This window comes from Phodopus roborovskii, unplaced genomic scaffold, assembly GCF_943737965.1.
Source record: "Phodopus roborovskii unplaced genomic scaffold, PHOROB, whole genome shotgun sequence".
NCBI classification, from domain to species: domain Eukaryota; kingdom Metazoa; phylum Chordata; class Mammalia; order Rodentia; family Cricetidae; genus Phodopus; species Phodopus roborovskii.
In genome coordinates this window covers 6,570,802-6,695,491 of record NW_026126413.1, presented here as the reverse complement: position 1 = coordinate 6,695,491, position 124,690 = coordinate 6,570,802, and the positions used below count along the sequence as shown (strand labels likewise).

The window sequence follows — 124,690 nt, the reverse complement described above, 5'->3', positions numbered from 1 at the left end:
GTTTTAAATATATTGGTGGTATTTTCATTTCAAAAAGGAGCATACCAATATTGCACATTTTTAATAATACATGTTATCTTAGTAACTTCCTACTGTGATTAAATACCTTGATAAGAGGCAACAGGGAGAGAATTTATTTTGACTTAGAGTTCAGGGGAGTATGTCCATGACAGCCATGGCAAGGAAACAGGATCCTGTGTAGTTTTTTTCTCCCTTTTCATTCGCTCCAGGTGACCAGGGGATGATGTCCCCACATTCATAGTGGGTCTTCCTCTGTCAAACCTTCTCTGTCAAACCTTCCCGAAGACGCTGTTTATTCAAGACTAACCATCACGGTTATTGTAGTACCTGATCCATGGCTGAACTGCTTCTCTGAGTGCTGCTGTATTTCCATGGCAGCTTTACTCGAGCTGTTTATTGTATGTGAGGTTTGTACATATATGTACAAAGCTTCAACGTGTTTTCCAAAACTGGGAGGTCTTTGAATGCCTTCATTTCAGGAGTTTGTTCACGACTGTCTAAATCGAGAGAGATTGCCTGGAGACACTGGCCAGTTTCTGTCAGCATAGTGGAATGGTATGAACAGGAGGGAAGATATTCATCCTCCAGGCAAAATGTGTCAGAGTTAGAGCTAGGAGTCTGAGGCAGAAGACAGTATGGCTCCTGGGGTGTGGCCCTGCACACAGAGCCCTGCCACCATTTTTGGGGTCAGGGTTATCCGGTTGCCTGCATTTCCCCATAAATGGATCTGTTCATGCTGAAACAAAGATTCTAACCTCTGATAGACCAGGTTTTCCAGCCATTCGAATTCCTGTCTTCATTATTTGCTCTCGCACAGGCCAGGCTGTGACTCTCTTCAGATACAGGTTAGCTTCTGTTCACACATAGGGCTCAGCTCTGTCATCTTTAAGCCTGGATATAACTCTGAGACTCCCTAGAAGTGTCAGAGGAGGCAGCCATGACGTTCTGTGCCCGACACCTGGAAGATCCTCTTGCCTGGCTGACTTGACTTTCTCATTATCTAAGCTTTGGGAATACGTGAATACAGGCCCTCCCATTCCGTAGCCCATACTAGCCTTGTGAACATTAAACTTTGTCTTTCCTGATGGCTGAGCCAAAATTCTTAACTCCTGTTTTCCCACCCTTTCCTGTGACTCAGTAATTGTTGTGGATAGTGGGTTTCTTCTGGCCTGGGACTCTTTCCTACTCACCAGGGCTGTGTTCTTTATGTGGATCTCTGATCTAAACTCGTGCCCTTGACTCTACCAACCCTGTCAAAATGAACCTAGATTTCTCCACTTTTTCCCATCTTGCACACTTCACATGCAGTTGGACCTTTCTATCTCTTCCCACATCCCACTCTGTCTTACCAAAGCTGACTGACTTCTGTCTGGCACACAGCCATTCCCTGGCCAGACCATGTTCTTCCAGCTGTTTTGGCTCTGGCTTCCACACGGTCTTTCCACTTGACATTAGGATTCCGTGGACTCCCGGAGACTGACTTAGTCTGTTTCCGGAGTCTCTGCGGACTTTTATTGTTTAGCTCTGTTAAAAGCTCTTCTCAGCATTGTTCTTGCCCCTTCCCCAAAGTGTGACCGATGTATGTCTCAATATATACCCATGTCCTAAAGCCTTGTATCTGAGCATGTGTTCTCATTTAGAGGATTTTATTTGAAGGGAAGGTATCGCTAGCTTCGCTTGGGGTTAAGGGACTTGCTTTTCTCCTGTCTGTCTCAGAAGTGCTGAGGGTACAGATCCGTGCTGCCATGTCTCACTTTTACATGGAGTGCACAGAGTTCTTAGGTAAAGCGAGGTCACTGGGATGAGCCCTTACATAGTATTACCAGTGACTGGACACAGGGAAAGTGGTTTAAAGAAACACAAAACTGTTTACAAATTGACAGGCTCAGCATAAAGTCTTCCCTTGCTGCCTTCACAAGGAGCCATTCCTGCGGACACCAGGTTTTGCACTTTCAGAGCTGTGAGGTGTGAAAGCAGCAGCCTGTGGCAGCTGGATCTAGCAGTCCTAGCAAACCAAGGTAGCATCCACCATGATGTTACCTAAGGATCTTGGCCTTTTCTCGAGTCCACACCCGGTTACTGTCTCAGCTAAAAGAGTTAAAAATTAAACGTCCTAAAAATGTCAATCAAGAAGTGGGAGGAAAAACAGTTGAGAAGAAAAAATTGGCACAAAACTTGAATAGACAAGCTAAAGAAACCTGTAAACCTGCGTGTACAGGAAAGCAGTTGGCCTCCTTAGTTCACACTGAAAACCAAGACACATGCTCATGGATTGTTACTCAGTAGATGAGCAATTGCAAGTGTAGGCAAGGACTTGGGAAACAGTTTACCCCACTGACCGCACAAGAGTGGAAAATTACAGGACATCCACAAAGACTGGCCATGGTACTCCAAGAGACCTCTTTTTTGGGTTTGGTTTTTTGAGACAGTGTTTCTCTGTGGCTTTGGATGCTGTCCTGGAACTATGTCTTGTAGGGGGTAGACTCCCCCCTTTCCATGCCTCCAGAACCACCTTCCTGTCTATAAGCTAAGAGAGTATCTCTCCGTGGGGAATGTGCTCCCAAAGTCCTCTTGTACACCAGGGATACATCCTGGTTCCACTGTCAGAGGTCAAAGGACACAGTCGACAAGACCAAAAGGCAGCCCACAAACTGGAAAAATATCTTGACCAATCCTACATCTGACAGGGGGCTGATCTCCAAAATATACAAAGAACTCAAGAAGCTAGTCACCAAAACACCAAATAACCCTATTAAAAAGTGGGGTACAGAATAGAGAATTCTCAATAGAGGAATCTAAAATGGCTGAAAGACACTTAAAAGTGTTCAACATCCTTAGCCATTGGGAAAAGCAGATCAAAGTAACTCTGAGATACCATCTCACTCCTGTCAGAATGGCTAAAATCTGGAGAGGATGTGGAGAAAGGGGAACACTCCACTGCTCGTGGGAGTGCAAACTTGACAGCCACTTTGGAGATCAGTATGGCGGTTCCTCAGGAAAATGGCAATCAGTCTACCACAGGACCTGGCAATCCCCCTCTTAGGCATATACCCAAATGATCCACATCCACAATTTTCTTATGTAGTAGATATGTGTATACCCAAGCCATCAGGTAAGAGTGCTTGCGGTCACAATGTGTGGTAGCCACCACGTGAAGATAACCCTATCAACAGGAGGGGACAAATTGCATCCCTGAAGTGGAAATGCATTCAGTGGGCGGCAGCAGGAAGAGGTGCAGCTCAAGGCAGCACCTTGAGGCCTCTCAGGGGCAAGACAAAGCCAAAAGTTCATGTACACTTGCAGTCACGAAGCTACGAACAGGCTAAACTAAACTAGTGTTTGAGGTGTTATAACAATTATAAAGAAAAAAATGATCGCCACAGAAATCACGATTGTGGTCTCCTTCAAAGCAAAGCACTAGGAGGTGACCGAGCAGGCCATCTGCAGACTCAGATTGGGGTTTGATGAGGGTTCATAACCTGTTTGATTAGGGTCTGCATTTTAAAAGTGAGTATCACATGTGGTGACTTTTAAAAGTTCTCTTTTAATTCTAGAAAGTACTTCTAGAATTCAGCTTCCTCCCCCCCCCTTTTTTTTTCCTGCAAAATAATTTGGAAGCTCAAAACATGGAGAACCATACCTTCACGTTTTCATAAGCTGGCAGGAGCCAGAGCCAAATTCAGAGTTCTGGTGCTATGTTCTCCAGGTGCTGTAGAAGGCTAACCCCCCCCCCCCCACCACCACCACTACCATGGGGGTGGTTGGTTTTATTATTATGTGTTGGTGAAGTCATGATGATGAGATTTTAAAGAACAGGTCCTATAGCTTGATTTAAATGGAGGCAACAGGGTTTATCTGTCTCACAGCTGTGGCATGGTTTGACAACCCCAAAAACCATAATAGAGTTCTGGCACACAGATGAGGGCTGCTTGACCTTACCGAGCAGACAGTTCAGAACTGAGACTAGAAAGATGTCCCATGGCCAGGAGGTGGTGGTGCACGCCTTTAATCCCAGCACTCAGGAAGCAGAGGCAGGCCAGTCTCCAGAGCTACAGAGAAACCCTGTCTCAAAAATAAATAAAAACAAAACAAAAGATGCTCCATGATTATGAAAAAGCAGCAGTTAGTGTTGATTTCATTAACATTTTAGAATTTGTACAGATTTGTGTTACAAAATAAACATGATTCAGTTAAGTCACATTTTAAGTTAGTTAAAGACCCATAACATTCACATACCATCTAGTGGGCCTTAAAAGTCATCCTGTACAAACAGCTCCAAAGAAAAGACCATGGGTTGCTATTTGTGGAGGATGTTGGCCAAATGACAAAGCTGGCTCCCTACCCCACTCTAAAGCCACTGTCACACACTGTACAACCTCCAGTGTTCCCTACCTAAAGGGATTTTCAGAAAGTCTCTACACCATGGATGAGACCAAAACATGAAGAAAGTATCTAAAACACACACAACACACTTTGGAAACTAGGGAGTGGAATTAAAATCCTGTAACTAAAAATAGACAAGATATACCCATTGAAGCAATGTGCTGTGATAATGTAACAAAGATGAATGCTTGGAAACCAAGATTATGACAGCTAAGATTACAAATGCAGGCATGCGTCCTAGCAAGAGGAAGCAGAGGCAGTGGATCTCTGAGTTTGAGGCCAGCCTGATCTATGTAGCAAGTTCCAGGCCACACAGTGGCTACACAGTGAAACCCTGTCTCAAAACTAAATTCAGGCATGACCCTTCAGCTACTCATAGCTGAAGGAGTGAAAGCTGGCCAGAAATGAACAATGGGCAATTTAGAGGATCAACCCCATCAGAATGCATCTGATTCTTGCCTGGAAAATGAAAGAAATGAAGTAAGGTAATCAAGTTCACTGTCAAGAAAAAACAGCGGCAGTTTGCTGTCCTGTGAAACAAGTTACCAGAGGAACACTCCAGGAAGATGAGGGCTCCAGACTGTTCCCCAGGGACAGTCACACCGAACAGGGCGCTGTGTTCTAGTTGAAAAATTTCTGGAATCCAGTGATACCCGTAGAGTGAAATGGAAGCTAGTCTGTGAATTCAGTTCTTTAAGAAGTTTTATAAAGAATTGGGTGGGATATACTTATGGTAAAAGACACTAAAATATGCTTATGTGATGGTTAAAAGAGATAAAAAGCCAAAGTAACAGGAAATAGCTATTGTAACCCATTTCTTAGCCAGGCGGTGGTGGCTGATGCTTTTAATCTCAGCACTTGGGAGGCAGAGGCAGGTGGATCTCATCTCTATAAATTGAAGGCCAGTCTGGTCTACAGAGCAAGTGCCTGGATAGACTCCAAAGCTACACAGAGAAATCCTGTCTCAAAAGAAAGAAGAAACTGGAGAGCCAGGCAGAGTGACACACTGTAGGCAGATTTTTCTGTCCCTCTGGCCAGCTCCCAAATCACAACACAGAGACTATTATTAATTATAAAAGCTCGGCCAATAGCTCAGGCTTGTTTCTTACTAGTTCTTATAACTTAAATTAGCCCATATCTACATCCTACCACATGGCTTTTACCTCTGTCCCATTTTGTGTTTCTGAGTCTGGCAACCCTTCAGACTCCTCCCTTCTTCCCAGCACCCTCCTAGTCTAGGTGTCCCACCCAATAACTTCCTGCCGAGCTATAGGCCAGTCAGCTCTTTATTAACCAGTGAGAATAATGCGTATTTACAGTGTACAAAGACTGTACCACAGCAGCACAGGGTTGTAATTGAGCACTCAAGGGACTGAGGAGAATCTCAACTTCAAGGCCGGCCTGGGCTACATGGCAAGACTGCCTCAAGAAAACGAAAACTAGTTGCTCCAACACCTTTGAGTGTAATGCACTTTGAATTCAAGGGACAGATGAGGTGGGGAGAACGTGCTTCCCCTCCCCCATAGCCACTCCAGTTCTCCAGGGAAGTCGCAGATCCACTGTGCTCATGGGTGGACTTCCTGGAGACAGTTTCTGTTCCCCTCTGCATCTGAACTTGTGTGTGTGTGTGTGTGTGTGTGTGTGTGTGTGTGTGTACATCACCAGTACAGGGTTCCCACCGGTTCACACAAGAACAGTTGTTTTATTGTCTGTTTACACAGTAATTTGATGGTTCCACAGGATGCACTCACTATACAGCTCCGTCATGTGTGCTCACACAGACACCCACAGAGAAGGCCAGGCCTCTCCTCTCACGGTGTCCAACAGAGTAGAACCTGGACATCCGCATCAGATACACTGCGTTACCCACAATGCCTCCTGGCGTCAGAAGACCACCCTGTCAGCATCAGGAAATTGATCTTGCTTCCTTCTGCCAGGTTGATTCCCACTCCTTGAAGTCCCTCCTTCTCCTCAATTTCCCACCCTGACTACTAAGCCAAACTGCAGATTGTCTGGAAAGCGGCACTCACCAGCTTACCAGCAGCGCAGACACCCCCAGGGCCAGAGCACGGCTTCCAGTCTGTGTCCTACGGCAGTGGTGCCTGAGAGGACAGCATGACCTGCAAAGGGAGAAGCCTGCCAGGCCTGCCAGCCCATGCAGTGTTGGGGACGAGGGCAGAGCTAAGGCTCTGCCTAGGGATTGGCAAGCGGTCACCAGGCAATTACAAAGGTCTAATTTACTCCCTAGCCATGACTGATTCACTGCAAGAATTTGCTTCTCCTTAAATCAAGAATGTGCTGGCACAAAAGTATAAGGTACTTATTCCAATAGCCACCAAGAAGGGGAAAAAAAAGTATGGAGGAAAAGCATTAACACTAGAGCAACATTTCCGAGTTAGACTGTTTCTACACAAAAAGGGGTTTTGTTCTATTTTCGTGCATGGAAATCTGAATGGAAATTTAACATCGCCATTCCCACCATGCAATGTGCTTTTATAATTGCTGCCAAGTTCCACAGTAGTCTAAATGCCTCATTCATCCACAGGTGCCCCTTATGTCACCTCACAGGGCTGAGAAGGCACCACCTGTCTCAGTCATTTTACAGATGAATAGGAAATGCACAGTAAGCAGCTGGGGGGGGGGTGGCCTAGAGGCCAGTGACTGTAGACCTTTCCTGCCACTGCCATCCTCTGTGCCTCAGTTGCCCCTCTGAGACGAAAGGCTGTACCAAATTTGAAGTTTTCAAATCTTCCATCTATCGTCATGCTCATTGCAGGTGACCATTAAAATAAGAGTGTTCTACGATGTCTGGCTCCTGCCTAACAGCCACAGGGGGATGGACTCTTACACAGAAGTGAGCAAATGCCACCTGGGGGCCATTGAAAGGTGGCAGAAAGAGCAGAGGTTGTCTGCCGCTGTCCAACTGTCCATCCACTCCTCACTGTCCAGACAGCTGGCTCTCAGAGTCTGATGCCCTGTGCAAGCATCGGGTCAGCCAGACCTCTGGGGAGGCAAGCGACACAAATTCACGTGGTCCGCAAGAACTTGCCTTCAGAGTGGGGCAAGGCCTAGAGACATCTGCCCAGCATCCTGCCCACCACAAGTTCATGGTTGCAGGGACATTTCCTCAAGCCTCAGATAGCACACATGAAGACCATCTAAACAAGTTCACGGGCCCCAGCTGGCCATGCAACTGGATCACTTGAGCCCATCCCAGAAATCCACATGAAGTTGGAAGGAGAGAACACAAATTTTTCTGGTGACCATTACGTGAATTCTTTACCCCAACAACAACAACAAATCTCTTTGAAGCATTTATTCTGCTCAGCTGAGAAAATCATGGCTTCCCCGGTCCAGTATTTAGGCTGCTTTCTTCCCCATCTTCTCCAGCATATATCTGGGTGAAGGTTCCTGGGGGAGACTGGGCACATGGTGGGCCCCATCCATTCACCCTAGACCCTCCCTGGTGACCATGCATGCCTTATCCTGACCTCTGTCCAGGCACAGGGGCTATTCCACCCCCCCCCCCCACCGTTAAGTGCTGAGCAAGGCCTTTCTGAAGCTGAACTCTGGCATCGTCGGGGTGAGGGATCACGCCTCCATGGAGAATTACTGTGTAGGTCAAGTCTGAACACCAAGCCACTCTGCTTTACTGACCAGTTCTACAGACTGTTTATCCCCGGAGCCTGTGGGATGGGAGGGAGGCTGTGGCTCCTACATAGTGACTTCAACCCCACACAGACTTCCCTTCTGTGCCCTTCCTCATCACACTGGTGTGTCCGTTCACATGAAAACTCAAATGTCGAGAACTAAGCTCTGGGTACTGCAGGTCCACTCAGTCCTGGGAGTCACCAGCCTGGACAGCTTTTGTGGGTACTGGGTTGGGGTGGAGATTGAGGAGAAAACGGAGTAAATGCCAGGCAAGAGGCAGAAACTAAAAATACCAAATGCCTTCCTGTCGCTTACCTCATGACCCATCCCGACTTGTTTTTTCTCAGCTCTTTGCCATTTCCACGTTTCTTCCCTGGACCGCTCCTGGGAAGAGCCTTCCTGAATCTGACCTTGCGGGAGTGGCGAGCCTTTCTTGAGTGTGTAGTCCAGTGACTTAGTTTCTCTCTAGTGAAACTTCAAGGGTTTCCCCGATTCTCCACTTGGGAGAGAGGGGCTGTTGAGGATGAGACAAGCCTACAGTGTGGGTCCTTCCTCCGTGCTGAGCCTGACTGTGTTCCCATTCCCCCCTCATCATTTGAGTTTCAGGGGGCAACGGCCCCTCTTTTACGTCAGTTCAAATGCTGCCTCCTGCAGACACCAGCCCTTCCCCATGTGAATTCCTTGCCTTGCACTGCTGATGTCAGTCTTGGTGCTCTGGATGGGAGGACTGATGTTCATAAAACGATGGGTTACCAGCCAAGTGGCATTAGATGCTACCAGAGGCAAAGGGAAAGGCGTGACATGAGCCTCCTGATCCAAGAGGGAGACCCTGTCCTGATCCACCACAGCCCTAGCATTTTCCCACTCCTTTCCATTTTGTTCCATCTTCCTGTTTAAAGACTAAAAGTGGATACACATCAAGGCTATCCGCCAGCATGGCCTTTAACCTGTCTTACATTTCCCCCCCCCTGGTTCCCTAGTATCTCCAGGACTCAGGGACTGGTCCGGTGGACAAAGGAAAACATGGGCTTCCTGCTGACTGTGCTGTGCTCACCCATGGCAGCACGCTTGAACCATGCTTGCAAATACTTTTTTAAAAAGGCAGTATAAAAACTTATGAACTTGAAGAACGTGGTTCAGTGGCTGAGTTTGACCTCCAGAGTTCATGTAAAGGTGGAAGGAGATGGTGGCACTGTTAACAGTTTTCAGACCTGAGGACAGGCACAGATGAGGAGTGGCAGCCCTTTCCTGTAAGGCAGGAGTATGCCCAGTGAGTCAAGTCACTGCTTGAGTACTCTGTCGAACACATGTTGCAGGACCGCACTATAATTTAAAAGTTTCATCGAGGAAAGTCACATGTTTACTTTTTAGCTTCGAGTTCATGCTTTCTAAAGATTATGGCGTTTAGAGGCACTGTGGGATATCTGCTAACTGGGTATTCTTTAATCCTGAATAACACTAAAACTTACTTCCTGGTAAGAAAAAAAAAAATACAGAAATATCTAACCTGATGTCCAAAATAGAGGTCTATGAAGAAGAGAAAAAGAATAAGACAGATTTATATGTACCAACTTGGACACATCTAATAGCCTAAAACAAGGAAATGGTAGAAGGGGAAACCCATACCTTATGATACAATTTACACCACAAACTAGAGGTCTCAATAACTATGTATCATTGTGTACACATGCACACAACACACTGAAAGAATGGCATTGAATGCATCATAACAGTGATGTCAATCAACAAAAGGAGAGAATCAAAGTGACATTGCTTAATCTGTATTCTTTACAAACAGAAAGCACACGGTTTGTTTGGTGAGATAGTCCCGTGGGCTATCAGGGTTTCACCTGAGTCTGGTATCCTGAACCCATAAAGACAGAATTGACCCCACATGTGCACTGAAGCCCACATGCCCACACAGTAATAAAAGCTACTTCTTGAAAGCACATATGAGTCACTTTATAATTAAGACAAATAAATCTCCTGTTTTAAAAAAGGAGAGGAAGGGTGGTCAGAAATACACATGGGATGGAAAACAAGCCACCCGATTCTTCCGGACAGGTTGACAAGTGACACATATTGATAAATTTGTACACTTTTACAGGCATGGCTAAGTGTGCTGCCATGGATGAGCAAAGCGCAGCAGAAGGCCTGCGTTTCCCTGGCCACCTCTCACCAGGCCTGTCCCCGACTGCTGTGAGGACAGTTGTGTCGAGCTGGCCACACAGCACTGGGCTTCCATTGCACAAGCATACCATAAAACAGAGGTTCCACAGGAGACCAGGGTTAGTGAGACAGAGAAGACGGACAGGAATGGTTTGAAAGTTACTGTTTATTTGACAATTCCCAAGATAACTTGAAAATTTTATAGGCTATTGTGAGCAAACTGTGAGGCCCAGCGGCTCTGTTGCCCTCCCTGCGGTGCCAAACGTGCTCAGTCTATTGCCCAAGTGGCAAATTATGTCTACTCAAGGGTTCCAAACTAATTTTAAATGTGACTCAAACTAGAAACAAAACTCAGACACCACAGCAGACTAAAACCAAGTACAAAGACGTTTTTTTTTTTTTGTCGATACCATCTGAGATTGTATCTTACAAGACAATGATTTGTAAGTAGTTATGCTTATGAATTAATAAGGAGGGAGAGGACTTAGGATAACAGAAGCGTAAAGTTTCTAAAGCAATGCAAATGTGCAATTACCTGGTCCTAGTTGTGAATTCAGTATCAAATTCACAAACCGAAGGACTCGGAGCTGCACACTTAGACCCCAAGACCTTAGCCCTGATTAGCCAGGGGAGCCAATTAGCAGGGGGACAGTGGTTAGCTTCTTCTGGCTGTAGCCACAGTACCACAGCCCCCATAACAACATGGAGTTCAACACACACATGAATAATTGCACCAAGTGTTTAATCAGCGCATCACTAAAGAAAATAAGCTGCGTTCACAAGTGTTAAAGCAGGTCTCTAGAAGGCAAACTTCACCTGCAGATGACGCTGTTTCCAGTCAGCTGGTACACTGGGAGAGTCCTGATTCCTACAGAAACTGACAGCAGCCCTTTACTAATGTGCCGTTCTATTCCAGGGGAAAAACAGTTTTCCCTGGTCTTCAATGTTTTTAAATGTTACATCAGTGAGTCTGAGTTTGCTAAGGTAGCTAATTTCGGTTTGTTGCGTTAAGCCTAACATATCAAAGGATAGCAGCAGAACACATTTTAAACCATTACCCTGAGACATGAGTTGATTTGTGGCTGTATTTTCATGGGAATTACGGCTTTCTAGAATTCCGCTCTAGGCTCTCAGAAGACCCACTCTTCTGGCTGACACACTCCTGTCACCTCTCTGCAAGCTACATCTAGCCTAGATTCTTGCTTTCACGTTATTCTCCTTATCTTCAGGCCCTCAACTGCTACCGCACAAAGCGACAATTCCTAAGTAGCTATTTCCAGCTCCTGGATTTTCCCTAAGTTTCACACAGACTCAAAGTTTCACTTGGGTATTTTTCCATGCATACTAAAACCTTTCAAAAGGAAACTCATTTACTCCAGTAGCCTCCAGATCCTGTCCTTTCACGCAAGAGGAACAGAGACTAATTCACACATCTGCTCCCTGCCTTCCCGCTTTTCCTCATGTTGAACTCTGCCTTCGGTTCAAGACTCATTCTCCCAAGTCACCTAAACTCTACCTCCCAAATACTCTTCAAACACGTGGATGCATAGCTATCATCCCCAGGGCCACAGCTATCCAGTCTCTCGGCAGTGATTGCTGCCATGTCTTATAAAATGAACTTTATTGCATTACGTCTTTGTAAGAAACCCCGTCACCATCGCTCCATTACGTGCAGAATGAACAATGCTCAGTTAACCCTTGTTTAGGAACTACAATGTCCCAATGTGCCTTTTGCCCCTTTCTCATGACCACACTTCATCCTTCATCGACCCTCTCGAATCTCAACCACCCCAATGCTTTTCTGCCTGAGCCTGTGCACATGATACACTCTTAGGACTGGGGAGGGCCCCCCTCCTTTGGGAAACTTTCCCATTCCCCTTTTCGGGGATGTCCCCTGCCAGAGTCCTCTTACAGAATAAAGAACGTGGTCTTACACTCAAGTATGGCCCCCTTCCTGTAGTTTCTATTTCAGTACAGAGCCTGGGTCATAGCTGGTGCTCAATAGCTGTCCTAGGAAAGAATGTGTATAGGCATGTGACTGGCCCGTTTGATGCTCAGGAGGTAAAAGTGACTGCTGCGCAGCCCGACAGCCTGCATGTTCCCCATGACAATGTGAAAGGGGAGGACCTGTACCTGACCTCCACACAATGCACACACACTTTAAAAGAAGGCACATGGGTCACACATGAACCCATTACAAAACACCAGCCTGGAGACTATAATTTCCCTGCAAGCTCACACCTTATCCTACAGTCTCTTTTTTGCATTTACCCAAGTCAAACCTAATCTTCTGCTTGTTCCTCACAAAGTTATACCTACAATTATCATATGAGATTCCTACTTATATCCTAGGTACACAGCTCCCTCCCCCCGCAACATGTAACACAGACACTCAGGTTCTTGTACACAAATGTTCATAGCAGCATTATTCACAATGATAGGAACAATCCAACATCCATCAACAAATTACTAGATAGGTAAAGTGCAGCTAATACCCACAACAGAATATTATCTGCCTCAAGAAACAGCTGGATTCTGAGACATGCCACAACATCAATGGACATTGGGAACATCATGCTAAGTAAAATGAGTTAGACCCAAAAGGGTGAACACCGTGTAACTCCATGCATACTAGGACCTAAAATAGGCAAATGCACAGAGGTGAGGTATAAGGTACATCACCAGGATGACAGACAGGTAAACAGACACATGAAAGTATTTAAAGCCACAGAACTGTACTTTAGAAGTAGCTTAAATGACTTGGGCACAGTGGCACATGCCTTAAATCCTAGCACTGGGGAGGCAGATGTACGTGAATCTCTTGTGAGTTCAAGGCTGACATGGTCTACAGAGTGAGTTCCAGGATGGTCAGGACTACAGAGAAATTTTGTCTCAAAAAAAGAAAAAAAAAATTGAGGCATGTTATCAGAGGATTCGATATGCCCACTTCAGCCACCCACCAACTCATAGCTCTGTCCCTCTCTTCCTTCTGAATTATCTCATTCACTTTTGCTACATGATGATGGCACATATGTTTAATCCCAGCACTCGGGAGGCAATGACAGGCAGATCTCTGTGAGTTTAGGCCAGCTTGGTCTACAGAGTAAGTTCTAGAACAGCCAGGGCTATACAGAGAAACCCAGTTTTTTTTTTGGGGGGGGGCTCAAATGGTGAATTTTATGCTTATGTCATTTTTTGTTTAAATCAAATTTTGTAAAAGAGAAAATGTCAGCTGACCAGGAAGCCCTTATAGCCTTCATATCCAGCACAACACAGGGAGTTTAATCATCATTTCCTGACTGGGACTATGCTAAGTGATTTCAGTCGCCTTCAAGGTTTAATCTGCACTCATGGTTTAAGGGTTAGATAATTGGGAGAAGCCTTAGCTTCTACAGAGCCAACACTGCCTAGTCATCCAGAATGAACAGCAAAGCCTTATCCAATGAGCTCCCTCAGTGCTAGGGATGAGTTTCCAGGAGCAGATGTGCTTCCTAAGGCCTTGATTATTGGTTCACTCCTGGTTCTGTTTATTTGTTTTAGCCGTGTAGCCCTGACTGTTCTGGATCTAGCTCAGTAGACCAGACTGGCTTTGTTTTGTGTTTTGGTTTTTTAAAGATTTATTTCATGTGTATGAGTGTTTTGCATGAATTGTCTGTGCACTATGTGCATGTCTGTGTGTGTGTGCAGTGTGCATGTCTGGTGTCTGAAGCAGTCAAAAGAGTATGCTGGAGTCCCTGAAATAGACTGATCCATGGTTGTGAGCAGCTTTGTAAGTGCTAGGAATTGAGCCTTGGTCTCTCTACGTAGACCAGGCTGGCCTCTAACTCAAGAGATCAGAGTTGAGTGCTGGTGTTAAAGGTGTGGCCCATTGAGCCTAGCTTCTATTTTGTTTTATGACAGGTTTTGCTATGTATCCTAGGCTGGCCTCAAATTTGCAATCCTGCTTCAGTCTCTCAAGTGCCTGGATTACCAATATGTGCTTTCAAACTGAGATATTATTTAAATTAATTCTGCATATGAACAATTACTCTCATTAAATCATTGGAAATCCATAAGCTTTTTTTTTTTTTTTTTTAAATTGGGACTAAAACATGGTCCATGAATAAGACACCTACAAAAGTGTGATGTGTAACTTACAGCTGTGGCAACAAGAGCTGTAAGCATCAGGGAAGGCTGAAGAGAAAACACGAGATACTCAGCTATGGAGCATCTTAACAGAGGCCAGAACTGTAGCTCAGCTGGCAGAGTGTTCCTCCAGCATGGATGAAGGAGCCCTGGGTTCCATACCCAGTTCCACTGACAGCACAGCAAATGCCCAGAACCCCAGAGCTTGGGAGGTGGAGGCAGTCAGTCCTTGGATACCAAGCTTGAGACTAACCTGGCCCAATAAGACTTTTTTCAAAACAAACACCACCACCAATAGCAGGAAAGAAAGAAAAAGAAATGGGGGGGGGGGAGTTGGGGGGGAAGGAGGGAGGAAAAGGGAAGGGAGGGAGGAAAGGAGGAAAAGGGAAGTAGGGAAGGAGGGAAGGAGGGAGGGAGGGGGAAGGGAGGGAGGGAAGGAGGGAGGAAAAGGGAAGAAGGGAGGGAGGGAAGAAGGGAGGGAGGGAAGGAGGGAGGAAAAGGGAAGTAGGGAAGAAAGGAAAAGGGAAGTAGGAAGGGAAGGAAGGAGGGAGGGAGGGAGGGAGGGGGAAGAAGGAAGGAAGAGAAGCAAGCACAATTCTAACATGTTTTAGAGAGGTAAGGCAAGTAAATTAGGAAAAAAAAAAAAGCAGAAAATATGATCAAGAACTTGCCTCCTGACAGATGGCCAGACACATCCAACCTACAGCTGTGGACATCTGGTCCCATCTGAACCTTTCTCCTTTGCCCACCCCTCCAAATGCCAAGCAGTAGTCACAGTGCCCCTCACAAGGCAGATGACCATTCATTTCATAGGTACCTGCAGAGGAAGTATCCATGTCAAACACATCTCATCTCTAGCCACACTTTCTGAGATGTCATTCCACGAAAAGCCAAGGAAAACAAACGTACCATTTACAAGCCACACAGATGGACATAGTTACTAAATGAGTACTCAGCAAGGCAATCACAACAGACATGAGCAAACGTGCTGACAGAAAATATCCCACAGACTTTTCCACACTACAGATCAGCCTTGGAGTTGCATTTATTAATCCAGTATCTTCATTTAATGCTACTATGAGGAAGCAGAGTAATATTTCTAATCCTGGGTGTATCTGACGTGAAAATATCTGACAAAAGCAGGTCAGAATCCCAAAGAATGGTGAGTGTGGAAGTTTATTTGTGTCTTGGAGCAGGCTATGAATCCCAACAAGTGGCAGGATGTTCTCAGGGTCTCTGAGACCCATTTGGTTAAAAGCAGCAGCAGCTAAGTGTGGTGGCACACACCTTTAATCCCAGCACTTGGGAGGCAGAGACAGGTGGAGCTCTGTGGACTTCTGGAGCAGCCTGCCTGGTCATGCAGCAAGTGCCAGGCTAGTCAGGGCTATACAGAGAGACCCTGTCTCAAAACACAAAACAAACAAAAAGCCAAAACCAAACCAAACCAAACAAAAAATAAATAAAACAAAGCCCCAAACCCAGCAACAAATAATAAATAAAATCAGCATCAAAACACGAAGTAAGCTTTGTATCTGGCCATCCTGATATGTTTCAGATAAAAATGGGTTCTGATGTTTCTATTTGCTAGGTCTGATTTCACAATGACAATTCTTTATTCCCCTATTTATTTTATCCATCCATCCATCCATCCATCCATCCATCCATCCATCCATCCATCGACAGGGTCTGTATTGCCTGCCCTAATTCTCAAACTGTTGTCCAGCCTCAGCCGTCTGGGCAGCTGGGACTGAAAGCATGGACGGCTGTGCCAGGCTCGCAATGCAGCCTCTAAGGGTAGAAAGTGGCCAACAAATGAGGGAGTCCCCAGGAGGTCCCTGATCAGTTTTCTTCATGGCTCACATGACTTTAGTAGCAATGACCTAAAGAAAACTTTTTCTTTACTTTTATAATTCTTATTTGTTTTGCTAAGGACTTCATGCCTGTCTCTGTATGTGCTAAAAAGCATGCCTTCTATCGCTAACAGCACCCATGGCTACCTTGCCTTCTTCAGAGTATCTCTCTGCATGTTGTTGGGCTGTGGGTCTCGTGTTAATCACCATCTACTGCAAGGAGAAGGTCCTCTAAGAAAGGTGAGCAATGCACTGATCTACGGGTACAGTACAACATCATTAGGAATCATTTTACTGCCAAGTTCATATTCTGATTTCTCTTCAGATCGTATAAATCTTTCACCTTTTACTGCCCCGTTCACTCAACAGAATAAGGGGAGTCAGTTTTCCGCTGCGCCCAGGATCTAGCTAGTCTCAGGTTCTTGCTTTGGTTGACACTATCTCAGGCCTGGTTGGAGCATCTTTATCACACCTCTCCCCCTCAGGGCTCAGCATCTCTGACGGAGGAGGGGCAGAAAGTTTGTCGGTGGTTTTGTTGTTGCTGGGTGTTACACTGTTCTCTCTCACTTTTAAAATTAATTCTTTATTAATTTATTGCTTACATTCTAATCCCTCCTCTCCTCCTGCTCCCTCCTCCACTTCCCCCTCCTCCCATCTGCTCCAGGGAGGGTGAGGCCTCCCCTAGGAAGTCTACTAAGTGGGTCCCATCATCCCCTTGAGGCAGGACCAAGGCTTCTCTCCAGGTGGAGGGTGACTTTAAGGAGGAGACATTTCCTAGACACAACAGGGCTGATGTCCATATAAACACACAAAGGCTGTGACAGTACAGTGTGGCCTGCACAAGCTCAGGGAGACAAAGCCCAGCCCTGAGAAGGAAAAGCGGGCAAAGTCCACCACTGACCAAGAAGCTATCTGCACCTGACAGCGCTGAGAGGGACAGTCTCTATTGCAGCGACACTCGCACACCAGCCCCAGTCCGGGGCAGGCCCATGCCAGGAGTAAAAGGCCCACACTAATGCCATCCATGTTTTCAGGGATTTCTCCTCCTCCTTCTTTTCTTTGTCTCCCCCAACCTTTTCTCTTTCATTCAAGAGAAGAACATGAAGCAGGGTGGATAGTAGTAAGGGGAAGAGCTGGCAGGATTTGGGGAACAGAAAAGGATAAAAAAAAAAAAAAGTTCTGTGTGAAATTCTCAGAGAATTAGGGCTGCAGAGATGCCCAGCGGTTGAGCGGGCAGTTGTTGCTCTTGCAGAGGGCCCTGAGTTCAGTTCCCGGCATCCACATAGCAGCTCACAGCCACCGACAACTCCAGTTCCAGGGGACCCAGGAGAGCACCGGCATGCACTTGGTAGATAGGAGTGTGTGCGTGCATGCGTGTGTGTGCGTGTCTGTATATATATTATATATATATATATATATACATACATATATATATGTATGTATGTCTATATATTTTAAAGGCACTGCTTTACCCAGTGGCATAACAGGTTGTCAGGCAGTGTGGTGCTGACTCGGAATTTCTTGGGTGAAGCAGTCAGTGATCTGGACTCCTTCTGCTTATTAGGTTTACATTTATTTTTCTTTATTTTTGAGACAGTCTTACTATATACTGCAATTCTCAATCCTCCTGCTTCAGTCTTCTCAATGCTGGGATTAAAAGAATGATGCTTCCTAGTTTAAAACAGTTTTTGTTGCCTTTAGGGTAGTGGAATGAGCGAGTCTAAAATACTATATATATAAAATACATACATACATACATATATATATATCTCACAAATGCTTATTATTACTAAGCATACAGTGTAGTATACTATTAAAGATTTTTTTTTAAAGTGTGTCAAACTCAAGTACTTCTTACCTGAAATTTTCTCCTTTATGATTTTATATCGCTGGAAGTAGTTCAATGGCACAGTGTTTGCCTAGGATGTGCTAGGTCCTGGGTTTGACCCCCAAGCACCATGGAAGGAAAAGAAATGATGTTACTTTACCTCATGGATGCTAAAAGACTATGCTAGAAGGTTCAATATGGTCTATTTTATGTCTTTAAGCACAAAATTTCAAATGCTAAAATTATTTGGTATCAAACAAATGAAAGGCTCAAAACAATAACCCGTAAGTTTTCCCCACGGCCTGCCACCTGTTGCAGTCCCAGAGACCATCCAGGTCAGGAGGCCGCACCCCAAGCACACACTCCAGAGGCAGACAGAAACACAGACAGCAGAGACACACCTGCTAAAGGATACATTTAATTTTAACAGAGCAAAGACATGGCTTTTCGAAGGTCATGTGATAGCTTACCATTCCAGTGTCACCTGAAAAGATAAGGGACAAGTTCTTCTCTAACTGCTCCCAACAGTTCAAAGGAAACAGAGCATCAGAGTTTTGACGGTGCTGCAAACTTCCTTTAGGGACAAGGAGAATGCAATTTCATGAATGTTCATTCTTAGTCTGGAGAGGCAGAGCGAGAGGGGGGAATGAGAAGAGGAGAATAAAAACTAATTTTCCAGGCAGGGAAATACTTATAAAACCTTTTATGTCAAAGTTAGGGTTTTAAAACATCACATACTAATGCAAAATCCAGTAGCACCTGTAGGGTTGAGGGGATACTGCCACTGCTTCAATGCTTTAGATACCCTTAACAGACCGAGCAAAAGAGCAAGTACATTCTCCAGAGGACAAATGTATTTCAAAATAAAAACTGTATTTTTGTTGTTTTTTTTTTTCCAGTTTTTGCTTTTGTACAAGATTTCATAGTTATAATAACGTATACACAAATGGGATTGACCTCTGCTCTCCTCCTGTGTCGCTGCAAGTCCACATTTCAGGCTATAGTCCCCAACATTAGGTTCTGATCAATACGTTACCACAGTTTGATCTAAATATAGATACATTATATAATATTTATCTCTGGGAAAAATCAAATTTTAATATGCAAATGTTTATATAATACAGCAATGGAAGAAGCTACAGTAGGCACACAACCTATGACTTAGAGGCGATGGGTTCTAGGTGCCCCTCTAGTGTAAGTGAATGTCTGAAATAGTCTTAAGAAGGTTTTATTTATATGTGCACTTGTGTCCACCTTATCCCAAGTACTGTACATGTCATGTCTACTGACAAGCTGGGAAGTTATAGGTGCAGCCCTCAAGAAATTGTTAAGTTACTAAAAAAAGAAACAATTAGGCTCTATTGGACATGGAAAACACTCACAAAATTTCCAATTTTAAATTTCACAGCAGTAGGAAAATATTAAAAATAATTTCTGTATATACATATAGGTATATGTATATATTGAATTACACATATGCCTCACATTATCAGTACAATTCAAGTGGAGACATTTTGGTGAGTTATTTTCCCATTAAATGATCACTATCCCAAAATTTAAAAATATTTTATTACATCATTAAAATAATTCACTTACCATATCAACAGCTTACACTGTTTTTTTTTTTTTTTTAATTTTTTTAAACTCTTTGTAACTAAATTCCCTGATCCCTAGTGTTAGTCCTCTATTTAAATTAAAACCTGGTATTCCTTGATACTCAGAGACTCAGATAAAATCGTATCTGTTTTCAAAATTCTATTCATCACATAAATTTTATTACCTGATTTATCAGAGAAATATCTCAGCTCTGAGCATGTGTACCTAAATTATTCTCTCTATAATAAACAGGTAAGAAAAATACCCTAAAATAGATGGAGTGACTGATGTGATGTTATAGGACATATAATACATGATGATTAAGTGTCTGATACAGATTTTTCAGAGACACCTCACCATAGAAACTAACTTTAGAAACAAACCATTTATTTTTCACTCTAATATAAATTGATATATATGTATGTATTTACATACATACACATAAATATAAAACAAAATTAGTAGTAAGAATCTGTTTATGAGTGAAAAAAATGGGTTAATCTGCTTCTTTGTACTTAACAATTCAATCATTTGGGGTACAAACAAAAAAAAAAAAATCAGTGCATTCATTGACTCCAGAGTTAGGTACTCAAGCATACACTAAAAAGAACCCTCTTCAACATCACAGGCATTGTACAGCAAGAATATATGTATTCCGATGCGATTCCTACTCGGGCAGAGCAGACAGCACTTGGCTTGCTTTTAAAATAGCTTTGTGAAAGAAATGTATCATATAAAGAAATGCATGTTTGCTAAATGTCTTAAAATTACATCAAAACAACACTAAAACCTGCTCTCTGAGAAGAGCCTGTTGAAGGTATTTCCTGTCTGGAAATGCCTAGTTAACAGTTCAAAATATTGCCTTGTGAAGTTTGAATAAAGACATGTTTTCAGTGAAGACCCATCTGCCACGGTCACAATTTAAATACAGTCCTCTGATTGGCTGATAGGTGGAAGTGGACCTCCTTGAAATCAGCTATACACCTTATAATTACCTATAATAAACCATAACCATTATTTTTTCATAAATTGAAATTCATCGATCACTCAGAAAAGATTTCTTGCCAAATATATAAATAAGTATAACTGCATATTTTCTGTAAATGTACTTAATGTTGCTAGCCTAAACCACTAAGGATGGACTGCTTTTATTTCAGTTCGGTGTGTCAAATTTACTATAAAAGAAAAATATCTGAGGGACTCAGCTGCCTTTGTTTAATTGGCTTTAAAATGTGTAATAAAGTGGGAGACAGTATCTTTTCATAAACACACGAATCAATATGGAAAAGTAAGTAAACTATACAGCAGACAAGATTGGAGAACAGCAGAGTGTACCACAGGAGCCACTCGAGCGAAACACTCCGAGTACAAAGAGGAGGAGCTGCAGGCACCCATTTACAGGGCGCTTCAGTTGAAGACGTAGCTCTCTCCCACACCTGGCAAGAATTAATTGGTAATGGCCCTGCTTCTCAGCAGTGCAAAAATATCCTGAGAAATTATTTGGATAACAACAAAAGACAGGGCTCTAAATTTTCGCACAAACACAGCTGTAGATATCATAAATAAATTAACTTAAAAAGCAGATAATCTTCACTGTGTTGAACAAAAAAAAGGAGAAAGGACCCAGACATTGTTAATTCTCCCATTGGCTAATATTGGGGGGGGGGGGATAAAAGATTGCATTAAGTGTCTACTTATAACTTTCTAGTTAACTATGGCCAATATACATGGAGGTAATTTGTAGTTCAAGTTTTTCATGTCTTTTTCTCCCCAACTAGCTACAAGCTAAATTCTAAAATTTATACTGAAATATACAATTCCAATTTTCAAAACACCCTCCTCCTGGAGGGATGATATGCAAAAAGTTTTGTGCAATCTTGGTGCAGAACCCAAACAGTCCTACGAAGACAGACAGTATCTTTTCATCAGTTGGCACTGAAATTTCACTCTCCTTAGCTGCATTCTAGTAGTTTGGCCAAATTATCTCTCAACTCTGTTAGTTCAAATATTTTCCCATCCAGGATTTCTAAGAGCGTCTTCAGGTCCCTTCGGAAGGCCTCCTGCTCGCTCTGACTCTTCTCCAGGCGCTGCTCTACGTCAGACAGCTGCCCCTCCAGGTCCTTATTTCGAATCTCAACTTCCTTCAGAAACAAAAGTTAACACATGCACATGTCAGTTTGGTGTTTGCATCAATACAACTTTCCGCTGTCCCTAGTGTCTTCTAGAATAAGTCTGACTTGCAGGCTGAGCTTCTGACACTCAGGTTCATACACCTGTTCTCCCAATAGCACGAGCACGAGGCAGCTACTCAGGGCTTCACCCCAGGGAGGCTTCAGGCACTTGTCAGGAAAGGCAGAACACACACCTGAGCATCCTTCAAACCTCGTTTTATTGCTGCTCATTTGTAACTGAGAAATCAGGTGAGAGTAGGCAGAGGCAGGAGAAAGTACTTTCTCCCAACAGGTAACTCTAAAGTAAGAGTTCAAAGAAAAGCAACTCCCTGAAATGAGATTATAAGATTGATACTGATACTGATCTTACATTCAGGAATGTATGTGTTAGGCTATACAACAGCTCAACTCTAAAGGCCATAAATAAGATACAGTAACTACATGTATCAGAAGTATAAAACTGACAACTCCAGGCTGAAAATCCAGGAAAAATGAAAAAATAAAAAATAAAAAGCATAATTTTTGACAATAAAAAATATTTAAAATTTTTAATATGGTTTAAATGCCAACAAACTAAGGATTATTTAGAAGTTATTAATGGCTTTTAACAATGTTTCTAAGCACGACAAATACTATATAATAAAGCAAATCCATAAAACCAAAATTACATGAGTAATGATTTAACTTTAATTTTAAAAACCAAATTTATAGCTGGAGAGATGGCTCTCTGTTAAGAGCACTGGCTGCTTGCTCTTGTAGAGGACCTGGATTCAATCCGGCACCCACATGGCCCCCCAGACCCAGCCGAACTCCAGTTCCATGAGATCCGACACCCTCTTCTGGCCCCCAAAGGCACTGCATACATGTAGTGCATAGACATACATACAGACAAAGCATGTATCAGAAGTATAAAGCTGACAATTCTAGGCTGAAAATCCAGGAAGGAAAAAAACAACATACACATAAAAACAAAGATCTATTTAAAAAAAAAAAAGGAAAGAATTTTGATATTTGAATTATGAATATTTTTCTTGACATTAATTTTTTACCTAATTTTCTCAAAAATAAATTAGGGACAAAAAGATAGCTCAATAGGTAATGACACTTGCTTCCGAAATTCACAACTTAAGCTGGTGTAGTGGCACACACCTTTAATCCTACTACTGGGGAGGCAGAGGCAGGTGGATCTCTGTAAATTCACAGCCAGTCTGGTCTACAGAGTGAATTTCAGAGCCACATAGTGAGACCTTGTCACAACAACGACGACAACAATAAAGACGACTCACAACCTGGGACACACATGGTAGAGGGAGAGAACAGACTCCACAAAGTTGCCCTCTGATATTCACATATTCACTGTGGCACACACGCATACTAACACATAGGTAAACAATAAGAACATATATGCAATAAAAACATTGAAGTCTTGAGAAAAAGAACTGGGAAAATGGACTTGAAAACATTAATGAAAGTAACAGTTGATAATTCTGAACATAATCATGTGACTCAGTAGTGGTAATTCTGAAGAAGGCTTGAGCAACATTATAACACTTCCCAGATAAGCTGCCATGTGTGGGAGAATTAAGAGAAAAACAGAACATGTATAATGTATAAATGAAGAGAGTAAAGACCCGATCAAATCTCAAAGTATTTGCTAGCTGGTGTTAGCCACGTCAATGTTGGCCACATGCGATTTCAATCATCCTTTAAATAATCTGCAGGGTGAAGATAGCTAGTAAAAGAATCAGGAATCAGTGTTTACAAATTCGGAAGCTAAATCCACAGACACTGTGAACTATTAGGGAGGAACAGATCCTGTGATCAAATGTAAAAATTCCACTCATGACTACACAGAGTGCTCTCCTGCACTTTAGCTACAAGCTTGGGGACAGAATGTTTCCAGCTACAGAAATAGACCAAGTGTCACCACCATGTTCACTTCACAGCCACAGCCTGGTTTGCCCTCTGCAGTCTTCCTTAGAAATGAAAGACTCCCTTGTACGCCTTGCCAACCAATGAAACACCCAAACATCTTAAATGGAACCATACAAAACACTACTCCCTCAGTTGTTAAAAGAGCCTTATACTCTCTAGAATGGATGGCCAACTCCAAGATGTGTCTCTGTAGGAATTTTACTAGTTAAATGACAAATAGCACTAGCACAATGCAGATGGCACCAATCTATTTTTAGATGGGGAGAATATGTTTGTAGGTTAAGAATAGAAAACCTAGAGAACAGGGGCCAACTAGGTGTGACTGAAGTCACAGCAAGCACCTTTCCGAGCCTGGGCACTCACTCGCCAATCCACTTTCTGGCCAGCGCTTGTCTCTCCAAGCTTGTCTTCTACCATCATTTTTGTCTATTGATTTCCTAGACTTTTAGTGCACATGAGGGGCACCAATCTCACACTGTAGATTTTAAAAAGGAAGGAAGAAAGAGAGGGAGGGAGGGAGAGAGGGAGAGAGGGAAGTAAAAGCACTTTATAGGCCAGATTCTCATATCCCTTTTAGAGGGTTTTAAAGGCCAAAAACCAAAGGTACAAAATTCTACTAGGCAAAGGTCGTATTCTATATGTGCTATATGTTAGACACTCAAACACTCGAAATTTTTTTTAAAATTACATAACTATAACCACTGCAACCAGGTTTGTTTAATGTTCTCTTCATTTAAATCCTGCACCATTCAATCTTAAAAAAAAAAAAAAAAAGCCAGACAAAAGTTATCTTATGGATATTTGCTTCACAGCTTATACTTAAAATATTAAGTCTATAATTAAGATATATTAATGTCTTATTAGACTTTCCACATAACAGGACATTTACATCAATAAGAGAAGCATCAATAATTCATTTCTACACAGAAAAACATGGGTAAAAGAAATGTATGCATTTTGCAGGAGTTATTTAACAATTAATTATTAGACATCTTTTATTCGGTACTGGGAATAAAATATTCAGCAAAGGTAAAATGGTCCCTATTTAATACACCATGCTTTCTAGGGGAAGATATTAGCAATAAAGAAATAGAAGGCATTTCTGAATGGAAAAGATGATGAGAGTCTGTACACTGACATCTGCCAGTCATCCTCTACAAACCATATGAACACACAATGACAATAAAGTTGTGAAAATTTCAGGACTTCAATATTACTAAAGACAGAGGACAAAGCAAGTGTCAAATCGCTGGCAGTCAGAGACCCTGAGTAACAATTTCTGATGGCCTGTTTCTCAAGCTGTCCCTCTAGTCCTTTCCAGAGGGAGTATGGCTGTGCAGGGGACAGAAAGAGGAAGACCTCTGTGACTGCCCACACAAGAATCAAAGCTTGGCAGGACAGAGCTGTGGAACATTTGAGGGACTTAAGTGCAAGCGACACCTCTTCAGAAAAGAGAGTCAAAGGCAATGGGCCTTGTAGTGCAGCAAAGGGCAAAAGAAGACAAACTTTAAACTCGTTATATAAAGAAAAATTAAAACATTGAAACACACACAACCTTTCTACTATTGCCCCTCAAAAAAAAAAAAGAGGGTGTTTGAACTATGACTTTATAAGGCACTTTAAACTGCCATTCTGTCTACAAAAATGAAAAGGTATATAATACTCATTCATAAAACAATAAAAATACTAAGTGATAGAGTAAAAAACAACAAAAAATTCCTCGAACCAATTACAAAACAGAAAACATTTTAAACATGATATTTCATGCTGAGTTATGGTTAACATAAAAGTACTCAAAAAGGAGTACCCCAAATTTAGGTACCCCAAATTAAGGATTTGGGCTGGAGAGATGGCTCAGTGATTAAGGTCCGGGTTTGGTTCCCAGCACCCACACAGCAGCTGACAGCAGTCCCAGAGTCTTCAATGACCTCCTCTGGCCTTTGACGGTACTGCAAACATGTGATATCCAGGCAGAACATGCAGGCAAAACACCCATACACGCACAATGAAAACAAATGGATCAAAAGACGAGAGCAACAAAAAAATCCCCCCAAAACTAAGGGCACTACCCTGAAAAGCAGGGGAGTTGATTAAATTGGTGAAAGAACCAAGAAAAAAAGAAGGGGGAGGGGAGTAATCCCATCAGAAATGAAGCGTAAGGTCCCTACCAAAATCAAAACACAAAAAGTTTTTACTAACACTTATAAATTCATTCACTGCTCCTCAATTAAAATTCAAGAGAATGAAAGGAAATTAAGTAGAGAAAAACCAGAAAAAGGTGGAAATAGAAGACAAGAAAATTCAATTACATATTAGATACATTGCAGAAGAAAAATAACATAAGAATAAATATTTAAATTTTATGTGTGAAACATTTTATTAACTTGCTACTGGGTATGTCTAGGGAAACCTAGTGAGGCTCTCTCTACAAGAATCAAGAGATAAAGTCCTTGGATATATACTATTATTGCTGCTGTTGTTATTATTTGACACAGGGTCTCACTATGCAGCCCCAGATGGCCTATAATTTGTGACCAGGCTGATCTGGAACTCACAGAAATATGCTAGACTCAGGATTAAGTGTATACATCATGCCCAGCTGGATAAGGAAATTAAAATGGCCCACTAATACTTGAGAAAAGTGACTTTCAACAATCACTTTGAGAAAAAAAAAATTTTTTTTTTTTTTTTTTTTTTTTTTTTTGAAAATAAAAGAAAAATCCTCAGCACAGCATGTGAGCAAACCAAGACCGAAACTGCAGGCCAGCTGACCCAAGCCAGAGTCACCCTGCCCGGGCGCCCAGGTGCCCGGGCACCAGGGCACCCAGGCACCCAGGCCAGCCCGCCCTGAGCCAAGCCTGCCTCTATGGTCAGAGACTGCTGATGCAGAGACACCAACCTGAGATAATAATGAGGAAAGGGCCACACAGCAGAGTCAGCCACTGAGCCAATGGGACCTTAGGAGGGCGTGTGAAGGCCGGCCTAACTTCCTTAACAAAGGAGTCTGCAGCGCTTGGCTACTCATGGACTCCCAGTGCCTGAGTCACTGGCTGTGCGTCTTCTCACCCCCTCCCCCAAGGGGTGTCCCAGCAGGGTCACCCACCACAAGGCAAGAGAATGAGAATTAGAATGAGACTTCTCAACAATGACATTGATTGGGACTAGAATGGTTAAGACAATGGAATATAAAGAAAAATAAATTTAACTATTTAATGAATACTTTGCCCAACTGAGATCCCTTCAGTTGGGAAAGCTAACCTGACTATTTTTCTTAATGTTTATTTATGCCCATATGTATGTGTAGGGTGCCATGTATATACTGATGCCTGATGCCTGTGGAGGTCAGACAGTGTCAGATCCCCCAGAACTAATCATAGTGTTGTGAGCTGCATGACTTGGATGCTGGGACTGATCTGGTCCTCAGGATGAGCAGAAAGTACCCTTAACAGCAGAACCAGCATTTCAGCTGGATTTGAGTGGTCTAGCCTCCCCTATTTCCACACTTAGAAACTTGGTTCCTGTTTTCCAGAGTATGTCACCTGCTCAGCCCTAGAAAGCACAGAAAGTAGTTTCTGACTGACACCATGATCAAACAAAAACAAAAATCCCAAACCTAGTAGCTACAAAAAAAAAAAAAAAAAAAAAAAAAAACAAACCAACCTATCTTTATCTTTAGTGAATATTCAAGTTCGTTGGTTTGGGGCTGGGGAAAGCTGTCATTTGTCATCTATCACTGCACAGTATCCTACTGCAAAAAGAAGCTATAAGGATAGTCTCAGGTTTTAAACACACACACACACACACCCCTACTGAAAATGATGCAATACAGTTGTACTTAAGGTTACTAAGGAGGACTAGAAGTTATGATGCCATGATGGCAGCAAAAGCATACGTAGCCCAGACTCTGTTTCCTTTTGTTTGTTTGTTCTTTGGCAATACTAGAGAATCAAATCCCGGGCTTCGCATATGCTAGGCAAGCACAGAGATATATGCTCTGCCTTTACAGGCTGGCTTGGCCCCCACCCTTTCCTTCCTTTACTGAGACAGGGGACTCTGTGCAGCCGCGGCAGGCCTCGGACTCTCTAAATAGAACAGGTGGCCTCAAACTCAGAGGTCTGGCTACCTCTGCTTCCCAAGTGCTAGGATTAAAGACATGTACCACTACCACCCGGCTCAAATTAAAATAATATTTCCCAAAAGAAATTAGAGAGGGTTTTTAGAAAAAAAAAAAAAAAAAAAAGACTAATTCTGAACTGGGACAATGGTTCACAATGGTTAAAACTCTCAGAAGTGTGAGGTTGGAGCTTGAATCCCCAGAACCCATGTAAATGCAGGGTGGATGTACTGGGTGGTTTTGTGTTAACTCAACACAAGCCAGAGTCATCAGAGGAAGAAGCCTCAGCCCAGGAAACGTCTCCATGAGATCTCATTTAATGATCAATGGGGGAGGGATCAACCCAGGGTTGAGCAAGCCATGGGAAGCGAGCTGGTGAGCAGCATCTCTCCATGGCCTCTGCAAAAGCTCCTGCCTCCAGGTTCCTGCCCTGCTTGAGTTCCTGTTCTGACTTTCTTGGCCAAAGAGGCTCTACTCAGCCAAAGGTAGAACACCAAGATAAACAGACATGACCAACAGATAGAGCATTGGAACCACGGAATGGATGGGTTACTGTAATTTTGTTATAAAAGGGACTAAGATAATTATAGGCATTTGATTAAGGTATGGATAGATAACTTCTTGATTTTGATGGCTATGCAAGTAAAGATCTTTCGTTTTAGAAGAGGAACAATGAAGAATTTAGAGGGGAAAAGCGTATGTGCCTCTTAGTCTCAAGCAGTTCAGAAAAGAGACATAACATATAGACGCACATGGAGAGTGAAAGAAAGGTCAGGATGGCGTGGAGGGACAGCCTGCAAATTATAAACAAACAGGACCAATACATTAAGGCTTGGGGAAAGTAAGGGAAAGACATATAATGAATTATTCTTGCAGCTTTTCTCTAAGTCTAAAATTGTTTCAAAATAAAAAGTTTAAAAATACATCAGAAACAACTAAGATCATTGCAAATGGTGATAACTACAAGATGGAGAATGAAGCTCGGTAACAGAACAAAGCATGCTTGGGAATGGGGGACTTAGTAGGCATCGGAACAGCAGTGCCTAAGTGGGCAACTCAGAAGTGAACTTCTGAGCTGACTTGCATTGCAGGGAGAAGCCAGGGGAACACGGTGGCCTGGTGGCTTAGGTTTTCAAGCAAGGACACCCATGTGCTCTTAAGGTGAAAGCACAACGAACACCCTAAAGATGAATGGAGGTGACAGGGCAGTGATACAGCTCATCAGATGAAGACTGCTGAGTTTTCTATCTGCATATGCACCTCCCATTCAACCCCACAGACCTCAGAGTCGGGTTTCTTCCAGCTCCACAGAACAGGATGGCCTAGTTCTCTAGACTTCTAAGGGAGAGTCAAGGGTACTGAGACTTTCGATAATAGATGTCCCATGTAGACTTTTCATGATAATACTCGACATTCAATGAAAGAAGTGTTAACAGCTGATACAATTTTAGGGACCTGCCATTAAATTAAACTATTACTCAACTGACAAGAAAACACACTTAGAAATATTAACAGAGATGTTTAATGTGAGTTTGATATGCTAAGAAGATTGAATAAACCTCTCAATTTCTCTTTCCAAGTGGGTCACTGCCAATATGACAAAAATTTACACAGATAAACATTTTAAAGAGACTCATTAGGAAAGTATTGTAAGCACACTGCAGTTAGAGTAAGAATGCCCCCCATATATATGTGAATGCCTGGTCCCCCACTGGTGACACTGTTCTGGGAAGGGTTAAGAGGTGTGGCCTTGCTGGAGGCAGCTTGTCACTGGGGTGGGCTTTGTGTGCTCTTGGGCCAGGCACTCTGTGCCTGCTGCCTGCTGCCACAATCCCTACTGTGATGTGATCATCATGGACTCACCCTCCGCAACTGTAAACAAACCCCAATTAAATGCTTCCTTTTATTAATTGCCTTGGTCATGGTGTCTTTTCACAGCGATAGACAGTAACTAAGACACATACAAAGAGTAGGCCAGAATCAAACAATGGAAGCGTCAGTCCTTTGTAGCTCTGTGTCTCCGATCACATTCTTCCCTCCAGCCCCAATTACATGTATCATACTCAGCCCCACCAGGGCCTCTCAGCCTCAGCACCCTGACATTTAGGGCCACATGATCAACGCCATTCATCAGCATCACTGCCTTGACCATTGCGTGATGGTAACTCTCCTAGTAACGAAGCTATAAAATGTCTTCACATATTAGTAAGTGATCTTTAGGATACTGAGCTGCCGGCTGAGAATCGGGACTCTACATGGAGTTTAAAGTCTAGAAATAACACTTTCTAGGGTAGTCCCAAACAGGCAATCTTTCCTCTCGGTTGGCTGAAGGGTCGCAACAGGCGTGACAAGTGAAACGGGGTGGGGGCTGTTTCATGTAGGAACCCTGTTTCCTTTTTCTGCTTTTCCTTGAGACAAGGCCTCTCTGTGGAGCCCTGGCTGTCCTGGAACTCATATGCAGACCAGGCTGGCTTCAAACGCACAGAAATCCTTCTGCCCCTGCCTCCTAAGTACTGGGATTCAAAGTGTGAGAAACTAGGCCTGGCCAAGTCTGTTTTCTTTCTGAAGGGTTACCACTGTTGCAGACTTCGGTGGTCAAGGACAGAGGCATTAAAGTTTGCCTGTCTCGATCTTGGGTTGGGCAAGTTACTTTTCTTCAAGCCCTGGGTTCCTCTGCATTGCACTGTGGTGTTCTGATACAGTTTATAAGGAGTGTTTGCAGCAGCTGTACACAGCAAGTACTGATGCTGAGTCCTCCTATAAACTGGTCCTCCTCCCACTCCTGGGCTTCCAGGTTCTCTTCATATGTCTCTGACAAACTGCTCACTTTGTGAACACACTTCTTTCTGTTCTAACGTGCTTCTAGGGGCTGGAGAGATGGCTCAACAGTTAAGAGCCCTGGCTGCTCTTCCAGAGGTCCTGAGTTCAAGTCCCAGCAACCACATGGTAGCTTACAACCATCTGTAATGAGATCTGGTGCCCTCTTCCGACCTGTAAGGATACATGCAGACAGAACACTGTATACATAATAAATAAATCTTAGAAGAAAACAAACAAACAAACAAAAAACAAACAAACAAAAAAAACAAAAAAAAAAAAAAAGAAAAGTGCTTCTAACCCTTTTTGAGGCAGATAGCTTAAGCTAGCAAAAGGCAGCTTAGGAATGAATTTTGAAAAATCTTTCTACATCTAACTCCTACCAACACAGGATGCATGTATGTCAACTAGAATCAGGAAGCATGTTAAGTATGCAGAAAAATAGGCAAAAATGATTAAGGCCAATGAAAGGAAAAGGGGTGACATCTGCCCCATGATGGTACAGGAATGCCAGATTCCAGACAGTAGCTAGGCACACTAAATAAAATCCGTCTGAGATGTTTCCCCTTAATTTTAAGGTACCTTTTAATGATAAAAGTAGAAGTTTCCAAAGTACTATACTAACAACAATTTGTAAATGACCACCAATGATTACAAACTACCTTAAAGAAGTAAACAGGGAAAGTCTAGAACAGTGAACGTTAGGCATGAATCAGAGGTACTAGGGGAAATAAAAAATAAAAATGAAGGCACAAAAAAGTCATTATGATATGAAAGGATGACTAACACTTTCTGTATAGAATCAATTAACGATTTTACTTAGCTCACCTGCAGTTTCTGAGTCAGAGAGTCCCTCTGCTCTTGAAGTTCTCTGGCATTATCGATTTCTTGTTTTAACCTTTCTATTTCCTGGAAAAGGTAAAGTAATGTCTTTAACAACATTTAACTTAAAATAAGGAGAGGGAAGAACTAAATTTCCCTTGAAATTAGTTCCCAGGTCTGAGGGAAGAGTAACTAAAAAAAACCACCCTTTATTGACTTTCAGAGGGATATGTGTCTGTATAGGTTTGTTGCCTGGAACAGAGTGAAGTTTCCTTCTTCCTTGCTTGGAGGTAGGGCAGGGTCTCACACTGTACCCCATCCCTTAAACTCACTGCACACAAGAGCTGGCTTCAACTCAAGAGCTTCCTGCCCTGGCCCCCAAATCCTGGGACTCCAGGCATAGTACCACATGCCCAGTTCAGAAAGATTTCTACCCTCAAGTATAATCGGATGGCTTTAGCCATAGCACTAAATACATAGCTTCAAGTTTGAGATACTATTTCCCCCTTAGTACATAAAGTAGTTCTTTTTGACTAGAAACCAAAGAAAGCATCAACTTGCAAAAATTCATTTAATCTCTAATGGTTTCCTGTCGATTACATAACTCTCATACAAAAGTTCAATAAATAGTTCAACACAGTTAATAACAACAGCAGAAACATGGCTGGGGAAAACAGGAACAAGCTTCATAATATTCAGCCCAAGTTTTATCTTTGACACAAAAGCCCACAGTCCCACTCTACTGCAGATAGCACTTCAGACCTGACAGTAGCTGTGCTGCAGTGCTAGCTGGACCACAGGGGATCGGGGAGTGGAGCCTACCTCCTCCTTCTCTTTCAGGGTCTCTTCCAGCTCTTGGACTGTCTGGTTTAGTTCTGCCTTGTGGGTGTGCACAGCATTTGCTTGACTGCTAACACACTCAAGCTCAGTGACCTGCAGTTAAATGAGAACACAGGTTAAATTAAGGGGCAATTTCAAAGGGCTTCCGGAAGTCACAGTAAGCTCCTGAGAAGTTAATGAATTTTGAATTACCAAATGAAAGACAATAAAGATTCTCAGCATAAAATACATTCCCTAAAGATAAATATTTAAGGCGATGGCAAAAAACAAAAGATTATTAGATAATTTGGGAATGATAAATTATTCAAATATTAGTCAGAGCCAGGTTGGGGGGAAACAAAGTGAATAATCACTGCAGAGGACTTTATAAGGAAAGCTCCTTAGAATTTATACAAGTATAGCTACGACTGTCTGATTTCCCCATTTGAAGTCTTCAGGTACATGTGGGTTCTGAAAACTGGCCTTGAAGAAGGATTTTTTTAAAAATACATTTCCAAAACACGAGAGAATCTGAAATGAAAGACATACTTAAAAACACTGTAAGAACTTGGCTATTAGAATGACTTCATGTCAACTGTGCCTCTTATGGGAAAGACAACAGTTCTTCAGTCACTAAGAATATACCAAGAGCCAACAAGTAATATTGTTTTTTACTAAATACTTGACACCTTTTTAAGATAATGGAAAAGATCAGTGTTCTTAAAATTTATGCACCCAAGTTAATACAAGAAGAAATCATGGATACATTTACAGACACCCTACCACAGCTTGACTTGAACCTTCAAAACAGCACATCATCCTCTATATTCTGTACGGGTTTCTTTCACACTCTACTCCCCTTCTGCATAGGTACTAATATGCTCCCTTACATAGACATATATTACTTAGGACTGAACAAATGCTCCTGCAGCAGATTTAATTACAACTGTGGTCTCTCTATCTTCTTAGATACTCCGGAACTGCTAGCAAATTAATCTTTCACTGTATGACATTCTTTTTATAATATTAAATCTACATTTGTATTTTCTTCCTTTCACTAATGAGGATTGAACTCAGGGCCTTTTACATGTGAAGCAAGCACTATCTCACTGGGCTGTGCCACCAGACACCATGGTAAATTAAATCTTAGGGCCTATCCAATCATCTGCTTTGGCACAGCTGAAACTACAATCAGTCCATTTGTTTTCAAGAGCTATATAATCTTCATTCTCATTAAACTGTGACAAATATTTTTCTTGAGCCAGGAAAACGGGAAACTTAGCTCATATGCATTCCTGATAAGCAAAGGATACCCCTAGAAGGTTTCCATGTACACGTGAGTTTCCCTTCACCCCCAGCGCTGGCCTTACCCGCTTGTGTAGCCGCTCTGCCTCCTCCTGATAGGCAGCCAATTGTTGCTTCCATTGTTTCACGTTGGCAGTGGATTCCAGCAGGGCTGCAGTGAGCTTGGCATTGTTTCCTTTGAGGGTAGCTAGCTCAGCCTCCCAATGCTTGCTGATTGCTGAACTAAAACAAAATGAAGAGAAGATTCTGTCATTTCCCTGAGTATTGTTTCTCAATGGACAACAATATTTAATTCTATTATTAGGCTTATAGTCTAAAGATATTTCAAAGACAACCCCAAACAATAAAACCCAGAAAGTGCTTCTAGAATGGAATACTTCTAATAGGTAAATGTGATACATATTATATACATATAATATACTCAAAAGCCAAAAATAATACCTAACAATGTAGTATACTGTTTAAGGGTACCAATGTTCGCTACAGTTTCATTCCTCAGTGGGGACATATAAGGATGCTTACATAACAACAAGGTTGGAACAAGTATAGTATTTTTTTTTAAATTACTGATTTGTGTCTTTATATTCAGAATTTTTAAATGTTCCAATACAGACATGTATTATAATAATTATAATAAAATCATTTCATATGATATGTTGGATCAAGAAATTGTTCCTAATAACTTCTATTCATTGGGAAGGCCCCTCTCTTGATAATTACTCTGTTAATTTTCAAATGGAGAATTGTCTTATTTGAAAGAAAATGATGGTTTCACTTTTTCATTTTTGACTTTCATTCTAATTAATAAAATTCTACTAACTCTGTCCCATTGACCAGTGATGCCTACAGCTTTCTTTAATCAATGATTTTGTACATAGTATCAGTTTGCATCACAAGGCATGTTTTATAAACTGATACTTCATAATAATTGCAATATATTAAAGGCAGTTTCCATCATCAAAATTTCTAAAGCTTTATACCAGTTTTAAGATATGTCCATATTATAAGCCCCTGACAGGGCAGAGGAGGACAGCAGATCATTTCCAATGGCAGTCTTAATAGAAGAAAACAAACTCAAATTGTTAATCAAATAAGAAAGCTATATATAGACCCAAATTTAAGCATATTTTTCAAAATAATTAACTGGAATACTTAAAATTATGACGAAAAGATTGAGGACCAGAACAGAGACTGGAGATAACAATGAAATACACTGTAGAACCCTTGGGTAGGTTCCCCAAATGGAAAAGGACCATTGGGTTTGCAGGTGTAAGGTACTTGCCTAGCATGGGAGATGCCCTGGGTTCGATCCCCCGCACTGCCAAAGAAACAACAAAAAGACTCATGAGTGAAAGGCCGGACTTAGTTGGTATTATCCTAACAGCGCTGATCCCCTAAGTCTGACGATTACACTGCAAGCATGAAAGACATTAATTAAGGATACCGGGTAAAGGGGATATGGGGCTGCAGATTCATAACTTTGCTGTAAATCTAAAATTAGCTTTAATTGTTTCTAAAGTTTACCAGTTAACAGTATCTCATCAAAACATTAAAAGGACAGAATAAAGCAATAAGTGAAGCTATCAAATTAGCCAACCACTTTTATTCTCAAAAAAGAAACACTTTTCAAATTCTTCCTTTGTGGAATGACTGTAGATTTAGGTTTTCTAAGAAAAACATGTTAACTATTCACCTGCTCTAAATGACTTAGTTTTTGTTAAAACCACCGACTAGTTTCCCCCAGAAGTGTTTCATTTAAAGGGACTCTTCAATCTGATAAGTGAGATCATACTGAACTAATTTAAACATTTGATATATGTAATTTATTTAAAATTAAAATGACTTTAAATGCTTATTTCTAAAATCTATTTGTCAGAAAACAGTACCATTATGAAGACCAATAGAGAAAGAATGAGGGCATTTAAATACATATTATCTTGGGTTTATTTTACAATTGATTGATAGAAACTCCATTAAGAATTTGGTAACTTGGGCTGGAGAGATGGCTCAGAGGTTAAGAGCCCTGGCTGCTCTTCCAGACCTCTTGAGTTCAATTCCCAGCAACCACATGGTGGCTCACAATCATCTGTAACAAGATCTGGTGCCCTCTTCTGGGCTGCAGGGATACATGCACCGTGTAGTAGTAGTAGTAGTAGAAGAAGAAGAAGAAGGAAGAAGAAGAAAGAAGAAGAAATAATAATAATAATAATAATAATAATTTGGTAAGTCAGTCGATGTCTGTGTTTCAATTATTATGATTGTGATACTAAACCCATATCTTAACTACATTGATCCTCCAGCCTTTAACATGTTAAAGAAAGAGATCAGTCAAGCATTGTTCAAATGTGGCTATTCACATTTTCAACATTAATAAAATTAAAAATTCACTTTTTAGTCTCATTCAGCACACTCCATACAGTCCATAACCACAAGCTGCACATGACTGGTGGTCAGCAGAGACATAGAACATTTAACTGCCGCACAGGGCTTTGAAGGACAGGATCTCTACATTTGAACGAGGTTTTCAATGTCTTCTGTTACAGGTTCAATGGTAGCCCTACAACCTAAATCTATGTATTGAAGTCCTAGCTCTTAGAGTATCACAGTATGACTGAATTGAGAGATAGGTTTTTAGAGTGGCAGGAGTAAATGAGCTCTTTGGGGGTGAACCTAATTCACATGGCCAGTGTATTTATCAGAAAAGATGCGACCATCTAAGTGCACATTTAAAGGATTTTCAAGTGTCTTGGTTACAGTTTGTATTGCTTCAGTGGAGACCATGACCAAAAACGAGTTGGGGAGAAAAAAGTTTGAGTGGCTTATACTTTCATATTGTAGTCCATCACTGAAGTAAGCCAACAGGGACTCAAGCAGGGCTACAATCAGGGCGGGAGCTGGTGTAGATGCCATGGAAGGACCCTGCCTACTGGCCTGCTTCCCATTGCCTCTTCGGTCTGCTTTTTTATAAAGCCAGGACCACCAGGGTGGCACCATCCACAATGGGCTGGGCCTTCCCCCATCGATCATTAATTAAGAAAATGCTCCAAAGGCTTGCCTACAACCTGATCTTTTTTAAAACATTAATTTATTATGCATTATGTTTTATACAGTGTATGCCTGCAGGCAAGTAGAGGTTACCAGAGGTTACACCATGTGGGAGCTGGGAATTGAACTCAGGACCTCTGGAAGAGCAGCCAGTGCTCTTAACCACTATTTCTCCCTACAACCTGATCTTATGGAGGCATTTTCTCAGTTGAGGTTCCTCCTTAAACAAGACTCCAGCTTGTGTCAAGCTGACATAAAACTATTCGGCACATCCAGTACCTTCAAATTTGATGGTTATTTAGATTCAAGGAGGCTCGAGTTTAAGACATAACCCTAAATGTCCAGTATATTATGGTTAAATGTATTTATTCTTTATGTCAACAAAATAATTATACAATTTCATGCATGGAATGGTATTTGTGAGCAAGAAAGTTATTAAGCATCTCTAAGACTCTTGGAAGGCACACACATGGGCCGAGGGAGGTGTTACACGTGCCTGACAGCTCTTTACCAGAGTCAGCATAGGAGCAAAGAGGGGACAAAAGTGGCCTGGATGAAGGGGACACCCTCACTGTGTGACCGCTGTACACCCTGCTCAGGCTTATCTACTAGAGAACAGATAATCTCAAACTGCTCCCCTACTTCTTTGGGCACAAGGGATGGCTTACTACTGTTAGGAATCAAGAGAACAAACCTCTAGACCCTAGGAAGAGCAGAAAGCAGTCCAGGGTTCGGGTCCTCAATCCCCATGAGAGAGGTAAGAAATTCCCATAGACGACTCTCAGAGAAAAAAAAAAAAAAAACAAGACAGCATTTGCCTGCTATCAGAAGGTACTTGGATTCATAACCATCAAGCTGACAGCAATTGTGAAGGGGATAAAGCATAAAGACAACCCAAACACTAAGGAGGTACCAGAAGCCATGGGAAAAATCTCTCTAGCATTGACCCCAAGCATGAGAAAATACTAGAGGTGGGTGAAAAGCTAAACAAAATCAAAATCTAATTTAACCCCTAAGTAGAATGACTTAACGCCTATGCTAACATAAGAGTCATACCCAAGTATAGGAGGAAATATAGTAGCTAGCCTTTCATATTTATGGGTCCCGTATCTGTGGTCTCAATCAACTACTGGCTGGAAAGATTAGGAAAAACTTATTTTGTCTGTACTGAACATAAACAGACTTTCCCTTATCATTATTCCCTAAATAGCAAAGCATGAACTATTTACACAGCATATACACTGCATGGTCTACTTCATCTAGAGGTTAAATGTACAGTAAGATATATATATGCAAACACTATGCCACTTGACATAAGGGACTTGAGGACCCACAGATTTGGGTATTGACAAGGGGTGGGTCCTAGAACCAATCCCTCATGGATAAAGGGACAACTACTATAAGCTGCTTCTGTGTTTTTTAATGTAATGTTTGACATTTGGTAAGCTGAAGTGTGTACCAAAGAGCGGTAAATGAAGCCAGTGTCAAAAAAAGCAATGCATGGCTTCTTACTCAGAGATGCAGGACATGCTAAGCAAGGAAGACGAACGGCCCTCTGCGGCTTTAGCCAACAAGGAGACATCAAGCTTGATCAGACTATGAATTTCAGCAGAGGACTGGAAACTACAAGGAAGAATCGAGGGACAGTGTCAGAAATAATATAATAGAGATAAAGAGTGGTTTTGACAGACGCAGGGAATGTGACAGAACTGCAGGAAATTATTAGAAATCAGTTGAACTGAAACAAAGAGAAAAAGGAGACCACAAAACATGTAGATCAGTAACGACAAACCTTCTTAACAAAATGTGCTGACTAGTAAAAGAAGGTTTAAGATAATAAAGACTGAAAAATAAAATATCCCTCTCATAACAGGGTTAGTCACAGTAGTCAAAAGGCAGAAGCAACCCAACGTCCTTCGGTGGTAGCTGGACCAACAAAATAAAGTGTATAGGTACATGTAATGGAAGGAAATTCTGAATGCACTGTAACAGATGAACCTCGAGGTCAACCCCCAAAAGACAAATACTATGTGTCTCCACTCATTTTTTGAGGTACACAATCAAGACCAGAGAACACAAAATGCTGTCAAGGGATGTGGAGTTACTTTTGAGTGAGCATGGTGTATCAGAATTGCAAAATGAAAAATAAATTACAGAAAGACAGTGGGATTGACTACAAAAGAGCATGGAGAACCGGTTAACCTGTCTGTAGCTTTCCGAGTGCACAAACTACCAAAATCTACACAAACGTATACATTAAAAAGGGGGAAGGGCACTGTACGTAGCTCCTTTAATAAAGTTATGTTACTACTACAATAAAAGGTTTCCAGTGTGCTTTGCATGTCCTTTCTGTGACTGTATGATGGCAAATAATTGGTAGAACTGTCTCAGAACTGTGGCATGAGCTGTTTTCTTGGCATGGGAAGAGACTGGGTGGGAAGGAAGCAGTCCGGCTGTGCTTCAGGATGAGAAAAGGGGGTGTGCACGCCATTGGAGATGGGGATAAGAAACAGATGGGTGGAGAAGGATTAAAGCATTGGGGACATGCAAAAGACAAGTGACAGACAAGGCACAAAGAGCAAGTGTCTGGGGTGGCAAGAAACTGAAGCAAGGTCCCAGCAATAGGTAGAAAAGGTTGAAGGTACCCAGTCCCTTAATGTACTTTATTATTTCCTTGAGTATGCCTTGAGTTCCAGTGAACTAAACAGTGGGCCCTGTAACTGTCAACGTGTCTAAAAGATTTTCCTTGTTTACTCTTCAGGTCTCCAAAGCACAGTAACAGTGCACAAGGCCACAAAAGGCCACACAAGGCCACAAAAGGCCACACAAGGCCACAGTGCACGATCAGACTTGCATGGCCTGGAATGAGCACTATTGGGAAGCAGTTTAGTATTAAGTTTTTACATTTTCTTCTTCTTTTATTTATTTATTTTTTTTCGAGACAGGGTTTCTCTGTGTAGCTTTGGAGCCTGTCCTGGAGCTCACTCTGTAGCCCAGGCTGGCCTTGAACTCACAGAGATCTGCCTGCCTCTGCCTCCCGAAGTGCTGGGACTAAAGACATGCACCACCGCTGCCCGGCTATTTTACTGTCTTATGTGTATGATAAATGCATGTCTGTGCACAGAGGAGGTGTTAGATCCCCTGGAACTGGCATTACAGTGAAGTGCCATATGGGTGTTGAGAATCAAACAGGCCCCTCTGAACAGCTTCCAGTGCTTCTAATTGCCAAGCACCTCTCCAGCCCCCGGTGTCTGCATTTTCTTATACTGATTAAGAGGTAAATGAGTGCACAATCTAAAAGTTATTTGCCTATTAACCAAAATTACCCCGTGGTAAATCTGAGTTGTTTGGAGAACGCTCCTACTTCCTCTTCTTTGAGCTACCCCTTGGGTCATCATATTTCTAAGGCACAGTGAAACACGATTTAGTGTGTATGCTTATCAGTCTTGGTGTTTCTCCTGTGGCTATACACACATCCCTTTGTCGCTACCAAGTAAGAAAATACTTCTGTTATAATGAATTATACAGTTCCGACTTCCATAATGACCAAAGATTGTCACGCTAACTGGAGTTGTACAAATGAGTTATCTTAGATTCTTATGTGTATGTAAATGCTTTTTATATTTTTCCCAATTTTGAAAAAGAAAAAGTATGTTCCTTTATCTTCAACTCCAAGATATTTAGTAGTAATTGATACCTTTGGATTCACTTGGATAGTGTAATTTTGTTGGCATTTTACATTTCAAAAAAGCCTGTTTAAAAAACGTTGGGGAAGTTGCTCCCTGCCTTGCATATACTGGGCCCTGAGTTTGATTTCCACCAATACAAAACCATTGCCGGTATTCTTGGGGATGATTTGGTCTTTTACAAACATAGACAGAGGTTTGAAAGTTAGATCTTAACTACTCAGTGGAAAGCAAATTTGTTCAATGATTAGAGACAACCCAAACACTGAGATAAGGCAAAATAATTCTTCATTCTTGCATTTGCTTCTGGTTGTTCAGTAAAGCTTCCCTTCACAAAGAACCAGCTAGTTTTCTCTTGCCTTCAAATCTACAAGGCCCTCAAACACTTCAAAACCGTCACAAGAGAGTTTCCTTATGCTTGATTTCAAATTCAGTTTCCCTTTATTTAAAGTCAAAGTTTTGTGAGGAAAGTATTACATTAATGTACATCAAGAAGAAAAATACTTCAAAACTGAGAGCCTGGTACATAAACAGTGTATTTATTTATTTAACCTCTAAATAAACCTATGTGGTTGGTTACTTGCAAGTCTGAAGACAGGTCTCCAGGGATCTGGATCTGTCACTGGAGTCTCTAAAATGGCCACCCCTTGCCTTTACTCTACACTTTGATAGTGTAGCACTAAGAGAAATATTTATATAATCTCTTTACAAAATACTTAAAAATAGGGCACAAACAGCCCTTTTTCCTCTGCTTCTCTGTGTCGGGAATAAAGCCTGTCCCCGTGTAAGGACTGCATTGCACTCCCTACCACTCAGTTCTTCACACCCGCAACACATGGGGGAATGGAAGTGACTGATCGAACCACGCTGTGTTCTTTCTGCGTTAGGTGTTTCTTATTAACTACTGGCCCCAAGCTAGTTCCACTTAAGAATGACAAAAAGATACATTCAAGAGCTTAGGGTTAGAGTCGGTCCTTCCTTCCTCCCTTCCTCCCTCCCTCCCTCCCATTCTTTCTTTGAGACAATATCTCTCTACACAGCCCTGGCTGTCATGTAAAACTCACTGTGTAGTCCAGGCTCACCTCAAACTCAAAGAGATCCGCCTGCCTCTGTCCCCAGAGTGCTGGGATTAAAGGTGTGTACCTCCACACCTGGTCAATCTCTCAATCTCTCTCTCTCTCTCTCTCTCTGGTAAATATCCCTCCCTCCCTCCCTCCCTCCCTCCCTCCCTCCCTCCCTCTCTCTCTCTCTCTCTCCCTCTGACAGGGTCTCACTGCATAGTCCTGGCTGTCCTGGAACTCACTCTGTAAACCAGGCTGGCCATGAACTCACAGAAATCCACCTTCTTCTGCCCCCTGAGTTAAAAGCATGTACCACCACTGCCCAACAAATTTTTGTTTCTTAATAAAACTTGTTTGTTTAAAGGAGAGAAATTCCTCTTTAATGAAAGTAGAGTAATCTCCTTTATAAATAATACCTCTGCCAAAAGAAAGCACATGTACCTTTTAGGGTTTGACAGGCAAGTAGCCTGGCATATGAAGGGAATTTCCTATCACCATAACCCTGTAACTTGTCTCCACACCTGGCGTTTACTGTTATTAATCAGGGCACTTCTTTGGAGGCTCCTCCTCCAATCCCAGCGCAGGAGTGTCAGTGTCTTGCTAAGCAGCCCTAGCTGGCATTAATACTGTGATCCTCTACCCCAATCCCGGTACTTGAAGGCTCAATCAGGAAGATTTCCACAGACCTGAAGCCAGCCTGGGCCACACAGTAAGTTCCCAGCCAACTTGAGCTACAGAATCAGCTGCCTCCAAATAAATAGACAGATAGGTAGAAAGATGATAGGTAGGTAGGTAGGTAGGTAGGTAGGTAGGTAGGTAGGTAGATAGAGTATGAAAGCAGCCAGCATGTGAGGGGATAGTGCTTAGTGCTTGACACGAGGACCTCAATTTGGATCCCTGGTAGCAATTTAAGAATCTGGACATAGCTGTGCATGCCTACAATTCCTAAGTTGGGGAGGCAGATCTTGGGGACTTCCTGGCTGCCTAATCTATAAGCCAAAATGGTGAGTTCCTGGTTCAGTAAAAGACTCAAAAACTTAATCTGGAAAGCAAAACAGGAAGACAATATAAATGTTTGGCCTTCATATGCACACATGTACAGTACTCCTCCACCACAGGCACACATAAACCATCTGCAGTTTCAATTCTTGAAAGTAGCCTGTATAAATACCTTTATCTGTCTACGTTACGGTTTATAAATTTTCCTTTGTGAAATGCAATATATAATTTATAATCAAAGGCATCTTAGAGACCAGCTAAAATACAAAATTTACTTAGCTTTTGTAAAGAAAGTGTAATATCACTGGCTTTAAGGAACTTATGAAATCAATAAAGTTGTTTCCAGTGTACAAGGAGGGCCTCTGTGTCAGTTACAAAGGTTTCTGAGCTGTGAAGAATTGTACAAAGTAGGTAAGAAGTGACTGCGGAAACTAGTGCGTCAAGCGCAGGCTCGGGAGTTGAATGGCCCCAACACCAACTACTCAGTTATGGGGTCTTGTGTCCATCACTTAGCCTCGTTGTTTCATCTGTAAAGCAAGGGTTAACAACTATCTTTATAGGCTAATTCTCAGGAGGAAGTAGTCTGTATGAAGTATGCAATGGGTGTTCAAATATTAGGGCTTTCCCTATGTGAATAAGCAATAAAGAGTCTTAAAAGCATCTGAATGATTTAAGCTTCCTTCCTTGGTACCACAGATAGTTTATGACAAGCCTAAACCTTTGGTGTAGACCTCAATAACTTCAGCAAGTTAATGAAGGAGTAAGAAGACAAGTGAACAGAACTCATTGTCAGAAGCACAGCCTGTGGTTGACTTCTGATGGGGAAAGGGGAGACTCAGTGAGACCCAAATCTGAATTGCACGTGTTTAGCTCAGAAAACAGTCAGCACCACCGTGCAGCTTCCCATTTGATTTTGGAAAGCACAAAATTATCTAGTCAGTTCTTGCCCCATTTTCACTAAGATGGAGACAGTCATGGTGGCTCTCAGAAATGTCCTGGATGCCCTAATTGTGCTGTGTGGTGTTTCTACACAGATCTCTGGAGATATGTGCCACATCTGTACACTTCTGGCCTGGCCTCCTATGGTTGTGGCTTTCTGTCCTAATGTGGCTGTGGTTGAGGAAAGGCACTACAGCTGAAAGGCTGTAGGAAGCCCCAATTTTATGGCCACTTTCTAGTCTCACTGCTGGCTCCTAATATCAGGTGTTAAATCCCACAGAGATTTAACTGAAAGTTTGCAACAGCCTATTTTCTGTAAGGAACCAGATGTGTAAATTTAAATGACTGGGGGCCCATCCAAAAGAGGAGAACTACTTGATTAATTGGTAACTTGTAGCAAAGACCAAAAAAGATTTGGGCCAACGTGATTCTATAAATTATAAATCTATTATATTAATACAAGCCAGTGTTTATGTTGATTTTGAAAACAAACAAACAACAAAACAAGTATTTGCTAAGAGCTTTCTTTAGAAACTTTGCCCCAGAATTCTCTACTGAGGAGGTCTCCAGGTCATGAATTTTATTTATAAGTGAAAAATGATGCTTCTTTCAACTCTTATGAATATGTATTATCTTTTGCAAAAGTGAGGTCTACTAAATTCAAGCTTGTCTTCTGTTTGCTAGATTATATCCTATAATCATAACCTATTCAAGACAAAATAAACATTCTAACTATATGCTAATTTAACTTGCAAAGGACATGAAAATCAACTTCCTTGCAAAGCAGGTCATTAAGGGTAATTCACTGTTAAAACTTCTTGGTGGGACTGAAGAGATGGCTCACCAGATAACGGCACTGGTTGCTCTTCCAGAGGATCTGAGTTCAAGTCCCTGCACCCACATGGCAGGTCATTAGTGTAACTTTAGTTGCATGGGATCCAACACCCTCACACAGACAAGCATGCAGGCAAAACACATAAAAACAAACAAACAAACAAAGGTTGCTTGACATGCCATTAAGTATTGCTGGAGAAAAACATGAGTAACAGACATCACTCTAGATACTGGCAGAATTGGGTGGAAGAAAATGGATATTTTATAGTAAAATTTGTTTCCCAATATTTTGCCATGAAAACTTTTCATCTTTTGGAGATTAGTAGCAATCAATATTTTAATGGCCACTATTTGGTATCCAGAATCAGAAACATTGACAGCTTAATTTTGCTTTTGAAGAGGCAATAATCAAGTCACAACTAGTTAATGCTTGAGTGATGGCATGAATGAAAGTCTGTTTCTGTTGTTATCAAGGCAGAATCATTATCACCAACTGTGAGTGCACATTTAAGGTACATAAATAATATGCAAAGGTAAGAGCACTGACCAAAGCACTATGCAAATGACTCTAAGGGTAAATGATAGAGAATTAATAATAGCTATTGTCAAGGGCAGCTTTTTGGTGTATATGCTTAAGTTAAGGCTCCCTGATCAGCCTGGACAGTGGCAAAAGCCTCTATAACCCTGAAAGACTATTTTACTCGCTAAAGCAATGGCACACTGGTTCCACCCCAAGTTAGTTCAGTAAGAGCCAGTATTTCAGCTGTAGGATAATATACAACTGATATGCCAAGGAATTTTTTTCTGTGTTGTTAACAGCGACAAACTTGAACATACCCATCACAAAAATTGTCTTACTTGATCTAAATAATCCTTTTAGTAATCTGAGATTTTTTTTTTTTTTATTAAAGAACTTCTTTTGTTTGTCTGTTTTGTTTTTTGAGGCAGGATCTCACTGTGAGCCCTGGCTAACAGTGTAACTAGTACTCTTATGTAGAACAGACTGGCCTCAAAATCAGAGATCCACATACTCTGCCTTCTAAGTGCTGGTATTAAAGGTATATAGATAGCACCACGCTTATCTTTTCAAAGAATTTTTCACATGACAAAATCACATTAACTTGAATTATTATTAACTTGAATTAATACAGCACTATTAACTTGAATTAATACAGACTATCATATGCAAAGGCTGATGAGGACTAGGACTTGAACTAGCTCCTGTTTTATAGTTTCTGTCACTGAGCTGTAACTGCTCTTTTTTTACATGTTCCCTTTGTTTCATTGTCTGTATATAGTCATATACATATAACTGTCTGTATGTAATCATATGACAGCATACTGAGAATGAATGAATGCTATGTAGAAATCACTAGAAAACAACTACTTTCCAATGAATTTAGGATATAGATCAGTAAAAATTAATGAGATCAGAATATGCTGGTCAAAAATAAAAATATTAAAGATGGGGCAAAATTCTTTTTACTTTTAAATTTTATGTGTATGGATGTTCTGCCTGCGTTTGTTTGTTTGTTTTGGTGTGCCTGCTGCCCAGGCGGCCAGAAGAGGCTGCTAGATCCCCTAGAAACTGGAGTTACAGACTGTTATGAGCTATCACGTAGGTGCAGGAAATTGAACCCGGGTCCTTTAGAAGGGCAGGAAGTTCTTTTCAGCCTGAGCTAGCTCTCCAGCCCAGGGATGAAATTCTTAAGTAGTTTGAAGACTTTACATTATGGAAATGGACTGCAAAATATGCAGACATTTACATGGAAGTACAAAGTTTTACAATGCATTTGAACGCAGACTGCCCATAGTGCTGTTTTACTTCTATTAATACTTGTAGGCTGGTTTCTATGGATGAATGAGGGCTGTGGTCAAACTAGGAGCTTACTACTAAACATAGATTCAGAGGTTTTCTTCTTTTAAAAAGCACCCTGATACCCACATATTCCAAGACTATGAGGAGCCTTCATACATGGCATTCACCCACATAAACAGCCTGCTGGAATGAACACCTTTCAATTTATGCTGGTAACAACTGACTGCCTACTTTTCAACCAGGAAAACTGTACCGCTATGATCACCACTTTAGGTGAATGCAGAACTGGGAGTCTAGCTGCCACACTGGTTCTTCAAGAACATACAACCTAAAGCCGCCATTACTCTTGCTTGCTGGAGACTGAAGCTAGGGGCTCCTGGGTGCCGGGCAGTTGCTCTGTCACTGAACTCTACACCTCAAAAGCATTTACCTTTTGAAAGTAAAAATTATGCGTTCACATACATTTTCATGAAAGACAATAAAGAAATGCAAGTAGATAAACTTTATTTTAGATGGTACTTACTGATACTACTTATAGTATACCTACAGAAGACCTCAGCAGTGCTAAATGGTATTCAGAGCTTAACATAATCAGAAGGGCTTCTCGCTCACAAAGTTTTCAGCAACTTAGAATTGTCTGACAAGTATGACAAAAAATTGGGCATTTGTGTATTTTTGGCTTCTGAGTTTTATATGAAGATGATGTAAACTCTCTAAAGAGGTTTAACTCAGTAACTACATTTAAGATTTGCATCTTAAAAGGGAAGAACATGCTGCCAAAGCCTCCTGGGAGCCAAGATGCTATTGCCAGGAGCTGCAAAGGTTTGATGAGGATGCTGCAGAGATTGATGTTTGCCTGGTCTCCAGTCTTCCTGGGTATGGCCCAATTCTCCCTGTGTAGAATAGGAATGTTTCCTCTAGGCCACTGTATATTCCTAGTAGGTAACTTGGTTTTTTGTTGTTGTTGTTTGTTTGTTTTTTTATTTTACAGGGGCTCACAGCTAAGTCCGCTTTGAGCCTCAGCAGAGACTGGAACTGCAGGAGTACAGAACCCTTCAGAAGTTGAACTGAATGCCTTTGCATTAGGAGATGGCCTGGGCCAGGTGTGGAATGCTATGGTGTGAACTCTACTGTTCTCCATGGGCTTGCATATTTGAATACATGGTCTCCAGCTGGTGTTTCTGCTTTGGGGACCTTTAAGGGGTGGGACAGAGCTGGAGAGAGCAGACTGTTGGGAAGGGGAACATGGGGGGGGGTTACGGCCAGACTCTACTTTGGACAGCCTTAGGTTCCCTCCCACTACTGTGTCCTGAGCTGTCTCTGCAGCTGTGCTGCCCCTGCCATGACAGACTGTACACTTCCATGTGGTGAGTACAAGCCAATGCTTTTCTTTCGGTTATTTTAACAGTCATGAGAACAGTATGTCAGCCAGCACCCTGCCTTCCCTTCTTCCTTCCCTACTCCTTTCGTCTCCTTCCTCCTTTCCCTGCCCCACACTTCGAGAACGGCAATGCAAGTTGAAATTGTACAGATTCAGACTTAGACTTGTAAATACAAAAAGATCAAGTATGGGAGGAAAATAAAAATGATTACTTCAATAGATTACTCTGTACTTGAAAACAAAAGGAAAATGAATGCTTTCATCCCTTCAAGTGCATTCCCTTAGCATCTATAATCAGTTAAAAAAGATGGACTGAAATGGAGTTTCTGTTTGCAATTTCCACGGTGACTCTGGATAAATGACTTATGTTCTGTTCTGCAAGTTCTCCTGATTGTAAAGTGGCAACAACACTACTTATTACAAACTACAATTCCTACTGATGTTGGAAGGATTAAAACTAGTTTTTATAGTTCAGATAATTCTTAACTACTCAAAATGCATTTGAGCATGATGGTCAAAGACTTATATTTCTATTTTACTGAGAGATGTAATGTTACATTGATGATTGCTAAGTAGCCAGCCTACCACTTTATATATTTTACAAACTTAATTCAAGCAGACAATGTATTAAATTTGTAAGTCAATAATATTTTTTTTTTAGTATTTTCTAGGTGTAAGATATTTCCATCATCCTTAAGGACTTTCTACCTTAACAGGTAAGAAAAATAAAGTCTAATATAGAAGAAACAATCAGTCACCTGCTAACAGATGTTTATCATGCCTCCATACTGTGTCATGTACCACAGCAGGCAGTGAGATTCAAGGATGAATAAGCATGGCAAAGGGTCTCAAAAAAACATCAAAGGCTAGAAACTAAAACTACATCTTTCCTCCTATTCCTTTACTCTTAAAGCTAAGTAGGAAAGAATTCTCACTTCTCCCAAGTCTTTAACTTTCCAGATGTCATTTCTGTGATCTCAAGATGAGGGCAAAATTATACTGAACCTACACAAATACACTACACTGGTTAAGTCAAGCACAAACAGACCTTTCTGGCAGCATCCATGTATCTATCTCAATGCTTATTTGTTAGAAAGCATTTATCAAGTAGCCAGGTGTTGGTGACACACACCTTTAATCCCAGCACTTGGGAGGCAGAGGCAGGCTGACCTCTGTGAGTTCGAGGCCAGCCTGGTCTAAAGAGTGAGTGCCAGGACAGGCTCAAAAACAAAACAGAGAAACCCTGTCTCGGAAAAAAAAAAAAAAAAAAAAAAAAAAAAGAAAAGAAAAAAAAATCATATATCAAGCATCTATGATGGTAGATGAGATTGTCCTTAGGAGCATCATGAGGGCAGTGCAGTACTAAGCAGTGTAGATAATGACTTTGCATTCATAACATGTCAAATGATATCCAGTGCATGAGGTTACACACACAAGCACATTAAATACTACACTGACATTACTGTACCTTCCACATAACCCTAACTTCTCAATATGCTCATTTTGCAAAATACCTTTGAGGCAATGTTGGAAAATTCAACTTCTTACAGTGCCTCTCTTGATTCTCTTGGTTGCAATATGCTTACATGAAAATCTGAGAATGCTTAGGACATGTGTGCCAGTGTCTGCTGATCCTATGATGATTTCAGGAACTTATCACTTAGCTCTATGCCAATATCTAAGCTAAGACTGAAGATAGACAGCTAGCTACTTGGTAAATATATAGAATGTAATCTTAGTACTACATTACCTAATCATAGAGCAAAGAAATCACATATAAGGACATTAACTGTGGCCTACACTCTCATAAATTGTCCAAATGAAGATCCCTTAATAATTCTCTGAATCTCTAACAATCAAGACTACTATGACTACAAACGCATAAGCATATGCACTAGACTCTAAGACATATGTAAATTACAATTATAAAATGAACATGGTGTCAAACCTCCTTTTAAAATGTTTATACCCAGAGATTAATGCTCTTCTCAATCTTACACAGACAAGTTTTGTTTAGCTGTGGGCAATGGTTAAGACAGAAACTCATCTGCTGAATGTTCAACTCTAAATGCAACCTCTTTTCACCACCCCTCCATTAAGAGTCAGTTAATTTCAGAGACAGAAGATGGGAAAGAATATTGTGAAATGTCTTCTAGACGTGGCATGGCCACCACCTTATGAATTTAACAGCAGTTATGGTTATCTGAACAAACTAATTGCCTGTCAACATTCCAAGATGGATGGAGGAATAACATAGGAGGCAACCTGCTTAGCTAAGGAGATGCTGGCTGCTAAGGGAGGGAGAGCCATTTCTCCTCAGGAGTGTAGCCACTGGTAAACTGCCCATGATCCAGTAAATAACATTATACCCATGTACATGCAAACATCGCTTATTAAGTTTCGTAGGTTATGGGGGGGGATGGGCTCCAGAGAGACTAGGGGTTAAGAGGAGATGAAGGGAAAGATGATCAAATACATTAATTGTCAAGAATAAAAAAAAAATGACTAAATACAAGAATAAGACCATATAGGTTTAACCTAAATGCATATCATGTCCTCAAAGTCTACAGACTCAATACTCAATGCACTTCAATTGTACCTTTTAGGCAATCTTAACCTATTTTTGTGCCAAATAATGACTACATTCTGTTAGTTATTATTTTTGAAGTTTGGTCTCCTTTCTTTACAACAGACCGGGGAAAATACTAAACAGAGACATAGAGGATTAGTCAAAGTTTTAATTCTGATTCTTTCAGATTTGTAAAAATTCCTTAATCTGGATATGACTAATGGTAGGCTGCACAGGCTCCTATAGATGGCCCTACAGCCCTGTTCATGGAGACTGCATGAACTGACCTCAGTGGGTTGGAAGAAGGAAAGAAAGGAAGGAGGGAGGAAGGGACATAGAAGGCATATGAAGGGGGAATTTGGGGTTGATATGACTAAGATACATCATATAAATGTATGAAATGATCTAAGAATTAAAAAAAGAATATTTGGGTTAGTTTTTTTAATCCCTAAAATTTCTATGCTTCAGAACTTTTCCTCTGAAAAAATGAGTAATAATAGTGTCTGTTCTATTTTTCATGAGAGACAACAGAAAACAAAATTTCATAAAAGCACAGGATATATATAAACCTGGCTGCTCTTTAATGAGTAGATTAACACATACCCTGGTATTACTTAATCTTTAAAAGAACTAAGGGTACTGCACACAACCTGGCATCCAGACTATGGTACTAGCACTCAGAAATAAATCATTACAAAGTATCTCCCCGGGAAGAAAATTAAAAAAAACAAAAAACAAAACAAAAAAAATGATGGCATTTCATTTAATACTGCAGAATTTCAGTAAATTAAATGCAAAGAGTGACCACTGTTGGCTCTTGTGTAGAGTACTTCTATAAACTAGTCTAGAACTTGTGCTGGATAGGTAGGTATGGCTCACATGTAGTATCAATTAGCAATATTTAGGGTGCTACTTTTCTAGCTACAGTAATGCATCACTCATTAAAGGTTTACATCTTGCTTGCCCAAAGAATGTAAATGTGACACCATTGTTTTCCATAGATTGGTGAAAGCTACTTTAGGGAGCAAATTTATTTTCAGCTGAGCAATTATTTATTGTGTGTGTGTGTGTGTGTGTGTGTGTGTATGGGCGTGCGTGTGCATGCGCCCACCCACACATGTGCACATCCTTAGGATTGAGTACACCTAGTCAGGATTTCAATGAACAGTGTTCCCAGCCTAACTATTACTAATACAGCTAAACTCCAAATTTGGAAGTGTAGGAGATTTAATTCATCCTACAAACTATTTATCAGCCTTGTTTCAATTATTAAGTCTAGTTACCAGATAACAATGCTTCTGAAACTTATCTCATTATAATAATCCATTCTAAGAGCTTATGAATTCATCCCCTATCTTAGGCTAGTGTTTTAATTTTACATGAATCTATCGTTGAAAAGTAGTAGCTGATATATTTTACATTTTGAATCTGTAGTGCCATCTGGGAAGAATTTAAATAATTTCAACTATGTGAGCACATTATGGCAAAGCATAAGATACTACTTTTTCATGTTATATTTAAAGGCAGGGCTAGCTAACTTGCTGTATGAAAACGGTTCCTTTATATAGCAGAGCAACATTACATGGCTTAACAATTATAAAGCCAAAACTGAATCTCAGGCACAGCCAAGACAGTTAGCCATCTCTTGACTAAAGATGGGGTCACATTAAGATAATCAAGTCCCTTCCCTTTTACCGAGCAGATGAAAATTGCTGCTCAGACAGACAAAGTCATTTGTCTAAGTGGACAGTACAGGTGGCTGAGCCAGAAGAACCTAAGTACAATCCCTACATTCTTGAGATGGTTAAGAACAGTCTATTTTTAGAGACAAAATGATGACAAAAACCATTATATTACAGGTTAGAGTACCCTTCTCTTAACTACTTGGAACTAGAAGTGTTTCAGATTTAAAACATTTTTCATATACATACTGATTTTCATATACATAATGGAGTATTTTGGAAATGAAATTCATTTATGTTTTATATACATTTTACATGCAGTCTGAAGATAATTTTACACAGGATTTTTGGTCTGCCTGAATGTAGACTATGAGTTACCACATATGGTCAGATGCATAATTGTCCATTTGTGGCATCATATTGACAATTAGAAAAAAGTTTCGATTTTGAAGTATTTCATATTCCAAAATTCTTAATCAAGGATATTCACTCTAAATTCATATTTCCCATAAAATTAATTCCTTTTTTAACTAAATTAGGTTCATGATGAATCCTATAAATTAGTCCTATGATAAAACAGGTGGAAGAAAGCATTGTTTTAAATATTAGACAAATTAACACCGCTAAGCTAGTGATCAATACTATTGTACATCTCCATTGTACTCCATCTGAAGTACATATTCATAAACTTTAATACTTGTTTCCATAACATATTAAGTAGAAAAGCAAGCATATGTTAGATATAAGGGATGCTTCTTTTTCCAAATTTAGAGCTTTTAAAAGATTTATTTATTATGTATACAGTGTTCTGCCTGCATGTATGCCTGCAGGCCATAAAAGGGCACCGGATCTCATTACAGATGATTGTGTGACAACATGCGGTTGCTGGGAATTGAACTCAGGGTCTCTGGAAGAACAGCCAGTACTTTTAACCTGAGCCATCTCTCCAGGCTTGGGATACTTTTTAAACAAGTATTTTAAGCAATAACTGACCTCTTAAAATTAAAATTACATTTGTGGCATATAAAAAACAAGGTTCAGGTTAATTTTGAGGCTTTATTAACTTTTATATGTAGTTTTACCAATGATCTCATGATTGTTCTCAAATTCACTGCATAGTTCACTGTTGACATAATTTTTAGTAAGAGAACACAATTCCCTCAAATATGCTTGTTGTAGAATTTGAATGTATACACTAAAGTGGATATGGAAAGCTGCAGTATGGACCACTTTCACCTACTTAGATCAATAGAGATACATAAAATGCTTAAATGACTGTGGATCATAAAACTATTAAATGAGCAATTGGGCTGTGGACAAAGCTCATTGGTAGAAAGCTTGCTGAACATGTAAAGATCCTAGGTTTGACTCTCAGCACTGCAAAAACAAAAGCAAACGAAGAAACACACATGCACACATATGGGTTGGGGACAGAATGGAACAGGAGGAAGGGAAATTGATTGAAGTAATTTCTTTCACTAAACTGAGTCAGCCAAAGAACAGTCCCCTCTGCAGTTCCCGTTCCTACACGCTATCCTTTGAGTAATCTAGGGTGTCTAGGACAGTTAGGTAATAGGCTGCTAGTAACGTTTGTAAAGTTTATTAAAAGGTATTATGGACAAGGGTATGTCTCAGTGTCAGGAGTGCCTGCCTAGAACGTGTGACCCACTGGGTCCTACCTCCCCAGCACTGCAAAACTAAAACTGACCACCACTTCCAACACTCTTCCCCTAGAGCAGTGAGCTCCAGCAGTGGTCCTCAACCTTCCTAATGCTGCGACCCTTTAATACAGTTCCTCATGCTGTGGTGAGCCACGGCCGTTTTGGTACTATTTCATTGAGCCACAACCGTTTTGGAACTATTTCATAACTGTAATTTTGCTACTATTACGAATTTTAACATGAATACTATGTTTTCCAATGGTGTTAGGCTACTCTCATGAAAGGGTTGTTTGACCCCAAGAGGTCACAATCCATAAGTTGAAAGCCACTTTCCTAGAGCTGTATGTTTCCCCTTTTTTATGGCCCATACGTTTAGTCATAAAATAAATATTTCAATGATATAATCATATAGGAAAATTTTATTTGTTTACAAATATCAGTGTATAAGCTTGAATCCTTCAATTCACCTCCTGATTTCCCGATTTAACAGATAACAAATTTTCTTTCTACATATCATGAAGTATTCATCAAATCTTTATTTGTATAGTAATACCAATTAAATAAAAGGGGAACCAGACATTTTTACTATAGCTTTTATTATTGTATAAAAGCTTATTTGTAAAAAAAAAATCAATTTAATACTTCATGCAGCCAAATTATTCTTTATACAAGGATATTCACTGATGAATCAAATACAATGCCATTACCTTCCAAAAGGTTACCTAATATTCATTCATAGATAAAATAAAGCACTTATAAATTTTTAAATAAACAGATAGAAACTATCAACAAAGAGATAGGCATGAATTACTATTTATAGACAATTCTTGGGAAGATTTAAAATTTGCCTCACAACATCCCTGTGAGGTAGGGAAGTGGATTCATGACAACATATGTATGTGAGCAATGTTACATGTGCTAAGATTACATATAGAAAAGTTGCTGTATTTGCTAAGTTCCAAAACAAATAACATCTATGAAGCAGTTTTATTTAAAAGTCCAAGAAAACCAGGTTGCCTTTTTTTTTTTTTTTTTTTTTTTCTTTTAACTAGTCCATCCGTAAGCTATTTTGATTTTCAACAGATTTTTTTTCCCCCTCCATCAAGGGCTTTTCAGTCTTCGGAAAATTACTGAAGCAAGTATTATGGCATTTTCCAAAGTTCTAAAACTTCCTAAGTCCCTCTCTTCTTTCTCTAGGTGGCGATAGTTTAGATGTTCTTCCCACATGGAATTCAAGCAGGTGTCTTCTTTTAAGTAACTACTTTCTTCTCATTCTTCAACGTTAGAATTGCACGGCTGGGTCTTTTAAACTGTCATGTTTCTTTCAGGAGCTCCTCTCAGTCAGGGATCGTTTATATCTTTTCAATTAGAGTAAACTGCAGATCCTCTTCTTCCAAGGGAAATGGGGACTATGTTAAAAAATAGCCAAGGCCAGAGTTCTCCAGCAAGGAAAATTGGCTGTCTTCACAGCAGGGAGAAAAGTCCATCTCGGAGAACTGATTTTTTTTTTTTTAACTTGAAAAAAATGACTATCCATTAAGTATAGGATGAAAGGGAATAAAGAGAACAACTTCTCCATAAAAAGAAAAAAAATATTCAAATAGAATTTATTTAAAAAGTGGTAGCTGGGGAAAAGGATGGGAATCTACTCAGCAGATATGTAATGTTTTGTATTTATTTCTCACTAGCCAATGTGTCCTTCTGCAGTAAAACCCAAATATGCTCCTCTGACTAGTATGAGGTCAGGGCTTGACTACTAGCAGAGCCTGTATGTGTAAGGCTTCTAAAATCCCATTAAAGATCTTTCTCTTTCTTTGTCATGGAACCTAACTTTGTGGCCACATGTAACGGTGACAAGACAGTTAATACCTCTTAGAAGAGATATAACTATCAGCTGGGTGTGTGTAAACACCTGTAATTCCAGTACTTGGAAAGCTAAGATGAAGAAAATTCAAGGCCAGTCTGAGCTACATAGCCAGATCCTGTCTCACAAAACAATGCAAAAGCAAAAGCAAAAGCAAAAAGCAAAGCAAAGCAAAGCAAAGCAAAGCAAAGGGTATAAACAACAGCAGTGTGCTTGGGCTTGGCAGGAGACAACACACAGGATTTGTTTCATTATATAACTTAACAAATTAATACTACACATTCTCTGTACTGCATGGGGGACTCCTGTATTTTGCAGACCATGAGGAACTCCTTTAATAATAATTTAGCTTATAAATAAGCATACCTTAGAAAAATTTAGTTACAAAAATGTATTATGCCAGAGGATCAAATAAGTTTTCTAAAAACATTTTCTAATGAGCATTGTCATTAACCTCACATTTATAGACATCAAAATTAGTATCTTGGATTAAGAAAGCACTTTGCAGAACTTTGCAGTTTAAGAGTTTCATGGACTACTTTTACAGTTGAAAATTTAAACAAAGCCCTTTGGTGTCTCAAGTAAAAGTTTTTAACATTAATTTCTTTAGGATTTCCTATTCTACTATGAACACAAAGCTTTTAAAATATCCTATGAGATAACCATTGCATTCCTGCATGGCTGGAAGATAAATGAGTTTACTAAACTCTTAAATGCCTTAGCTACAAAACACAAAATACTGTCAAAAAAATAAGTATTGATCACATTAAGTGATCATTTAAAACCAGATGACAAGGTGCAACAACAATAAAAAAAGTACTGATCATATAAGTGACCATTTAAAATACCCAGCTGACATAGTGCCATAAAAAAAGGCCATTTGTATAGTAGTAATTATACTAGAAATCAATTATCGGAAACAAATAACTTTAATATACAAAACAATACACCTTAAAAGTCAACTTTAATATACAAAACAATACACCTTAAAAGTCAGGTAGCAAGTGAACGCTATTTATATTCTCTCTATATAAGAACTACTTCCTACATGACTGAGAGAGAAAAAGAAAACAGGAAATCTTCACCTTTGAACACAGTAAAAGTGATGTCTATTGTTATGTTCTTTAAAAATATTAGTATTTTTATAAGAATTTTTCCTATCAAGTTTCCTTTTTCCTTTGAAACAGCCCATGGATATTGCTGACTTTGCTAACGCATAAAACACTAAAACCGTGACACTGTGAGGCATAAGTAAAGAAATTCCTAACAGGAGTTAGTATGACAGAAAAATGCTACAAATCTAGGAAGAGTGGGACCTTGTTTACCCTGATAAAGAATATCTACAAAACCTGTACAGCTGAAATTTGGTGAAAGACTGAATGTTTCACCTAAGATCAGAAACAAGAAAAGGGCTCTCCCACTTTCTTCATACTTAATACTGTACTAGCTGGGGCCATCAGTCAGGAAAATGAAATACAAGGCACCTGGATGAACGGTAGTACAACAAAGCTACACCAATTGGCAGAAAATTAAATTTTAGTCATAGAAAATCCTAAAGAATCCACATTAAAACTACTAAAATTAATACATTAATTTAAACAAAACCTTATCAGAATCCCAAACAGTTTCTTTCTAGGAATTTAGAGGGAATTTCTTTAAAAAAAAAAAAGTTTATATGTATTTTTATTATTTTTAAAAAACTGAGCTATACATTTTTCCTGCTCCCTTCCTTTCTCCCCTCTCCCTTTCCACCCTACCCAGTCCCCCACGCTCCCGATGCACTCAAGAGATTTGGTCTTTTCCCCTTTCCAGGGGACCCACGTACATCTCTCTTAGGGTTCTCTTTGTTACCTAGGTTTAGAGGGAATTTCTATAGGATAAACTTTGCTTAGAAATTGTAAGGACTCAAGAGTTACCACTTAAAAAGAAGAAAAAAGCTAATCAAATCATATTTCCCAATTTTAAAGATTAATTAAAGCTAATATAATGAAGGCAATGTAATACTGGCATAAGGAAAGAACTTACCAGTGGGCCAGAACTGATAGCCCAGGAATAAATTTCCATTTTTATGGTTTTTGTTCAGAATACTAAGATATTTTCAATACAGAAAAAACAGCCTTTAAAAAAAATTGTGCTGGGAAAACTAGATAATCACATAAAAGAATGAAGGCAAGTTTCTACCTCATATCACAAGTAAAAAAAGAATCATAGATTAAAATTGAAGAGTTGAAACTCAGAAGAATGTATGTGTTGCAAATCTTTTGACCTCAGATGAGTCAGTGATTTCTTAATATTACAGCATCAAAAACAGAAATGTTAAAACTTTTATACAGCAAAGCACATCGAAAAGAGGCAAATCATTTACCTGGTAAGAGTTTAATATCTAGGCTATCTAAAAGACTCCTACAAGTCAAAAATAAAGGGTCAAACCTCACCCGAAAGGGGTAAAGGATCTGAGTAGCATTTCTCTGAAGATATCTAGTGGTCTACATACATGTCAAAGATGCCATTAGGGAAGTCAAAATCCCAATAAAATACAAATGCATCCAGAAGATGGTGCTCGTAAGAAGATGAGAGTGCTGACTCAAGCACATGCACCAGGAGGGTTGAAGGAGACAAATAATGACAAGTCCTGGTGCTGTGTAAACAAAAGAACCCTCATATTCCAGAGAAAGAAGTGCAAATCGGTGCAGCTGCTTGCCAACCGTCTGGCGATTCCTCTCAAGTGTTACCACTGAATGAATACATGACTGTGCGCATTATATGACTTCTTACATGAAATGTACATAATGGAGAAGACCACACAGGCAGAGTAGATTCATGATTGTTTAGTGTTGGAGATGAAAGAGAGCATGTATGTGTAAGCAAGGTGGGTACTTCCTGATGGATATAGGTTTGTTTTTATCTTGGACAAGCTTCAGGAGTGGTGAAAATTCATTATAGTTAAGGATGTATAACTATTTGAATATATTAAAACTGCTGAATTGTACATTTAATATGTGAATATTAAACAGCATATTAAATATTGTTTAGCAAGCAAATTCTCTGAGAAACTGCCATTAGAAATAGTAAAAGAGGTCTGGAGAGATGGCTCAGAGGTTAAGAGCACTGGCTATTCTTCCAGAGGTTCTGAGTTCAATTCTCAGCATCCACATCATGGCTCACAAGCATCTTAATGAGATCTGGTGCCCTCCTCTGGCCTGTAAGCATACATGCAGGCAGAATATTATCTATGTAATTAATAAAAATTACAAAAAAAAAATAGTAAAGAGAGCCTGATGGTGGTAGCACATGTCTTTAATCCCAGTACTCAGGAGGCGGAGGCAGGTGGATCTTTGTGAGCTTGAGGCCAGCATGGTCTACAGAGTGAGTTCTAGGACAACCTGATTACAGAAACAAACAAACAAACGAATGAATGAATGGTAAAGGGAATATTAACAGCCTTTTGTTAGAATTATGACATTAGGCTGATTATTCTTCAAATATGTATCTCTGCTAGTTCTACTAAATATGTGTGTGCTTATGTTAATAAACAAGTTGAACCACCTTGATGTACCTTTTCTATTATATCAGTTAATAGCAGGAAGAGCAAAAGGCCAATAATATGAATAATTACTCATTATTTACTGTTTATCTAAAGCAAGTAGAAATGTATGAAGGATAGAAATTCAGGCCAATGAGACCTAGTTTGTAAGTTGGCAATTCCTGAGTTCGGAGTTAAACATGTAGAACAATAAAAAAAGAGGAGGGTGTGTTTGAAAAGTGACCCTGGCTTATAGTTTATACAGAGAGAACTCCCCTGAGCAGATTAGACTCCAATGTCCCAAACTTGTGGAGATTTCTCTCTGATGAAATCCAGCTACTCAGCAGATAAGGTAACACAACACTCAATTCTGGGTCTACCTTGGTAAAATGAAGTGGCTTCCGAACCATATAACAGCCAAAGTTCCTTCTATCTCCAAAATCCTAATATTTTAAACTTTGGTGTAGGAAAAGCCATAAAAATTGACAGACTGATCAACACACTAACTGTAATTGGCACAATGGCAAACTGACACATGAACACAGTGTATGGTCATTTTCGCACTTTTCATAGCTATGCTTTCTCTACTCCATAAGGAAGGCAGTTGCTGGAGCATACTTCCCACATATTTTAGCAAATTGTCATTTTATTTTCATGTGGTGTAAGACTAATGTAAGGAACGAGCATCTGTCTGACCCTTACAGGTTGGTTTCAAAAGTCTAGAAGAGAAATCAGCTGGCCACTAGATGACATCCCTCTAGCTTCACTTCTAAAAACTTCAGTATCTTCACACTCTAATTAACGATAGATCTCACCATTTTTACCATCACCTCTACCATGAATTTCACCTACATTTGTGGCTTGCCTGCCTCTCTCCCAGTTTGTTATATCTTGGTCTTAATCCTTAATACTCTTTTTTTCCTTAAGTGCCAGAGCAGACTTGTCCAAACTGCAAACCTCTCTCCGATGGAATCCACACAAGAGTTTGCTAACAACAGAAAGAGAGGGGAATCTTTTAAAAGTCCTCCAAAGGAAGAGATAGTAATCTAGATTAATCTCATCCATGGCCAGTTACCACATAGCTAACTGCAGCTACACAGTCACAAAAAGAAGCTGACAGCCACTAGAGATGAATGACTCAATACCTTTCTTCACTTCCAGGAACAGCAGAGAAGGGAAGGGAAAGGGACTAAAACCCATGCTGCAAGTAGCTTAGAAATGTCTGGATCTCACTGAATCATTTCTTGTTATAAGTAACCTATACTGAGTGAGAATGCCTCAAAAAAGGCTTTGGCAAATTTTACACATTTGGCAAAATCTCACATGACTTCAGAAAATGAAGAGTAGTTTTCCAAAAATTTAAGAGAAAATTAGGTGTATCTATTCAGAAAACTATTTAACAATCTTGGTCAATAAGCTATATTCTTTGTTAGATTTTATTTTAAAAGACATAAATTGCTTCTCAGCTTAGAGAGAATGCAAAACAGTATTTAAGTAGCAAATTAACAAGATAGCACTTGTTATAAAATGCTACCCTTTCACAATTATAGTAAATTCTGGATATTTAAATTGCTGAGTTGTGATCTCAAGTTATCTTAGCTTTCATATTAATTCTGAAAAATCTAGCATAATTTTTAAGGTTTGACAATGCAAAGGCACAACAGTATCAGTTAAGGAAACTGTACAATGTAAAATTTTTGTCTATAATTTTATCAGTGTTAAAAATCATTCATGAATTTAAATCTAAGCTTTATAGATTTATCCAAACAAAAATCATCTACAGCAATTATTTTTACTTTAGCTCTTAACTATAACCTTCAAAGTTCTGTTTGCTTCTTGAAAAGGAGGGAAACATATCCCTGGATGCATATAGTATGTGGTAACTTAGACTCCTTTTTGAGATAACTTCCACTATGTAACCTAGGCTGGCCTGGAACTCATGGAGCTCTGCCTGCCAGAGTGCTAGGGTAGTGGTGTGTGCCAACATGTCAGGTGGTACTTAGACTTCGTAACACCATTCAGTCTTTTCTGATTTGTAACATCCGCAAGTAAATACAAACTGCATTTAATTAATAAAAAGCACATCTTGGTATACTTTAGCTCATGTAAATATAAATACTTTAATTTTAAATAAATTGATTAAAATTTACCTAAAATACCCAATGAAATTTAGTTTTTGAAACTGCATAAACTCTTCTAGATATAATTTCAATCTAGTCACTTTCTGAAGCTTAGATAATACATGGAGTAGATTAACTCAGGTGTTTATGATTACACTGTTTTTATAGCAAAAAGCAATATACTAGAAAATATTTCTGCATACACCTTTTAATGAGTTGTTGCAAACACATAGGAAGTGACAGAAATATCTCTAACAGAATAGAAGATACATGCAGTACCTCCAAAATGCATAGAGTCCATCAGCACCAGGAGAATGTATTATCCAAACATTAGAAGAATTCAAATATAATCAGTGCTTGAAAGAGCCTACTTCCCATTACAGTAGCCAAACTTATCAAAATTTGTCAGTACAAAAATAGCTTCACAAACTGCTGATATTTGTTCCTAACTCTCAAAAAGATGATAGCAGTTATTTACCAATATAATACTGCATCTCTGAGAATCAACATTATAATTAACAAAATAAAAATTTTTAATTTTCAGTAGTATACTTCAGTATCACATTCCAACAGCACTACAATAATATAAAACTAACTACTTTTGAGAGAATTTAGATTGTCTTAAATCTTATTTTAAAAAATCCAACCACTTATTGTAAGAGGTAACACATTCTAGAATCCCACATAAATAACACCAGGAAGCAAACAATTACCTTGAATAAGAGAGGAAAACTTTTTTTTTACATGAACATATACAGATTAGTCTATTAGGATCTAACTATATTTTAGTTCCCGCTACTTTAAGACTATGGTCTCAAATTACACCCTAAAAAGTCACTTCAGTTTGTCAATGAGTTTTTGTTCAACCGTAAAAGGATATTATCATTTAAGTTAAAAATAATTTTTAAGTTAAAACTAATTTTAAATAAAAAAAGCAATTTAGAAAAGATTTAATAACATACCCTCAAAGAAATTAGCAAACATTTACCTTCATGGCCTTTCTGTTTTACAACTCCTAAGCGTTTGAAAACATTTTAAAAAGTATACCAAAGAGTGTTCATTCCTCAAAATGTATTTGATGAGACTATTATTGCATAGTATATGACAGGGCCATAAAACAGTACTATAGCATTTAACTAAGGAGTACATAGCCCATATGTTACACTTAAATTAGGACTACAGTTCTTAAAAACCAAAGAAAGTAGCAAATGATCCAAGGTAGGGCATTATGCCACTGAATTAGGTAAAACAAAAACTGTCACAGCTTAATATTTCCTGAAAAGTTATACTGTATTTCCTTAAAACATTATAAATATTATAATATATAACATGTTATATATTACACACACACACACACACACACACACACACACACACACACACACACACGTATTTCCTTAAAAGTTCAAGATAGTTTTAAGAAACAAATGTGGATTAAATTATGTATCTGGGATTTGCTTTTAAAATAATATAATGGAGGCTGGGGAGTTGGCTCAGTGCTTAAGAGCACTTGTTGCTCTTATAGGGGACCAATATTCAGATCCAAACACTCACATGGTGGCTCACAACCATCTATAACTCCAGTTCTACGAGATCTGACACCCTCTTCTGGCTTCTGTGGGAACCGGGCATGGACACGCCTGCATGCAAAACACTCATACACATAAAATGTTTTAAAAATTGTGTATAAGTTATGATATGTATACATATATACATATTAGGGCAGGGTCAGCAGAACTGAGCTGTCAAATCAAAGTCATTACTAATGAGTAATTGGACCTAGGACACATAAACTAAATTTCAGGATTTAGTGTTCTCATAAGCCAAAGGCATGTGCTTTCAATCTGTGATGCTTTACATCATAATTCAGCATGCACATATGTGTGTATATACACACACACACACATATATATATACACATACATATATACATATACATATGTGTGTGTGTAACACTGAAACACTACAATGAGCTTTTTTGATGTTTTCTACTTGTCTTCTTTTTCAGAAGCTATGAAAATAAGTTGATTTGAAACTACTACAGTTTGGGAAATCTTGAATAATACCATCCCTGAGGACTTGACAATCGGAAATTCTTGCAGTAGCTGTAAATAATCTACCTCCCATGAAAAATCTGTATTTTAGTCAAAGAAGTAAATGAATGCTGAATCATGTATCAATGAACTCAAAGGAATATTTTTATAAAATCCTATAGTTTGGAATACTTAAAATAATAAAAAAAACTATATGATTATAAAATGCCTTTAACATAATTATAAGATTAAATTAATATCCTAGGTTTTCTATTTAGAACACTGTCAAATCCTCCATGACAAGTCACGGAAGTCACAGCAGTATCTTTAAGGTAAAAGTGATTCCCAACAGACACTCAAGAACACAGAGGAAAAAAAAAAACAACAACAACAGATGAGGATCAATTCTAAGGAAGTAGCATCAATATTAAAGATTAGTAAAACAGTAAACATTTAGAAAATTTTAAGTTTATAAAGTGGAAGTAGCTTCTACAAATGTTAAATTTAAAAGTTCTTATTTCTAAATGCCACAGTATTCAGTACAGATGGTTCAATTTAGGTGTTAAATTAAGTATAAAATTATGATCAGTGAAGTTCAGTCTTTTAAATGGAAATGTTAAGTATTACTTAATTGAAAGGAATTTTTTCCTCTCCTAAATAGTTAAAATTCTATCCTACAATATCATTTTTTATAATTAAATAATGTAATTTTTGTGATGCTATCAAAGAACTGCAGTCTTGTTTAAAAGACAGCTCACTAAATCAACATGAATGTCTGGTAGTAAGATTGAGGGAATGAAGGTTTACCTGAGTTCAGCTATCTGTAGAGCTAGAGAAAGAAAGCACTTGCAACTTACTTCATTCAATATGTCTTACTGTCTTATGTAGAATTAGTATTAGTGCATCCTTATTTCTTATTAAGTCATTCCTGATTTCCTTCCACCTCAGCCTGATATGCTTAATCCTACACCCTATTATTTAATACACTTCAATCAAACTTAAACTTCACTTAAGACAGCTTAAAATATCTCACTTTGTAACTTTTAATCTGTCAAAGAATTTAATTTTCTAAAAATTGGTCCTTCCACAAATGTGCAGTAAAACAAAAACTATTTTCTTAATTTTACATAAACTACTTGGTTAAAAGCATTAAAATAAGAGTAAAAATTAATGTTAGCAGATTACAGATAGGCTTTGTTAAAAAATATTTTCAATAGTACCATTTCACATTTCTCTCTACATTCTAATAATCCCAGTGTCACCAATAATTAATATAACTAGTTTATAATACATTTAGAATACACTGTATCTTTTAGAATACAGAATTCTTTATAAAATTCAGAAGCAATTCAAGCTTTTCCTCTTGTTGGTACACAAAACAACCAGCCATTACTGTTCACTGTCTTCTGTGAAATTATGCAATTACACCTCTAGGACGATGGTAAAGCTTAACTTTAGAGTAGGAATCCTATTGCTTCTAATTACAACGTATAAGTCTTAATTAAGTTACATACATGAAAACAGAAAACTGGTTAACAAACAGGGTCTTTAAAAAATAGAAGGGTTTTATGTTTTGTTCTATTAAAATAACTCAATATCCCCCTTTCCACATAGATAATAAAAATATTCATTCAGTCAACCAAAAACAATAGATTAAAGAAGTCTGACCTGGGATTTTTCACTCAAGGACTGTAACTTCAAGAGTTTCTGAAACCAAATAAGCTTCTATTTTTATACATCTTATTGAATCATGATTGCTGAATTGAATGTGTACCTATGTGCAAATGGCAATGCATTCTGAGCTGGTTCAGCCCTTGGCTCTGAGTTCTGTGTCACATCAGGGGCTCTTTCATCATCTGTCCCATTGATGCTTTCTGGTGTTAAAGGAGACTGAAGATCTCCGCCTGCTGATTCCTTTAAAAGGAAAGAAGAAAGGAAAAGAGAGAAAGAGGCTTTTAAAAAAGTGTTACACTTTTGTTGAAGCAGACATTGTCACCTAAATGAATTGCTTGTGATGAATCAAATAGCAATTGAAATTTCAATTAGATTTTAAAGAAAGACAATTATTTTTGTAGGAAAGCAACTGATAAGAAAATTAACCAAAATACAATTTAAAAGTATAAAGATAACAATTCAGAAAGTGCCTGGGTTATTACAAACAACTAAATAGAATAAATAAAATGAACAGAGTTACTTCAGAATTTGAAATGGCAGTTGGGCGGGGTGGTGTTTGCCTGCATCCCAGCACTCAAGGATGATGAGGCAGGAGGAGAGTGTCTTAAGGCCAGCTGAGCAGCACAACAAGACACTCTCAGCAGAACAAAAGGGTAGTACCACCTATTCCAGGGTAAGGCGGGCTGTACTAAGTCTAATAAAGCCTGAAATGAAATTTCCTTAGTTTCATCCTTTTCAGCTAAACCAAACGGGCCCTTTATTATTTAACAAACATTCACGGAAAACTCATTCCACCTCATTCATACTTCAATAAAACTATCAATACCTGTCTTTACTGTGCACAAGTTTGACAGGGAAACCTGGGGGACAAACTTCATAGAGTTAAGATTTCAGGCAAGCATCCTACTATTCTCTGGTATAAATTATTCCCTATGTTGTCACCATTCAGAGCCATCATCTCTGAAATCCCAGTTCCTGACAACTGTAGCAATTCTTATAGAGGGCCCAGTGTGTGCCCAGCATGGAGTGAGGCCATGGGTTTCCTCTGATCCTGTCCGACAGGAGCCACCTTTAAAGATACTGCTTCTGTGACTGCCAAAATTCATACTTTTCATGGAGGCTCCCCCCCCCAAGTTCTTAATTATAAAGTCTAGAAGATTAACAAGCTTTTAATTAAGTTAAAGGCCTTTTATAATTCAGTCAATATTAAAGATTAGCAAAATAGTAAACATTTATAAGCAATGCACTCCTCATTCCCCCCCCCCCAAAAAAAAACTGGAGAGAGGAATAGAAAAGGAAGGAAAAGAAAAATAAAATCTGAACTAACCCATATTTTTTTAAAAAAATATTTCTTTCCTAAATTATGTGAAGTATAGATGTTTGTGTGAGTGTATGCATGTGCCCACAGAGGCCAGAAGAGATTGCTGTATCCCTGGAGCTGGGTTGCAAGCTCCCTGCCATAGGTACTACAAACTGAGCTCTGACCCTCTGTAAGAACAATTAAGTGCTCTTAACTGCTGAGCCATCTCTCTAGTCCTAATTAATACTGTAAGATATACTAACTGATTGAAGCTCATGACTAACAGGTCAATCTGCATTCTGCTTATATAATTTTGTACCCAGTAACTGCATTAAATATCTAACAGGAGACAGATGTATTTGCCTTCAAGACTGTTTATGCCAACTGTACTTAGATAATAACTAGATTAAATATTATATAAATTAATGAAATTTGAAGCAAAACTAGAGTGGTTATTTTAATTAAAACCACATGAAATGCTTTAAAATGTCTGAAAAGCAAATGCTATAAAGTAAAATAAAATCCACAGATGAATTAAACATATATATATAAAACATATTTTTTATTTTTATATAATATCATATATACTACCATACATCAGAGAAATGATATAAAATAGAATATTCAGTGATCTTTGCAACTGCCAAAGTTTAGTTCTATTTAACCACCTTGAATTCATCTCTGCCTCTTGACTTCAGATGCAATGAGTCCAGCACCCTCACATTCTCTGCTGTAATGAACATATATCCCTCTGAACTGCAGGCCAAAATAAACCCACCCTTAAAAACAAAAACAATGCAAAGCAAAAAACAATCTCAAAACTGAAGAAGACTTGTAGAGGACGAAGAGGTCCTTGTGTACCAGATGAGTACTGGAGAAACCAGGAATGCTAAGCTCACAGTTGATCTCTTCAGAGGGACAAGATACTTGGCTATTCTCCCAGAATGCTGGGGGAACATGTAGTTTACAACCTGGTGATCCTTTGCCACCTGTTGAATCAGGTTCTGCTCATATTGCTCAGAATATTATGTTTGATAATCCCCCTAGACTTTTCCTCCTAAAACCTTGAGCACTGCTTCTAGGCCATACAACTCATCCTCACGAGAGATGTGATTTTTACTTCACAACTGCCCAAGTGACTTCCATGTTATCTTAGGGACAGGTCAAATCCCAACTCCCACAGGGATTGTTTACTTTAATCATTCTCCCTAGACTTTATCTTGAACACTCTTTCTAACTCAACAGAAACCATTTCAAGGATGAAGACATATGTACTTTGTAAAATTTCAATGTAAACATCTTGAGTTTTGTGTACCCAAGGGGATGAGCTAATTGTTATCTGGTAACTTTTATTCAAAACTGTACTGTGCTGAAATATGGCAAAAATACACGAGCTGATGTCAGACTCCAAGAAGTCCTGGTCCAGCACTGGTTACCTAAATCGGGCTAAAGGAGTTTCATTCTTGCCTCACCAGGATTGTTTCGTGCTGCCTTTACAGCCTGCAGAGACCTCCCACAACAACTAACTGTTGGTTTACTTAGTCTGTTAGAATCAAAACATAAAAGATAAATGTAGGATTCAAGTCAACAACATATTCAAAGGTTTTGCATTAAAATATTGAAGAATTAAAATTATTGCATGTTAACATAAATTTAAGTAAGAACCCTTTAAAATGTTTCCTCACATTTTCTGCAATAATGGGGACTGATGGGGCCTCCTGCATATTCTTGAGCAAGCACTGGATCACCGAGCTACAGACCAAGCCTGTTTTCTACTTACTGCTAAGATAGGCTCTCACTTATTTAAGTTCTCCAGGCTGGCTCGAAACTCAGTCTGTTGCCCAGGCATACTTTACAATCCTCCTGCCTCAACCTCCAGAGTACTTGGGATTACAGGCCTGTTTTTCAAGCCTTAGCTCTCTTTCTTGATTAATAGATCAGCTGTTGGTTTTGATTCCAACAAAGAGCCTGCACCCTTCAGTCTCCTGCTCTCCAATCTGTCCCACTCCCTTTGTACTGTTCTAGACTTCACCTAGACTTATTACAGCCATACAGACTTGACTAACAGTGACAGTGCTACTTTGTCAGGCTCACACTAGCTTTAAGGCTCTCCATACTAAGTCAGAAGTATATACAGCCTATGAAGTGGCTACCTTCTTTCTATCTAAATGCCAGATCCCTTTCATTTCAGGGTTGGAAGGTAGATGGAATGACTTACTTATAGCATTCCTTACCGAAACCAACTGCATCAGTATTTCCTGAAAGAAAATCAGGAATACAAATATCTGGGCTTCATCTTTGACCTATTACATTAGAAACTATAGTGTGCATTAATAAGTCTTCAAGAGGATTCTGATGCATGTTGTGCTGGTTGTTTTTTGTCAACTCAATGAGGGGAATCTTGCTTAAGGAATTGCCTATCAGACTAACCTGTAGGCAAGCCTGCGAGGCATTTTCTTGACTAATAATTAATGTGGGAGGGCAGTGGCAACTCTAAATTGGTGGTCCTGGGTCACGTAAGAAAGCAGTCGAGCAGATTATGAGGAACAAGCCAGTAAGCAGCATCCTCCATAGCTTCTGCATCAGCTCCTGTCCCCAGGATTCTGCCTTGGCTTCCCTCAATGGACTCTGACCTGGGATATGTAAACCAAATAAACGCTTTCCTTAGCACATTGCTTTTAGTCATGGCTTTACCAAAGTAATAGAAACCCTAAAACATATGGCATCTGTGTTTTCCTAACAACTGTTATGTGCCAGGCACTATTTAAAGACTTTGTAATTATTATCCTTACCATCATAACCACATCAACAGCAACAGGTGCCTATATTTCCTAAGAGTTTACTATATATAAGCATTTGCTAACCCTTACTGAAGTTTCACAACAGCTCTGAGAATATGTTGTTCTCATTCCCATTTTTCATGCACAATCCCTCCCCCCTTACTCACCTAATTCATAAAGCTAACAAAGATTAGTGCCAAGATTCAAGCTCCTCAAGAGCATGCACACATTGTTCACTATCTATGAGTTGCCATTATCCTTATCATATTCACCTCTCAATAAAGTGGTGTAATACTCATGCTAAGAAGTATGAACACTCTTGTGTTAAGCACTCCACCAGTCAAAGAAAAAACACTGAAGTTTGTCTGACTTGAAAGTGTTTATGCTTTTGTTTTGTGTTTTAATTTGTTGTTTGCTGTGTGTTTGTTGAGGTAGAAGGGGAAGGAAAGGTGTTAGGGTCAAGAGTTGGGTCTCCCCCTCCACCCTGGGGTTCTGGGGATCAGTTCCAGGGTGTCAGGCTTGCACAGCGAGTGATTTCATGTGCTGAGCCACCTTGTGCTCCAGCTCCTTTTCTTTTGTAGTGCTGGGCATCCCAGTCTAGAGTCTGGGGTGCAAGTGATCTCTATCACTGAGCTATATTCCCACCACACACTTAAATATTAACACATGTAGCATACCTCAAAAATAATGGTTTTGACCATCTATTTTCACGATTTTTTCCATTTAAATTATTCCATTCAAAGAAAACAGAAGCATTAGATTGTCAAAAATGCAGGGAAGAGGAGGAAGGAGAAATTGTTTTTTCTACTTTTCTTTCTGACTCCTATGTAGTAAGTTAATAAGCTTCAAATATTTGAAAAGATAAATTAAGGCCTGTATCTCAAATGCTGATCAAATTAATATTATTCATCCTTTTTATATTACAGCATTTTTCCAAGTATGATCATCTTTTCTATATCCTTGATCAAAGCTAAAGGTTAAAGGACATTCCTTCCATCAAAGACAAGGAATTAGCTTGCTAACTTACAATAGTTCACAACCAATTAAACACAATGTTAAGTTATAAGTGGAGAAATGGTAACTGAATACAATGACAATGTATCACCCACTATAATTTTATTGATGTTTGTGCATTTGCTTACTGAATGTGCTTTTTGTTGGTAACAGCAAAATCATTCACCTGAAGAATCAGAACTATCAATACATACAGGCACGTGATTTTAGCTTTTAAGCTCAAAGGAATCACTGAGTGGCAGAGCATTTGAAAAAGAGACACAATACAGTTTCACAAAATCACCCACATCATCCCAGGCTGCTGCACACAGAAGGAAGAATGGGTTTCACTTTCTCACAGAAAATGATTAGAATGTGAGGAAAGCATATTTAGGAGATTCTCCTAATTAAAATAAAAATGAACTCTTTATACTTAGTGATGTAGTGAGATAGTCCTTTTGTGGCACTGACCACGCCCATTGGGGTGGAGCCATGGGCGGAAGTGACCTGTGGAAGGAGGGGGGGGGCAGGGAAGGCGCTCTCTTTCTGGCGTGACTCGGACAGGAGAGGATCGGGTTGACTACATAGTGAGGCTTACCAAATAGATGTAAGTAGATTTTAAGATCAGGAAAAGCCATATGTCTTATATTTTACACTGTTTTATATTTTGTAATGTTTTGATTTTTAAATTATTATTATTGTTATGGTAGGGGGATGCACAAGCTATAGCAGGTTTGTGGGGTACAGACGACATGGATGCTTGTGAATTCTGGGGAGAGAACTCAGGTTGTCAAGTTTGCACATAAGCAACTCTACTCATCACAACTATCCAATATGTTGTAACATTTCAAACTACTTCTCTGCCCTAGAACTAGCCAATACTTAGTGAAACTAGGAGCCTAAAGCAGAGCAGGCCTTTGATGTCAAACTAGCCATGCTAGTAGCAAACAAACCAGTTTTCTTTATTTGGCTTAGTACTGCACTAACATTTCTTTGTCTTAATCACTCCAGAGCCAGAGCAGAGCCAATAGAAACTGAGAGCCAATGAAATTGCTCAAACTAGCCAATCCTAAACTACTTTTATTATTCCTCCACTTTCCCCATAAAAATCACACAAGAAAGTCTGGCATAGATTATTTGCTTTGCTCGTTCTGCCTCTTAACTACTCCCTTCAGGCATTCCCTTGTGTCACACCTAGCTTCTAGGACATGAATGCATTTTTGTTTACTTGTTTTTCTGAGCCTCTCCTTTCCTTCCTCTAGGTGGCCAAATTTGTCTTACCACTACCTGCATAAAAGAACCTGGAAAAAACAAAGGGTGATCACCTTGTGCTTTTGCTCTTCTGTTGTTCGGTATTGTGTTGGTTTGAAAGAAGATGGCCCCCAAAGGGAGTGGCACGCTTAGGAGGTGTGGCCTTGTTGGAGAACGTGTGTCACTGTGGGGTGGGCTGTGAGGTTTCCTCTGTTCAAGCTTCTCTCAGTGAGACACTTAGTTCACTTCCTGATGCCTGCAAGCATTCCTGCCTGCACGCTGCCATTCTCCCCACCATAAACTGAACCTCTGAAACTGTAAGTGAGCCCCTCAACTAAATGTTTTACTTCTTAAGAGTTGCCATGGCCGTGGTGTCCTTTCACAACAATAAAAACTCAAACTAAGAAAGAAGTCAGTACCAGGAGTGGAGTACTGCTGTTACAGGCCTAACACTGTGTTTGTTTAGAGGAATTTGGATTTTGGTACTTTGAGTTTGGAAAGCAATGGAATACTTTAAGCACTGCTTAATGGGCCAAACTATTAAAGATGGTGCTAAGAGTTATTTGAACTATCGGAGGCTCACTCAAAAAGTTTCAGAGAGACTGGTGTTGGTGGCACATGCCTTTAATCCCAGCACTTGGGAGGCAGAGGCAGGAGGATCTAAGTGAGTCTGAGGCCAGCCTGGTCTACAGACCTAGTTCCAGGACGGTCTCCAAAGCACCATGTCTGCCTACATGCCACGATACTCCCCACCATGATAATGGCCTGGACCTCTGAAACTGGCAGCGAGCCCCTTTAATTCAATGTTTTACTTTTTAAGAGTCGGTCATGGTGTCTCTTCACAGCAATAAAAATGCAAACTAAGACAGGTACATAAAGGTTATCTGGGTTAATATTGATTTTTAAAATTATTCTTGTAGACACTGACATGTTTTCTGTCAGAGACTAATTAAACAGTGTACTTCTAGAACTATTTTGGTAATTAATCTCACTCTGGCATAGAGGACATGAAGGTCTGAAGTGATCAAGGCTCACACATGAAAGCAGATCAACCACACCCACCTGTGAAGGTGTACTGGTCAGCTCCATCTTCTCCTGTGACTTCTCTTTTGCAAGACGAGCAGCTTCTTTAAATTCCTGAAACTTTTCTGCAAACTGAACGCACAGAGACTATATACATTAACCAATAGCAGTATGACACAAAGCCCATTTTTCCTTGGTTTCCTTTATTTTCTAAACTGACTCTTACATAAGCAGCACAGCCCTTCCAACAAATACAGCTTGCAATATGGAAATGATAGAAAAATAAGCCTGAACCCCAAACACTGTACATGAACACTGTGATAAATCCTATTCAAAATATCACCACACAAAGAAGTTAGAATTTGGCAAGCTAGTTTATCTATATTCTCCTTTGGTTATTAAGGAACAATTTATTAAGACTCAACATGAGTGGTAGAGTCGGTTGATAAGCATTTACTATACATTTTTTTTAATTATTAAGTAAATGTAATCATTAAGTATCTATTTCTACTTCAAAATACTAAGAAAAAGCGTTTAATATTAGTAGAATATAATGCCCATACTATGTAAGTCATACAGATATATATCATTATATTTATGATTATCACTAACAACTAAAAAACTCATTAGCAAAGAGTTCTAAACAGCCAATTCAGTAACAGAAAACAAAAATATAAAATTAAAAAAGAATAACATAAAAGGTTATTAAAATGAAATGCTAATTCTCAGAAACCCATAGAAACACTGTCATACACAGTGTCTATTTATTTGGGATATGGAAGCTATTCTATCACTATATTCAGATGTAGTAAGGTAGGCTACAAAATAAACCTGAAAACTTAATTCTCCATAACTTAAAACACCTGTTAGAGTTGGCAATAAAAAAATGTCAACTATATCATATTGCTCAACATTCAATCAAAACTCAAAAATGCTAGGGGTTACAACTAGTGAATATATTATAACGTGAAGAGGGAAAAAAGTCTTAAAACATGAAAGCCATTCCCAGACACACATCCCAAATAAACAACTAAGAGGAGGTAAGATGAGACAGGTTTTAAATGACTATTCCTTTACTATATTTGCTAGCTACTCAGTAACTTGGAAACATATAATGAAGGATTTAATCTATTGTCAAAATTACTTAAGTTTAGAAGACATTTCATGAACATTTGTTTCAGAAATCAACCTACAACTTAGCCCTTTGTTGTGAAAGACCATGAAATTCATGTAGTAAAGCTACTTGATTTCTCTCCATTACAAAAAACTTTCTATAAAGTGTCTGATTAACCTCTAATGTGTTAAAAGTATGTATATAACTTTTCAAGGAAATCATTTCTGGAAGTTTTAATTTGTCAGATTGCTATATGAGAAACTTTGATCCAAAACTCATACCTACACCACAATTCATAATATTTAGAAAGTAAGTCTTGCTAAGAGCAGTCCTATAAGGCCACATACATTATAAGCATTTTATAGAGAATGGTTTATAATCACAAAGACAATAGTTAAAATAGCCTCAAAATTTGTGCATTAAACTTTAATTTATATTGAAAAGGAATGTTTACAACTAAAATAAAACTAAGTAGATTATTTCAATACTAACCTAATTATAAATCAAGTCAATAAATATTAACAAAGGTGTAAGACATTTAAAGTAACTCGTTTTAAAGGATCTCAACAATTTCTACAATTAATAAGCTTAAGGTTTAATGTATATGTGAACTGCATCTATCTACAAAAATCTGTCACCTTGCATTCAAATAATTTAATTTTCAGATGCCGTTTAAATTAAATCTCATGAAAGCATCTAAAATTCTGTTAAAAGGGCAACCCCTTTAAACAGAACAGTTAACACAGAAGTTTTAACATAAATCTTTATGCATTATGGACACAGAATCTAGACAGAAAGCTGAGTAATATTCATCCTAATCTGTGGTGATATTTTATTTATGATCTAAAAAATAGAAGCTTGCCTGAAGGTCAGAATGCAAAGCTAGCCACACTAGTTAGCCATAGAAGTCAGGCACTGGTTGAATACACCTTTAATCCCAGCATTTGGGAGACAGAGGCAGGCAGATAGCTGTTAATTCAAGGTCACCCTGGGCTATACAAAATTGATCCAGTCTAAAAGAGAAACAGAGCTCACACAGGTGACCTCAGCACTTGGGATGCACCTTTAACCCCTGCACTAGAGAGGACTATAAGGCAGGAGAAGACAGGAGCTTAGTGCAGTGTGAGGTTTGGTGGGGAGCAGTGCAGTCTGGAGATGCAGTCTTGAGGACAGGATCTCCCCTTCGGTTTGAGCATTGAGAGAGGTGAGAACTCTCTAGTGGCTGGACGCTTTGCTTCTCTGGTCTTCAGCTTTAATTCTGTCTCTGGGTTTTTAATTATTAAGACCAACTAGAATTCATGCTACATTAATCATCTCAGTATCGTACACATCTTTCCTGTGTACTCTATATGCGCAAGAACTCAAGTTGTCCCTGCTGTAAGCATGGGGTGGCTTTCTTTATAGGCAGGACAATTGCTTATTTCTAGTATTTAGCCTGGTGATGCTCTGCATTTTATAAGTCTTTCCAGACATCATAATTCATTTGATCAACATTATCTAAGAAATTCCCCTTGGTGCTGACATTCAGAGATTCTACATCCAAGCAAATCACAAGTTTTCCCAACAATCAATTCTTATATATGACTGTTGTCATATTAAGGAACAAACAACAGCAACAAAATCCACTTGAAGTCTATTTTCCTGTCAACTGTATTTTCACAATTTGGAAGAGTTTGCTTATCTTGAAGGGTACTAATTTTTTTTCAGCAAAATCCCTTCTAGAGAGGTAGTTCCCACCTTTTACTTCCTGCCACACAGGCAATTCACTACAAGAAGCCTTATTAACCAGTGGTGATTATTCTGGATGTGTATAATTATGGAGAATCCAATGATATTTTTATGTTAATATTATAACTTGTACTTGTTATGTAACATTTAATATTACATTAATATTTATATTTTAAAGTCACTATAGTTCTATCACTATAGAAATTAAACAGATTTCTCCTGTATTTTGCTTTATCAACTTCCTATTATATATGTTGAACAGATAAATTAGACAGGAAGATTTTCTCAGGGACTACTGAAATAACTTACTTTGGAAAGATGATGCTCGGAAGAGAATCCCAATCCATAAACAGTGTTTGCCCGGCTATCAGCCCACTGGCCAAACTTTTGAGATGTTTTAGTAAATGTCATATTTGGAGTGATGGTGCTATTTATTATTGCCTGAAAAATAAAACAAAAGTCACCAGGCAAAATAAGCAAATGGGCATTTAAATATAAGACCATTTCAGCTACATAAAAACAAGGTCATTTGTAACCCACAAATATGTAAAGATAATTGCAGTCGTAGCAATATAGAAATATGTAACTACTAGAATTATCCATACATTTTTAATGATCCAAAAACTTCAAAGGTTTTTGTGTGTATGTGTTGGGGTAAGGGTGTGTGTGTGTACATACTGTGTGTGTGTGCACCTGCCCAGGATAGCCAACCTCAGATGTTATTCCTCAAAAGCTGTTGGATTTATTTTGAAACAGGTCTCCCACTAGGACCGGGAGCTGGCTGATTAGGTTAAGTTGTCTGGCTAGCAAAGGTAAGTAATAAACCTGTCTCCACCTCCCCAGTGTGAAGGTACAGCTTTTGTACATGGATGCTGGGGACAGAACTCAGATCCTCGTGTCTGCACACTTTACTGATTGAGCTAGCATCCATGTCCCCAAAGGCATACCCTGTAAATCTACCATTTTTAACAGGTTGATAATGGACAAATGTTAGTAGCTACTTTTAGCTTGGTTTTAGAGCAATTGCCTCTTTTTGGTAGAGGGGCCATCAAACTCAAGACCTTGCATGTACTAGGCAAGTGCTCAACTACTGAGCCTTAAAAAATTTTGAATGTGGTCAACTTCTTCCCTTTGAATGTTGAGGATCAATATTTATTAATTTTAGATGCTATTCTTTGGAAACAAACAGGCTTTACTCTTAACAGAATCTATCAAAAAAAAAAAAAAAAATGTAGAAGGAGCTGAAGAAATATCCAAGTGGTTAAGAGGGTTAAGAGAACTGGCTACTTTTCCTGGGTTCAATTTCTAGCACCTATATTAGCAGCTCACAAACGTCTGTGACTCCAGTCCCAGGAGACCTGACACCTTCTAGTTGAGTTTCCAAGCAACCAACATGAATGTGGCACACTGGCATGAAGCAACAAAACACCCACATATATAAGATAAAATTAAATAAAAAACAAAATAGTGTATGCATGAATATAAATGATTGTTATTTTAATGTATAATCAAGCTTTTTACAATCTTATTTACACAAAATATATTTTCATACCAGACAGAGAGAGACAGAGAGAGTCACTTAGCAGGACTTTTCTCTACTCAAGAAAACAACAAACTCCTAACAAGTATTTTCACTTTTTTTCTCATAAAATACAGATTGGTGACAATATCATTTCTATTCCATACATAATTTCTTAGAAAACATAGCATTTTTAGCATGTTAATAAAGATTAACTCTGGAGATCTTAACACATTGCAGGTATTACAACATACTAATTCATGCTCTCTGCCAGTCCTGGGAAGGGACATTTATAGTCGGGCAGACTGGTGCCCCCTAAAACTAAGAAATATAATTGCATCAATAACAAAAATATTTGTGTTGTCAAATTTGAAATTATCATCTAGCAAACTAGTAAATGTGCAATGAAAATCCAGCATTTTCTGAAAAAAAATTAAATTTATTTACCAAGGGAAACACTACAAATGTAAATGTCTATGTACGATCAGGAACTGATGAGGTTTTAGCAAAGATATATGGACATACATGTCCTGCTAAAAAAAAGGATGGCACAATAGAAACTGGCTCCCTCCTTTCTCACAGGAAACAGATGCTATCTATTGTTGTATGAGCACTTTGTCTTTGTACAAAATCAAAGCTTCTTCACTACTTAGTTCAAAACAGTTTCCACTAGCATATCATTTTAGGTGTACATAAAGCATGACAGCAATTATGTATTTGCAAGAAATCTTTTCTGAGTGATCAGTGAACTTCAATTTATGAAACAATAATGGTTATGGGGGCACTGTTTATTATAGGTAATTTTAAAGTGTATAGCTGATTTCCAGGAGGTCCACTTCCACCTATCAGGCAATCAGAGCTGTATCTAAATTGTGACCATGACTTTATTCAAACTTCACAAGGCAATATTCTGAACTGTTAACTAGGCATTTCCAGACAGGGAATGAATGAGAGGGGGGGGGAGAGAGAGAGAGAGAGAAGGAGAGAGGGAGAGAGAGAGAGAGAGAGAGAGAGAGAGAGAGAGAGAGAGAGAGAGAGAGGGAGACTGAGACTGACGGACTCTGAGCTTTTTGAGGCAATCATGAATGAAACAGTGCGTTATTATTTCAGTACACTTTTTCTTCTAAGACATGGACTACTTCAGTTGTCCCCTATTTCCATCTAACCCTTTTTAAACCCTATCTAATAAAAAGTACATTATACTTGTAGTTTAGATCAAGTGACACAACGGGTTACAGAAACTTAAAGTTCAAGTAGGAAAAATAAATTACCAGTCTAAAGCCTGAAATACCATTTAGTATCTGTTGTATCCCACTAAACCAAATAGTTAGGAGCAGCTATTCTTCATTAAGTAATACTTCACAGAAATGAACTGTTATCATCTCAAGTCTTTTAAGACCAATTATTTGGGTGAAACACAGGTTACTCATGTATTTGTAAGACACAAAGTACATATAGCAGCCCTGAGGTCCTATAATCTAGTAAGATTTCAACACAACATCCACTACCCCTGCCCACCTCCTTTGTCTTTGTGGTAGCGGTGGTGACTGACTCGGACCAAAGGCTTTATTTATGCATGGTATACTTCCAGCCCTCCCTATAAGACAGTTAAAAAGACACGGAACGAGCCTAATGAAAAATCAGACAAGTTTAGCATTACATTAAATGAACTTTCAGTCCTCAAACCATACTAGGTCATATGTAAAATTATCAGCCTAGTAATATTAATAATAAGTATATATAAGGCAACTGCCATAAATGCTGTACTTTCTTGTTGTTATTGTTGCTATGCAAAAATGTGTCTATGTGTGTGCACATGCATGGCCTGGAGGTCATGGGACAAGTTAGGCTTCAAAACTGCAAGTTAAATAAATCTTTTTCTCCACAAGTAACCAATAACTAACATTGTTATAATAATGAAAAAGTGACTAATGGAAATTCACTGTTCAAGTATTTTCTTATTATTTAACATCAATAGAGAGATACAAGAAATACTCATTAAGTAAACTAATTCACCACAAATCTGAAGAATACGTTTCTTCATAAAACTCAATATAATAAGCGAGTTAATTTATTCAAAAACCCTGATGTTGCTACTCTAAGAATGATCATTTTTTGTTTCTTAAAGTTAAGCTTCAATAATTCAAAAGGGAATATTTTAATGAAAATAAAAACATGAATGAAATAAAAGTTCGATAAAGGGAGTAAGATTATCTGAAGTAAATGTGGCTTACCTTTGAGCCATCTAAACTGATTATCCTATACACATTTCTTGTGCTGTCATAAAAATAAGATACAGTAACTGCATGCTTGCTGGTGGGTACCCAGTTCTTCTTTGTGTTTGGGTCAATCTGGAAGACATGAGCTCGAGTGCTGAAGATAGGTTGTTCCCTGAGCAAAGAAAGAAAAAAGAAAAACAGAAAACAGTTGTATTTCATTAGACAAGGAGACAAAAAACTGTAAGGTGACTACATCAGTAGAAACTTATACTTTCCGATATCAATAGTGTAACTATACCATTATAAGCTTCTTTAAATCAATTATAGCCAATTCTTGCTACTCGGAGATTATGTACACATAATTTAGCTGCTCAAAAGAAATAAGTCATCAGTGATGCTGTGTAGGTTTCTGCCTGATTTGCAAGCATCAGAACGCCCTTTGGACATATCTCTGAGGAATTTTCTTGATTAATGATTGATGGGGGAGGGGAGGCTCAGCCCACCGTTGGCTTTACTGCCCGTGGCCCCGGGTTGCAGCAAGCTTGGCCAGCCAGTAAGCAGTATCCCCTGCTCTCAGTTATTGTTTTATCACAGCAATAGAGAAACAATCTAACAGACACCATGCCCCCCAATCCTACAGAGCTGTAGAAAAATGTGAGTCACCCAACACGTGCACTTTTCCACCTGAAGATGAACAAGACAATACTGTCGTCTTGCCTTAGCACTCAGACTACACAAGCAGGTGTCTTTTAGTGGTCTCGTTAGTGCCACAGTTTTGCACTGCTGTGCTATTATAGATGTTGTTACTGCTTACGATGGCCTCTCAGCATAATGCTGAAGTGTTCCTAAGTACTGTATACTCATAGATGCAAAGTTAATGTGCCCTATGAAGAAAAATGGGTGTTAGATAAGCTTCATTCAGGCACAAGCCATGCTATAATTGGTCACATGTTCAATGTCAAAACAGTGATAATAAAAGGAATTACACATTAACTGGGTGTTCCAGGGCATACCCAGGGCATACTTCACAATTTGTGAAGCAGAGATAGGATAGCTTATACATTCAAGGGCAAACTGAGCTGTAAACATAACACCACCATGTCTACAAATACATGAAAGAAACGTGCATCAAACACTATAAAATAAAAGAATCCTTCTATTTGACTCTAACTCTAACATTGTATGCACTTACAACTGCATCATTCTGCAATAACTCCATTAAAAATACTATCCTTTCATGAGCTATACTGGAAAGTATATGGAGGAGTATACTCAAAACCATTGACAATACTTTCTTAAACCAAGGAGGATCTTAACAATGTACAAGAAGGTTTTACAAATAGAAAGAAACAAAAAGTAACTACTACTCAAAACACTATACAAGGTAGAAAAGAAGGCACAAGGCATTCTGCTCATAGCAGGAGCACTATAGCCCAAAGTTGTCAAGTTTTGAGTAAAACTTGCTTAGGAAACAACACTCACCAGGATGTCTTTGCCGTTCTTTTCCCTTAGTCCAAACAAAATTACCTACCTACCTACCTACCTACCTACCTACCTACCTACCTACCTGTGTAGAAAGTAGCTCAGGCTAGTCTTGAACTCAAGATCCCCCTACCCTAGCCTCCTGAGTGCTGAGATTACAGAGGGTAAGCGACCATGCTGGCTCAAAATGTTAACCTTTTAATTGGAAATATATAATATTTAAATCTAAATATTAGAGTAAGAAAAAGAAAAACAAGACAAAGAAAGGAACAAAGCAGTGACAGGAAATCTGATCTACGGTAAAAGGCTCTTCAGGTTGAGCCTCATAAATGGGACAGCAGGTCTCCCTTCTATCCAGTTTAGCACTTACAGTATTGGTTAAAAAAAAAAAAAAAAAGGTTACTTCCCTGCAGGTAAGCTGCCTCTTTCCCAATTTTATTTCTGGAAATAACACCAGGCTCCCACTTTCATTAAAGGGGTTTTTTGTTGTTGTTGTTTTGTTTTTGGTTTTTTTTTTTTTTTTTTAAAGGAGTAATACATCTGTGCCAGTCCCTAAAAATCAAAGTGTAACTGGTATTAGATAGATTCCCTTAACTGACACACACTGGTCTGGCCGGGCGGTGCATGGAGAATACTGAACTGGTACAGTCTTACACACTCGCTCTTTCGCATGTTCAGTCCTCTGTTCATAGGGAAGCTGCCCTTACAACAAGACCTATCTGTCAAAAGCTCTGAAGTCCCTGTCTTTCCTTTTTTCACCTTTTACTTAAAGTTACAGGCTAAAGGACAGTTGCAGACCATGGCTAGCTCCAACTCACAGGAAAAGTGAGTCACACACAACTTCATGAAGGTATATAGAGAATTTCCCCCACCCTCCCCCCTGTCCTTGAACTCACAGAGGTCCACTTGCCTCTGCCTCCTAAGTGCTGAGATTAAAGGTGTGTGCCACCACCACTCTATTGATGGGCTTTTTTGTTGTTTACAACTGATAGGAGAAAATTTATAGTTCAGACTAGTGATTCTAGAAATATATGCTAATAAACATTTTCTAAGAAACCAAATGAGCAATTAAACTAATGATACTGTCCCAACAAGCATTCTATCAATTGACAAATCTATACTCACTGTATATACAATGTCTTCAATAAAGTAAGGACTTTCCATACAATGACTCCCCCAATTTACATTAATTCCTTCAGTAACACCTGCTAACTAGTTGTTTCATAAACAAATGACATTTGAATATCAGCTAAGCATATACTTTGTACAATATTCTAAATAAAAGTTCAAATTAAGATTTTTGTGGTCAAAAGCCAACTTATCAAAGTCTGGATGATATAGACTAGGGGAATAAAGGTCACTAATACAAAGAGGAAAATTCGTATAACTAATGAGAACACTATAACATCTGATATAGCATTCAAGCACAAGATTAAAAAATATCTGGGCTAGAGGCTGGAGATGCTGGGACACAGAACTTTAAAAATAAAACATTCTTTAGCATGATAATCTGAATGAGGGTTCTCATGGACAAAACAATCATGGAACAATTGGAAGACACAGTACACTGTGTGTTGTATTTAGCAAGAACTTTAGTGAGAGGGCTGGAGAGAGGGCTCAGTGGTTAAGAGTTTTGGCTGCTCTTCCAGAACACGGGGCTCAATTTCCAGCACCCACATTACTGATCATAACTACCTATAATTCAAGATCCAGGGGATCTGACACCTTCTGCTGATCTCCTTGAGCATACACACATGTGGTTCAAAACAACCATACCCACAGTTTTTTTATTTTTTTAATTAAGTAAGAATTTTAGTGAGTATACAAGACACAAGAATGAATAAATAGAAAAGTGTGGGGATCTCCACTGGAAGCTACTGAAACCAGGCAGGACATAAGTATGAGCTTTAAGGAAGATATAAAGTTGGCAGCACTATGCTTGCCTATCAGGCAGGAAATGCATAAAGTTTTACATTCAATTCTCAGAACTGGAGGTTGGATGAGGTGAGGGGAGAATGTCCTGTTGCTATGTAAGAGGAAACAGACAGGATGTTATTAAACATCTACAATGTATAGAATAGCAAGGACTTATCTAGCCCAAAATGTCAAAGGTATGATACAAATCCTGATAAAAGAGGAACCCCAGTTTTCTGGATTTCTATTTTGGGGGACTGAAAAATAACAGTAGCCAGGGTAGTAAATAGAACAGAGGATTTGAGCCTGGAAGATGAGAAGTAGAGCTCAATCTTGACCAAATTCAGATGACTAAGAACAGGCGTATAGATCTGTCAGGTTAGAAAATCAACATCTGTTTAGAAGAGAAAACCATGTGGAGTGCAAAGTTTAAGGAAACCATCGGTCTTATAACCATGCGATCTAAAGTATGTTTCAACACTATGCATTTTAATAAGCTCCCTTAGAGAAAAGCTGGGGAAGAAGTGGAAGAGAGAATTAACCAAAACATTAGGTCTCATCTTTAGATGACTTAAAATGCATCTCAGACTGACGCCAAGTATCCAAGTGATAAACGCAATACTTTTTCTAATAAACTAGATAGCAATTATTAGTTAGCAATTATTAGTAAGAGTTCATTTTACTTCCTTCACAATAATTCACAAAAATTGTAACTGAATCAAATAGTGTTTTCCTAACTATTTTATGAAACTGAGGAGTTCCATTTTAAAGTAAGTTTTGTAAACACTGTGTCAGATCCAATTCTAAAGTATCTATCATGTACATCTGAAGAATAAAGATCCTAATTAGTTCTGCAATAAGATATTCATGTAACTTTAATTCAGTACATAGACAATTATTTTACCTCTGATCTCTTCTTCATGCTAGGACTTGCATTTATATACACACTATAAATTTTGAGGTATATGTTACCTCATTGAAAAATTGGTCTTGATATTTGACATTGTTACTAATGTTACTAATTATGCTTATATAATAATGGTCTCTAGGAAATATGTATGTATGCAGACAATGCAAAATTGAGAGTTTAATAATGACTGCAGTATTATTTAAGTAGATACTTGTTAAGAACATTCAAACTAACCATTCTAAGAAACAACATAAACCTCCATTCAGAATCACCATGAAATGCTTTAAACTAGTTTAGAAAAGTGAAACTATATATATACACACAGATTCACACACACACACAAACAAAATGTCAATCCTAGAGATATGCCTAGGTTACTTGATAATTTCTTACACATCTGTAACTAGAACAGAAAGTGGTTTAAAAAAAAAAAAAAGCACTGTATTAATATAAGAACAGCTTACTGAGGTTTTTTTTTTTTTGTTGGTTCACTAAATTATTTTAGTAAACTGCTATGAAAATAAGTCTAAAATCCTATATATTGTTAAAGACTAAAAAGCTGTTACAGTTCTATATTCAGTAATAGATTCTAAAACTTTAAATACAGACATGGAAACCTGGAAGTAGAAGATACCTGAGGGGGAAATTTTTTAAAAAAATAAACTTATAATATTGTTATAAAAAAAGTTTCATTCAAATTAACTGGAGTTGACAAATATTATATCTACATCTCAAACATCTGTGCAATAAGAAACAAGCATTTAAAATGAACAAAACAAACATTGGACTAGATTTTTGTATACTGTATACAATATCTGTATATTGATATAAATTTGAGAGTAATTTTGTTAAAATATACTGTACACATTTCTAATTTTGTTCGAGGCATTGTACCTATACAGCTCATTTAAAATGTAATGCAAATTTCTAGTTCTTGAAAGTTATTATTACCAACTGTTTATGATAATAAGGAAATGCAGGTTAGTAATTAGTTACCTCTTACAATTAAGCTTGAAGTCATATTAGGTATGTTTTCAAAGTCAAAAGTGATATAGTTTAGATAGACAGGTCACCTTCAAACACTTCAGAGATCTACAGAATATGGCATTTAAGATGTTTTAATAATATAGGTTCTTTATTTTGTGAGAAGGAGACATGTCTGCTCTTGGCAGCACCACTCTACTTCAGAGAAGAAGAGGGGCATCAAAGAAACTCCACATGGAATTTACTTTCTTTGTGGCAAAATTAAGCTACTTGGCAAAAAAAAAAAAAAAAAAAAAAAAAAAAAAGAAAAGAAAAGAAAAAAGAAAAAAGAAAAAAAAAGTGCTCTTGCCATGACTGCTGACAGTGTGCCATCCTAATTAGACAAGGAGGACACAAAATAAAGTGACTGCCAAACCTTGTCAAAACAAGGCAGGACAATCCTTCAAAAATCCTTTTTCATAGAAAAGTCTGCTGAATATTTTTGGCCTGTAGGCCAAAGATGGATGCCCCAACATTGCAGAGGAACCTTGGGTGAGTATCTGGGCAGCCAACTGTTTTTGTCATTTCTCATAATTTTGGAAGTCACTTGTTTGCACTTCCTGCTTACTCAGTTAATATTATTTCCTTTTCAGGTCTCTGAGGGAGTTGAAGACTAGATAGTAATAGCTTTCTTGGTTTACCAGATACAGAAAAGAAACTCACTAAAGAGGTATAAAGTGTATGAGGTTGAGAGACATCAAACAATAGTTTTGGATGGTAATGTGAGTTATGATAGAAAAGTAAATTAGGTACAAGCCTTTGAACTCATCAAGATAGGATAATGCAGTATTTCTCTAAGTTTGTCAGATGCAAATGGATTAGACATTGTATATGTATTTCCTGTCTGTATATGTTGTATATAGTTATTGTACTTACTATATATAGTTTTTCTTATATTAGTTATAGCCTTTTTTATTTTAGACAAAAAGGGGGAATGTGGTGATATTTTGTTTATGCTACAACAAAGAAAGATCAGAGTGCAAAACTAGCCACACTAATTAGCAACAGAGGTCAGGCAATGAAGGCACACACCTTTAATCCTAGCACTCAGGAGACAGGCAGATAGATCTGTGTTAGTTCAAGGCCACCCTGGGCAACATGAAATTGATTTGGTCTAAAAGAAAATAGCTCACACAAAGGTAATCCCAGCATTTGAGATCACACACCTTCAATCCCAACACTAGGGAGGTGGAGACAGGGGTCATATGGCTGGACGGAGAGAAGACTGTAAGGTAGGAGGAGGTAAGGAGCTCATGGCAGTCTGAGGATGAGGTCTGAGAACAGGATTGCTCTTTTGGTCTGAGCATTGGTAAAAGTAAAACCTCTAGTGGCTGGCTGCTCTGCATCTCTGATCTCTCAGCTTTCACCCCGATGGCTGACTCTTGAGTTTTTCTTGACCAAAGAGAATTAGTTCTACACACCTGCCTCTACAATTCCATTCTTGCCCGAATTGGTCTATAAATGGACCTCTGAAGTAATGATTCAGGTCAATGAAATAAGTCAGAAGTTTGCTGGAGGTTGCTAAGGATACTCACCAAGAGATAACACATAAGAAAGAGGCTTGTCTTAAACACTACTGGCATAAAACAACTATACCCAAAGAAATCCTAATATGGTAAGGGAAACACAACTGAACACACAGGCAACATTCTTCGTCAGTATTACATTGGATATCAAAGAATCAGTCCATTCGTTGTATCGCTAAATAAATGAGTCAGCCTACCTGCAGGCTTTTGCTGTGATAAAACGTTTCCTAAGTCAAATAGTTGCTACTTAAAATACACACAAATAGGAATGGAAAAGGTTAATGTATAAATGAGCTACAGTAACTTGTTTCACCCCTTTTTGCTTCAATGTGATTACTGGTCCTGCACAATTCCAGCCTAGCTAATTATGGACTCACAGTTGTTCATTACCTTCTTAACCAATCCACAGTACATATGATTTGGGGGACTCAATAGCTAAAGTTATAACTGCACTGAAATTAACAAGGAAGGAGGAGGAAGAAGTAGAAAGGAGAACATGGAATGTTGCCACAGTCTACTCCCAGTTGATTGTCTATCACAGATTTAACACCCAAAACTATTAATCAGAACACAGCAGCGTAAGAGCTATGCAAGCACAGCCACCAAAAGAGATAAGTACTGCTGGGACTTTGAAAAGCAGCTGCATGAAGGAGGGTGGGACAGGGAACTGACTACTTTTGTTTATATTCCTTTAACTACTATTGAATTTTTCTAATCTTGCAAAAGTACTGCAGTATCTTTAAAAATGTCAATGTGCAATAGTTACATTTATGTAGCTTGAGAAAAGGATGCTTTAGAGAACATCTTAAGAGCCAGTGAACGGCAATTTTTAGCACCTTAGAGTCTGATGGACTTCGGAGTATGTGACACAAAAGCATTTCTATTATTCCCAGTGAGGAAAAAAGGAGAGTGAAGGAGCAGGAACTTAAACCTGCCTGACAGCAAGACTGAAGTCCGGAAGGCACTCAACTTCTGACAAAAATGCCCCCTTGATCAGAGTAATGTAACAAAGCAAGGCCTTTATCTGATGTGGCAAGAGGAGAAGGGTGGTACTTGGTAAGATTAAAACCCAGAACAAGCACAAGGCTAAGCCAAGGTATGCACAGATGCTGTCTAACATGCATTAACTCCCTGCAGGTCTAAGAACAACTCAGTGTGTACCCGATGTAGTGACCACACCATGCCTCTGTCAAGCAGGAGCAAAAGCACTGATCTTTCCAAATTTATAATATAAGCTGCTTATCAACAAGACTAAATCTCAATTCCTTTCTCAACATACCTAACAAAAATCTTGACTAAAATGTCCGGTGTTTCTTGTACAAACCAAGAAAAAGTACCACATAAGAAGTCTAAGGGATCTCTGACAATAGAACCAGGATGTATTCCTGGTGCATGAAAGGACTTTGGGAGCACATTCCCCATGGAGGGATGCTCCCTTAACCTAGAGGCAAGAGGGAGGGCCTAGTCCAAATGACTTGACAAAATTTAGATGACCCCTCCTGGAAGGCATCACCCTACATGTGGAGTGGGGGTGTGGTCAAGGGGGGATGGGAGGGTGGGAGAGAGGGAGAGGAAAAAGAAAAAGAAAGAAAGAAAAAAAGAATTCCTGTTGCTATATTATGTGCTTAAGTGGGGTTTCCTTATTCAAGGAATGTTCTACTAAAAACATTCTACTTTGAGGGAAAGGGTTCTACCACTGCCTACCCAACAGTTACACTCTAAGAACCCCATCTAGTGATGAACCAAGCAAGTTAATGTGTGACAAATACGAAGTTATAACATGACAATGCCATACAACAGGGGGTAAACAGACTTAAAAGTTGGCACTGCCAACTGAAGTCTATGCTTCTCCACTTATTTGAAATCCTCTCTACTTAGAAACACAATTAAAATACCATGGGTTTAAAATGCACCCGGAGTTGTAACATTTAGCGTTATGTATAAAATTGGTATCATCAGTTTTATTATACTTTATGTGTTCTTTTCTGGCCTAATGATTTCCTCTAAATAAAACAAATTTCAGAGAACTAACAGTATGCCCTAGGGAAATCTGAGATTTCTCGTAAGACACCCAGTTCTTTAAACTTTAAAAAATGAACGAAATAGGCGATCCGCAGTTCTTCTCCCCAGGGTCACACAGCATGCTTCCTGCACTTGGCAGCTGATGTCCTAAATAGGAGTGGTCCTGGTCTGCTATCCTTCGAGGGTGGAGATGCTTCCGGAAATCCAGCAGGCGCTGAGAGGTGGAGCAGAGCTAGAACAGCCTGGAGCACTCGGGTAGAACTGTGCAACGCTGGGTGGGAAGAACAGAGGCTGTGTACGCCAAGGGCTACCCCTTCCTTTGGAGACCCAAGACCGTGAAGACAGGAGAACGATCTTACCCTCCCTTTGTTCAGGCAGAAACAGTGATTTCAGGCTGCAAATATTCAAGTCCGGGTTACTCCACTAATTAAGAGTTTGAGGTGGGGTCGCCTGGATCCCTCACACATCTGCTGTTTTTTTTAATTAAGTTTCCACACAATTACAAGGCTGGAAAAGTTAGCCCATAATAACTGGACTGGCCCCCGTAGCATGACCAATCAGACATCACCAATTGCTCCCTGCCTCCTAAGAACCACTGACCTGATAGCTAAGTCTAAGAAACCTTGACCTTAGTCCCATTCTATATGGCAGTACTAAGAGCCTGTCCTTCAGCTTAAAGAAAGAGAAGTGGCAAAAAGTTACACCTTGGAATAATTTTAATTTTTTTCTTTAAAAAAAAAAAAAAGTATGTGTTTGTACGTGTGTGGCCTGAGGAGGGCCAGGGGTGGGGGTGGATTAAGAGTGTTTGCTAACTGAATTCACTTTCCAGCACCCATGTCGGACAGCTCCCAACTGCCTGTAACATTAGCTCCATCAGACTCGATGACTGTTCTGCCCTCCGTGGACACTCTGGCACTGGTAGTACATACAGAGACACATGAAAGTATGGCCTGTGTAGGCACTGTCTTTCCCTAGCCTGTTTCCAATTAGTATTTTAAGATCCTTGGGATCATGGTTAGAATGACTGACTCTGTTTCATTTTATTTACTTCGTTTTGGACAGAGTCTCATGTACTCCTTGTTATCCTAAACTCACTATATAGCAGAGGATGAACTTGAACTTCTGACACCTTCTTCCCTTACTGGGATTTAAGGTGTGACAACACCCTTGACACATTTTTGGTGCTGAGGTTTGAGCTCAGAGCTTCCCGTATACTGGGCACATCACTGTCCCCAAAGGCCTGATTTTGAGAGCTGCTTAAAAAAAAAAAAAAAATCAAAAGGTCACTGAAGGACTAAAAGCACCTTCAAAGAAAAAGATAATTCTCAAATATTAAGTTGATCAGTGGAGACAAAGGTGTTATGCATACACACAAGTAAAAATGTTTTAAAATTACTCAAATAATAAAATCTCTCAATCTCTCACCATTTCTCTAGTTTTATTCAACATTGCAAACTTTGATTATGTATATTTCATTTTATACATATGCAGGCAATTTAACTGTCACATAGCAGATGATCAGACTGCACAATCTAACATGGTAGACAATAGCCACACTACTACTAAGCACTTGAAGAATAGCACTACTGAGGTTTAAGTTTAAAACCTCACATTCATTTCAGTTACCAGGAAAAAAATGTAAGGAACAACTTTGGTCCAAACAATAAATTTTATGAAATTTAAATTCAGATGAAGTACTTCCAATGAAAACAGCTGAGTAGAAATGTGCACTAAATGCATATAAAAGATTTAAAAATTCCTATCTTTGTTTCTACACTAATTACATGTTTAATGTACTGTCTCAAAATACATTGAAATTGGTTTTGTTTTGAATTTGAAAAGTGAATTAAGTGACATAATGCACATCATATACCTAGCTGTACTAGACAACACTGTATTAGCCATTTCCTTACTGATAAGACATACAAGATGCTCCAATTTCTTCACTATTATGAACAATGCTTCCCTATGTTTTCTTGTGCACATTCCAGAAGCACAATTCCTGGCATGGAACACACACTATAGCAGATATCCAAATTACTCTTCGTAGCATTTGTACCAAATTATACTGATTGGTAGTGTCCAAGAAACATCTTTAATTTTTGTCAACTTGATGGGCATGAAATGGCATTTCAAAGCTGCTTTAAGTTTGCATGTCCCTGATGACAGTGAGGCTAAACAGTTCTTCATATACTTATGGGTCATTTGAGCCAATGGATTTCTCCACTCATTTCTAAGCTTGTTTAGACTCCTGTTTTAAAATTCAGAATCTAAAGCAGCCTCTGACCATACAAATGGGAATATCTCATAAAAATAGTATTAACTGTATTTATTATAAAGATAGTATTTAAGACCAATACTCACAAGAGTAGGGCTACTAAGTACCCTTTTTTTTTTTTTTTTTCTAATTTGGTGGCATCTGTTTAAAAAATAATGTAGCAATGATTCTCAACTTTCCTAATGCTGGGATCCTCACTACAGTCCTCATGTTGTAGTGACCCCTAACCATACAATTACTTCATTGCTACTTCCTAACTGTAATTTTGCTACTGTTGTGAATTGTAATATAAATAACGGATATGCTGCTCCCAGAGGGGTCATGGCCCACAGGCTGAGAACCACTGCAATATAGGATAGGTAGAATAGATACACTCTGCTCCTTTCCCAAAGATAAATTGTTTCTGTAATATAAAAGTTTTTATTTTTACATAGTGAGCTTTGTAACAGCCCTCTAACTTTTTTCAATGGGGAACAGTTCTTACCTTAGTCATTTAAAATGCTCACACCGTTGGGTGTGAGCAAAACATACTTAATCTACACATCAAGGGTAAACACGCTGTTGTACTATGGATTAGGGTTACTACCAAGTAGTTCTCAAATAATACCCATCTCTACTCCACCCTCATTCACTGCAAGTCCACGGTGAACATCTGCCCTTAACATCTGTCCTTTATGTATGGCAGTCACAATCCTTACTTCCTACTTCCTAGCACACCCAGCTCTCATTCTTCGTGGTCTGTTTAAAGAGGGCTACATTAAGACCAAGTGTTGTTGATCACTTTTGTCATATTTTACAGTAGCAAAACTCACACATGAAATTCTTTTATCAGTGATGTCCCTAAGCTATGGAGTCTGCAAATATAATCCCTGTAAGGTGTTGTTTCTGCTCAACTACATTAGCTACATCTCCCAGCAGTTATGTTAACGGTTCAGTCAGTACAGCGTCATAGAGACTCAAACGCATTTAGTATTTATTATGGGAATACAGCTCTACTGGAAGTGTGTTACTAGCCATAAAGGGAATTAAGTGGACTTCTGAGGTACTGGGTGACCACAATAGATAGAAGACTCGGCAGCACATAACTTAGAGCAGTGCTTTGCAAACTCTAGGCCACAACCAGAAGGTTGTGATCAATAATGATCAGTAAAGACTTTATAAAAATGAATATGAGTGTAAATTCTCAAAACAATTCAGACTTGATAAAAGAATATGTGTTGCTCCATGAAACTTTTGGTTACAAAAAAAAAAAAAAACCAAACAAACAAACTATGTACCACGGTCAAAAAGTTTAAAACTCTCAATTTTCAAAATGCGTTAATATTCATGAATAGCCCATGAAGCAGGTGTACAAGATAAAAACAAAGGTCCTCCGTGACTTAAGCTCACACAGCCAGCAACTGATATAACAATTTTTAATGTAAATAAGAGAGAACTAAAGTCTATCTCATTAGAAATCAAAGAACTGCAAATGGAGTCATGAGTTACCTTTTCACCTATGAAAACAATTTAAAAACAAACAAACCTGACGAAATTCAGTGTGAGAGTTAATTAAGGGAAACACTTACAAAAGCAGTCAGTCAGTAGGCACAGTCTTTCTGGAAAACATTTGACAATACATTTCAAAGCCTTTAGATTTCTGTATCTATCCTCTGACAAAGCAAATTTAGTCTAGTAAAATCTTATATAACTAATCACAGAGATGTAGCATGAAAAATAAAAGACCCAGAGATTAATATTGGGGTTCAAACTTCAAGCTGAAAAGCAAATCAGCCTGAAGTAGAGGTTAAGAGCTAGTCTTTTTAATCCTAGCATTCAGGAAGCAGCAGCCTCTATGAATTCGAGGCCAGCCTGGTCTACAAAGCAAGCTCCAGGACAGATTCCAAAGCTACAGAAAAACCTTTTTTTCAAAAAACAAAACAACCCAACCAAACAAAACACATACAAACTAGCATTAAAATATTCTAGAGAAAAAGGTGTGGGGGTGGGGGTGGGGGACAAAGTAAAGTCAGCAAATGTGGAAACATGCAGATGGCTATTGAAACAGTAGTTTCAATTAGTTTTCTATGTTTGGGGAATTTCCTAATACATACTAATTTTAAAATAAGAAAACCAGAGACGGGAGGAAAATTCCTCTAAACTCTCCATTAGCTTTGACATCTCCTTTCTTAATGTAGCCTAGTGATTTTTTGCTACTACTTCTCAACTCTGGCTGCACAACAGATTACAGCACAGCACCAGTGAATGGTTTTTAAGGTTCCAAGGAATTTTCATATGCAGCTAAGAGGAAGAACCCCTAGGCTCCAGCTATGTCTTAGTTACTATTCTATTGCTTTAAACAGACATGGCGATGAAGGCAACTTATAAAAGCAAACACTCAATTGGGGCTGGCTTACATTTTCAGAGGGTTAGTCCATGATTACCATGGCTGGAAGCATAGCAATAACAGGCAGGCTTGGTGCTGGAGCAGTAGCTAAGAACTTACATCTGATTCACAAAAGCAGGTGGGAAGAGCCAAGGCTAGACCTGGAATCAGCTTTTGAGACCTTGAAGTCCACCTCAAATGATGTCTCCTCCAACAAGACCACACCTCCCAGGCTTTCCCAAACAGTTTCACTAACTGGTAAGCAAGCAATCAAATGCACAAGCCTACAAGGGGCATTCTCGCTCAAACCAACACACCCTCAACTTCGTTTGCCTCTCTTGGTGTTTTAAACACACTAACCCTCTCCTTCAATGCACACACCCTTCTAAGGACTTTGTTTAAATGCCCTTTTCCCTCAGATCCTCCCAGCATCATCCTGTGTCTCCTCCAAGTCTTTGGTGAGATGCTAGGTTATTCTCTCAGTGAACATGTACCTAGTATCTGTATTAAAAAATCATAACTCCTTCCTCTCTCTCAAGGAAAAGGATTTTGTTTAATTACTGTGTCCTCAGCAACTTAAATATCAATACATCAGGGAAATTGAAAATACTTAGTAGGTGAATAAAATATCACTCACCAAAATGCTTAAGACTTCTAGGTGGTGAGATTACAAGTAATTTAACTCATCTCTCTTTTTTTTTTTTTTTTAAATATAAGAAAAAAAAGCTTCAGGAAACAAGTTCAATCCAATTTATTCATCTGTGCTTAAAAACATAACCAGGAATGTTGTCTCCATGTGTGTCCATACACACACACACACACACACACACACACACACACACAAACGTATATGCACACATACATACAAACAAACACACACATGTATAAAAAAGTAAATCTGAGCTAAGAGATTTTAGATTTAACAGAACAGAAAATGTCTTACTTTTTAAAATTAGTCCCAGTTAAAAATACTGTAGCTCTAAGGTTATTAGAGTCATCAAGAAAATAAAGACTTGAGGACACTCTTACCTGTAAAATGTTTCCATAAGAGGACACTCTTACCTATAAAATGTTTCCAAAAGAAACCAGCCCCAAATCTTCATTGGTGCAAGCCTTTCCCATTAATTCTGCCAACTCAGAGTTATAACAAAGCTAGCACTACCCTACCCAACAAGAAGTCTATGGCTGCTTATGTGGCTAACTGTAAATCTGCAAGCTCACCCTAAGGGATGACACTACCAGTAAGAAAACCAACCATCTAAGAAGAAAGCAAGGAAAGCAATCATCTAAAACCAGAGAGGGTTTCCAGACAAGCTCTCAAGTAAACACGGTGTAGAAGATGATGCTTTAACTAAGTGCAGATACTTGTTTAGCCATTTATAAGGAAAAGCATCACTTCTACTAAAGACTTTTTGCCTGGAAGGCATCCTAGAACATTTAAATAAATATCCAAACCCCAATTGAAGTTATCTCATCCAACCATTTAAAAAAGTTATTTTTAGATCCACAAAAGCTGTGCTCTGGAGACTAAATAAAGTAGTAACATCTATGCTTAAATTTTACCTTGTTGCAAAGTTATTAAAAAAAAAAAAAAAAAAAGAACTGAGTCTCAGTCCTGTGTTCTTTTGGAACACTTGAGAAAAGTAAATTATTAAATGAAGAAGGTGTAATTAAACAATGAAGGTGCTATGAATAGCATCCCAGCATGTAGAATAGCATCACAGAATGCTACAACTACCACACACTGTGGCATTTTAAAAATATTTCACCACAAAGGGTATAGAATATGGTGAAGAACACAAAGTTTACATGATTTATAACCCACAATGAAATACTATCTCCATGCTATTTCCATTATCCTAAAGGCATTCATTCCTCTGCTATTAAAGCTGTCTCTCTGTATCCATAGAAGATGTGACTTCAGCACCCTCATGGGTGAAAAATCCAAATTCCTGTATATAAAGTGGGTGAAAAATCCAAATTCCTGTAAAGTGGTATAGTATTTGCATCCAGCCCCCAATACATCCCCCCCAAACACTTTATCTCTAGATTGCTTATAATACATAATATAAATGTTATATAGTTATCATTCTGATTTAGGGAGTGACAAGAAAGTCTATACATGTTCAGTATATTTTTAATTCACAGTTGACTGAATTATCAGATGCAGAATTATAAAGTATTTATTTAATGGCATGCAAACTATTCAAATTTTCTTAAATCCTAAATTCTTTACCCCTATAGAAGAGAAATAGGTAATATGCATTCACTAAATTAAGATTTTTAGTTTCCAGGTGGGCATGGGAGCACAAGCCTATAAGCCCAGTACTCAAAGGGGTGGGGCAGCCTCCTGCATATTCACGGTCATCCTGAGGTTACAAAATCCTATACTTAATAAAAAGAAAGTTCCAGAAAGGAGCCATGTAAGGGGCATTAAACAGGAAAATAGTAGAATACAGTGATATGAAAGCAAAGCAGAGAATACTAAGTTAGAAAGGTTTAAGTAGGGATGGCCTTGGGAAAGAAGCAAGTGACGTGTGTGTGTGTGTGTGTGTGTGTGTGTGTGTGTGTGTGTGTGTGTGTGTGTGTGTGTGTTTTAACCTAAGTAGAGATATATGAGAAAGCCACATGGAAACCTAATAGTCTGTAAGCTAGTGAAAAAATGTTAAGATAATGGATTTTATTACCTTGTACAGATGATAATATTGCTTCCAGAATCCATATATTATTAAACAAAAATCCCAGTGCCAAGTATAGAACACCTCTTCATGAGTGGTTGGCCAAGGACCCCGAGACCCCGAAAACGATACAGGCTATTTATTATACTGCATGACATTGCTCTTGACTACCAACTGGAACTGAGAGGTATGACCCTATTGCTGCAGATATCACCCCCTTAGGCTACAGGACACAGAGAATATAAATAAAGCTTCATTCCTGCTGGCTAGCTTTCATATCCAGGAAGGAGCTATGAAGGCTGCTAGAGAAGAAAAGTCATCAATGGAAAAAGAAGCTTCTTTGACCAATGCTGAGAACAGCGCCAATTTGTGGGTATAAGCAAGAATATTCAGAAGAGCTTGATAATACACCTGTTTAGCAGGACAGCAGAGGCAGGTTTCAGCTTAAAGCCTACGATCTGCTAGCCATGGCCTTTGGTCAGGTTTGCAGTGCCAGACATTAATTCGTTTTGTGGAACAGGCCTCATAGCTAAAAAGAAAATAGTTGGTTACCCTCAACAATAGTCACGCTACTATTGCACCAGGGGGTACATCTTGTCTGAAAGGTCAGAATTGTAGCTTCCTTTTCCATGGGGCAGTAGATAATGAAGAAACTAAGTGACTGTTGAGTGCTGATCTATAAAAGACTCAGGGAACATTGCAGAAGAGGAAGTGGAAAGAATGTGAAGAGAAGAAGGGGAAAAAAAAATATGCCTTTTGGAAGACATTTGCCATTACATTCATGAAATCACAGCAGCTATCTATGGGAATTTACATAAGACTAGACTCATAAATTTCCACCATGTATGTATCCACTAGTAAGTTGCCATGTTCCAGGGTTACTGAAGATGACCTTGAACTCCCCACCAACTTGCCTCTCTCTCCCAAGTACTAGAGTTACAAGTATGTGGCACTACACACACTCAACACTCTACTTTCAACTCTCCAGTTTTGTAGTATTAGTTTAAAAAAATACCAAAAATTTTCTAGTTTTAACCTTTTGCAGTTGGAATTAAGTGGCATCTCAACATTATTCATCTCATTAAAAAAATGCATACAATAAACCATTCAAAAGCTTCAGTCATTTACGCCAGAGGGAAGTCACAAATCAGATAATGCAAACTAAAACATTTAAATATGCTGCTCTGAACCCTGAAAACAAAAGCCTACATTTACAAGATGTGGTAAATTGTTTGCTCACAGAGAACAATTTTCCAGATTTTGCTACTTGAAAACACATGATTCTGAACACTATTTACAATAATCTTTTCAACCTTTGTGGATAGTTACTATTGCCCCCATATGAAGATGAGGTACCTGTGGGTGAAGAGGGTAAGTGATTAGCTGGGCACATTGTATCAGCAACATTCACATACAATCTGGTTCTAGAGCCATATAGTGAATCACTCGATGGAAGAATTGTAACAGAAACCTGAGTTCACTGCTGTCACCAAACCTACCCCTTGCCTAGGGGGAGGGGGTGGTATTCAATAAATACTGGAAGAGTACATTCTTGGTGTTTTTGTCAGAAGAAATAAAGTGAAAGAAGGAAATAGTGATGATAAGTTTAGAAAGCATTGCCATATAAAGCTTACTTTTAATCAAGATATGCATATTCCTCCTATCATGTTATAATTTTCAAACATGTCATGAAATCCAACCAATGGCTGAAGCAGATATGGAACACTTTGGCTTAAGTACATATAGACATCTCAATAGGACAACACTACTGTTTTTATTTATTTACCTTTTTATTCTGTTGCAGAAGTAAAACCATTCTTTCAAAATTCAAATGAGAGTTTCCATTGCAGAAGGAAGGAAACTCTCTGATCACTGTTACAACTAAAAGTAAGTTTTTTTTTTTTGTTTTTTCAAACCATATTACTAATCCAATTCAATACTATAGTAAGAATTATCTTCAAAATACAAGTACAAGTCTACCAGTGCACATATAGAGATCTTATGAAACCCTTAATTTACTTTTTAAAAAGTGTTAAACATACACAACTACTGAAGTTATATTGCTGGGCTATCAGATTTCTGTCAACAAAATTATGAACCAAGTAAGCCAAACTTCTTCAATGAGGCCCTTTCACAACAGTTCCAACCTCCCCAATGTGAATGAAATTTCCTAGGCGATAACCTTTAATATGAAACATGGGAGTATCTTATTCATTCCTCTACCCACATTTATTAACAACTACTATCTCTGGTATTGTTAGGCACAATGACAAGCTAAATAGACAAGGCAATCTCTTCATGCTGTCCAGGAGAAAAAAGAGATTACTGAATAACCAAGAGTCACAATTGTGACAACTATCCTGAAAGAATGACTAAAATAAAATTCAAAGGCAAACATCAGTTCTGTTTGTTACACATAAAGCAATCTAGCTAATTATGAATCACTTATGATAACTATTCATCTGAAACCTGTCCACATTCTGTCTTCCCCACTGCTTGTCTACCACCATCAGGTAAGGTGTACTCACTGGGCAGCACCTTCGGAACCCAAATAACCTTCACTGGTCACACCACTTTAGTGACATGTCTCAATTACTTAAAAACAAAACCAAAAAAAAACAAAAACCACATACTTAAGGGCCTACTCCAAGACCTTGATGGAAGAGCAGGGACTGGATCTATCCTCCCATCTAAATACTATAATATTGAATAAAACACATGAAGCGTATCTTCAGACACTGACAATAGGCAGAATGTCACAGTGACTCCCGAGAAAAAGGAATACTCTCACTCATTGGAGAGGGTTTGCAGGCATTTAGCACACAGAAATTTACAGTGCTCCATGTTTAGGACAGTATAAAAAGTTGCAAAGGCAAAACAACTACATGTAACAGGACCAAGGATTAGAAGAGAGAGCGCTAACTAACCACAGAGGAAAGCTGCACAGAAAGGGCTCCCTGGGTGTCTAGAGGGCTGCTCCTGTGTACACAGCTCAAGAGTGACCAGGACACTCGATGAGGAGTAAATAAAATACAACCCACAATAAGGAAAACAGAAAGATAAAGTCAACCATAGATACATGCCCCAAATAACAGGTGACTGGTTAGCAAACAAAGACTGAGACAGTACTAGAGGTATAATTTACATTTTAAGAAGGCAAAGGAAAACGTAAGTAGAAATCTGAATGTTCTCAGATCTATTTTTTTAAAGATTGAAAAAATAAACTGGAAGACCAGCCAATTAGAGCTGCAAAATAAATTTTAAGAAATCTATTTAACTGGAAGGTAGAGGAACAGAAATGAAGTGTGTTAGGTGTTGTTCATTTTTTGTTTTTGTTTTTTTTTTTTTTTTTTTTTTTCCCCTCCCTTGTTGTTGTTTGAGGAGAAAAAAAAGAACATCAAAGAAAACTGTGGAGCCAAGTCTGAGGTGAGGTACTTAAAGTCCTGGTGATGAGTGGAATAAAGGGGCTGGTGCCCTCAAAGCAAGAGACCATGCTAATTCTGCAACTTGTGAAAATATAAGGCCTAAGGAACTGTCTGTTCCTAAAGAGCAACAATAAAACAAAGTTAATGCAAATGTAATTTGAGGAGGGGGTACCAAAGCAAGCAGGCAGCAAAACTTGGCAGCACTGGCTAGACTGGCTGGCCAATGAGCTCCAGGAATTGTCCTGCCTCTACCCATCCTCCTCTAGGACCACCTCACTTGGCTTTTATGTGCCTCTGAGGATCTTAACTTAGGCTCATGCTTGTGCCTCAGGTACTTTACCAACTGAGCCACATCCCCAGGTCCTTTTCCTTAAAAGTAGTAGGACAGATGGAGCCTGGAGATTCATGCATACTGGACAAGCACGATAACCACCAATAAGCTATAATCTCCATCCTACCTCCCACACAGAGATAATTCCCCCTCTCCAACTGTTCAGTCTTTCCATCTCATCTTTGCCCTGAGTTAAGAAACAGGTAATGAAACACAAGACAGACTTTCAGTGTTTCTATTGTGTCTGCTGTGCAAGTGAAATACAGTGTTTGGATTTCTAAAAAATAGTAACTTTAATAATTTTTTTTCTTTTGTTTTTTTGAGGCAGGGTTTCCCTGAATAGTCCTGGCTGTCCTGGAACTCGGTAGCCTCAAACATAGATATCAACCTGCCTCTGGCTCTTGGGTACTGGGATTAAAGGCATGCTCCACCATGCCTGGGACATTTTACTATTTCAACAGATACAGTATCAGGTGTTGGGTATATGACAGGATCTATTCCTCATGCCAAAGATATCACAGTAAGAATAGAAAGGGAACCTAATTAGCAGAGGAGAGGGAATCTGAGAAATGTTTGCAATTCCAATTCAAATAACAGCATGTGCAATGTCTAAAGGCAGCTAAAACATTATCTCTGTGCCCTCTTCTGAAATCATGCCATCTCACTATCAGAAAGTAGAAAACTGTTATGATAAGCCTTTAATGACTCATCAAATATGATGGCAAAAGTTGCATAGGGAACTTCTGAGGTTGGGTTACAATAAGTTACCCAGCTCCAGCCTGTTTGTTATTGTTTTTTTTTTTTTTTTCCTTTTTTCTTCTTTAAGAGCCCAGCCACTACACTGAGAAATCAAGGCCCCAATTCCAGCTGACTTCCCAGCTGAGAGTCAACACTAGCTTACCACGCACATGAGTAACTCCACAGCCCAGCCCAAACCATATAGAGTAGAAGCAAAACATCCCCCAAAAGTCCTTCCCAAGTTCCAGATTCATAAGCTAAATAAATGGCTACAAATATTTGAAGCTACTAAATTCTGGAATCATTTGTAATACAGTAAGCAATAATAGAAACGATTTGCCAAGAACTTGAGGCTGACAACTGCTTAGCAGGCCCAGAACTTCAAAGCACAGTGTGATTAGAGCAGAGACATCAAAAACAATTGCAGTAGTGCAATACCAGCCGCAACCAGGACAGATGATATTTTATATTCATGCCACACACTTATTAGATTCTAAGAATCTGTGAGGAGGTTGGACAGTTTTTGGTACTATAGCATCATGAGAATTTTTATTTTAAAGAACACTTGTAACTTAATGATCATATACTCAGTTATTTATAGGTGAAATATATTATGTCTAGAATAGGCTTTAAAATAATCCATAACCAGGTGTGGTGACATACTCCTTTAATCCCAGCACTTGGGAGGCAGATGCAGGTGAATCTCTGTGTTCAAGGCCAGCCTGGTCTATATAGTAAGTTCCAGAATAGCAAGGACAACATAATAGAGACCCTGCCTCAAAAATAAATAAATAAATAAATAAATAAATAAAATAAAAAAACAAACAAATAAAATAATCCAGAGACAAACAAAAAAAAAAAATGAAACAATGTGAATTGTATGTTAATTACTGAAGATAGCTAATGGGTGTATTGGTGTTAAACATATAATCATCTTGGTTTTTGTATGCTTAAATTCATCACAACATTTATAATACAAAACTTAAATTCTAAAAATTTAGGAATGTGTCTAAGCTCCCCAAATCTAATAAAGGTAAGACTGAGAACTCAGAAAAAAAATCGATAGACTAAGTACAAAACTCCTCCAGTGTTTTGCTCTTTCCTCCATGAACATGCTACCCAGAAGTAGGGAGCTACAAGTTAGAACAGGGTGTCATGAGATGTGATCGGTGGTGCTGCTAGCACTCAGTGGTCCTATGTCCTGTATGCTTCTCACCTAAATCTTAAAGCTCAATGAAGCATATACTTCCATTTAGTAACTGAGGAGAATGAAGCCAAATTAAGGTCACATAAGTAATGTCAGGCTAAGTCAAGAATTCAGAGCCTTACTGAGCCTATGTCTTGGGAAATGTATATTAAGTATATTACTGTAGTTTGTAGTTACCAACTCCAATATACAGTTATGTTGAGTACATGTACAATAATCTAGTGCCTTATGTCTTTCATTCTGAAGAGGCATGAATGTGTGCCAAGGGCGGGTACATGTGTGGAGGCCACAGGATAACTTGTGAGAAATCAAATTCTCTTCTTGGGCCACGTGGACCCTGGGAACTCAACTTAGACATCAGGCTTAGAGGCAGGCAGAGATCATAAATTTATTTACAAGAACATCTGACTGGAAGAGGGTGTGTAAATCCTATAAATTTTGGCAGGCAAAGTGGCTGAGTAGGTAAAAAGCAGTTTCCATATAAGGCTGACAAATTGAGTTCAATCCCTAGAAACCATGGTGGAAGGACTTTATTTTTTGGTCTTCAGCACACCAAAACATTTTTCTTTCTTTAAAAAAAAAAGAAAAAAGAAAAGTGGGGGGGGGGGCTAGAGAAATAAATAGCTTAGCAGTTAACAGCACTGGCTGCTCTTCCAGAGGACCTGGGTTCAATTCCCAGCATCCACACTGCAGTTCCCAGGGATCCAATGCCCTCTTCCATGGCCTCCAAGTATGCACATGGTACACAGACACATAAGCAGGGGAAACAGCCGTATAAATATTTTAACAATTAGCTATTATTGTGTGTGCATGTGTCTGTGCACAGGGGCCAGAGCACAGATGCGGAGGTCAAAGGACACCTTTGTGAAAGTGATCTCTCCTTCCACTTTTACATGGGCTCAGGGTATCAGACTCAGGCCACCAGGCCCCACAACACATGCTTTTACCTGCTGCATCATCTTGCCAGCCCCCATTGTTTTCCTTATTCATGAAGCAGAGCAGGAACTGCTTCCTCTACTGTTCTCTTCAAGGGCAAAAAGACAAACACAAAAAACAAAACAAAAACCACCCTACAGTGAAAACTAAGTCACAGAGTAGTAACAGCTGTTAGTCATTAATTAATAAGTATTTAACCAGTATTGCTTTAACAACTGTTTAAATACTTTATCCATGTCTTCATAATCAAAATTCTCTCCCCATTTGTAGATATGAAAACTGAGGCACACAATACTTAGATAACTTGCCCAAGATCACAGTGCTATTCTCTGACTCTGGAAACCTCACCTGTTTGCTAAACTAGTAAGTCTGCAGTAAGCTACTCTGCAATTACAGCTTAAGTAGCCTAAATCCCTATCCAAGATTTCAAAAGAGATGGTGCACTGGAAGCTTCACAGTGAAACTGTTTTTATAGAACAAAGAATAAACTCTTCAACAACCTAAAGCCTCCACCTCATATTTGCTATTGATTTAACAATGAAGAGTTGCCATGCACCCCTTTAGCATGCCAGTCCATCACAAAAGTAAAACACTATCCAAGCTATCATGGTAAGATCAGAATTAGTACAGGGTACAAGTTCTTTGAGTGATTTAGAAATAAAAGTTAAGGTTTACTTTGTCCATAAAAGGACTAAAAATATTCACCAAGAAAAAGAAAGACAGGACAACTTGGAAAGATTTCTAACGTAACAGTACACTGAGTTCTCAGTAGAAGTCGGAGCATCATTTAAGCACTACACTGATGACCCTTAGTTAGAGCTTCCTAGATATGAAAGAAAAAGCCTTACTCACAGTGTTACACATTTTTATTCACCACGAGTAAATTCACTGTATATGTGTGAGAGAGAACTATTAAATATGACTTCAGCCCTCAAAAGAACTTTACAGCTTTTTACAGGACATGGCATCAGGATGTTTCAATTGGTGGCTGGGTGTAGGGTTACAGCTAAATGGCAGTAAGCTATCCTAGTCTGTGTAGTCTGGGTTCAGTCCGAAGTGCCTGGGATCTGGGGTGGGGGGTGGGTTGGAAAGAGGAAGGAAGGAAGAGATTTTTCCAGCAGACTATATTATTTATGAAGTTGATCTTCCAAGATTACAGAATGTTTTCTAAGAAAAAAATCAGGCAACTAAAGGGAAAATACTAAAATAAAGTTGAGGCCAGGTGTAGTAGCCCATACCTTTAACCCAGCAACTGGGGACAGAGGCAGGCAGATTTCTATGAGTTTGAGACCAGCCTCACCTACACAGCAAATTCCAGGCCACCCAGTTACATGGTGAGGCCCTGTCTCAAGCCACAAATCAAAACAAAAACTCCCGAATAGAACATTATAAAATATGCTTTTAATAGAATGGGTAGAGCAGTTACCTACACCTAGACTGCTTTCAAAGATCACCAAAACCTATGGCCACTTACCCACCACTGGCCATAGTTAGTAATCTCTCCCAGGCTTCCCTCTCTTTCCAAGGCTCTGAGTAACTATATTCTCTACACTCAGCAGATGGCTGTGTCATTTATCATTAACTAGAGTCTAGTGACTAGAATATAACACTCATAAAGGCAAGGTTTTGTTTATAGATGGATCTCATGTATTTAGAACAGTGCCTGACACATTATTTGTTACATGAACCAGTAAACAAATTGAGAAAATGGAGAGTATCAACTAAAGAACTCCCAAGGACCTCCTGTCCTTCAGGGTACAGCCATGCCTTACTTCCCCATCTCCCCCAGTTTATGATGAAGCCCTCTCTCTTACTAACAGTCAACTACTTCACCTATGTGCCACATTGCATCCTGCCCCACCTTTCTACAGCAATTATCCATTTATTGCTATTTAAAAAAAAATCACCTCCGGCTAGTTATTCCTTCTCAAAGAATGTCCATATTTTGTGAACAAAATTCAACTTCCTGAACCTTAGAGAATTTTGATGCTATACTATTTCACTGAAATTCTTGTGTGTGTGTGCACACGCGTGTGAACATACACACGCATGTACATGAGCGAGTGAGTGACAGTCTGTCTTACTGTCTGTCTGAGAGGGACAGAGAATGTGTTCGTGGTGTGTATTGTGTTCTTTCATGTTCTGCTTTATTCCCTTGAGATGGGTCTCTCCCTGAACCTGGAATCAGCTGTTTGCCAGCAAGCCTGCAAACTAGTGAGGTTACAAGCCTGTAACCACTCTGGGCTTTTCTTTCACAAGATGCTGAGGATTTGAATTCCAGCCCTTGTGTGAATGCGCTTATCATGACCCTCTTCCTAGCCCCGTTACTTTCCCTTAAAGTAGATATCTACATTTCTAATGTGCTTCATCCTAGCCTCTCACTCTGTAGGATGCAGTTTAGAAGATAAAGCCTTTTACCATCAGACCAAACCCCTTTCATTGTTTGGTCATGCTACTCATCGGGTCCCAGGTACTCCTTTCTTCAAGCTCATTTTCTTAATTTGTGAGACACATTCTCTCACCTGATCCTCTGCCTACTCCTAAAATGATGATTCCCAGAGAAGCCTAGCCTGTCCTTTTCTATAAATACCCTGAATGAACTCATCCACATTCACAGCACCAACCAATACTTTAGAGTCTAATGATTCCCAACACTCAATCTCTAGCCAAGTTCAGTTTTTACTACATGTCAGACTTGAATACCCAATTATAAGATATCCCCAATGCAGATGACCATAAATACATCAACTTTCAATCAATCACCACCTCTTTCCAATGTGTATTTGCCTCTTTCCTCCTGGCTCTCTACCTCAATTCATGGTTACTAAAGTCAGCTCTCATACTCCCTTCCTTATTCTCCAAATCTATCTAGTTTATGTCAACTCTGAGAGACAGTCACTACTTCAAGGCCATGCCCTAGGATAGTGTTTTAATTTAAACAATTATGCCTGACTTAACTGCAGCAACTAAACTACTTTGGGATTAAATTTAAGCATCTTTTGATCCTAGTTGCTTCTTACACACACACACCCTGCCTCAAATAACACTTGCACACAACGTAGTCTGAATGGCTAATCTAAAATGCAAATGGAAATTGTTCTTCTGGTCACCATTACTTAAAGCAGTAGCTTTAGTTTTCCTCTTCTTTCATGTCTACTTTTATGTTTAATTATATATAAATATGCCTGTTATATAAGTGATGTGCCTAGTATAAAAAATTACTTATATAAATACACACATTCAGAACATATAATTTATGAATGTATATGCATGAAGGAAGATGCTTCAAATCTTTTATGGATGCGGGCACATAAAAATACACGAAAACCACTAACCTAAGGGAAAAGTACAATCCTCTTAACGCGACAGTCATGAACTGGCCCAGATAGCTTTCCACTCACATCTCTCTTAACCGCCTTACCCTTCTAACAAACCTATGTATACTCTGAAACTGTCAGTGTCTTCCCACCTGAAACGCCCTAACCACCTTCCTCACACCTTCCTCCAATGTTTGCGATTTTCAAGTCTCATGGCTATATGAAACACCTGACCATACAAGGAGCTTCCCTCTCTGCATGTTCAAACTTATACTGAAGGCTATTTTTCAGTTTTTGTTTTTGTTTTAAATAGTTAAGCATGGTGGAGTATGTTCTTTCTCTCTCTAAATTATTTTTATTTTATGTGTATGAGTGTTTTGCTTTCAAATATGTCCACGTGCCATGTGTGTATCGGTACCCAAGGAGACCAGGAGAGGGCATCAGATCCCCTGAAACTGGGAGTTGTAGCTGGTTGTGAGCCACCATGTGGCTGCTGGGAGTCGAACCCAGGTCCTCTGAAAGAGAACCTTAGAAAGATCCACAAGTGCTCTTAACCACTAAGCCATCAATCACCCCATGTCCCAACTTTAAGCTTTAAATTTTAAAATGTATTTAAATTATGCTTGAGTTTTCAGCTGTTAGGAAGTAATTCTGTCCTCTACCTAACTCCAATCAATTAATCAATAGTATCAACACATTCTGAAAGATGCCTTATATAAATTCAACACCTGAAGGCTCAGTGATTCTGATCAAACATGGTAAACTAATGATACACATTTATCTTCCTTTTCTAAAATTCCATTTAAGTCCAAATGAAAGGAAAAGAAGGTATAAACCCATAACATTAAAAAACAGAAAGTGACTGTTTCAAGTATGGAAAACAAATTATATAGTACTTAAGTTGGCAAAACATGGAAGTGTGAAAATACCTGCGAAGACAGAGCTAAGTGAGCAACCACTGGCCAGAACAGAGGCAAGGTGATTATTGCACAGCAGTATAGGGTGTGGGATTTAAAACTGGGCATTGGCTGAATTTTTAATACAGAGCAACGGGCTCTCTAGCTCAATCCTTTTAATTACCTTTCCCACAAAAAAAGCAGAACTTGAAACAGGAGCATTAAGAAAAAAGGTTACATATGGATCCAGGTCCCCTAAAAACAAAACAAAAACCCTTTCCCCATGCATGTAATGGGAAATATACTTACAAGGTGCTACAAGGTAAGAGTATGTGGGTGCAATTAATCTTTAGAGAATAGCATGCAAAAATGAAAAGAAGTCTATCATGCAACAAACAGCACATAAAGAGCAAAGAGAAAATGGACAAGAAAATATTTCTAAGCCTGGCCTGGCAGTACACATCTATAATCCCAGCACTCAGATGGCGGAGGCAGGGCAGTTTAAAGCATGAGCTACCGAATAAGACCTTGGCATGGGAAGTAGGAAGAAAGGGAGGAAAATTATCCCTTAAAAATACAAGGAAATCTCCAAATTTAGGGAAGTGAGTTGCCAGGTTTTCAAGAGCCCACTACAATACTAAAGGACAAATGATTAGAAAGTGGAAATAAAAGCAGAGCTGGGAATATAGCTCTGGGGCAGAGCTGGGTTCAATCCACAGCACCCCAAATAACGGATAAACAAACAGCATTGAAGAACAGCACCCCATGAAATATCATCATACATCACCACACATCAAGAAACAAGAAGAAAAACAATCTGCTTCAACAGCACTGAAAACTAAGAGAACACAGTAAGTTAGGGGCGTTACACAGTAAGAGGAAGTTGTTTTTCTATATAAATACACCAACAACTAGGAAAGAACAATTTCACATATATAATACAGTGTCTGAAAAAGTTATATTCTGTCTAGCCCTTGATAAGAAATTATAGAAAAATGTGTTGTTAAAACACAAAGACATAGTATCCAGTAAATGAGATAAAAATTATAAGGAAAGATCTGGGATGCATAAAGAGTAACCAGTCCATAAGTAGGAGTACAGAAAGCTATTCTTAAAAGTTAAAGTATTGGAAAAAAGAACCACGGGTACTTGGCATAATATGCCAAATTTAAAATGGCCTTCCAGATGGACACTTTCTGCATAATCCTCTAGAACCTGGTCCTCAACCTGGGGGTCAAAGGACCATTTCACAGGGGTCATTTAAGACCATTAGAAAACACAGGTAATTACATTATGATTCACAAGAGTAGCAAGATTACAGTTATGAAGTAGCAACGACAGTTATTTTATGGTTGGGGGTCACCACAGCATGACGAACTGTGTTAAAGGGTTGAAACATTAGGAAGGTTGAGTACCATTACTCTAAAGAGTGGGAACAGTTGACCTGCACAGAGAGTGGGTGCACACACAAAGATAGACCACAAATTAATCAAAAGGAAGATCATTATCCTAAGTGGTCTGGATCTATTCAGGTAAATGGCCAATCAAAAGGAGGCTCTCCTTGGCTGGTTTGGAAGACACACAGCAAGCAAAGAAGTTAATTCAGCTGAAAACCACAAATACACAAAAGAAAATATCTATAATACCAATCCTGGCTTCCACCTGGATTGCCTTACAAGGAAGATTCAGCTAATTGTCAATGCTTAGACTCTTAGCCCACAGAAACTTCTAGATAATAGGTGTTGTTTTAAGCCAGTAAAATCTTGCTAGTTTGTCACACAATAAAAGCTTAATATCTATGATACAAGGCTTTAAAAAAAAAACTAAGCAAAATCAGTAATTTAGAAGGAAATTATATTTTCTTTTAAAGTAGAAAACTTCAGAAGTTGAAGCCATCTCAGGTAATTTTTAAAACAATACATTTTTAAATGCCTGAAAGCAGAAAAAATTTTGAATAGAAATGGTCACACCTGGTAAATGTGGCTAGGAGCAATCAGGTTCGGAGGGATCAGTTTCATTCAGACTGTCCTGGATCTTTTAGCTTATGAAGAACAGGTCTGCAGCTAAGTCAGGTGTTCCTGCCCCAAGTCTGAATCATGGTTTTTCTAACTTTAAAGTGTGTGGATCATGCCTAGGGAAGGAGTCTGGGAGAGCATGGGAGATAGAAGCACTTAGGAATCAGATAAGCTTTCTGAATAGACCAGAGTTTTCACTTTTGTAAGCTTCACTGATTGAACGCAACATCTCTCAGTAAGGTCCCTATTCCAGCAGCACCTTCACTCTTAAATCCCAAGAGGAAACATTTAAAGTTTAAAGTACTCATTTTAGAGACACTAAACAATTTAGAAAGACTCAAAAACACTGACAATCGGTCTTCCCAGAAACATGGCGGCACTTTAAAGTCTCTTTAACATCATCTTTTTTCTTTTTGTATATGCAAATTATTTTATGCATGCATTCCTAAAACATATACACTCTTGTACATTTTTATTTATTTTATTACTTTATGTGTCTGCGGAAACAGTGTTCAGTGCTAGAAAGTGATTCTCAACCTGTGCATCTCAACTCCTTTGAGAAACCTTTATTTCCAAAAAATATTTACAGTTATGAAGTAGCAACAAAAATAATTTTATGGTTGGGGTCCCCACACCATGAGGAACTGTATTAAAGAGTCGCAGTACGGGGAAGGTTAAGAAGTACTGTACTTGAGAATAGGAGGATACAGAATGCCACTTTCTAGATATGACAAGGTCAATCAAGAATGAGCACATAGCAGCTATGAGTACCTGCATGCTTTCACATGCACGCACGCACGCACGCACGCACGAATAACACATGAAAGCAGGAGGGAACTAGTTGGGAAGGGGAAGGCTGTCTGTAAGAGGGAAAGATACAGGAAAGGGCAAGGGGGTGAATAGGATCAAAATACCGTGCACACATGCACCAACTGAACAATGATTTAACAAAATAGCAACTTGATTATCAGCAGAAAAGGTAAAGGGGCTTCCTGTAAGATCTAGAACTATTTTTGCTTTTGTAATCAACAAAGACTCTTAAGAAAGCTGGGTTAAAGAGTGATGAAAGTCTTCTCACTCAGGTTTTTTGTTTTTGTTGAGTAAAATTTTCTCTGTGTAGCCCTGGAACTCACTCTGTAGACCAGGCTGGTTTTGAACTCAGAGATCTGCCTCCTTAGTGCAGGGACTAAAGGCGTGTGCCACCACACCCAGTTCTTCTCAGTTGAATCTACCGTGGTCCCTGGTGACACTCTGAGCAGCTGGAGCCCTTATTTAAGGAGGATGATGGAAGCTGGCAGGGGAATCAGGCAAAGCACACACATTTCAGTCAAAAGCCAAGAGAAGGATATTTGGAACAACAGAGTAAGATAGGAAACAACACTATTTTACAAAAGAACATGCAAAAGTCTAAAGGGGTGGTAGGCTCAAAATAACTGTCTCAAGTTTGCGAATATGGGAGGACCCAGCTAACAATTTCTAAATTGAGATGTTGAGATATTTGACAATTAATTCAAGATAATTTACTCATGATCATTATTAAGAGCCCAAAAGGAGAAACTGAAAGTAGCAGGGATGGAAATTCCAAATCACAGAAATATCTTACAGAACAATATTTAGGCTTCTCACAAATATCTAAGAAAAACAGGAAAGCAATAAAAAGTTCTCGAGTAAACTTGAGGCATGCTTAAGAACAAAAAAAAAAAAAAAAACTAACAATCTACCTATATAAAAAATAATTCCTGTCATATCCAAATTACTAGAAAGCAGGGTTTTCCTGTGTACTAAGAATGGGACTTAATTCACTCAAACCCTTTCAGCTAATTTTGCAAATGTGGTGCTGTGGCACAAACTCTTCTGTATGAAGCACAATGCACTTTGAGCTATGAAAACACTTGTGGGAGCTAAAGCTGCCGGTGCTGTCTCCTTGAGGTGGTAGTGGCAGGACTGAACCCAGGACCTCAGCTTGCTGGGCAAGCTCCATCACTGAGCTGTACTCCCAGGGCCTCTGGGCACTACTATATTAAGACTCAACAACTAAATCCATGTGCAAGTCTTTCCACGATAAAGTCAAGGACAATCTCTCTTAGTCTTTTGGAGTGCAGCATGTGAACACACCAGTCCAGATATGCCATTAAACATAAAATGTGGTAACAATGACTTTAAACAATTCTATACAGTGATGAAAACTGCACGCTATTATCCACAGTTTTAGAATCACTTCCATTCTAATTTTTGTTTGATAGTTTTAAAAAAAGCTGTCAATTCTTACAACCTTTCTGCCTTAGGACTTGGTACTAACCCTTTCATTTTAAAGATAATGTGGAAGAGCTCTTTATGCTTCACTGAATACTAAAAGAAAATGCCCAGCGCTAGAGAGAGGGTTCCATGGGCTAAAGGCTTGCCCAGCATCCCCAGAACCCACACAAAATCAGTGGATGGGATAACCCCAGAATTTGGGAGGGAACAAGGAGGCAGGGAATCCCTAAAGCAAGCTGCTTACCTAGACTAGCCAAAACCAATGAGCTCCAGTTCAGCAGGAGACCCCGCTGCATTCTAAGGTGGAGCTATCGAGGAAGATGCCGACCCAGCCTCATGTCACCACAAGCACACCAGCATGCACTTATGTGAATCCAGACACACACACACCTTTCCTGAAGACATGCAAACACACATACACACACACCACACACTACACACATTCACTTAAAAAAAAAAAGAAAAAAGAAAAAAAGACACCCCTAGGACAGAGTTAATTTTATGACAATATTTGTTAACATGGAAATTAAGATGACTTTTCAGAAGTTGGAGAAACTGCAAGGGTTAACCATATTACGAGGATAAAACAATGACTAGACATTTTCTAGATTTCATAAACAACCTCATTTTCTAATAAAAAAATGAGAAAAAAATTGATCAGCCTACCTTAAAAAGAGAAAAGATAGTTAAGTATAAATGAAATTCAGTTTTATGCATTAAAAATTATTTTTGCTACACAAAAGCCATAATGGATTTAAGATTCATTATTATAGATTTTTGGCAAGTTTGAAAACAAAATAAAAAAGTAAAAGCAGAGGAAAAAGTCAAAATATTAAAAAAATATGCATGCCAATTACTCCATACTCTTTTCTCAAAAATATTTAAAAACAAAAGCAAGGAACAAGGGTTATCTCCCCCCCTCCCCATTCCTTAGACACCTAGGAACACAAAATCGATCACAATCGATCACTGCTAAATTAAGAACATAAATTCAAGCTGAGTGTCATAGCACACTCCCAACACTCAAGGATTGAGGATACAAGCTATAGACAAAAGTGATAATCCATTTTCATACATAGGAGGGTTGAGAGGGAAAGGGAGAGGACAGGGAAAGAGGAAGACAGGAGAAAGACGTTAGGGTAAGAAGAAAATGAGGTATACATTTTAAGATTTTTTTTTTTTTAACCTAAAAGAAAGATTCTAGATACACAATTTATTCATACACTGTTGACTGGGTTTCTGCTGATGAGTTTCACCTCTATTCCTATATCATCCAGGAAGAGCTGAAGGTCTTATGGGGCGTGGAGTACATATCTGTAATGCCAGTACTCTAGGACAGCCAATCTGAGCTGAATTTTTTGTCTGTTTGTTTCAGTCTCAATTCTTACTCACAGATTAAACCTACTTAAAATTACATTACTACATACAAATTCTTCTGTAATTAACTTGAACCCGTACAATACCTCAAAATCACTCAATTAAAAAAAATAAAAATAAGTCTTTCTGACCTCCAGGAAAATCTTGTTTCTTCTACAAACATAATGTACCTTGTAAACTGCATTGTCACCACTAAGTGCATGAGCCACAAATCATAAGATATTAAAAACAAGCAACACAAACGAAGGCCTATTTGACTGGACAGGTTCTAACTAAAACACTAGGGCTACTTAAACCTTAGAGTAGGAACTGATGATTCCAGATAATACTAAATATTTGGGATTCTTGTTCTTCTATTCAGTTAGCAATATCCAAGACAGGAGAAAACGCAAATGCCAGAACAGAGATCTGATCTTTTGAGAGGTTAATGCCTTTTAATTTTGACTGTCAGTAACATAAGCCAACAAAATAAGTGCAAGGGCAGTTTCTCTTGTTAACTCTAATTCATTCTTTCACAGCTCTCCCAGTAAGATGAGTGCCTGCTCCTCTTTGAGCACACCATGCAGTTTCCAACTCTGTACTTGAAAACTCCTAGTTCTAAAGACCGACTCTAATGACCAACGACACATTTCTCAACTAACCCCTCTCCACCGTGGAACTTCCCAGAGCCTATCCAATTATTCACTTCCTTTACCCAGCAGAGTTCATTGTTTTAGACTGGTGTTTCTATAGTCCCAAAATTGTTCCTATCATTCCACCAAGAGCAGTGTTTTTTCTAACTGCCAGTTGCTATCATGGGTTTGTTAACTCTAAATAGTGGGCCTTCACTATCATTTCTTCTTGAAAATGACATGGAATATAATTGAATAGAAAGTATCAAACTGCATCATATAAAATAAGAATATTATTCTGTGTCATTTTATCATTTAAATATGACAATACTAGGTCATAGCATAAAAATGTATGCTGCCAATGGGCATATTGTGATTTAAAAATAGTATGGCTTTTTTTTTTTTTTTTTTTTTTTTTTTTAAGCAGGCTCTCTCTATAGCCCAAGCTGGCCTCAAACTCCAGATCCTCCCTGCCTCAGTTTCCTAAGATAGATGTGTAGGGCATGCCACACCAGGCTGAGTCATCTCTCTTAAGTTTTAAAGACTGGTCTACAGCATAACGCAGACTTTCACTGGCCTACAACACTCTAACCTGGGGCTGGCTAAAGTTCTGAGATTCACTCCTCTATATCCAAAGGCGTCCACGCAAACAAGGCTTTTTGCATGGTTCTGCCCGTCACTGTTCTACCTAAATGCCGTCTAATTGGTCTACAAGGCCTACCTGTACTCACCTTTTAATATTTACTATTCCCTGCTCCAAAGTCTCGTTCCCCTTCCTATAGCAGCAAATGTCCCCTCCTGCAAACATACTGTGCACCTCGGCAAATGCCCCCTTTGCTGCTCTTTGATCATCTCCCATCTACTATAAGCACGATTCCCCAGTTCTAACCTATGAACCCCTTTAGGGAGAAGCACATGCTGAGTGGAGCACCTGCCACATAATTGGTGTTGAATGTTTGGTAAAATTAACAAAGAATTAAGGACTTAAATTGTTAGGATTAGTAAGATGGTTGCCTTTACATAGTACACTCCTGATGTGAGGGTGGACCAGCATTTCCACATTTTTGCCATCACCTCTAGAGCCTTAAGCAAAAACAGGCTCAAGTTTCTCATCTATCAGCAAAGAAGATAACAATGTAGCAGCAGCCACTTCCTTTCAAAAGTTTAAGGCAAAAAAAAGGAAAAGGCTCAAAGTTTGCCAAGTCCTGTAGACATCAGAAAAACAAACAAAAATCTCATCATCCATTAGTAAGGAAGTCTCCCACTTGTACATAACACCACTTAATAGAGTTGGCATTACTAAACTAAGTAAAAACAAAAGGTAGCTCAAAATAACTGGCTGAAGTGACTTGATATGGTTGCCTTGCAAGTGTTCTGGAAGAGATCCAGACTCACTAAACACATTTTGATATGCTCCTGGGGGCCCCCAAGGTAACAGGTATTACTCACTGAGATGCTGAAGCTTCTCGTGGGTTTCAGCTTACATATACAATCGTGTTTATTTGTAAGGGGTCTGATACACCTATTTTTACCCAGCCACACTTCAGCTGACCAATTAAACAGTACATGCAACTTTGACAGACTCTGACAACTGCTGGTTTCAGCCGTTCTTTTCCTTTTCCACAGTTCATCAACTAGTCTTTCAGGAGTCATTTTTTCCTGCCTAATCATTTATTTTAGTTTAAGAAAATAATTCCTTTACCTCTTAATTGTAACTACAATTAAAGCTAAAGTTAATCCTATTATAACTTAACATTCATCAAAAACCCATCTGTAGTATATAAACTTCCTTAGCTATGTGAAACTTTGGATATTCATCCAAGTACGGTAATTTAGGACTGCCTGGGAAAACTTTAAAGGCCATACAATATTATGTTTCAGAGAAGCCCAGATGGCTATGATTATTCACTTACAAAGGGTAGAAACTTTTGCAAATGCCTTTGCTGTATGATATCCTCTTCTATTTCCACCAACCAACAGTGTTTTGCCTGCATGTGTGTATGCGCACCACTTGCAAGCCTAGTTAGTGCCTGTGGTGGTCAGAAAAGGGTATCAGATCCCTGAGAACTGGAGTTACACAGGCTTGTGAACCACCATGTGGGTGCTGGGAATTGAACCCAGGTCCTCTAAAAGAGCAACAACTGCTCTTCACCCCTGAGCCATCTCTCCAGCCTCTTAAAATGTTTTTTCTAACAAAAAAGGCTACTGAGTTGTTTATAAACAAATTATGCTAAGTGTCTAAATGTATTTCATGTAGGCAGCTTAGATTCCCATTTCAAATGCTAGTCTCCTTTAGTATAAAATTAACCTCACTCTTCACTTGGTAAAACAGTAGTCATTCATGTAAATAAGAAACACAGAAAACTGATTCTCTTCCATGATACTGCTGCACTCAGTCTGGAGGATGCAGCCTTCTCAATGAAAAATTGCCACTGGATTTTGTGTGTAGGTGTGAGTACACGTGACACTCCAACATGGCTTAAACTGTGCATTTTAAACTGTGGAGCTGCATATAATCGAGTGAAGCCATATTTCAAAGGTTTCCAACATTAATATTTTTTAGTATTTTCTCATTTAAAAATTGATGCACCTGATTCAAAATATTTTCAAACACCATTATTTCCCAGCGTAAGTGCTTAAACAGTTTAGAAGAAAAAAAGCCCACCTGCTGACTACTAAATGAGGAGAGCGGTTGGAAAACTTCTATACTCCTTATTTTACAGTCTACAGTCCACAAAGGTTAAATAATTTGCAGGTCACCAAGCTGCTAGCAGCACCAGAAATAGAAGGTATTTTAATTACATTCTTATCCTTGCCATGTCAGTATTAAACATAATTATCAACTCATAATTAATTTCTGAGGAAGGACTCCTATGACACGTGTTCTACATTTTCAAAGTTGTATAAGCTAATAAACTTCACATTTTAACTGCCAGGACAAAAAGGAACTACTCCAGAGCTCTAAAGAAAACTGTGAGCTGCTAATAAACCATCACAATGAATTTCAAAAGCCATCATTCCAAACCTTGTCCCTCAACTACATACGTATCGCTGTTAATTCGACCACAGGAAGAATGCATCGACCACACACTGAAGAAAAGAACAATCGCCACTCCCATAACACGGTTTTCCAGCTTAAATAAGGAGCCCCTAGCATTAGAATTGAAAGTTTGGAAAATGCACTCTTGGCTGGCTTGTGTCAAAGACCTAAGTCTGACACTGCTGATACAAGCGGAAAGTCTAAGCTTAAAAAGGGAAGCAGAAAGAGTGAACAAGCTCCTTCAATCAAAAGCTTTCTCTCTCCAGCAACCACACTGTGGAGACCGCAACACTGAGACACCGGGATTCTCGTTTTAATGCCCAGTAAACCAATGCTCTACATTTAGCTTCGGACGTTCAAGGATAAAACACAGGGCACAGTGAGGGCAACAACTTACAAGGGATCAGTTTCAAGCACTGTAGTCTAACTAGTCATTACAATCGTCCCTTTGTGCAACTGATTATTTCTACAAGGTACCGTCTCTTTGAACGATACCACCGGTCAACCAAACCTAAGATGGCAAGAATTTTGGTAATCTATACAGCGGGTTTCTGTAGGGATTACGGTTTTCGCGACAGGTTTCATCAATCAAGAGGTACAGGGTAGACTTAGTGCACTGTCTTCCTACATATCATTAGTTAAGACTGAGTTACGAATAACATTACACGTTCTAATTAGGACCTCTGGCGTCGCTCTACAATAATACAAATATAATCTCTATTTTAAAATAAAGTAGTACCCGTTTAGCAAGGGGTAGAATTTAAAAACAGTCACCACCACCGCTCGACCGCACACACGCACAGACAGATTTAAAGCTGTGGTAAGCACAAAATCCTTACCCCATTTTGCCCAATGAAAACTTGCTCTGAAGTTTCTGCTCTTGTGCTACAGAAATAACTTCCAAGGAATTTTCTTCGTCTGTTATTTTGCAGCTGCTTTTCCACCCCCGAGATCTTTTCCGGAGGTAATTCAACGATGCTGACAATTCAGTTAGTTCTTGTCGGCAAAAAGATTTCACTCGCGCTGATACCAAAGCGTTCAAACATTTGCTTATTTGGAATTTGAAAAGGTTGCGCGGAGAATACAGCACTCAACTATTCCACAAAACCAGTGTACATGTAGGAAAACGCAAAACCCAGCTTCACCGAGTCTTCTAAAAAACGAGTTCGCTGGTCATTTCGCTCACGTCCCCTAGACGCTCCGGCGAGCCAGGTAACTCGGCCTTCGCTGGGCTAAGGCGGTGGGTTCAAATTTCACCACACCAGGTCCCAAGGGGTGGAGCGTGCAACCCAACGCGACGTGCACTTTAATAAAAATCCTACAGGCAGCAGAGCCAGTGTCTGCCTTCGCTTACATTAAAAATACAGAGATAGAAAAAAAAATGCTCGAAGTGCAAACCGCGGCCGCTCGCGATGTGCACGGCACACCACATTGGAATCTGTCCTTTGAACGTTCGTCCTCCTAAGACTCGGAGCGGAGAGGAGGTGGAGAGCAGGCAGAGAAGGCTGGGAAGGATCGATTCGTTCTCTCGAGGAGCATCAGCGGAGCCATTTCCAGGCTGGCGGCTAGCTGGGGGCGCAGCGGCCGCCGGGGAGCAGCGCAGGGGGCCCAAGCCCACCTCCCTCGGCTTCCCGGCCCCCGCCGAGCACAATGGAGCCCCGCTCGCGGCCGCCCCCTCTTCCCGCCTCTCCTCGCAGCACCGGCGGCCTCGGGCTCCAGGCGGCGGCGAATGAATGAATCAGAGAGAACCCAGCCCCGCGCGGTCCCCGGCACCCAGCCCCCAGCTCCTGGCGGCCGCGCGCCGAGGCGAGAGGCACGCGGCTCGTCCGAGGCTCGGCAGCCGCGGCTCGTGCCCCCACCCCGGTTCGTCTCTCCCGCTCCGTGCCGCCTCACATGCCCCGGGCCGCCGCTGCCTCCTCACACTCCCCTCGGCGGCAGCCTCCGCCGGCCCCGGGCGGCCTGGCACCCGTCACTGCCTCCTCTGCCTCCACAGAGCGGCTCCGAAGCGAGCGCAGCTGACGGCGCCGCTTCCCGGTCCGCGCCGCCGGCGTGGGGCGAGCACGGCAGCCGAGCGGGAGAGGGGAGGGGGCGGGGCGGGGCGGGGCGCAGAGCGCGGCCCTCCCGGCTCTAGGGGCGGAGCGCCGCCGCCGCCGCCGCAGGCCGGAGGAGGAGGTGGGGCGCGGCGGAGGCGGGGCCCGGGCTCGGAGCAGGAGCTGAGGGACCAGCCCGGAGGGGATTAGCGGGCCGGTCCGCCGGTCCGTCCCTTTTTCCTTCCCCTCCCCTAGCGGCCGGCGGCAGCGGGCGGGCGACGCGCTCGGCTCCTGCGCTGGCTCCGGGCCGCCACGGCCTCCTCCGCTCCGCACGCCGAGCGCTCGCGCTGTGTCTCCATCCTCCCCGCAGGAGGACATTTAAATAGCAACGTCAGCGCGCTCCTCTCCGCACACACGTCACCCTCCGCTCACGTCACCCTGTGCGGGGGATGATGTCACGCGGCCGGAAGTACTGCTAAATTAGGGAAAGAGCTGGGGGAGGAGGGCTGGGCGAGCTGCTGTGTGCCCACCTGCTCTCGCTTCTCCTTAAAGGCCAAAGCGCCGGAGACAGTCGGAGGAGAGCTCGCAGAAGGAAGCGGCGGGAGGAGGTTTCCTTGGCACAAATGTGCCAAGCGCGAGTGAATCACTCTTAGCAACAGTGCCGAAGTGTCGCCGGTAATGTCCTGTCTCCCTCTCCCACTGGGTTTGCAGCAGCAGCAGCAGCATCCCCGGGCTGCTCACATTCCAACCTGCAGGGAAACGTGGGAGGGAGAGTGATCACTACTGGTAGACTTGGGGGAAATCACCGTTAATTTTAGGAGTCCTAAATACCATTCTGAACACAGGCAACTTTTAAACTCCCCCTCCCCCATGGCATGGACTTTTTTTTTTTTTTTTTTTTTTTAAGTGGCATTAGGAACAAACCTGTTACAAAGAACAATAATTAAAGCGGGGGGGGGGTCCCCAAATGTTCTCATTGTTGCCGTTCATAACATAACCATGGTTTTGCATGGCATAATGAATCAAATTCATTAAAGTAAAACTTAAGATTCCCTCAGATGATTATCGTTCTGCAGCATCGCAAATGCCAATGAACCCCTTCAGTTCTACCAAGAATATCAGTCAATTACAGTCTGGAAGCAAAGGCCTGTCACCCGATCCTTTTTAATTAAAAGCATGCATTAGGGTTACATTTTTGAATCTTGTAACCACAATAACTCTTAAGTACATTTTCATTTTCTATATAGCTATATATGGGAAAATCGTGTTTTTAAAAGCATACTATTTTAAAGTGGTCTCATTATCCTAAAATAGCCATTTATTAGGTTGATTCACAGGCTGGACTTAACTTTTATTTGATTTAACTTGGCAATCATGACCCAGAAATAGAATTGCTGCATACTGCTAAAGGCCATTACTTCAGTTACTCTGTAAATTCAGTGACCATATTTTACAAACTAAAGTCATTTGACATTAAACAGAATATTTAAAATCTGAAGTGCCCTGGAAAATCCAGGACATAATAGTATTACCAAAGCATGAAGTTGTCCTTAGAAAAATACTAAATCAATACCAATGCAGTTCAAAATAAAATCAGCTGAAACTCTATAGACTGCCGGAACTAGTGGTTTTTGTCTTGATTCAGACAGGGTCTCAGTATTTAGCCCAAGCTGACCTTAGACTCCTAATTCCCCCACCCCTGAGCAATTACAGGAGTGTCACATGCTTGCCTACTACATGTGGTTTTTTATACATGTTTTTAATGTGAACACTTGATTCTGAATTAAGGAGCGATGTTACTTTTTTTTGTTTTGCATTGACATTTTCTTGTTTGAGTTTGGAACCCAAGATTAAATAAAGGACACCAACAAAAACTGTTTAGGACCAATTTGCAACTGATCACTGCCTGATCATTTATCTTCACATTATAAAATTGTGATCTTGCATTAAGTTGGAAATATTAAAAACACTGAGAGATTTTTATTTTTCCTTTTTTCTCTCATGCATGGGTGTGTGTGTGTGTGTGTGTGTGTGTGTGTGTGTGTGTGTGTGTGTGCTAGCACATGTGTGCATGACAAGAGTGGAGGCCAGAGGTTTCATGTCTGAAATGACTTGACAGATTTAGATGACCCCTCCTAGAGGGCATCATCCTACATGTGGAGTGGGGGGAGGATGGGAAGGGAGGGCAGTTAAGGTGTATGTGAAGGTGGGAGAGAGGGAAAGAGGGAGGGAGAGGGAACTGGGATGGATATGTAAAATGAAAATTAAAAAGTAAATTAATATAAAAAAAACCCACTTCCCATCTGAACAAATTTTCTCTTTCTGGTTCTTTCCGTATTAATTAAGTCTTATTTTGCCATTTTCAAATGCTTCACTCAAGCTTATGATTACAACTTCCTCGAATTTGTATTCTTTAGCGAACTGATTTTTACCCATCTGCCAAGACAGTCCGTCAGCTGTTTCTGTACCTTTATGTACCTTTAGAACCAGCCCTTCCTCCGTGTCTGCTCTCCACCAGAGCAGGGTTTCTTTTCAGCTGCCTCTTGTCAGTTGAAAGAGAGCAAATTTTTTTGTACATAAATCTCATGGTTCAGTGTGATAAAATTACTCAAAATGTATGTGATCATGTAGCCTGTATTCTAGTAAATGCGAATTATAGTTGGCCAGTTTTTTTTTCTTTCCCATTTGAGTGTGATTCACATATTAGGAAGTAGTATGCATATAGTGTATATAGCCAAAGGTGTAAGTAAAACCTTGAAACATACGAGACATTCTCAGAAAAATAAATATGGAGCTTCCCCTACTTTGAAACAATTCCTATATATCTTTGAGAGGAGTCAGAGAACCATTATAGGACTTCTTGTCTACCAGTCAATATCTTTCCCCCTAAAATGAGCTGTCATACCATAAATTCTGACTTGGGGGGGGGTTGTTTTTTGTTTTTTAAGCACTGAACTTCCTAGAAAGGAATGATTTCTCTCACCGGAAGTGGAAGAAAGTACTTCGGTTTTTTAACAATTCCTGTTTCCCACTATGCTCTCAAATTTGTGGGGCGGTTTATGAATACCCTCTGATTTTAGAATCTGTGGGCGAAGGCATCTGTTTCAGTTTCTGAGTTTACTTCCATGCCCTTAGCAGGAGATGGTAGCCTCCAATGGGATGTTCATAGATGTGTCATGAGATGGGTCTTTTTTAATGAAAAGTCATTCATGAGCTAGAAAAATTGCAGAAAGGGGAATTAAAAGCCAGAATTTATTTTTAATTGACTAATATTAGGTAATAGCAACTCCCTTTGGAGTATCCTATTTTTAATCACAAATTACCACTGACTTCAAATAAAGTCAGAAAGCAGAAATAATACATAGATAGCTCCCAAGCAATAGAAATCCTACTATCTTAAGACAAAAAATTATTAAGAAATTAAGTAGCCAGCAAAGACTAAAAGTAATGATAAGAAAAGAATGAAAAAGTAGATTTTTTTTTTCTAGTGGATGCTTAAAGTCTCAGTCCACATACTCCATGATTTAGCATAACCAGGCCATCACTAACTTGAGTTGGCTTGTATAAAGCCATCCTTATTATTATTACCGGGGCTTGTTCTCAGTAGAAATAGAGTACTTGAAAAGTGTTTTCAAAGGACTGTCCATTTAAAAAGCCTCAAGAATGGGAATATGCATGTTTGGCTTCTCCAGGGCAAAGTCTTCAGGAGAGATTTACTCATCTGAGAGCATCCATACTTGCCCCTCACCCCCCATTTAAATAGTATGGCTTGTGGGTTGTAGAAGGAGAGACTAAGGAATTACCCATAGGAGAACTATACTACAGAACATGGCGGGGGGAGGGGGACCTCATGGCACTCTCCCTGCCTTGATTTTTATTGTAATCTCATTGCTGATTTTCTAAGTATGGTCAGAGAAGTAAAATGCAATACTACACTTGAAAAAGAAGATTCCACTACAGCCAGTCCATCCCAAAGGCACATGGTCCTGTCTGATCTTCGAAAAAGAAGATTGCAAAAGGTTTATAGTCAGGTGCTATTGAGGGCCTGAATAGAAGAGAGGAATTGGTAATAATAATCCCACAGTTAGAGGAAATTGATGTGCAGTCTATTCTTTAACATCCATAGAATATAGTGCCTTTCAAAAGTTACCCGATTTAACTCTGTTTTGTTGGACATTTGAAACAGCAGTCACAGAGAACAGGCTGGGAAACCATGCAGATCTTCAGCAACTACAGTCAAGAATGTAGAGTAAAGCCTCACCTGTGTAGTTACTTAGAATGGAAAGCTATGGAAGCTGATTGCCATGGTAACCAATAATCTTTTTCCTGAATGGGAAAACAGAACAACCATGAGGAAAATATTTTAAATGTGTTACCTCATTTTGTGACTCTTGATGCCAGCTAGGATAAAAACGGCACTCAAGGTATTTGGGACAGCCATGCTTGTAAAAGGAAATTGCCTTCTTTTCAGAGAAATGAGGCTGAAACTGCATGTAATTGGTGAAGACTCTGACATGGCTGCAGCTGACAGAAACAATACCTAGAACCTCTGCTAAAGGCTCTCTCCTGCATAAACGGTCAGACAAATCCCACCATTTGAAAGTTGAAGCCATAACATTTCAAGAGTTAATTTATCTTAATCTGCTTCAGATAGGCATTACCCTAAGCATTATATTGCAATTAGTGTTCTCCAGAGAAGCAAAGCCAATAGGATATATACACACATACAGACAGATGACACAGGGACATTTGTTATAGGATCTGGTGCCATAGTTTATGGGAGCCAGAAAGTCCCAGTCTGCACATTGGAGACCCAAAGGGGCTGGCATACTCATTCAATTTCAGCCAAAAAGGCCAGAGCACCAGAGAAGCCAAAAGCACCACTCGTAGGCCAGATTTAAACCCCTGAGAACCTGTGATTCTGATGTCTAGAGGCAGGGATGAGTGTAGAAACTCCAGTATAGAAAAGCATTCTTCAAATGAAAAGATGTGGATTCCTTCCAGACTAATGTGGTTTGATCACGCCAAACCGCCTGAAACAGAGTACAAGCTGATCCTACATTCAAAACAGCTGGACAAAACAGCCCTACAGACTACAGCCAGGATATCTGAATCTTCTTCGAATCCCCCAAGACAGCGCCCCTTACCAGCAGGAAGTAGTTTGGAAAGAACGACGCCCAAATTCCCAAATATTGTGTATAAATGTTTGTTTTCATTTAATTGGACTGTTATATAAAATTAAATAAAATTAAAAAAGAAAAAAAGAAAAAAAAAGAAAAGCATTCTTCTGTCTGGTCGTTCTACTCAGACTGTGCACAGTTAGATGGTGCCTAGTGAGGGTAGATCTTTTTTAGTAAGACCACTGATTTAAATGCAGGTCTCTTTATATATGCCTTAGCATTCCCGTAACTAATGACTTCCTGGTCATCTAGGTGTCCCTTAATTCCATCCAGTTTGCACCTAGGAGTGACCATCACATCTATTATTTTAATAATGGTTTATATTTTTTATCATATTTTATATTTAATGGAAGTGTATTTCCTGCATTGATCAAGCATCTGCTAATGTCAATTAATACTTAGAAGGAAACCGGGATTTCATGTGTCTTACCCAAAGACAAACTACTTGATCATGGCCCCTGTTTTCCTCTGTTAAGTTGAAGACCATTGCCCATTGTGTGGCTGATTTGTTACCAACTGCAAGAAACACAGAGTCCAAACTATGATGATGTGCTAGAAACACCTCTGGGGGTAGGTCATCCTGCAGCTGGTTCTAAAAGTCCATGGTGTGAGCATCCTTCTATCCCTTCACATTGCTATCTTCCCATGTTGTCTTCTGAGTCTGGTGTACTGTCTCAAATTTGTCAGATAGTTGTATTTCCGGACTTCCTATTCAGACAAAGAGCATCCAAAGAAATAAGGGAGAAGGAAACATGCATTTCCCCCTTTTACTCCCACTTACCCAGGTGACATCTTTCATGATGTCACCCCAAGTTCTCTTTCATGTATTCTTAGTCAAAACTAGATTGTATGCCTATGCCTATATCACTATTCGGAACAGGATTTTCATGACTAGATTAGATATGATAATTCATCCCAGTATCTGTGAGTTGTATGAACACAATTAGACGTCTTGCAGCAAACAGAAGGGTCAGTGCCTGTTGGAAAGCACATGTTTATAAGAAATACCTAAGATTAAACTAAAGATATGAAAATTTTTCACAATGAAAATGTCATCATCTTTAACATGTTTGTGTGTTCAGTGCATGCTGTATGCACATGTGTGTGTTGGGAGTACACATTTGTGTAGTGGGGAGACTATCTCACTGAAGCTGAAGCTCATCATTTTGGATCATTGTCTTTGCCAGCCATTTCTGGGCTTGCAGGCATGAATAGCATCCCCAGTTTTTACTGGGAATTTGATTTGGGCCTTCTTTTCAGCAAGTGCTCTTACCCATTGAGTCATCTCCCCAGTCTCACAATGAAAACTTTAAACATTGAAGAAAAATGGGTAAATGATACTAAAACTGAAAAGACCTCTTTCACTTGTGGCGTTTCAGAGCTATCATTGCCCAAAGTGTTCTACACATCCAGTGCAATCCCCATCAAAATTCTAGTTCACAGAACTAGAAAAAGCAATCCAAAATTTCATGACAAAGCACTAAAGACCCCAAATAGCCAAAGCAATCCTGAGGAAAAAAAAGTATCAATGTTAGAGGTATCAAAATACTGAACTTTAAATTATACTGCAGAGCCATAGCCGCAAAAATAGCATGGTATTGGAACAAAAATGCATAGACCAATGGGATAGAATTGGATTCCCCGAAGTGAATCTACACAACTACAGCCAACTCATTTCGGACAGAATTGCCCAAAACGCATTGATTGGAGAAAAGACCGACTCTTTAACAAGTGATTCTAGAAAAACGATATCCACATGTGGAACAATAAAGCTATATTTCTATCTTTCACTTGTATAAAAATAAATTCAAAAGTGTTAAAGACCTTACTGTTAGTCCTGAAGCTGCAGCTGCCAGAGGAAAGCACTTCCGGGTACAAGCACAGCCAGGGGCTTCCCAAAGAGCTCTGACTGCTCAGGAAATAATGGCAGGCTGATAAATAGGATTGCACAAGCTGGAAAAACAAGCACGCGCTTGAAGAGGCAATCTAGACAACAGAAGATCTTTGCCTGCTCTACATCTGACAGGACCTTAATAGCTACAATCTGGGAAGACCCATTGAAAAATAGACAGAGAAACTAACGATCCAATCAATAAATGGCCAAATGAAATGAAATCTCAAGAGATGAAAAACAGTCCTGGGAAGATGGCGCAGTCACTCAGATGCGTACTGCATAAGCATGAGGACTTGAGTCTGGATACCCAGCAAGCATGTAAGTCAGGCTTGGCAGTATACCCCTGTATTCCTAGCACTGGGAAGTGGAGACAGGCAGATAGATGTCAAGGACTCGCTCGGTCAGCTAGTCTATCCAATTGAAACCCTGCCTCAAAAATAAATAGGATTGGCTATAGAGATGGCTCCAGAGTTCAGAGCACTAACTACTCTCTCAGAAGACCCAGGTTCAATTCCCAGCATCCATGTGGCACAACTGATGAACTCCAGTCCCAGGGAGATCTGATTCTCTGACCTCCGCAGGCACTGGGCACACGATGGTGGTGCATCGGCATACATATAGACAAAATACCCATGTACATAAAATTAATAATTTTTTTTAAAGATGGGAGTGATAGGAGTTACCTCATGTCAACCTCTACCCAACAGGTGCACATTTATGGACATGGACACATTCAACACACACACACACACACACACACACACCATAACCACATCCCTAACCCTGAGGAGCCTTGCCCATCTCCTCTTCAGCATG

The 124,690-nt window shown here is 39.4% G+C and overlaps 1 protein-coding gene across 1 annotated transcript; it reads right to left on the bottom strand.

Annotated features, from left to right (window-relative positions):
• Positions 1-21,292: 21,292 nt before the first annotated feature.
• Homer1 (homer scaffold protein 1) lies at positions 21,293-116,457 on the bottom strand. Its single transcript, XM_051182978.1, has 9 exons — positions 115,610-116,457; positions 78,439-78,595; positions 74,995-75,126; positions 71,883-71,975; positions 64,597-64,736; positions 33,672-33,828; positions 32,305-32,415; positions 31,489-31,569; positions 21,293-21,764 (listed from the first exon to the last, which is right to left on the bottom strand). The coding sequence occupies exons 1-9, from the start codon at positions 115,612-115,614 to the stop codon at positions 21,576-21,578; spliced, it is 1,065 nt and encodes a 354-aa protein (XP_051038935.1). The 5' UTR covers positions 115,615-116,457; the 3' UTR covers positions 21,293-21,575.
• Positions 116,458-124,690: the final 8,233 nt, after the last annotated feature.

Excerpts from the sequence above, each read along its gene's own strand:
- Homer1 (XM_051182978.1), bottom strand. Across the intron at positions 75,127-78,438 it reads TCAGTTTAGATGGCTCAAAG|GCAATAATAAATAGCACCAT; the intron begins GTAAGCCACATT and ends TTTATTTTTCAG. Across the intron at positions 71,976-74,994 it reads CCGAGCATCATCTTTCCAAA|TTTGCAGAAAAGTTTCAGGA; the intron begins GTAAGTTATTTC and ends CTGTGCGTTCAG.